We start from the raw sequence: 118,400 nt of genomic DNA on the forward strand, positions 1-118,400 counted from the left end.
GTGACTGGTGCTCAAAATGGAAGCAACCTTATTTTGAATCAAAAAGAATGTGTTAACAAAAAAAAATCAAAAAAATTAGACTCAGGCAAACGGGCTCAACCTAATAGGCTAGCTCGTTAGTCCACAATTTTTTACAATTTGGGTTGACAAAATGAGTCTATTTTAAAAAATGGGTTGTGTTGCCTGCAAATCCTTTTTTTTTTGTTGTTGAGCAATGACTAGCTCTAATTGGTAGCCTAGCACTCACGCACGCACGCACGCAGCACGCACGCACTCAGAGTTCAATCCCCAGTGCTCAAACCACGAGTCCACGAAGAAGAAAAGGCAACGCAGCAAAACACAGACTTTCATCGATCTTCAATAGACTCAGCTTATCAACCTTCGACAAACCTTCATCTTGTCAACCTTTAGCATAATTTGGTTTTGCTTAGCTAAGTTAGCTCATCGATCTATTCTGTGAGTCTCTTTTGCTCATCGCTCTTTAATCTTTTCTCTCACTCAGCTTAACTAAATCTTATTCAGCTAAGCTCGTCGTCTCTGGTTTTCACTAATATAGTGCTTGGTCTCGGCTTGGTTCTTCTCACTGTGATGTGTTCTCAGTTCTCACCCTGTGGCTTATTCTATTATCATTGTTAATATATTTTATTATTGTTAATTTGTTTAACATGCTTAATTTATAATAAATGTTGAAGATCTATATGTTTGGCAGGTGAAGCTTTTGATAAAAAAGGTGACAATGATAGTAAGGAATTAATTATATCCGATAAAGATAATTATGGACCAGAACAAGCTTTTAATGTCATCACTAATTTAACATGAGCTATTTTAATTCTAGTATTGTCTTGAGTAGATTGTTAATTTGTTATTTCATTTGAGTGGACGTTATTTAGACACAAGAAGTGTTGAATAATGATTGTTGAATAATTTAAATGAGTAAGAGTGATTGTATTTATAATTTTAGATGCTTGTTAGTTGAATTTAATATTTATACAAAAAAAAATAATTCAATGTATTTATGCAGACTAGCACGCCATAAAATGAGTTGAGTTGAGTTTTTCAGTCTGTTAGTCGGCAAAAAAAAAAAAAAATCAACCCGCATAAGCTAGCTCACAAGCTAGCTCACAATCTGTTCATCTAGTGTTAAAAAGAATGTTCCCTTCAGCATATGATGACTTATCAGTGCATTAATGCATTAATCAAACATGACAATTTAGCTCGAGTTTCACGTGTCGGGTCAAATCACCATAAGCGATGGGTTTAAGCTTAATAAAAGATAAAATATTTTCTTATAAAAAAAGATAAAAGATTTTAGTTGAGGTCATTTCACCAAATGAATTGAAATTATGAAAACAACACGTCCTAATAGCATGGCAAGTGGATTGATACACCCTTAAAGCATGGACGATCAACAAACCAAACATGGACGTGTAGATAATGAGATAAAATAAAGAGGGAATTATTTTAAGCTCCTATCTAATATAATTAATTGTTTACAGGTCTATTTGCAATTAAATTTAAAAAATAATAATATTTAAAAATAATTAATTGTATTGAGCAAGATTTATACATAGTTCTCTATGAAATAAAACTCTTGCAAGCAAGATGTAAATCTTGGACTTTCACAGGAGTGTCTAATACAAGGATTACCCATATTTTTTAGATACTAGTTTTGCTTGATTGATTATTTTCATCAAAGTAATGCTCAATAAATTTAACAAGAAAACAGTATTATTGTTTAAAATATTAGTGAATTTAACTCAACATGTTTGTATTGAAAACTTAATAAATTTGATTCCAGTCTTTTCCTCCAACAAATTTGTTTACAGTTTTTTGTTTCTAGAAAATTTTGATTGCAGTTGAATTAACACTTTTTGCATCTGAAATACGTAAGCCAGGGAATTGATTAAGGTCCCAGCCCCCAGACTCCCTGTGAAGTACTGAGCACGGAGGTTTTTCTTCTTCTTTTTCTAGTTCTCTAGTTTTTTTGGTTCACCAAGGCTAAAAGTTTGACCACGAAGGCACCTCTTCATAGTCTGTCAATGTCAAGGGTCAAGAATTAAGCAAGTATATGATTTCACTCATAGATTTTCTGCTATCTCCGTTCCCATTGAATCTTGGATCCAAATTCCAACCTCCATACCCTCTGAATCCAAACCACGATTCGTTCTCACATTTTCCTCAATCAACCATAACCCATTCAACCATTCCAGATGACCAGCGTGAAGATTCTCATTCCTTGAAAGGCCCTACTATTCCGGCTCTAAGAACCACCAACCCTCTTCACATTATCCTTGAACCCTTTCAATGGCTCACAATGCTGTCTTCTCAACTGAACCTGACCTTTATTGCCAGCGTGTTCCTCATTTACGGTCTGGGTCAGGGCTTTTTCGGATCTTTCTTCAAGGTAGTTTTGGACTATTACTGGAAGGACGTGCAGAAGGTCTAGCCCTCTGTGGTCCAGCTTTACACCAGTCTCTACTTCATTATATGGGTCATGAAACCAGTTTAGGGTATCCTTATCGATACCTTCTCGGTTTGAGGATACTGGCGCCAACCTTACTTCATGCTCGCTGGAGTTTTGGGCCTCATCTCAAGATTGACGATAGCTGTGCAAGTGAATTTGCTTATTATGGTAGCTTTGCTTTGTTTGATTGGCATGTCGGCATCGATAGCCATTATTGATGTCACCATTGACACTTATATTGCGAGGAATAGCATCAAGGTGAGGTCATTAGCCCCTGATTTGTAAAGTCTCTACAGATTTTACTCTTCTACCGGAGCTTTGATTGGGTTTCCACTAGTGGGTTTTTCGTTCATCATGTTGGTCCACAGGTTAATGCTCATTTCCCTATTAGTCATCATCACTGATCTTGTGATTGTTGTGTGACTGCATCCAGTAATTACTATTTCTGCTAGTTTTGCATAAATACACCACTGTACTTAATTTTGCCAGATTGTTACTAAACATAGCACTTAGTTTTATATTTAAATCACAATTATTTTTGTGGTATTTCCTCCTATAACCTTCGCTGTATATTTTCTTTTGTCTGACTTGTAGTTTTATGCAAGGGTTACTGGGTCTTTTGGCAATCCCATCGACTTTGCTTGTTGGGTTAGGTTTTCTGATCTATGAACATAAATTAAGACGGCCCCCATTATGGAAAGAAGAAGGTTAGCTTCTTTCTACTATAGATCCATCACTAGCAACCTGTTGTTACCTAAAAGTTTGCTATAAATTCTTTCATTCGCATTGTTGTTTGACATGAAAATGAAAGTATCTATTGCATCACTACTAAAAGAAAAAAACTCAACAGCTAGTGTTAGGAATATGCTACAGAAAAATTGTTGACGAGTAATGAAGCATGGAATATGATATTTTATAGAATTTTCTTTGGTCTGAATACAGAATAAGCAGAATCTAACATCTAGCATTAACAATTATAACTGCATGAATGTTACTATACTTTTGAGCAAGTGATGGAGAATGTAGGAACGACTATTAGGAGCATGTGCCAAACAATAATGTATCGTCAAGTGTGAAAACCTTCTCTTTACGTGTTCCTGCCTCTGGCTTTAAGCATAAGCACTCACGAAGGCTATTTCTATTGGTACACAAATCCAAAAGCTGGCCCTGCTTTCCTTCAGGTCTCTCTTCAATATCCTGCTTTTCCCATTTTGCTGACGAACAACAACATTTTTTTCCCTTTAACACCAACATTGTTTCTTACTTTTATCCCTCTATTCTATATATATGCAGGAATTTGTTGGTATGATCTACGCCATTAGTGCAGTGGGTTCGATAATTAGTGTTCTGATCTACCATAAGCCTTTGAAAGAGTTCCCATTTAGGAAACTACTATTCTATGCACAGCTCTTATATGCCATATCTGGTATGCTGGACCTCTTCTTCGTGCTTCGTTAGAATTTGATCCTAAGAATCCCTGACTACTTCTTTGTGGTCGTAAAAGAAACTATGACTCAAATTTCCAGCAAAATCATATGGATGCCCATGATTGTGTTGAGCACCCAGTTATGCCCTTTAGGCATCGAAGGCACTTTCTTTGCTCTATTAATGTGCATTGATACCATTGGTGCTCTCTTGTCCAGAACTATGGGAGGAGTAGTTCTTCATCTCTTCCACATCACTAGGTCTGACTTCACTAACCTTTGGTTAGCTATTTTTGTTAGGAATATTCTCGGATTTGCCACGCTGTCTTTGATCTTCCTTGTCCTTAAGGTTGATCACTTTGAGGGATTGCTTCCTTATGAGGTTTTGGCAAAGAAAGTGACAGAGAGTATTGATGAAGAGAGTTTAGAACTTGTCCCAACTATAATCAATGAAAAAACTATACTTTAAGACAGGCTATGTAGAGCATAACAGTATATACATTAATACAGGTTCCTTACTAATACGAATTAATGAAGCATGATTCTGCTTGAACATCCTAATATCCTGAGCAAAGATGAGGCTAGTGAATTCTCAATTTATTATTCTTTTTATATTAAGTAAAATTAAATTCATTAACGTACTGCCTTTTCTTTCGATGATATTATTAAATTGAATGGTCAAAGAAGATGTGTTTTTGTTAAGTTTTTATTCTGAATACCTCAGAGAATACTTGTACATTTTTTTAAAACTATATTTGTTTAAATATGTTTATATTCCTTTTTAATTAAATATTTATCAAATTAATAAGTAACTCGTTTTATTTTCAAGACGTAATTCACGCAATTTGGCATCTGACTAAGAAAAAAGAAGGGGAAAAAATCCACAATATTTGGCACTCAGACAATGAAAAGTTTCTTCTAAATCCTAACTCTAAATCTTCTACTCAATCAATCAAAATTCAATGACAACCTTTCATCTGTAACCATATAACCTTTGACCAGAAGACTTTTCCATTTTGGTCTAAATCATCCTTCCTATTCAATAATTTTTTTTTAATGTTAAATTTGTCAACAGTAATACTGTAACTTTACCTCCAAAAAACAATGCAAATCATAGGGGTTAAAATGCTTTCTTTTTAAAACTATTATTTCATATGTTATAATTCTATCAAAGAATTTGATATTACGAACACAAAACATAAAATCTATAGCAAAAGTAGTCATAGCTTATAAATAATGTAGTTTATTTCTTAAATCTTTTATAATACAAGACCAACCTATCAATTATACGAAAACAAGCAAATAAACAAACCAACCATGAGTCTTATCATCAAGTTGGTCTACTAAAGCATTCTAGGAAACAAAAGTGTTTGCTACTTCAAACTTTCCATCTATTTTACTTCTAAAAATGGCAATTAAAAATCCCAGCCATATCATCAAGTTCCTGTCCAGTTCAATAATATGCTTCACAGAAGTCACGGGTTAATCAGGTAATCTCTAACTTCTTTCTTGAGAACTTATCCAAAAGGTTTGCCAAAACAAATCCTACAAAGACCTGGAAGCATTCAAGCATGTAGATTGCAGAGTATTATCGGCCATGTATTGCCATGTCAGCAATCATCGCCATAACAGAGGAATTGTTAGCAACATGCCTAATGTAGCAACCAGAGGAGTCGTCCATACTATTGAAAGTGCCCTGTCACAATATTCATTAGAGTTAATTAAATCTCCAGGTATCAATCACTATTCAACTTAAGTCCTCAGAGGCTGTTTGTGTTCAACACATTAAAAGTAATCTGAAATTATGTTGGAGATAAAGCCATTTGCAATCACAATCTTCCCAGTAGACCAAGAACTCAAAAATTCAAATGGAGGCTTAATTCCCACAGCATTCATTAGCTATGCTGCATCGAAGAGTTTTAAGTCAAAAATTTTTAGTATCTAGAATAAAATTTGAATCCTCTCTTGTGACAAAAGAGAGCATTCCAGGTTTGAATTGCTAAACTGCAGAATAATTTTTCAATCGATAGTTGAGTCTAGAGCCAAATCTACTAACCTAGCCACCAAAAACCAACAAGATAGTAGAGACCAATGTAGCTGAAAAGCTTTTGCATGTCAACCTTATCTCCTTTGGATCCAGCATATTTCTTAAGAAGCACTGCAATTAGATGACTCTTAGATTTACTATAATATGCAGAGTCACGAGTCAATTTAACTTTAGAATAGACAGCTAGCTAGATAGATAGCCACACCCGTGAATAAGCCATAAAATATTGCTGAAAGCAGACCAAGAGTATCCCTAGTAATAGCGTGATTTCTAGTCCTAACCAAGAAGAGCAGGTCCCAGTTTAAGAATTTGAAAGAATAATTACAACAGCAATATAATACACAATAATAAGTACAGATAGAATCGCAAACATGGAAAGTGATCATCATGTACTCAATCTAATATTGCCAAGTCAGATGAAGCATTAAGGAAGTTTAGCAACATTAAACTTACTGCTTGTCATCTGCTACTCAAGTTTTCCCTACTATTGTCATGGCAACACCAGCCATGCTGATCAGTACAGAGATAACCTTAGTGATATTTATCGAGTCCTGATCAATAAGAACTCTAAAGAAAAGGATGAAGAGACCTGATATGGAACTCAGAATTATTGTACTCACAATACTTATATTTGCAAGTGCCAGGTTTGACATATACTACATGTCCAATCAATTGCAACACACGTGATAAGACACAGAACATGTTTAACATCTTGAGAGAGCAGGTTGTAATTCTAGTAGGCATGTCTCAATTTATACCTATTGTTTAGTGGCTCATGATTATCAACCATCTTAGTTTTTAATGATTTCTATGTGATGATAAATCAATTCTGCAATAAACAACCCGTTTAAACTTTCATCTTTGGTGGTGTTAATACGATTTAGGCTAATGTTTGATAATCTTATAATGCAAGTATTGCTATTTGTACCTGTAGCCAGAAACATTTTGAAAGGTAACAGAGACCCAAATCTCTAAATTAAAGAGTAAGAGATTGACAGTAATCTTGTACCTTTGATGCAAACTATATTTGGCAGAGATATAAGCCATACTTGGCAATTTCCCAGGAACAATATTCACAATTTTCTAGGAGCAAGCGAGGTTCATCTTTCTTGATCAAAGGCCTTTCCTCTTCTCTTTCACTAATTTCCTTGTCAACAACTAAACTATGTTTTAGATATGTTTCAGCCGTTTAGTAAGTCTCATCTATTCCAAGAGTGGCACTAAATCCAGAGGAAATAGTGACTGAAGAGTCATCCTTGTGAAGATTTCTATATGGAATTTTCAATAATTTGTAGATCTTCTCTCTGAGGACTGAAATGGGTAAATGAATCGCCATCAAAGATATCCAAATGCAACACAGTGCAAATGGCTGTTTATACTCTCTAAAAATTCTATGCAGAAATAGGGCACATCTTCAGCATAGCAATTCTTAGCATATGTAATTAATTATGAAGTAATAACAAATTATAAGGAAAACAATTAGAAACACAAACACAAGTCTGAACAGTTCCCCGTATAGCATTGAACTACCTGCCCTGCCCATATATTATTTTCTTAACTGACATCTTTGCAGTTTCATCACACCCAATTATTAAGTTCTGATCTTGTTCTCACAGAAAGTAACATATTAAAAAGAAGTTAAATTGATCTAAATATCATATGAAAAGCGTCATTAATAAGAACAAGAAGAAAATGGATAAACAAGAAATTATGAATGCCCAAACCTGAGTTATTTTTGCAAAAGCAACCTGTATTAACACAAATGCTCCGATCAACCCTAACCCGGCCAAGTACCTTAAACCCATCAGAGTAATCTATTCTCTTATGATTGGTGTGTGATTAAGCAGAAATGAGCTCTATTTTTGCTATAAAATTAGCATGATCTTTCTGTGACAAGCTATAAACTAAATGTAAGGCATACTGGGGATTTCAAACTTTTAGTTCAACTTTTCTTTTGTTGTCTGTGTCAGTTGCATGAAAGGGGCAACAATGTCTTAGCGCAAGAGGTGACGTTTGTTGTGACTCTTGTAGTTGTGTGGGGCGTTATATCGTCATTAAGTGTGGAGACCTGTGACACCTGCCCAATTAATTATAAATTGGTGTGGCAACCATCAGCCTCTTGCCTCATGGATTTCATGAATCTAGCCATGTTTATCTTAATATCACAAAAACAAAATGAAATTTTCAGGTTACACCGAATACTTTAACGAGATGCTATACTTGAGCTTTGGATATTGCTTATTCCTATCCCAAGGTTGCTTGCTTCCACTGATGTTATTCTGCTTTCCTACTTAATAATATTAAAAATGAATGATTTTAATTGATTTTAATTGATTTATTGATTAATATTTAACCAGCCATTAAAACCCCTCTTAAATTCATAAAATACTTCCTAGTATTTTGGAACGAGCACAAACACAAAAGGATAGTTCATTTTAAAAGACTAACCTATTGAGTGGGAGAGTTCTTCACATTTATAAACCCCACACCACTTGTGAGGCTTACTGATGTGAGACTCATGACAATGTTATCCCGTCGAGAGCTGACGTCCCTAGTAATTCTACTCCACGGCACTTTACTCGGCCTCCTGCCAGTCAAAACCCTCTGTGGGTAATCTTTTTCGTGATATCAACTTCTCAATAAGAGTACTAATGTAAAGAGCATGAACCTAAAAGGAGAGTTCCTTATACTTATAAACCCGATGGCTCCTGCTCCTACATTGAGAGGCTACATTGGTAGAATGTGGTTTATAATTTAATTGGGCACCTTCCCCTTACAAAGGGCTTTTTGGGGAGTGAGATTTACCTAGAGAGCTTATTATCGGATATTAGTGCTCTCATTAAGAGACACTATTCATGAAAAGGGCCTCCAACAGAGGGGTTGATTGTTCGAAGGCTAAGTGAAGTGTCATGAAGTGTGAGCTATCATGAATGCCAGTTCTTAAAGGGTGGGCTATGTCATGAGTCTCACATCGAGAGGTCATGTTATGGAGTGTGGTTTATAAGTTAGTTAGGCACCATTTCCCTATGAGAGGGCACCAATGTAACAAACACAAGTTCAAAAGAAAAGCATATGCAAAAGACTAGCCTGTTAGGTGAAAGAACCTATCGTATTTATGAACCCCACCTAATTTATGAGGCTGTTTGATGTGAAACTCATGACATATTCTTAGTCTCTTTCTCACAATAACCTAACAATTATTATAGTGGAGACCAACCAACCATTAGTAAAAAGACAGGGCTTATTATGAACTCAATCCGGGCAACCAGCTGTTAATAAGAAAACAAGGCTTACGATGAACTCAACTTGGGTTGGTCAGACAAATGAACCATTAAATTAGTCTCCTAATCAATCAGGTTAAAAGTTTTGGATGAGTAGATTACGGGTGTGTATTGCCTGACATTCAAAATATAACATCTCTCTTCAATTAATCTTCATTCAACATATAAACACCTGGTATATGTAAAAAAATAATCTTTTCATTTTATCAATTATATTTATTAACTTAGATATTTATATAAATGCATATTATGCTTATAATGAAGTATGTTGGTAACAAAAATTAGGGATAAAAGGGAAAAATAATATATATTTTTATAAAAATGAAGATTTTATTAATATATGATTTTTTAAAAAAATATTTATATTTTAAATCAAAAAATTGTTTGTATTTCTTTTATCATTGAGCCGAAAATGATATCATTTTGAGTTAAAAATAAAAGATATCAATATGTTAAATATGCACTTTAGTACTTTTATTTTGTTGGACTATATGTCATTTATACACAAATGTTTTATTTATTTATAAATTAGTACCATTTTATTTAAATATTACTCTTTTTAAAATTATATACAAATATTTTTATATGTTTTAATTAAACTATATTATTTATTTTATTTAAATTTTGAACCACTTAACTCATTCAATCACGGTTCCCTTTAATCACTCGTCCGGATTTTAATATCATGGATGACATGACTTTTTATTTTTTGGCGGTGCCGTACGCCCGCATCTGACAAAACAGTTCGTTGTTATAAAATTAAGAATGTTTTTTTTAAAAAAAAGAGCCAACATGTCTTTATACCAAAAAAAATATGACCGAAAAAAAAGCCAACATAGTTTTTTTTTTTTTTTAAAAAAAAGATACTTCTTTTCCCCACTCCGATCGTTTCGCTGTTGAGGAAAACAAGTACATTTGTGCTTGCACCAAAATATGACTCATCAACACCGCAAATACGTTGGTCAAAACACATTCAGATTGCAGAAAACAACCAGTGCTATTGCATATTTTCACTCAGAAGGCCTCGCCACCTAAATAATGAAATGGAAATGGAAATTGCTGAAGAACCTCAATCTTGAGCTGAGAGATACAAATCTACGAAAATTGCCCGACTAAATGAGCCAAGCTGGACAAAGACACTATGGTGATGTGGAATAAGTACTGGGCCTATTGGGCTTGTTTATGGATACCACTTAGGCAGTTAGGCCTCACATGGTTCGTTTACTCCATGCCTTTATCAGTATTTCGTTATCTCTGTGCCAAGATATGTGCCAAGTGGTCTAGAGCATCATGCTGTTTACACCAGGACACGGATTACACAGAGATGATGGCTGTATATTTTATTTTGCCTCTCTCTATTTCCATGGGTCTACGTAAATCCAGATCAATAATATGAATATCCTTTGTGTATTTTTTTTAACTTCTGGCCAGGAACTTCCTTGTCCAACAAACTCAAGAAGGTCGTGAACAAACTTGAATACAGCACCTGGTCATGCTAACCTCAATGCAGTTTATGACATCGCCTTTAGCTCGCCAGCTCTTAGACCAGACCACTCTGCAACAATTCTTGCCATCTCCTTGGGCGATTTAAAGAACTTCCAGCATCCATCTTGCATGAAGAGATACAGCTCCAGGAACGGAAGATATTTACGAGTTACTGCAATATTGAATGTATGAATTCTAAAGCTGCAAAGCATGCACTTGGGTCCAACTGATGTCACAACACCACCAGAGGATTTAAAAATCTGTTCACCTTATTTTCATGCTGCCCTCTGGGTATTTGGAAGAAAACATCTCATTCATTTAATCTCTTGGCTATTTTAGAGCCAATGCTAATTTCGAACTGATAGCCACAGTAAATATGGCTCAAGAGTTTATCTTCCAAAACTGCAAATGCGACCAACCTTAAGGAGCGATCTGACGTCACGAAGAGATTTTTTTTTTTTAAATAAACAGAGATTCCATTGAGATTGAATAATGAGAACTGAGAGGTTTACGTACAAACAGCTTTTGGGAAAAAATAGAAAAGCTTTCTAAATGAAGCAGAGTTCTACGAAATAACGGTGGCATCTAGAATCCTCATTAGAGCAGTTCAATTGCTTTCAACAATAGCTGAGAAGAGCAGCTTGTTGACATCTCCAGAGTCGGAATCATGTGTTTCGTCCCCTGCAACACACAGTCATGGTAATTAATCCCAGCCCAAAAAAAAGAAGGGAAAAACGGGGCCCAAGCCTGTCTTAACTTAACTTCTCTTGTTTTTTCCCCTTTGCAACATCCCATTCCTTCTAGTAGTCACTCAGACTTTGGAAGAGATGGAAACATGATGTGCCCATTTTTGAGGGGAAAGAAAAAATGACCTTTTCTAAAATGGCTAACCCGCTGATCAATCTAATTTTGATTAGTTTCACCAATTTTTAATTAGTTTTTTTAGGCGCTAATTCGCTAGTTTCTTTAGTTCAACTCGCTGATCTTGTCCAATTTTCTACACAATGCTTCTAATCATTCTTACACTCAAAAATCTATCTCCTTATGATATCAAATTTGATCCACTCAAATCTCCCAAACAACAGGTGCTTAAAGCACGAGTGAATTGGCATTTGGGGAAAAGACAACATTGAACTCTTTGAAGGTTTACATTGAAATAAAATAAACTTCTGGAACTAGAATAAAACTTGAATAAAATTTCAGGAACTAAATGTGAATGCTCGCCTCTTATTAGAAGAAATCAGAATAGATTTCATTACATCCTCATCATCCAATCGCCCTCCCCTTCTAGAGCTTTCTGCGCTTTTTTTTACCATAGAAACACTGAATCCTATAAGGCAAGGTCTAACAATTTTCACGGAGGCTCAAGAATAGCTATCTCATACAAATCTTGACCCTGAAGGCTGAAAGTCCACATGAATAGGGAAACTCAAAAATTACTTCACTGCAAGCCCACCAGCCCAACACTCCTCCCTTTCCCTCCCTCAGCGGATCCCAATCCCAACGCTCTTCCCATCTCTTTACCATCCGAAGTCCCTAGGCACTTTGGACACAAGTGTCCCTAATTAATCCATTAGTTTCAAGAGGAATACAAATAAATGAAGCAGAAAGGTAAAAAAAACAAGATAAAGGATAAACAAGTCGAGAACTATATTCATAAATAACCACCTCACTAAACATGTGAAATTTACGCAGAGCAGAATTCCTGACATCTGTATATTTGTCTTGCATAAAACTGTCATTTAATTTGAACCTTTATTCTGAAACTAGTAAATTTGCTTCCAATACTCGTGAATAATGACACCCAAATCAATATTTAATGACAATCAAATTCATTGAGTGAGAGAGAAAAATTTACCTGTTCTTGATCTTACTTGTGCTGTCCATTCTTCAATAATCTGCATGGTCAGTTAAAATTGCGGCAGCAAAAATTAGTTATCAAGGGTCGCCAAACACCCAAAAAAAAAAAAAAAATCAAAACAAAACTGTCATGCAGGCTGAGCAACTGGAAAGCCGCCCAAGGAATCTTTGCTTGGATGAATGCTAAGCAAATGCCGCATATTTTAATCTTGGTTGCTTGCTGGCAAATGGTGCAAAAAGTATGAACACCATTTGGAAAATAGGCAACCCTTTAAGATGCCAAAAGATAAACGTATAAATTATCATCACATTCATTCTCCAGTTTAGCACACTCCAAAATGGAAGATGATACATTACACTTTTATTCTCCTGTGCAAAAACGTCAGCACAAATATATGAAAGACAGTTCAATAAAGCCATTCATGAGCTATGATGCTCTCAATTTAAAGGATGTGAAATTTATTCTCCTTTGCAATCAAAAGCACGCACAAATATTTCATAGACTCCTCAATTTACACTTCACTCAGGTGAATGTCTTTCTAGCACTTCTTGCCTTAGGCATTTTACCGGTCAAACGGGTTGAGAGTGCCTTCACCTTTGACTACATTAATGGGCATTGGGAAGCATAGTGGACCTTGAAATAGTAATTGAATGAAAGAACATATCCAACTGTAGAAATTGTATAACTTCATTATCCGATGCCAATCTTGAACTTTTGAGCAACTCAACACCAAACGAATGCATGGAAAATATGAAGAGTAAAAGATATTTACAATAGGAAGGAGCTACTCTTCTTTCACTTTATTTTTAAGACAGTAACACGCAATTACCTGCTTGAAGTTAGTGAATGCGGAATCATCTTCATCAGTTAGAGAGGTACTCATGGATGCATGCATGCGCTGCACCAAATCTCTGTTCTCAACTAGAGTTCTCTGAGCCTTATCGATCAAATCCTGCATATAAGAGGCAACAGCTTCAAAATACGAGCAAGGAACCATTATGTATACATCGATTTGGGTCTGCTGATGAAATGGGAAAACATACTAGTAAGTTTGTCTAACGCGCTTCGGAAATATCTTTTCCTTGGCGCACAGTTTGAAAAGGCATAAATTGTATACCTGTTTAGCTGCCAATAGCTCGTGGCACTGCTCTTTTAAAGTTGATACATCTTCTTGTATCTTTTTGATCCTATAAACCAGCTTCATAGGGTTTGCCTGCCAGCACAGCACACCACCCAATGAAATGGGAAGTGAATCCGAACCGATTAAGCCGCAAAACCAATATACAGGCTCGAGATGCTAGACACTTACGGAATTCCGATAAATTAAATGGCGACGATTGAGGTAAAACTAAAATCCGGGAAAAGATTGAAGAGTGGAATTTCTTACGTTGTCGGGGTAAACTTGTTGAAATTCCTTCTCGAGCCTGAGATGGACAAGAGCGAGATCATGATTCGCTTTTGTGAATAAGCTCAGAAGTCCGTCGGTTGCTTGATGGCGGTGCTGGTAATTATGCCCCATTTTCTCTCCCCTCTTCCTTTCCTCTTCCAATTTTCAATGCTCCGAGACTCAAACCAAGCACCCCATGCCATGAAAAAGGAGCGAAATGCCAATTCAAAACTAAAAAATATATTTATTTATTAAAATTGTATGGACCTCCAAAATATTTGAATTTCGCTGTTTATTTATTTCGCTTTCTGTAGTAGCTTATTTTATTAAAAAAATTACTTATTTTTTAATCTACTCTATAAAATTTTATAATATCTATTTAAATTCCTTAAAAATTTATTTTAAATAGTTTTTAAAAATAATATAATGTGATAGATGAGATAAAATATTTTAAAGAGATAGCATACATAAAGATATCATAAAATTTTAAAATAATATAATAATAAATTATTTTTATGAAATGAAAATAAAAAAATATCATAAAATTTAAAAATAACTATCCAATTGTTTTTTATTATTGTAATTAAATATAAAATAATGTATGCTTTTTATAAAATATCTATAAAATTAATCTTTTTTAAAAAATCTCTAAATTATTTAAAAATCATTTATTTTTTTAATCTTGAATAAATGGGTCTTGATATCGTCAATTAATTAATAAGTTAACATTTATTTTTGTTCCTAACCTGTTAGCAGAAGAGCACATGGTGTCATAAACTCTAACTCTATTGTAATCATTTTGCTCTCGACATTAAATCCTCAAACATTGATCGATAAGCCAAGCGAGTGGGGAAGAAATCTCACCCAAAATACCAAATGCCTTGAAATGTCAACCTCAAGTTTGACCCCCGTTTGTCTTTTATTTCTTGTCCTTTTCGACAACTCTGAAGTTGAGAAGCATAGTGTTGGAACTTTCAAGCTCTCCACCAGATTCATCGATTATTATTGTATATGCAACTACCTCGGTTGGTTTAAACTCAAGCGTAGCCAAATCAAGAGATTTCTCCTTGCTCTTATTGCTTTTCAAAATGGCCAAGTAATAGAAATTAATTGATTGAATTACTTATTGAAGTTGAAGATAAAGTATCGAGTAATGATTAATAAAGCATTGAGCTTTGCCCTACTTTAATAATTCATTTTATTTAATGAAATAAATTTGGTGTTTTCATCTTGCATGACAATAATATTGGGTTCGGTCTCACATTTCTCTATTTTTGCCTCATCTTGGGACATCTTCTAATATCTTACCCGGAGAAGATGAGCACAAATAGACTGATCCCTTGCCTATTGGTGGCAATAAAGTCAAATTTACACAACCCTTGGCGAGACCTTTGTACTATTTTCATGATCAACGATGATAGCTATTATTGCGACTCCCATAGAAAGGTAAGAATAATCCTCTCCATTTCCACTCCAAGATGGCTATTATTCATCTTCTTTCAAAATATTCCTCTCAAGCCTTGTTTATCTTAGTAGTGTTTAATTTAGCTTTGACTCTTGGGTTATCTAAAGGCAAGCTTGCATGAACGCACTTTGTTTTGGGCTTCAACTATTGTAATGGAATAAAAAGCGTCGTCCACACCTTGTATGGGGGTTTTTAAGTTTGTGAATGAGTTTGTCAGTGATAGAACGAACCTCAGGGCTAGGATTTAAATTTGGGGCTGACGACGCAGCAATTGAGAGGAATAATTCCTAATCGGACAACGAAGGGGGTAAGACCCAAGGAAGACGCGGTCAGATGCCTGGCATTTTGGGTAAGTTTTCTTCCCGCCTCACCTAGCTTGATGATCGATATGACTTATCATTTTAACTAGTTTAAGAGCAAAATCGTTATGACTGAGAATTTAAAATACTAAGTGCTCATCTGTAAATAAATTGAAGATAAAATACACCTGGACTTTTAATTAAATTAATCTTTTGCTATTCTATTTTTTTCATTGATCTTCTTTTTGTTTTTGTTTTTCTCTTTTTCTGTTTTGATAATTTGTTTGCAGAACACTAATTATCAACTCCCACATAAATTCAGGATAGAAACGTTCACCAGCGTCAATCCACGATAACACTACTCTCTCCTACTCAATCGCTTCTTCCTCTGTTCTACTTTCTTCTCTTTCTCATGCACAAACATGCATAAATAATTGCCCCCCACCCTCCTTCACATTCTTGCCAGTTTCAGGATCAAAATTAACTATTGTTTTTATTTGTTTCCCAGAGAGAAGTTGTTCACTTCAAACCAACGTCTCTGATCACTAAAAAACCCGGCATCTGCTTAAACCCTAGTATTTCCCTCCAGACTCCAGAGCCTCTTCTGTCTCCGGAAGTTCGAAAGATGAAGATAGCAGTGGAGGGTTGCATGCATGGCGACCTGGACAATGTCTATAAAACCATTCAACATCTCGAAAAAATACACAACACCAAAATCGACCTCCTCATCTGCTGCGGCGATTTTCAGGTAGGCCCCCATTTCTGACCTTGAGCCATCGTTTTCACTTCCTTAATTCCATTAAGCTTCAGTTTCCTCAGCAAACATAGTTATCTCCCGGTTTCAGGCTGTCCGTAACGAAGAAGATTTGAAGAGCTTGAACGTGCCGCCGCGCTATCGCTCTATGAATTCATTCTGGAAGTACTATTCGGGGTTGGAGGTTGCCCCGTATCCGACAATATTCATTGGTGGAAACCACGAAGCATCTAATTACTTGTGGGAATTGTGAGTCGGGGTGCTTTAATCCGATATAGTATTACTGAAATGTTATTTTTGGGTTTTTTACTGAATTACCTGTTACTTGCTTTAGTACAAGTTTAAGTTTCGCGAGTACATCTGTCTCTCTTTAAAAGTTTATTGCAGCATGGCTTTGGCAGCCTAGGCCTTTGATATTTGTTGGTTATTTCTGCTAGGTATTATGGAGGATGGGCTGCGCCTAATATATATTTCTTGGGAGTTGCTGGGGTGGTCAGGTTTGGGAATATCCGAATTGGTGGAGTGTCTGGGATTTACAATGCACGTGATTATAAATTAGGTTGTTTATTTGTTTTTCATCTTTGATCATGGCATGAATCATGGGTTCATGTCGATTCTCGACTGCCTCCCGCTCGCACGTCATTTTCATTTCATTGATAATACTGAGTTATATGCAAAAGTACCATAAGCTATAGCTTTGCACGAGGCATTTGTCCTGTAAGAACAGTGACACAGGTCTTTTCTTTGAGCAGGACATTTTGAGAGGCCTCCTTATGATCAAAGTACAATCAGGTCTGTGTATCATGTTCGTGAATACGATGTTCACAAGCTCATTCAAGTTGAGGAACCATTTGATATCTTTCTCTCGCATGACTGGCCTGTGGGAATCACTGATTGTGGGGATTGGAAGGATCTCATTCAGCGCAAACATTTTTTTAAGCAGGAGGTAATTGTCTAGTTGATTGTTAAATGATGAGTTTATTTTTTTTATCTTAAGCAAACCAGGTTATTGGTTCTTGGTTTTATATTTTTTGTTAGTGCTTTGTCGAGGATACAGCAGCCTCTCAACTGACAGGGAAACAAGAATTACTGTGAACAGAATGCATATGCCATTTGGACAAGAAAATTACAAAGAACTGATATCATATGTGATTTTCTTATCCAATATAAGAAACCAACAATGCCTTCCATGTAGAGTTAAGGCATTGCACATCTATTAGGAATCCCTATTAACAAATTAAATCATGCTATGATGAATCATCAATGCTGATTTCCCCCAGGTATCAGTTTCCTGCCAGAACACCTGGAATTAAACATTCAGCATGGTAGGAAAGATGTTAGAGTAGCACCAAGGGATGTTAAAGTGTTCGTTTTTAAAATTCAGTGTGGAATCTGTCATATTGGTTTTTGGGTTTAGCTTCACGGAAACGTAAACACTAGTTGTGCTAATTTTGACACTAATGTCTAATACTCATGACAAACACTTTTGTCACTTCAACGTACCTCGGCTCTTGAGGTTACCAAGAAATGCACTGTCTTTGTCAGTATCCATGCTTCTTTTAGTCTATTTTTGGATCACTGTCAATTTATGACTCATCATGAGTATGAATATCTAGATAGTACAATATTATGATATATTCATGTTTGCCTCTGTTGTTCAGTCATCATTGCTTGGGCAGGATTTTAGCTATGATTTATATCGCTGTTTTCTGCTTGCAATGGCAAGTCAAGTCAGATTGCTGACTCATTGGCCAAAAAAAAAAAAAAACCAATAACCAATTGCATAAAGTATTTCCATCATGTGCACAAACTTGTTCTTATTTGGATTTTGTCTTTTTAGAACTGTTACACCACTATCTTTCTGGTTGTGTAATTGACATTAGCATTGATGGTATGCAATAACTGTGAAAATGTATACGAGGAATTTTTTGTTGTTTAATATTCACCATTTTTAAACTAACCACCCCTTGGTGTGTAATGTTTAATTCGACAACATTTAATGATCCTAAAAAAAATATGGTGGCCTCACTTCAGTTACCTAAAACATTTGTTAGATAGAGGAAAGAAGACTTGGGAGTAAGGCTGCAGCTCAACTCCTGGAAAAATTGAAACCACGGTATTGGTTTTCAGCTCACTTACACTGCAAGTTTGCTGCTCTTGTTCAACATGGAGATGGTGGCTCTCAGACAAAATTTCTTGCTCTAGATAAGTGCATTGCTGGTCGGGATTTCTTACAGGTATTGTATGTACATTAAATATCAATAGTGTCCAAAGTGTTTCTTGCAATTAGTGCTTGAGTTAGTGACTTAAATTTTGGCATTTTCTGTGTCATTAGATTGTGGAAATTGAATCAGAGGCAGGACCTTATGAAATTAAGTATGATGAGGAATGGTTAGCTATAACACGGCGGTTCAACCCTGTCTTCCCTTTAACTGCCAAAGCTGCAGATTTCAGGTGAGTTTGCACGTGATGTGAAAGTACCTTACTTAACATTTATATAAAATCTTTTTTGTCCTCCCTTTTCTCGCCTCACAAATAAAATGATGCTGTGCTTGCTTGCTGATAGAGGTATAGATCTTGAGATGGAGGACTGTCGTCAATGGGTTAGAAGCAGGCTGCAAGAGAGAGAGCACAAGCCTTTTGAATTTGTTAGAACTGCTCCATGTTACGATCCTTCTCAATCCAACGTCAGGGGTAGCTTTGCTGGTAATTCTTCATCTCACATCAGTAAGCTTGCATAGTGTACAACAATTTTGGTTTCTTTAAGCCTTTTTTTTTTGGTTAATGAAATTCATGTTTTTATATTCACCATCACTTACAGTATTTGGGCTAATTTGCAGCTCTCTTGGTCTCATTTGTGCGCTTCTTTCGCTAACATGCTTGCACAAGTCACATCACTTGTCTGTCTCTAATCAATTGTAGATTTGTTCATTTTGACTGTTGGACGCTCTACGGTTTGGTGGTTTAGTAAAGACATCTAGTTCAAAATACTCCTTTCATTTGAATGCATAAAGCATCTTAAATTATTTATAAATTTAGAGTTTGCGTGACGTAGGGATGTCAATTCATGAGTTTGCTTTTCTTGTCTATACCTTCTTCTGATTTGGTTGAATGTGTAGAATATAAATGCAATTTTTACAAGTATTATGCATGTATGATTCTTCAATTCCCACCCTTTTGGGTTGCAGGTAAGAATGCCGTAAATGAGCCTTTTGCAATAATAATATGATAGTTTTAGTTGCTAGCTGATATTTAGTTACTTTTTAGTCTACTGCCTTAACATTTCTTTTATAATCACAATTCACACCCCTGTTTAATGGATTTTACTAACTTGATCTGTTTTGTTGGCCAAAATCATTAAAATAAAGCTGAGCTCTCTTCTATTGGTTATTCTCATGATCTTAAAAGTTTAGATGATTTATTTCTTTTTGATCCCCCTTGATTCTTTGCAGTGAATCCTCGAAATCCACAGACAGAATCTCTTTTGCAGCTCTTAGGACTTCCGTATCTTCTTGATAGCACTCCTGAACTACAGGGCTTACCACCTTATCCTTCTCCCTCAATTCAAAGAGGTAAAGTTCAGCCTCTTTCTTTTTCCAAATTGGTTATAGATGAGAAATGAATTCTTTTTGTATGAAACACAAGATGGGGCAGAGAACTAGAGATTATTCCTATAGATTTGCTCCTGAATGACCTTTTTGTATGGGACCAACATTTCCTACACTCTCCTTCTCTTGGTTGGCTGTCTGCACTTGTAGTTTGAGGTTTGAGCTATCTATTTTTGAGTCGCTGCTTTTTATACTTTAATAATGCTGTGAGAGATCGTGGCCAAGCCTAGCAGGATTTTGTGTAGGAGCCATATATGTCCAGCTTTGAGCTGAACTGCTTGTAGTTCTGATCATTTGAGGTTCTATTATAATACTCCCTTGGTCTCAAATTATCTTCCATCTCAAATTATCGAGACAAGATTATGCATACTAATAAAATTTATGACGACATTTTATAAACTTACTTTTTCAAAGCAAAAATATAAATTTTTAAAATGCCCTTCATTTAATATAATTTTAAATCTATATACTTAATCATTACATTACAATCTCTCTCCACTTAAATGGTAATATTGTAAAAGTATTATTAATAAAACTTTATTTTTGTTAAATTGTCTTATATTTTGAGCAATGAAATACTTATAAAGTTGCCTTATAATTGGGAGTACTTCTTCTTCTTCTTTTTTCCATAAGAGGGAGTACTTCTTCAGAACTGAATAACAATCCCCGTCTTTCATAGTATTTCTACTGCTTGGGAGTGCCTTGACAGCTTTATGCAAAAGGGAAATATAGTGGCTGCTTGATTTCAAGATGGCTTCTAAGCTCAATTTTTGTGTCTGCGTCGAGCTATATAAACAATGTTAATGTTAATAAAATGAAGTTATAAAAAAAGAAGGCTTATAATAATGCATTGAGCTCGAAAAATAATGTTAATAAAAGAAAGATTCGTGCTGACTGGTCTAAACTGGACCTTTTAGAGGTTGACCAAATTCTTGACGCTGTTAGTTAGGAACTGAGAAACACGTTAATTGTACAACATGGGACCTCTTAGATGAAGTGGCATGCAGATGTGATTTTAATTTCTAAGCCAGTTGCATTAACCTTGTGTGATTTGTATATTTCCCATTTCTCAGAGTTGCTTGTATCTTGCATATATTTTCTAGGTTCCATTGGTTATGACAGCGAGGACATTCCGATTGATGATGGAGATGATGTTGGTGATGATGAATAAGTCTGAGGAGTGGATGTGGTAATTGAGAACGTGAATCTGTTAAGCTTAATTTCAAATCTGCTGAATTGCTAGTGCACAGCACCTAGCAATTTATGACAAATGAAAATCTGTGATGTGTATTTATAAAATATTCTCGATGTTCTTTCCTATTCTTCATCTTGCTTTTTTTTTTTTTTTAATTTTTGGGTAACATTGATTTCCTTCTTTTTAATATTTATTTGGGATGCAGTATATTAATTTACAACAAAATCAAAAAAGCTACAAGGCCTTTTCATTATACCGTTCCATTCCATTGTTAATTATCTGTTATAACGCCTGACACTTGGGCTGCAGTTGATTGGCTCTACTAGCAAAATGGAAAACAACCACCTATGTAGATGTTACACTGGAGCTGGTCTGTTCGCTCTGTTTTTTTCTTGGATATTTTTTATCTTGCAGGATAAAGTCACGCACATGTTGTGGAATAGTGGTGGGAATGGGGAAAACTGATTTAGATTACAAAAATGATCTTTATTTCTGTCCAAATTACCGTTTTAATTGTTTTACGCAACTAATAGTTAATAATAAATTTTAGATTAGGATTAAGAAAATCAATTTCATCCTCAGTAAAATATAAAAACAGAAGCCAGTGTGACATTAATTTCTTATTTCTTCGTTTACTGAGTTTTTGTCTTTTAACAATTGATAAAATATTTCATTATTTTAAAGATTTAAAAAATGTTATAAATCATTTAAAGTATTTCTTTTCACAGTCAAATAAAAATAAGAGATAAATATTAGTTTTTATATTTATAAGTCATTTTGTAAAATTATGAAGCAATTAGTATTTTTTAAACAATGCCTTAATTTGAATGTCATTAAATATTAAATAATTAAGGTAAAATAAGTGAAATTGAATTAGAAATTGCCTCAATATTCGTATTTTATACAATATAAAAATTCATTTATTCTTTTGGGTGTAATGAAAAGAAAGAAAATAATAATCACTGAATCCCTCAACATCCAACGGCAACAGAGGCCCCTTCAGGCAAGAGTGTTGACAAAAATAAATAGATAAATAAAAAAATAACCGTGGCAAAATCATGAGGGGGCCCAAAAAAAAAAAAAAGGAACTTAAACAAAAACCTCTCTAGAAACCCAAGGAAGCGGCACGCCTCCTGCCAGTGTGGTTCGGCTGCTTCGTTTTCTATCATAGATTTTCGCGGATGGTTCTATCTGAAGAATCTGAATCGGAAAGCCATTACAATTTTTACTGGTTGAAGTAGCAGAAATCAGCCATGGCGGATGTGGCAGTGATGACAGAGATTGAGGCGACGGCGTCCCGTCTCGGTGTCGATCTGTCCACGATCGATCTCAACTCTGTTCGCCTCCCTCCCGGCGATGACTTAGGCATAGTAAGGTAAGTCTTTCGTATGCTGATTGTTTTCAAGTAACTTGGATTAATTATGCTACCTGCGTATCGTCATCTTTTTTCTGTTGCAACTTAGAAGTAGCGTTACCCAGGAATTACTGGAGGGTAGTTTGCCATTTTTTTGATGGATTTTGACTTCCTGCTGTTCGTGCCCTTCCATGATTGGCTTGCTATGTGATAAAATATGATCTTGCTGGCCAAAACTTTTTTTTTTTCCTTTCTTCGTTAGGGTTCTTATATATTTAAATTTAAAATTGTTTAAAGGCGCGGTTAGTTTGCACTCCGTATGCCATTCAGGACCGGTTTCATTCATCATACATTATTTTTGAATGACAGTGACGATGAAGATATTTACCAAGAGGATAGTCAGGAGTTTGAAACTGGATTTGGCAACATTATAGTTGTGGACAATCTCCCCGTAGTTCCTCGGGAGAAATTTGAGAAGCTTGAAGGCGTGATAAGAAAGATCTATAGCCAGATAGGCGTGATAAAGGAAGATGGTCTGTGGATGCCTGTTGATCCAGATACGAATAAAACTTTGGGTTATTGTTTTATTGAGTATAATACGCCTCAGGTGCATCATTACCCCATCCTAACTTGCTCATGCGTATATTTTCTACCAAACTAATATTTAATTGACAAGTCTGCTAACCACACTGATTTATTTACAGCTTCTTATTTTCTTTAGATTGTCTAGTTCTATCAAAAGCATGTTGCCAAATGAAGACATAATGTTACTTCTAAAAACACTGATTGATGAGAGAAAAATTGCTTTGTCTGAATATGAAAACCTAAATACGATATTCGGCCTTCACTTTCCCTTCCCTCTTGGAGGAGCGGAAGTGTCTGAGCAATTTGCAGTGTGATGGGGGAAACGGGTGGTAGTTTTTTTGTTTTTTTCTTTTTTTTTAAATGGAAATTGTATGTTCAATCCAATCCAACTCTGAAGTAAGTTTCAGTGATCTCATCTGTGTCATGGTATTGACTTTTTTTTTTGGCCATCCATGGTATTGAATACAACAACAACAACAAGCCTTTATCCTACTATGTGGGGTCGGCTACATGGATTGCAAGACGTCATTGTGCTCTATCATTTATCAAGCTTTTAGGAATATTATTAATTAAGAGATCGCGTTCAATAACTTCTAAGAGTGTTCTCTTAGGCCTTCCTCTACCTCTTTTAATCGGACTTAAAGTTATATGTTTCACTCTTCTCACTGGTCCTTTTTGTACATGCCCAAACCATCTTAACTGATTTTCTAACATTTTTTCCTCAATAGGTGCCACCCTCACTTTTTCGCGTACGTGCTCATTTCGAATTTTATCTTTACGTGTATGTCCGCACATCCATCATAACATTCTCATTTCTGCTACTCCAACTTTATGCTCTTGCTGTCTCGTTAGAGCCCAGCATTCACTACTATATAACATTGCCGATCTGATAGCAGTGCGATAAAACTTTCCTTTAAGTTTATTAGGCATCTTACGGTTGCAAATAACTCCTTTAGCTTTTCTTCAATTAAACCACCCAGCTTGGATTTTATGTGAAATATTTCCACTGATTTCGTCATCATTTTGAATAATGGCTCCTAAATATCTAAACTTTTTCACTTGAGGTATAATTTGATCTCCCAATTTCACTTCCAAATTATTGTCGAATAGTCCTTTACCAAATTTACAATATAAATATTCCGTCTTACTTTTATTTAGAAGAAAACCTTTTGACTCTAATGTCCTCCTCCATAACTCAAGTTTGCAATTAACCTCTTCTCTTGTCTCTGCTATAAGAACTATATCATCCACGAAGAGCATACATTTCGGAATTTTTCCTTGAATATGTTCCGTCAAAACATTTAAGATCAAGTTGAACAAATAAGGACTCAGAAATGATCCCTGATGTAGTCCAATCTTTATAGGAAAATCCTTTGTTTGATCACTAGGCGTTCTTATACTAGTTTTTACCCCCTGATACATATCTTGTATGGCTGTAATATAAACAATCTGTACTCCCTTTTTTTCTAACGCTTTCCAAAGCACTTCTCTTGATATACGGTCATAAGCTTTTTCCAAATCAATAAAAACCATGTGTAGATCTTTATCTTTACAGCGATACTTTTCCATTAATCCCCTTAGTAGATAAATCGCCTTTGTAGTTGATCTACCTGGCATAAAACCAAACTGATTCTCAGAAATACTTGTCTCCAATCTCAACCTGTGCTCAATTACTTTCTCCCATAATTTCATTGTATGGCTCATGAATGTTGAGTATTATTTGTTTTGAATTTGAACATGTAGAGGTACATTTTATATTGGTGCAAGTTTTTTGTCTGTGACAGTTTCCGACTCATGCCTAAGTTTTTATGCTCTCTAAATCATGTTGTGGGAATGTTTTGTTCCATCAGCCCGTCACAAAAGCATTTTACATGATTCCATAGGGTAGCTCATTCTGTTATAAAACCTGCAAGACGAGGTGTCTTTTCATCACTCCCTATCTTTGTCTGTATGGCATTGCAGGAAGCTGAGCTTGCTAAAGAGAAGACACATGGTTACAAGTTGGACCGCTCCCATATCTTTTCTGTGAATATGTTTGATGACTTTGAGAGGTTCATGAAAGTTCCAGATGAGTGGGCTCCCCCTGAAACCAAGCCATATACCCCAGGGGTAATATGCTAAAACAGTTTTGTTCTTGTATAAGTGAGGTGCCTTTTTTGTTGTTTTAGACATACATGGTGCAATAAGATAAATTTCCGATGTTGCCAATAAATATTAATGCAAATTGTGTTTTTTACCAAAGCTGTGGTACCTATGAGGATTCCATCGCATTTTCTTTGGACTCCATCATCAAATGTAGCACAGAATGATTTAGAATTTCATGTTTTAATCAATGTCAATAAGGCATACATTAAGGCCAAATGCTAATCAATAAGTCAGGACATTCTAATTTATATTTCATTTGGTATGTTAAAGTTGACAGGAATTTTCTATATTCAACGATAAATTTATTAGTTTTCTTGTTTTCTCCTAGTCTGCCTTTTGAATTGATTTTTCCCCTCACTTCTTTATGCCATATCATTTTCTCGCCATAATTATTTGTCTATTTTGGTGGAGATCATGAGGGTTTTGCGTCATTCTCAATTTCTATTGAGTTTATAGAGACAAATAGATACAGCTACTCAGTGATCTTTACTATATTGTTTGGTCAAATACTCTTGCAGGAAAATCTTCAGCAGTGGCTGACTGATTCAAAAGCCCGTGATCAGTTTGTAATTCGTGCCGGTTCAGATACTGAGGTGTTGTGGAATGATGCAAGGCATTTGAAGCCTGATCCTGTTTATAAGCGAACTGTAAGTGAAGCCTCCCCCTCCCCAAAAAAAAAAAAAAATCTCTCAATATCAACCTAGTATTTGTGCATGATGAAGCTGAGTGTTTTTTTGGCCAATAAGATGCTGAGTGTTTAATTATGTTTACGTTGCAGTTTTGGACTGAAAGCTTTGTGCAATGGTCTCCACTTGGGACATACTTGGCAACTGTTCACAGACAGGGAGCAGCAGTTTGGGGAGGTGCAATGACATTCAACCGTCTCATGCGTTATGCTCATCCCCAGGTTAATTTTGGATTTTGTTTATGCATAATTGGGCCTGCACACTATCTTTATTACTTACTAATGAACATATATAACTGCAGGTTAAACTTATTGATTTCTCACCTGGTGAAAAGTATTTGGTAACCTATAGCAGCCATGAACCTAGCAATCCTCGAGACGCAAATGTAAGCATTTGCTATATTGAATTCTTTCTTTATTATGTTATTTGTATCTTGGTGCTATTTCTAATTAAGTTACTTTATTCAGAGGGTAGTCATAAATATATTTGATGTGAGGACTGGGAAAGTGATGAGAGATTTTAAGGGAAGTGCAGATGATTTTGCAACTGGAGGTAGTGGGGGTGTCACTGGGGTGTCATGGCCCATATTCAGGTATTTGGTTTTCTTTGGCCCAATTTTAATCATTTTTGCTTGTGACTCGTTGGCATGATGGAAGGATATTGTTTTTCTAGATGGGGAGGAGGTAAGGATGACAAGTATTTTGCAAGACTGGGAAAAAATATGATCTCTATCTATGAGACCGAGACATTTTCCCTCATTGACAAGAAGTCCTTGAAGGTTGAAAATGTAATGGATTTCAGCTGGTCGCCAACTGATCCAATCCTCGCGCTTTTTGTTCCAGAATTAGGTGGTGGGAACCAGCCTGCTAGGGTGAGTCCCTTTTTATGGTTCAAACTCTTCTTGTTCATGGACACAGGGACACAGGATTTTGCTTTGGGTATGAAAAAAAGATGATTTAAGCCCTGTGCTTGCATATTTTACAGGTGAGCTTGGTTCAAATTCCCAGCAAAGATGAACTTAGGCAGAAGAATCTTTTTAGTGTAAGCGATTGCAATATGTACTGGCAAAGCAGTGGAGACTACCTGGCTGTTAAGGTTGATCGTTATACAAAAACCAAGAAAAGTACATACACAGGCTTTGAACTCTTCCGTATTAAAGAGCGAGACATACCCATTGAAGTTTTGGAGCTTGAGAATAAAAATGACAAGATTATTGCCTTTGCCTGGGAGCCAAAAGGCCATAGGTTTGCTGTCATTCATGGTGATAATCCAAGGCCTGATATTAGTTTTTACTCTATGCGAACAGCTCAGAATACTGGCCGGGTTTCAAAGCTTGCAACTCTCAAAGGGAAGCAGGCAAATGCTCTTTTCTGGTCACCTGCTGGTCATTACATAATACTTGCAGGATTGAAGGGCTTTAATGGACAGCTTGAATTTTATAATGTGGATGAGCTTGAAACCATGGCAACAGCGGAGCATTTTATGGCTACAGATATTGAATGGGATCCTACGGGAAGGTGAATGGAGTTAAATTAGCCTGTGCATGCATTAAATAATTGTTTTGTTTGAAGTAACTAGGCTGTGCTTTTCTATTGGTGCTGATTAATTTCAATACAAATGGTCTGTGCTTTAAACTTGAAAAATACTGTTCTTATATTGTAGATACTTGCAATTTGTACAGAAAGTATGAATCATATGGCTTACTTTATGTGCTCTTAATGTTGTTTGTTTATGAAGAAGGCCTAAATTCAATTGTCTGTAAGATGAGATGTTTTTCTATTTAGGCTAATTGAATGAGGTGGCTCCGGTATCTGTATTGACCTGCTCGCATCTGTAGGTATGTTGCAACTTCGGTGACCTCCGTTCATGAAATGGAAAATGGTTTCAATATATGGTCTTTTCACGGTAAGCTCCTCTACCGGATACTAAAGGATCATTTCTTTCAGGTAATTACTTTACCAACCTTGCTTTTATCTGTCCATTCTGTTTCTGAAGAAATGTATGCCAAAAAATGGCCATTAATCACATGGTTTCTTGACTGGTAATCACAGTTCTTGTGGCGGCCAAGGCCACCCTCTTTCTTGAGTCCTGAGAAAGAGGAAGAGATTGCTAAGAACTTGAAGAAGTATAGCAAGAAGTACGAGGCAGAAGACCAAGATGTATCAATGCTGTTAAGTGAGCAGGATCGTGAGAAGAGGAGGATGTTGAAAGAAGAATGGGACAAATGGGTAAATGAATGGAAGAGACTGCATGAAGAAGAGAAGTTAGAGAGGCAGAAACTTAGGGACGGAGAAGCCAGCGATGAAGAGGAGGAGTACGAGGCCAAGGAAATTGAAATTGAAGAAGTGGTTGATGTCTCAGAGGAGGTCCTTCCATTCGACTATGGTGAAGAGTAAATGAATGTACACTAGTAATTCCCAATTCCTCAGTCTCAAAACTCGGTACTCATTTTAATTTTTTTTGAATCTCCTGCATCTCAAAAGCAGCGAGCTTTTTTGTTTTGTTGCCTTCTATTTCTCAAAATTTAAAAAGAAAGATGCTTTGTAAGTTTATAACTGCGTGGAAACTCGTACTCCAACTTTCGTTAGGGGACCTGTTGCCGACACTTAGTTCATTTATTTGGCAGGCTTGAATTTCTGGGCAATTGGTCGATGTCTATTGTCATATTGAATGGCTGACTTGACGATGAAGAGGCCATGGAAGTATGTTTGAGTTGCTTCTGCCAAAAATCAGTCAAGAAAATGAATTAATTGATCATGTGATTTACTTCTGGAATACATGAGTTTGTTGAAATTGTACTGTTGTTTTTTTTTTCTAATTGTATAATTTTTCACTAATAAATCTTTCATTAATTTTACAAAAAATGAATTTTGTTTCAAATTCACATACAAAAATATGAAATGAGTGATATTTTAGCATGAAACTAAAATTAGGCTCGAATAATTTTTTTTGCAGTGTGTGCGCGCGCGGGAGAAATGAGGGTAAAACGAGTTGATGTTTTGCCATAGATCGAAAGTGCGGGAGAAATGAGGGTAAAACGGGAAAAAAAAAAAAACAGTTTTAGGCGCCTCATAATGTGAATGTTCTTGAAGTCAACCATGATGATTATCAAAAGGGTTGACTTTTGATTCTGAAAGGCAGGCTGAGACTGGTTCAAAAGAGTGGAACGAAATATGAGGATGGCACAAAAGAATTGTAATGTGCTGATGATGGAGGAAATAGCTGGAAGAGCCTCCTCCTTGACAGCGAAATAAGTGCCTTTCCCCTCATCCCGATCATGCAAGTTTTTATGGAGAATATAGGAATATAGCACAATTTCAATCATGCATGTGCCTAAATAATTCAACAATAAGTGGTTAGCATCGTCTTGATTTCCGCCTCACCCAAAAAAAAAAAATCTCCATTTGCTACCATCATTGAAAAAAAGGGGGTGGGGGATCACAATGTCTCTATTTTGTACTCTGCGTGACCTGTGTCCCCACTAGGGACTACTTTCATTTTAACAGATAACAAATTGAATAGATCTTATGTAGATTATGTCAAGTGCGATGATATATGTAACTGCACAGAACTTTTAAGTTTAAACGTATCATTTAAGGTTTATTAAGAGTGAGATAGTTTGTACTTTTTTTTAACACAAGTGAATATTGTAGACAATAAATATTAGGCCCCACTCAGTTGTGCACAAGAGGATTTCTTGTTTGGTTCCTCAACCCCATCCAGAGACTTCGGAGCAGGTATAGCCGCATGGGAAGGAACATGAGATGAAGTGAAAACGCCGTAGAAAGAAAAACATACATGACCCCTACAATTGAAAAGCTTTAATAAACTGTTAAGATTAGACGCCGAACAAGAAAAGAGACAACAATCTTCTTAACAAAAGTAACAGCCTCCGAGCTGAGAGCCAAGTTCGTCGTTTGTTACGTGAGAAATGATACGTGAATAGGATCATGTGCTTCCTTTATTTTATTTTACACTTTTAATTAAAAGAAAAGCGCGTGGGGGTGCCCTTCCTCTTCCGTTCCGCCGGCTGCTTTGATTTTCGAATTACAATGTCCCCTACTCAAGAGGTATCCGCCACCTGTCAAGCGTCAACACAGACCAATTTCTTTGATAGAGATTGATTTGTTTTTGTTAATTTTATTTCTGGGGACGTCATTAATAACGCCCACGTCCTTAGATAAGCTTACTTTATGAAGAGTTTTTTTTTTTAATTTCTTTAATCACTCTCCACTTAATATTACGTTAGAAGGTCAATGATGATTGAGTCTACTCTCTTTGTTTTTGTTTTAGGTTCCGCGTACTGCTTTGTTTGACCATTTATTAATTTCAGATTTGATTTATAAAAAAAAATACTTCCATGGTGGCCCCGAGAGAGAGAGAGAGAGAGATTTCTTCCATTTTTTAGGGAGAAAAAAATCAAGCGCAGTAATGTAGTAACAAACTAACAAGCAACAACGTGCTCTTGGTAATCAAATAAAAGTTGAAAAAAAAAAAATAAAGCAAATGTATTACTTAAGATAAATGGATTTATGGTGTTTCTTACTTAATGGAGGTGCTAGGTATGGAGAGATCAGAGAAACTGTACAGACACGGGTCATCGTACATATATATAGGTGTCAAGTTAAAAGCGATAAGGTTCAACGTTTTTTCCCCAATATCTCAACTAGCGAGGCCATGAATCAGATCAATCAGCGTCGCTCAGCAAGGAACCGCTAGTGGAAAATCTGTTTTGTTTTTTCCCCCGCGTAATGGAACCTTTTGGTGACGCAAGGCAGTGGGTCACATAATCCTTTAAATCATCTGCTCTTTGATGCTTCGAGGCCATCGCTCATTCATCAGCGACAGTCTATATGCTGAGATATAACTGCTCTTTTACCAAACAATTCATTGCAAGAGTCAATTGGCTGCCCTGTATTTGAATCCCACTACAAAAACTCAATGCGCAATAAATGAGATGACAAAAAAGAGGCAGTAGATTACATGCATCTCTATACTTTTTTTTTCTCTCAATAAAATGTCCAAATAATCTAAAAATTATTTACTCCCTCTATTTCAAATTATAAATCATTCTTAAATAAAATTATACATACAAATAAAATTTATTAGATACACATTATATTAATCCTACCTTTTAAAATAAAAATAAAAATTTTTAAAATTATCGTCCATTTAATATTGGATACTAAAAAAGAAAATATATAAAAAATATTAAATAATATTATTAATAAAATTTTATTTTTATTAAAATATCCTATATTTTAAAATGTTAAAATTTTTAAAAAAAAATGTTAGTAATTTGGGATGGAATGTTTTTTAATCTAACAAAACCGTAAATCGCTTTCGTATAGAGTCTATAATAATTTCAGTTTGCTTCTGTACTGTCTTTTGTTTTCCCCCTGAAAGAAGGTTTCATTTCTTCCGTTCCTTACAGAAGTTCCCACTTCCCACTGGCCTGGATACCTCAACAAGCATACACAGCATCTAAGCTCACCCAAAAAGCAAAAGGATAATACGCGAATGATCAGATTCCTTTTCCCTGCCTTATTCTGTTTCCACTCTTACTTTTCTATAATTCATCGTGAACTAATTCCATTCTTAATCTTTCATGGATCACTGTATGATGCTGATTCTGTGGAATGCTATGCTTTCATATGAAGATTACCAGAAAGTGAAACAAAGTTTTATGAACACCGACATTCGGTTATTATCTGATATTCCCAAGTGACCAGCGCGGAAAGAGAGATTACAGAAACGAGAAAAATAATTAAAAGCTTCAAAGTTAAATAAATTATTTTAACCCTAACTAGGGATTTACCCCTTCCTCTTGGTCAGCTGATTTATCGTGATTCACCTTCGACAACCCTATCCCGCGCGCTAACGGCGGAGCATTATCTGTAACGACCCTCGCCGACGACAGCTCCATCTGACAAACTCTGACGGCACCTATTAATCTCTCCGGCAATTCATCCTGCGTTTGCGATTCCACCAAAAAGCCCATGTCGATAGTGACATTCGTTACATATCCCAACGCGAGATGCAAAATAGCGTTCGCAATCGCCGAGCTTCCGATATCGATATCGATTTCTAAATAATTCGGTCCTCTGTGATAATTGCATGTTAAAGCCTTCCCTAACAAGCAGGCACTATAATTTCCGACCGTCTTCTTCACAATCCACGGCCCCTTCACGATCCGGTTCACCAATTTAAACCGCTGATTTCTGAAGGCGTCATCGCCATTGATAAATCGATAAAGGAGCGAGCCGGAAGGAACTGGATCTTCCGTGGCGAAATAGAACACCGCGCTGTGAAAATCCTTACCAGGTACTTGTAGATTCACGGCAAAAATAAAGCTCTTCAACGATCTGCCTTGATCTTGGGCTTTCCGGAGTGCATGCGACACACGGTTATCGGCACGGCCGAGCACATTATCGAGCTTACTGTTAGATTGGAGCCAATCCATACCTACAGGAGAGAGCAGATAGTCTCCAGCAGGAGCCTTCTGCCGTTTTGTTAGGTAGTTTTCGGAACGGAGAAAGAAAAGATCGCCGGGCGGTGACGCCCAGCCGTTAGTTCCATGGTGCATGTCGACGCGGCGTAGGGATCCGCCAGCGATTGCCTCGGAAATCCAGTCAACCGCGGAGGCGGAATCACCGGACCCGGCGGTGATTTCAGGGGTAGAATCGGAGCCGGAGCTGCGGGAATTATTCTTCTTGGGGCACATGGATGGATACTGGATAGAGCGAGTCTTCAATCCGGGGACGAGAACGCTTGCACTGGTCTCCACTCCACGCACAACTCCCTTTCAAGATAGTAGTGCGCGCGTGGGAGAGACGTTTAATATGGAAGCAGGAAACATGAGAATAAAGGTACCCTCGTGTTTCCATGAAACTACCAAAATGCCCCTTCCGCTCTGGTACCCATCTCTCTCTCTCTCTCTCTCTCTCTCTCTCTCGTTCTTTCTTTATTATTTATTTATTTTTATTTTATTTTTGGGAAGGCCCTCTCTTATGTTTTGCCGTCTAAGCCAGCTAGCTAATTTTGTACCGCTGAAACGCGCTGGCAGGATCTTGATTATAGACTAATCATAGTTGCTTTTTGGATTAAAAATTGAGTTCATGAATTTTAACAGCTTGGAAATGTAACACGACTTGATTTTAAATATTGAATTTCTGTGGTGACAGAAAAAAAAGTACTAGATGATTATAATAATTAACTGATTCAATCGCCTCTGTATATATCGATAATTTTAGGTCTACGTGGAAATGGAAATAAATAATATGATCAAAACCTACTTTTGTGGTATAAAGAGTTGCACGTGAAATTATACTTTTAAATATTTTTAAATAATTACAGGTGGATTTTTAAATGCACTGTTTGTTTTATAAGTAAATCTTATTATTAATATTATTAATTTATTTTTACATCAAAAATTTACATGTTTAGGTTTGATGTACTTAACGTGTACGAAATATATCAAACATGAAAAGTTTTGAATGATAATCTTAAATTAAAAAGTATCATGCCATAAATAGATTTCTACGGCTCATGCGATTTACCCAGAGAATAAAGATTGGATGTGACAATGCCACACAGGATTCAACTCATATCATTGGTTTTCCCCTGTCTAGCGAAGCAAGTGGCAACGAAATCGAAATCGAATTTTATACAATGGATTGGCTAAATCATCGACTCAATTAATAGTTACTCACCAGTTATTATCAGTTTTTCAACATCGTATGATGACTTTTATTTATTTTTACCGAAGAAAGAAACACAGGGCAACATATATCTTTAGTGATATTTATACGATTTTTACACATATTTCCCTCTCTCCTTTAGTCCTTTTATCTATCAATATATTTATAATTTAAAATAAAACTTATACATTTTTCGTCTTTGAATTCTCTATGCATTTCTAATACTTGGAGCAAAAATAGTCGGTTTAAATTTAATTCATCCTTATAACTTTAATATCTTCACTTAAAAGGGAATGAAATATAAGATAAATTGCCTACTTTTGTTTATATAATCGTTGTCTTCGTTTATCACACAAAAATTTCCTAGCCAAACCAATTGTTTTTTTTTTTTCAAAATTAACTGATTTCAAAATCTTCCTTTCTCTTCACATCACTGAAACCAAAATCTTGAATTTTAATGATAAATTTGGAACACAATGGACATTGTCCCCCGGCCGCACCAAATTATAGAAAAGAAAACCTATTTCCAATCCTACAGATGAATAAGACGCACCAAATAAAGGTAAAATTTATGGCATTAACATCAAATTTTGAACAGCTAAAACCTTCGATAAAAGTTTTAGATATTACTCATGAAGAGGTATTTTTATTTTATTTAAATTTCAAGGAATACGTAGAACAAAAAAAAAATTCATGGAATGTGTGTTTGTGTGATCATAGGAAAAAGGAATATATAATCATTGTTTATAAAAGTTGTCCTCATTCATTCATTGCCGGTAAACATTATTTCTTATCCTATATAGGCCACCCTAACTAAAACATATTCATGAAAAGAATGAATTCATTTTGTTTGCATTATAATAGTTTGAGCATATAAAGTCACATACCACCACTGCACAGCGCGCGCCCTTTCTTGTTTTAAATAATAACTAGGTAGGATGTTGTTCTCTCAAGAACCATCACATTTATAGATGTCATCGTCGACAATTCCGATAGCGACGCACAAAGACAAGGGATCAAAGATATCGACAAGCGGGGACAGTAAAAATTAGAAAGTGCCTTTACGCTTTGGAAGGGCTTGATCACAAACTCCCACTCAATTCCACAATGTTGCTCCCTTCTTTTGCCTTCCTTTGTCTTCTTTTTTCCCAAACGGCTCCTAACTTAACGACTACTTCTGCATATGCTTTGTAAGTTTGGATTTGACATTTTTTAAGAAAAAGATAAGACATGGGCACGTGAATCAACACGTGAATGGAACTTGGGAGCGGAACAGCAATAGCTCACTCTGGTCTCTGGATACAGCTTCCCTCAGTAAGAAGAAAAGTGTGCAACACAGTACAATACAAGACTGCTTATTTTATAGGAGACTCAGAACGTCATACCAATTAACACGTGGTTCCTTCGTGCACGGACGCACTGTTTTAGCCTTATTTTGAGTTTCACAATCCCACGTCGTTATCTCCATTAAAAGACCACGATTGTGGGTACTTGCACAATGCGAGCAAGTCGTTATAAAAAAGTACCGCCTAGATGAAATCTTCTTTGGGATCTTTTTGTCTCGGCTATATGCCACCATTGCAATTGCCTGAAAACTGAATCTGCTGATGCAATTTCTCTTGGCCAAACGAAAGGAAACTTCACTGCCTAGACAATGTTTCAGTACATGATAGCAAACAGACACAAATAAATAGCTCAACCACATGGACCACAAAGACCAAACTCGGATCCAAACCTAAAGCCTAGATACTCCACAAAACAGTCGACCGTTTTAGCCCTACCCAACACCAGTTCCATACAGATAACATAGCAACCATATTCCAAGACCTAGGACGGGATGATCCGAATAACACTTCCAGGTCTGTTATACCGATTTCACAAAGTCTGAAGCATATTTTGCATCAAGGTAAACTTGGATCACTGCAATAATTTAGCTGCATAAAGTCCGGTCAATTTAAAAAAATTACCACAGGATTTACACATTTAAGTGTCCTTTTTTTAAAAAAAAATTTTTACATACTCTGTAGTATATACTTTCTTTGAGTATGGAACAAAATGTGTCTACTAAACTAATTACTTTTCCATGTTTATTGTCATATGCTGACAACCAAAGACAAATTCACTATCTTTTGTACAAAAATGCATGCCATGTTAATACACGCAATGCAGAGTTCAGGAAACTTCAAGAATTAATTATGATGTATGCTATGGTAGTCACTCTATGCTCTTATGTAACTGTAAATCATACAGGCAATGGTTGCTGAAAGATCCTTTCACCTTATTTTCTTAAAAAGACAACTAAAATCAAAAGGGAAACTTTTATTTCTCATAAATAATGACAACAATTTTGTTGCATGTGTCAGCAGACCATAACTTGTTCGATACTGATCATTACAAAAATGAGATGGGGAAACCCTCTTTCAAAAGCTAGCTATTGAATAGAGGAAAACAATCCACTTAAATACCATATAAAGTATCTTGTATTACTCAATATGAGATTGAGGCATGCAACACTCGGGTAAGGTGGGAAACTCTGTGCCCAACACTCAGGTAAGATGGAAAACTCCCCCCTAAAAGCCAGTTATTGAGATGAGAAAACCTCAGTTTCCATCAGATACTAGCATTATATTTTCAATATATACTTGAATTGGGTTGAAAGATCACATTAGTCACTTGTGAATATCTTACAACCTTTTGTTTTCATTTTATAATCAGTCTGCAGGAAAATATTGCAACAGCAAAGAGACGAATCTGACCTTGAACAAGCAACTTAAAAAAAAAAAAAAGACAATACCAGTGAATCTTACATATAGGGAAGCTAATTATTGTGCACTTTCTTTGGCTAGATTTACTAAGGATAGCGTAGTGAGTTTTAATAACTTTGATAAATTCCCACCTTGTTGTTGGAAGGTGGTTGATGGTGAAAGGAACATGTCAGCTGATAACTAATTTTTTTGGGTTAATTTAACGTTTACTTCATTGGGGGAAAAAAACAATACCATGCATTAACAACAATAAATCCAATTAGCATAACAATTGATATGAGGAAATAAGTGAACAATATTATAATATCACATTCCCTATCAATTATTAGCAGAAGGCAATATATAAGAGAAAATTCCATCTGCATTCAAGTTTGTGTGCGTGCGTGCGTGCGTATTGGATAGAGATTCTCTAAATTTCGTAGGAAATTTACCCAGTAAATTTTCTGAATCTTCACCGTTCATCAACAAACTTTCATCCACAGTCAATGTTATTCCACATAAGCATACAAGGTTTGACAAAAACTCGCCATTTATTCATCTTTGATTTTGTTTACCGTGTCGCTGCTATCATCAAATACCTTTTTTATATTCATGTTTATTCTTTGCTTAGCTCACATTCAACGGTTATTTGCGTGCATCCTCAAAAAGAGGATTTTGCTTCCATTGCCACCATAAAAAACAAATGACGTGGAGAGGATCTCGAAGAGCATAAAAATAAAAATCCAAAGAGAGGACTGCACAAGGAAAAAAAAACCATCAAAGCCCTGGAACTCAAAAGTTCAATTGGTTTCAATGGATCATGAAAGAAACAGAGAGTGAGGCAAAGCCTGCAGATCATGAATGATGGTAAGAGTTCAGAGTGATAAAGGAGAAGCTTTTTAAAAGCTAGCACGGAAGATAATTGGATAATAAAAATGGCAAAACTGAACAATGCGGTGGAATATATATTAACGTATACTGAGTTGGTTTCTATCTTACAACCAGTAGCTTTTCCTCACTGCCTTTGCCTGCAGAAAAAATGAGCAAGACAGTCTCAGAAGAAAAGGTCCTTTAATGGACCTTGACAAAAACAGAAAACAGGGCATTGACCAAGTTTTGAGAGAAGGAAAGAGGAGTTTGCCCATTTCTTTTTCCTTATATGTTTCATATGCAAACAGAAGTAAGAAGACCCTTTTGAATTTCTGTCATACTTTTTCACATATGAAGTACCTCTTTTCACATCCAGCTGGATTTACTGTGTTCAATATGGGGAGCTTGTAAACGAGGATATAAAGTTATAAACAAATGAACATCAAATGTGAATGAAGTGAAGACCATACATAATATTTGATAAGAGCACTCCGTCACTGCAGCAACTGTGTAAAGAAGTAAAACTGAAGATAAATAAAACTGAGACTTTGGCCAACCTGATATGAAGACACATCGCAACATTCACTCGGAAAAAAATTGTTGAATTGAAGGGTGGAGACTTATTGAACTTTACTGGGTTTCAAATGAAATTTAGAGAATTCCAGTCCACGTTAACTTATAAACACCTATATTTCGGAAGGAGGTGGCAATCTTCCCAGGTTCACAGCAAATAAAGATAAAAAGTAACATAACAGCAATGAGGCAGCACAAAAAATGAATTCAATTGCAGCTAACCTATTTTTCCAAGGAAACTGTTTCCTTTGGGCAAAATACACAACCAAGTTAAGAATTTAACTTACTGTAAAGAGTATTCAGTAATATTGAATCATATTTCAAATTTGTTTATATCTTTCACCCTACCTATTGCTTTAGGATTTCCTGTTCACTCATGCATGTTTCATATCATTTCACATGGACACATTCATCTTTATGTCTGACAGTGACAGCCCAATATAACATATATAAGAGAGAAGAGTTATGAACTTACGATCTCAATGACTTTAAAGCTGTATCATTAGATTCCAGAGAAAACTAAAACCATTAGGCACATAGGCAAAAGATGGATTCTAACGTCAGAATAATCAAATTCCAATTGGTCCAACATGACTATACAGACAACAAAAAATAATTCCAAGCAATTTCACACGACGTCCCTATGAATCAGCAATTACTGAATGGCATTAGTAAAATTATAATGACAGAGAAATAAACCTTTGCAGAGTATTATATTCGTTAAAATTTAGCAGATAACTCTAGTCATAAGCTTAAGATAACTAAGTTGAAATCAATGAACTTCTCAATTCCAATCCGCATGAACCATTAATCAAAATCCCAATGATATGAGGCGCATAATCACTTGATGAAAACAACACGTAAACTCGTCAGTATTGATTTAAAATTCAAACCAGTCCAATTCCAGCATTTCAAGTTATAAGTGCTTTGATCAATGACAACAGAATCAAGGGTAGTTTCGCTATCTATTGATAACAGTAACAACGATCATAGCTTGATAACTGATCAGGATTTCCGGCAGATCAATTATCGTTCACCAACCTTCGACAGTTCGGCTTCAATGTTCAACAGGTAAATCTGTTCCTAGTGAGCCTTTCTCCTCTGGGGTTGTCTCTCAGTTGCTAATCTGTAAATCCAGTATACCTGAAATCATGAGAGTAAATAGAAAACTTCATCAATTTCTGGCAATACAAGAAAATAAAAGAAAACACAAGAGATAGCATTAAATAACATCAAAAGAAAAGGATCCACTAGTGAAAGAGTACCAAAGCGAGGACATGAGCTGCTATTAAGACAACCACCACAAAAGGTACTTGGTCAAGGAACCAAGGTCGAAATAACTGCTGCTCGTTCGCCATTATTGAAGAAAGTTTTAGGCGTCAGAAACAGAAATAGGACGCAAGAAGAAGCTCTATCAGGGTAAAACCACGGTTTCGTATATCACTTCCAACACTGATTTCAATTTCTATTCTTCTCGGAACCACCGAACTCAAGACCCCAGGACCTCAACTTAACCCAGCCAAGTAAAAGTGCGAACATTTAGCCGAGGGTTCAGTTTTCTCTGTAAGTTACGTGTTAAATACGCAGCAAAGGATAACGTATTTTGTTGTTAGCCCAGAGAGAACATGGCACTTGCGATTGTGTCGTGTTTCTGTAATTCTGTTGATATAAAATTGCAATCTTTTATAAATGAGGATATTCCCCCAACGGCCGTAAAAAAATAGATTTTTTAAAAATTATAAATAAAATTTTAAATATTTTAAAATTTAAAATATGACACATTTATAAAATTAATTAGAGATAGTTTTTCTTTTTTACCCATAAAATAAACATAAAACATACAACAATAACGTCCGCATGAAATAAGTTAGGAATATATTTTGTATAACTAAATAATTTAACATTTAGCCAAATTGTTTAACCTTTGGCTGATTGAATTGATTGACCATCTTTTCTCTCCCCCTTTCACAATCATTTCCCTTCATTTCTTGCGCCACAAGGATCATTGTCAAATATTTATCAACATCATTATCCAATACTTGCAAGATTGATCAACATATTTTGATTTTTGGAAGTCGAACAGTAGATTGAGATTTATTATCTATCACTCACCATCTTCATATCTCTCAGTAATATCTTCATTGAATGGTTGTTCATGTGTTTATGATTTATGATTTATTATTATTGATTATGAAACTTTGTTTAAATCGTTGCTAGAAAACACGTTATATAAAATTGAAATATGATGCCTCTATTGTATGTTATAAATTATAATATATGCATATGATTCATTGAATAGTAAAATTTATATGAAAATTCTTAAAAGATAAAAAATGCCAGAAGTGTGGCCAAGGTATGTTAAATGGATTAAAATAGTCCATGTGTATATAATTAATTCAATGCATATGCATTAAAATAATATATAATTTTACATTTTACTCAACTTGTAAATTAATTATTGAATGTCTCAATGACTTCAAAATCATTATATTTTATGAAAATATTTTTATAAAATATATTGAATTTAATGGTCTATATGTACCATATATTTATTCTATGATAATATTTATATACTTTGGTAATGTTGCATTTGTTATGATCTTGGAAGCAAAATTAAGTTCTTGTGTAAAAACCAATATCAAATTGTAAGGTCTTTCTTACTAAACCACGTATAACTTTAAATCATGATAATTTAGATTTTAACCCTCAAATGACCACTAAAATGTAAAATTTCATAAAAAGAGGATTTCTCAAATTCTTTTTTGAAAAGAATCTCAATTTTAACAATTCACATCTCAAATTAGTAAGTTCATATTAGAGTTTTAAAAATAATATGAAAGTTTGAAAATCAATTGGGACTTATAACAATGAGTTTTAAAACTCAAAAACCAATTTCGTGTAGAAAATGACACGTGCGCCGCGGCTTACAGCATATACGCCGTGGCTTATCTTCTTTGTGTCATGTGCTACGACGCATTGTAAAAATTTGATAGCACAAGGAACGAACTTTCAATGCATCCCAAATCTCCGTCTGACATCTGATTGAGGTGGTTTTGGTATCTACACAAAGTTTTCTTCTAGCTCTAGTTAATGGCACTAGTTTTACACTCAAATTCATTTTTCATAAGAAGTTGAACACCAAAACTCATTTTAACAACTTTTTTATAAAATTTCACAAATTAGTGTCCCAACTCAATCATCCATGCCAATAGCTCACACCAACCATCCAACCACACTCAATGAATTCTCGCGAACCCATGCAACGCACCATACACAAGCAAAAATACTCATATCATAAAATCACCACTCAACCTCAATTTTCACAAAACATTTAGGGGGAGGGAATGTTGCACAAAATCATCAATTTCATTCTAAATGTTTCAAAATAGATATGTTTTTACTTACATAAGTATTTTGGCTCTATCAATAGGTTTACAACAAACTCACAAAATCAGTGGCTATCACATGGCTACGTCCTTCATGGATTAATCCAACCTTCCACTTGTGAGGAGCTACTGGGTTAGGGTGAACTCACTCACTTTTGTAATTTGATTTCCCCTAATACTAACAACCATGAGGTGTCGTACCCTTAATTTAGCCTCCTCATAAATCGGTAGAGATTAGTTAAATTTAAGTCCCTTGTAGAACAAGTGAGACAGTCTTGAATTAACCATGGGACAAGAGCTACCTCCTGATTCTAACAATTGGTGCCAAGGCTAGTTTCTGATTCCAATGTTCACTGCCAATACCACGTGAATTTTAACCAATTTACTCCTCTTCCTAGGCGAACTCCCGTCAATGATCATGCTATGTACATTTCTCACATAATATGCATTTTAAATAATAAATTTATGGCAAATAATCTCACATACTTATATTCAATCACTCCACACATTCAACATATCACATATCATTACTTTTGCAACAACATGCCACAAGTAAATTTATAAATCACAGGTAGGTGGCATAATGTTCCTTTCCAAAATCATTTCACAATCAAAACTCCTTGCCTATATGCATTGTTAATTTAAATCATCAAATACATTTCACAAACACAATTAATATTCAACTATAAAAGTTAAGTTTTCCTCGATTACTTCAAACTTTTGAGAGATCAAAATTTTATCCCTTACTATACCAACTTCTCAAAGCTTCAACTAGCTTGAATGGTGACAAAATGAACCACACTACAATCATACCACAAGAATATCAACATTGTCTCAATCTTAAAAATTTATCAACATATAACCCCACACACTCTATTATATCAACCCATAGTCACTATCCATTCATACCCAATTGGCTCATCAGCAGTGGTGAAGTCACATGTACTTGAAGGGGGCATATGCCCCCCTCAACTTGAAAGAAATTACAAATGAATAGTAGATATTTTACTATTTTACCTTCTCTGGCCATAAAATTTTGAACCCTTTAAAAACTAGGTCCTTTTTTAGTGAATATTTTAACTTAAGTTCAATTATAAATTCACTAAGTTCAAAACTCCAACATGATTTTTAGAAAAGAATATATTTATTTATTTAATTTTTTTTAAATCTCTGATTAATTATTACATTTTTTATATATAAATAAGATCATAAATTAGTGACTTATATGGAAGGGAATATTTTTAATAGCATTTGATAATAAGTAGGGGACAATTATAAAATATATGATTATTTTTGAAAAAATGTTAAATAATTCTTTTTGAATTATTATTTTTAAAATTAATTTGCACCCCCTGACATGGGGTCCTGGCTTCGCCACTGCTTATTAGGTTTCATTAATGTACATTATCATTAACAACACCTCAAACCATTATTAATGCACATAACCTCTCCCAACTATCATATTTATGTCAATTTTTGAATATTAAATGCTCCAATAGACCAACCACCTTCAAAATCATCAATGTGATGTTTCAATGTCTTAAACAACTCCCATTATATTCATTTTAACCAATGAAATTAGATCCATGATCCTATGAACCTAAAATCCATCTTTCAACTTAAACCCTACTATAAATCATCATAAATAAGGGAAAAAAAGAAAAAATAAGGTGTCATAAATTTACCTCGAGTGTTTAGAAGCTTTCAAAACATCAACAATGAAAGCCAATGCCATGCCCTAACAGAGCCTAAATCGAGCTCTTCATTTTCCTCTCCTCCTCTTCTTTCATTTTTTCCCATGCAGAATGTATTTGATTTATTAGATTTTTGCCCGTGTGCCACAACACATGCTGCCCTCCATCATAGTGCATGACACAGAGGAGCTCGTTGCATTCAAATTCATCTCTATACACCTCAACGGACTGACCACGTGTTGCAACATGTGGCACAAAAGATAATTCTTCACTTTTTCTTCATCTTTTCTTGCTCAGGTAGCCTGCCATCGATCCGGACTCACTTTTAAAGCTGAAATCACAACAATTATGCCAAGTTAAGCTCCTCTGGCCAGACATCTCATTAACTCACTAATCACTCTCATTAGGTTAGTAAATCAATAAAATTTTCTTGGATGTTACATCTTGCAAGTACACTACTGGATATTGTTATAAAAGTTTGGTTGGTATGATTCTATAAAGCTATTATTTGAGATCATTTTGTTCAGTAAACAAATTGAACATGTAAAAACAAGATATACTATGATGAATTTTAAAATAATTTTTCTCTTATGATCTCTACAATACATCAGATAAACAGAGTATATATTGATAATTCAACATATTTAGAAGATGTGTTAGAAGGATATGCATATGATGAAAACGCATCATGCGTAATTTGGCTAAAAAGAAGATTTGTATGGAAGAGTATTGGCAACAATCACATTTGAAAAATTAATATTCTTTATTGAGATACAATAACAAGAAATAATGTGATTATTAGGGAGGTTAAATTGATATTGCCATCAGCGGAGTAAAGTTCACACTACTTTTTTTTCTTAATTAAGGTTTTGTCCTATAAGATTTTCCTGATAAGATTTTTAATAAGACAGCTTTAATATATATTGTGCATTTTTTTTTTCCTTTGTTAGGATTTTGCCCTATTGAGTTTTTCCAAATAAAGTTTCAATTATGCACAATATTTGTTTATAAACATCTAAGAGAGAGTGTTAAAAATATTATATTGTGAGGGTGTTCATATCCCACATTTTATAACCTCTCCATTAAATGATTTTAGGAGTTTTTCTCATGTTTACCACTCACATACTTAAAAGGTTACATATTGTATATTAATGTGAATATTCAATTAATTATAACTCTTGAGTGAGGTTTGAATTTATAAATAAAAGCTATGTACTACATATTAGGGATACTTATGAAAAATAAATATTATTATTCCTTTCTTTCCTCTTAAATCTCTTATATATATGTATGTATGTATATTTTTTTTAAGTTTCAAAACAACTGGCACTATTTGACAAATCATGTGAACCAAAACCAGAGCTGAAATCACACAAGCCCCAACCATCAGTCATTCGCTTAGGGCGGTTCAGGGACGTCATCGCTGCCAAGGGCCTACTGAACACTGGACGTGTCAGTTTGATGAGCGTTCAAGTCGTAGCTTCGCAAGCATGAACCTCTCTCGCTCTCTCTTCAAGCCGCACGCACGCATATCGCTGCTTGCGCCACATCAATGTCAGACCGCCCGGGGTTCATACAAGTGCTGGCTTACTGGTTTGTGCTACGCATTGTTTCAAACAGTTCATGTTCAGATTTCTTCCACGCGTTACTCTTGCGAAATCTGCTCTAACTGAACTCCCGTCGAAGATTTTATGTCAATGAGGAATGCCTTCGCCTTTGCGACTATCTACCGTCATCGTGGCGCCTTGGTCTTTTCCAGAAGTATATACCGCTAAACGCTTGCCTCACAAAACTGTAGTTTCGTCTAATGTTCCCCGTTCCGTGCAAGTTTAGTGTAAAAGCTAATCGGCTGATCACGGTTTTAATGTTTGCCTTGCATTGTTATGTGTTAACGTGGCTGATTCTCAGGCTAGTTTGATTTGCTAACGTTGTTTATTATGTACTTTCCATTGATCACTAAATTTTACAAACTAGACTTTGCTTGGTTGATTTTTCTGCAATTGGAATGTTCTGTCGTTGCCGTTGGCTCTAGTTTATGTTAATTTTATGTTTAAGCGATTCTAAGAGGTGTTTCAATGGACATATTTATCATTGATCACTAAATTGGAATGCTTTGCCGACTGATAGGGGAAAGATGTTGCTTTGGTAGTTCGATGAATTTGCTGGAATTGGATTGTGTATAATAGCTGAGTTTTTCAGCTTCTGGAGGAATGCGTTGTTCTGACCTTGGTTAGCTGTTTTTTCTCTACCTAAACTGTTTGTTAGCCCGCTTGTCTCATTATGAGAGTACCTATCCTGCAGAGTTGCAGCATGAGAGTGCGACTGAAGTCATCTTGCGCCAATGCATGCCACTGAGATATCTGAAAGACATTGAGGTTGCCGGGAGATCAGATGTTGGCTGGTTGCCATCTTGCTTGTTGCATCAAAATTTGTGAGTGGATTGCCACCTTGTATCAGATTAGTGAAAAATTCTTTTGTCCCTCTTATGGTTTCAATTTTCTGTTTTTTAGAGTCTTCTTTCATGGTTGTTGCACCTGAGCTTGGGGATATTGGTGCAGGTATTCAACTGGCTTCACCAGTGTGCATGGCGACAAGCCATCTGCTGAGTATGCAAAGCTCAGGAGAGAATCCCTAGAAAGTGAATTTGGGCTTGCTCTTGGAACTTATGGCTCCAAAACTTTCTCCACTGTCTATCGATTTGGCCCTTTTTTGGCTTTGTACAGGGCAGCAATTATTTCATTTCATGTGTTCAGGCTGGCATTTTGGCAGCTCTTTGTTCAAGACATAGAAAAGCGTGCAATCAAGGTAATTCATTTTCTACATCAAAACTTTGCATTGCATTTGTGCATTGGCAATTTTAGAACACACGGCTTCTGAGATACAGTTCAAAAAGTAAAATCCTTCAACCTTTGAAATAACCCTCCCATGAAAACCATAAGTTTTCATCGACTCTTTTTGTTCTAGGGAGGTGTGTGTAGGTTTTGAAATTAAAGCAAGTCCAAAAATGGTTGAACAGCTCTACTCTTTTTTAATCCTAGTTATGTTTGATTAGGTTTTATGTCTTTGTTTTTAGTACATATCTTATCACATATGATTAGACAACATAAATGTAATAATATGATGGACATTTTATTTGTGTCTGTGGATTACTGAGTCTGTCTCAAAAACGAAAAATATTTTTCTATAAAATGAAGGCATTGACATTTGGTTCTGGGATAATTGGCATGCTTCTGGTGTATATAGGCTTGCACACTTGCCCTTATTTTGGGGTATGCTTTCCTATATAATCTCTTCTGTTAGACAGTTCTGTCATTTCGTATTTGAGGAATTTTTTCAAACTGGCTAACCTTTTCACTCTTTTAATACTCTTGGGATATTTTTAAGTCCAGGACTATAAATTTGATTGGTTCTGAATTGTTTTAAACACAAAAACATTACTATGTAGGAGTATTTATACAATAATCCCGTATTTTTATCGGCAATGTAAACTACTGAAAACCCTATGAGACATATGTGATATTGTGCTGTCTACTATAATTATGCATCTTAGCATCACATTCTCATGTGTTATCAAACCACTGATATATTTACTTATACTTTGGTTTTTGGGATATGGCAAAAGATCATTTCCCTTTACTTAGATTTTCAGTTGTATTTCGTCAACCTTTTTCCCCCAGCAACAGTGTGTGGACTTATTCATTTATAGCTGTTAGGGGGGAGAAGTGACTGTCTAGGATGGACAATGATTTATGTACAATTTTTTGCAGTTTCGCAAAACTCTAATACGCTTGGGTCCCTTCTACATTAAGGTAAGTTTCTTTCACATGTTATTTCCTTTTGTTGTAAACATGAGATTAATTGTAAACTTGAGTTATGGAGGAGGACATTAGAGTTGAAAGGTTTTCATCTAAGTAGGAGTAAGAGAGAATATTTATATTATAAATTTAGTAAGAAACTAGTCGACAGTAGTTTGGAGGTGAAATTGGGAGATCAAATTATACCTTAAGTGGAAACATTTAGATATTTGGGAGCGATTATTCAAAATGATGGTGAAATCAGTGGGGATATTTCACATAGGATTCAAGTTGGATGGTTTAATTGGAGAAAAGCTAAAGGAGTTATTTACGACCGTAAGGTGCCTAATAAACTTAAAGAAAAGTTTCATCATACTACTATTAGACTGGCTATGTTATATAGTAGTGAATGTTGGGCTCTAACGGGATAGCAAGAGTATAAAATTGGAGTAGCAGAGATGAGAATGTTACGATAGATGTGTGGATATGCATGTAAAGATAAAATTCGAAATAAGCATGTGCGCGAAAAAGTGAGGGTCGCACCTATTGAGGAAAAAATGATAGAAAATCATTTGAGATGGTTTAGGCATGTACAAAGAAGACCGCGGGAGGCACTAGTGAGAAGAGTGAAACATATAACTTTGAGCCCTGTTAAGAGGGGTAGAGGAGGGTCTAAGAGAACACTTTTGGAAGTTGTTGAACGTGATCTCTTAATTAATAATATTTTTAAAAACTTGTCAAATGATAGAGCACAATGGTGTCTTGCAATCCATGTAGCCGACCCCACCTAGTGGGATAAAGGCTTGTTGTTATTGTTGTTGTTATTTTCTTTCATCATACGTGTTTTCCTCCTTCATTGTATTGTTTTTCAAAAGCGGGGAAAATACTTAAATTTGCTAAGGCTACCAGTTTCTCACACATTGTGCATGCGTGAGCAGATTAATGGAGAAAATAGTAAAAGGCACTGTTAATGGACTCGATATATCTGTTGTTTGGATTCATGCTCATTTTGCAGTCTACGACCAGAAAAAAGTAATAATTGAATGAGGAAAAAAAATATTAAACAAGCAAAATTTGTATGCTCTCTTTAATAAGCATGTAATCATTCTTACTAAAACACTATTCATGCTAGGAACATGCTCAATAGGCCAGTACTGATAGGTTTGCTTCTTTGCTTCTATTTGAAACAAGTGATATGCATTTGAATCTCGTGAGGCATATAGCCGATGAAGTTGTGAAAGCATAGTTCGAAGAAGTATTGCATTTCAATTGCATTGCAATTTCTTTTCTCCAAAGTAACTATCTGTGGCAATCTTCTATCCAATTCATGGCTGCTTTCAGTCATGCCACTCACTACTTCTCTTGATCTCAACTGGATGAATATTTGTCTTCTATGATTCTCATGCTGCACAGCAGAAGGCTTAGAATTTCCTAAAAGTAAGGTTTTTCTCAGAGGGTTCAAGGATAAAATATTTGTGGAGGCCAAGGATTGAAAGGTAATTATGTATGCGAGGACAAGTTTGTTTTGCAAACAATGAGAGTCAGTAGCTTTTTGTACCATGAACAATGCTTCAAAATGCAATTCGTAGATCTAAGATTTGATGGCTTCTGGAGTTAAGGCAGGGAAAAAAAAATCAACTATAATAAGAAAATTTTCTCTCTTTTTTTTTCATCTTTTCTTCTTCATCTATTGAGACCATACTAAATGAAACCAGGGTAAACGATTCTGTTATTTGAGATTTCAGTATCCTCTAAGGACAGTCCTTTATTGTGAATCCTCTTATTATTACAGCTTGGCCAGGCTTTGAGCACTAGGCCTGACATACTACCAACTGTATACTGCCAAGAACTTGCTAAGCTTCAGGTACAAGGGCCTCTTTGTTTACACTCAAAAGAATGTAATTGATTGTTGCACATCCTTTTTTTTCATGCTACTGTATTCTGTCAACTTGTCTGGCACTGATGAAGCCTTATTAATTTTTCTTTCATGTTAGGATCAAATACCCCCATTTTCGACTAATGTTGCCATCAGATCTATCGAAACCCAGCTAGGTGCCCCTGTTTCTGAGATATTTAGTGACATTAGCCCAGAGCCTATTGCTGCAGCATCCTTAGGTCAAGTTTATAAAGGTTAGCTTTATTGTGAAATGACTTGGGATATTGTTCTGATAATATTTCCTTTGCTCAATATTATGTTTCAGAATCTAGAGAAGGATTTACATGCTTGAGGAAAATTAAGTGTTCACTGTTGTTGTTTTTAAGTGTTTCAGCTCACCTGCATTCTGGAGAGCTGGTAGCTGTAAAAGTACAGAGGCCTGGCATGTCACTTTCATTAACCCTCGATGCCTTGTTGTTCCATATGATTGGTGGCCAATTAAAGCGATTTGCCAAAGCTCGTAGAGATCTTATTGTAGCAGTGAATGAGATAGTGAGCACCTTTACTCCAGAGTGCACAGACATTTTGGTTGCTTTATGTATGACTTGTTTCCACCTATCAAAACCAACATTAAAGTTCCACTTCTAGATATAACTTATTACTTGCAACTCTTATCTAGACCCTCATTTGTTTGCTTAAATTGAATTTGTTTTATACATCAATCACTGAAAACCATTGCAACAGGTCAGGCACATGTTTGATGAAATTGATTATGTCCACGAAGGAAAAAATGCTGAGCGTTTCGCTTCTCTGTACAGCCTCCAAGCGAGTAAGTTAATACTTGGGTTCTTAAAGTGCTGATCACTACTTTCTATGATGATCACATTAGTGTTGCATTATTCAACCAGATGTTTGAGTCTAAAATTCAAATTTTACATAGTACTGAATGTTATGTGTTAGTTGTTGCTCAATTTTGGACGCCTTTTTCCCACAGAAAAGCACTTATGAGCAATATACACGTGAAGATATTTGCTTATATAGTGGGCTCATAATAATTTTGAATTTCAAGTATGTTCCTTAAATATTATAGGGCGGTCTGTGTAAATTAATCTATGAACTAAGCTTTTATTTTGGTCAAATGATTAATTATGATTAAGTTTAATGCAGGTTCTTTATGGCTTTATTTGATATTTAGCATGGGATTTAGATTGGTGATTCTTTTCAGCAGGTGGTAATGAACATGGTTACGGAGCTGGAGGAATAAATAAAAGTAGTCTCAAAGGAATGAAACGCATCAAAGTTCCAAAAATATATTGGGACTATACACGTACTACTGTGCTGACTATGGAATGGGTTGATGGAATTAAGCTTACTGATGAAACACGCCTGAAGAATGCTTCTTTGAACAAAAGAGAACTCATTGACCAGGTATAAAGGACAAAATTGATCTTGGTCACATGCTTTGTCTGTTTACATATATCTATTACATGCCGTTTCATTATGTAAACACACGTGGTGTTGAACTTGTATGCTTTCATGTGTTGAGTAAGCATCGAATGCACTATTAGTTTATTTGCTTCAACCTTCTGCATATGGTTCCTTGATAACTCAACTATAGATTGCCAATCAATATGCCTTCACGGGGTTTTGTAGGGATTATACTGCTCTTTGATGCAACTGCTTGAGGTTGGATATTTCCATGCTGATCCACATCCAGGAAACTTAGTGGCAATGGATGGTGGATCACTGGCATATTTTGACTTTGGAATGATGGGGGATATTCCTAGGCATTACCGGATTGGACTTATTCAAATGGTGAGAAGTATTTGAATAATGGTTAATTGATAGATGATATTTAATTTGTGAAGAACTTAAATTGATTGGTCCTTAATAAATTTTACTTCTTTCTTGCCAATGAATATGGTTGAAGAAGTTCAATTGCATTCATATTAGACATGTTCAATTGACACAGCTATCTATTCTCTCTCTGTGAGATGTGTTAAATTATTTTCTTCTGGAGTTTTAGCCTTTTGTTTTAACATGGATGGTGTCTGAAATTTCATCTATGTCTTGATGTATGCGATGGTGCTAAAGAAGACTCAGAAGAATGAGTTAGATGTTGACTGTTTTATGAGTTCTCATTTGTAATTGAAAAACTACTTGTGTAGCATCACTTTTTCATGGAAGATATTGGTCTCTTATTTTTGAGTCGTACTTGCTGAATTTAGCTTTTGATTCTTTATTTTACAAATTATAAGGAGTCATGTTGCGCATTTACTGGAAATTTTCTTAGTATGGTCACATAAGTTCTACTTTCTGCAATTTGATTTTTTTCTCAATAGAATTTGGGCATCTAATAAATCAGATTCTCTTGGATGGAATCTTCTGCTGTAGGCATTTTCTTCATCGTTTGTTTTTTTTTTTTCCCAATCTTTGCTTTCCCCTGTCATTTGTTCTGTATGCATTTTCTTTATCATTATTTTTTTTTTTCAGTTTCTCATCTTTATTTTTCTTTCTATTACAAGAAAAGAGAATTTTTAGGCAATTTCCTGCATTAATAAGCTTTTCTTTCTTTCAGCTTGTGCACTTTGTTAATCGTGATTCTCTGGGTTTGGCAAATGACTTTCTTTCTTTGGGATTTATTCCTGAAGGAGTTGACATATACGCAGTTTCTGATGCCTTGAAAGCATCCTTTGCTGACCAAACCAGTCAATCAAGAGATTTCCAGGTTCTTCCCTGTGCTTTTCTCCCTCCTCCTCTTTCTTCTGGGGCTTGTGTTGATTTCCTTAAAATGCAAAATTGTACTATCACGTTTGCCTTGTCGTTCCTTCTCTTTTAATCTTATTGCTTACAAGATATAATAATGTACCTATCACCAATTTGTTATTTGGCATGCAGAATTCTAACAGTGGTAAGTATCTTCAGCCTGCTGGACGCCTAGTTGTATGCTTTTGTTCTGTTTTGGTCTCCAAAGCCTCAGTTATTTCTTGAAATAAATTTTCAGATTTGTTTCTGATAATGCTTCCCCCCACACTTCTTTTTTTTTTTTTTGGTTTACTATGAAGCCCAAGTATGGGCATTGCAGAACTTGATTTCTTAATTTTCATTCTTGGATTTCAGGGAATTATGAACCAACTTTATGATGTTATGTATGAATTTAACTTCTCCCTCCCGCCAGACTATGCTCTAGTGGTAAGAGCACTGGGATCACTTGAGGGCACAGCAAAAGTTCTGGATCCTGATTTTAAAGTCATTGAGAGTGCATATCCATTTGTCATTGGGAGACTGATAGCAGACCCAAGTCCTGATATGAGAAGAATTTTGAGGCAACTTCTTATTTGTAACAATGGAGCTATTAGGTGGAATCGACTAGAGCGCTTGGTAGATCTCTCTCTCTCTCTCTCTATATATATATATATATATATCTATCTATCTATCTATCTATATATCTCTCTCTACTATGCCACCCAATGCTACTTTTGTGTGGGTGGACTGATCTATGTATATAGCCGTGTATAAATTTACAGAGCTTATGGTTGGAATATTTTTACTATGTGCTTCATCATAATTTTATCATCTCGTATTAATGACTACTCTTTTAAGTTATGCATCTGGATGAACTTTATTTTTTTCACTTTCTCTTGGAGTTAGAAGTTTGAAACCATACATGAATAGCATAACCGAATCTGTAAGGTTACTTCTGCGCTCCTCTGGTTTGCCTTGTGTATATGAATAATTGCATTTCCTAAACTGCATGGCCTAATCAGCTATCATTTAAAATTTGCTTTTCTGCAACCATTTCTCACTTACCATTCTTCCCTGCCTTACCCTATGTGAAGGAGTTTGTGGTTGAGATGTTGCATGGGTACTGGTCTGGTAGTCTATTGAGAGCTACCACAATGAGCTTGATGTTTCATTTGTTACATGCTGCCTAGTGAAAATCAAATTATAAATTTGCAAATGGATTATGTCATGCTCCCTCAAGAATGTGTAGACATGATTTATGGATGTTGAAACCACAGGCCCATGCTAGTAATGTTTTTGCTGGATTGCAAATATTGCACCCGTGTATTACTCCACTCAAGTTTAAATACTCGGATAAAATATGAGATAGTTTTCTGTGGTGTATATGTATATAATTTTATTCTTAATTTTGTATGGATTCAAATTTCAGATAGCTGCAATATCTGAGCAGGCTTCTGAGTCAACTGAAGACCCTGGTTCTGAGAAGTCTTCAAGTCCTTTGGGTTGGAAGTACTTTGACATGCATTCTGTTGTTGATGCCACTGAAGATCTTTTATTGTTCCTTCTATCAGACAAGGGTCTGAGAGTGCGTCTTTTCCTTCTTCGAGATATAATAGAAGCAGCTGATATATTCCTGCAAGATGAAGTCATCGATCACTTGTTAAAGGAGAAACCTCTGGGCCAAAGCAGATTGCTATTTGAGGTAATGTTGAAGTTATTCTCGTGGAACACATAAATGAATGCCGGTTTTTTTTATAACTAAAATGGATTTTTTATAGCTAAAATATTGCCTGATGCCCTTCTTAAATTGACGTTTATAGTGGAATTCAATATATGAAGTCTTCTGGCATAAGCTTTAAAGGTTGAGCTGTGACTCTTCTAGTTATGAAGCACATGTTAATCTATGGATATGTTAAACAATATCTTATAGAGGGGGAAAGGATGTTACAGTAGAGAAAATCTTGAAAGATGGAAGAATGTGACCATGATTGCCCTTATATTTATCTGCCTTTGTGCCTCCTCCAACTTGATCCTACACTTTCTGTCAGATCTTGTAAGTGGAGGTGCCAATATATTGAAATTTAATATTCTTGTGCACCGCAGGAGCGTGTTGTTCTCAATAGGATTGGAAAAGGCTTTCAGTACTTTAATGATGTGATTAGGTTGGCGCCAGATGAGTGGACAGCTATGCTTCTGCGGATGGCAGTGAAACCTGATGTCCACAAATTTACTATAGACATTATTTCAGCTCTAGCTTATCATTTTAACCAGAGACTGCGAGAAGCGTCTTGGCTTTATTTATCAAAACTTCTCCACAAATTGAAGTAGAGGTACATCTGTTAGCCTGTAGGAATTAAAAGTGAGCAGATGTCCTCACAGGTCTTGGTCTCAATTTTTTTCTTGTAGCTGGTTTAAAAGCTTATGAAGAAAATAAAATTTCTAGAACAATCTAAATATAGATTAATATCGATAAACAGGTCAAAAGTCGTCTTTCTTGAAAAATGTAAGAAAAAGACCTTTCGTTAGAAGTTCGAAAAAGTCTGCCACCCAGAAAAAGGAAATCAAGTGATTTCTTCTTTGTTTTCCTTTCATTTATAGATTAGTCTTGCCAATTGAGCAAAATGGATGGTGAAAGGGGTTCATTCTTTTCTGGCTATTGGATTCTTTTTCGAACATAATTTTTTCAGCAATATTTTTTTAATATTTTGATGTGTGGTTGTGTTAACATGTATTGATAGTTTATTCGGGAAAAGATGGGTTGATAGAGATGTTAAGTTAATTATTATCTAGGAATGAAAGGAATGCATATGTGGTGCCGAGTAACATTTTTTTGTTGATGAATATTTCATTAAATAACTTGAACGGGATGTTTTCCTGGAAGAGTTCTGGTTGGTGTATTTCGTGTACATTTTTATATACCTCTCATTGCTTGCCACTTGGCTGCCACTGCATTTGTTTCCGTCTTGGAAGGGCGTTAAACGCCTACCAGGGAAATTCAAGAATTTGCAAGAAGCCAATTACATATTTCTTCATTAAATTTTTTGGTAGAATATTTCTTTATTAATTTAGGTGGCAAACTGTGATATTTTGGGCCAAATTTATTCCATGGGCTTGATGCTATGGGAATTTCTTCCCCCGGCTGCCCTTGAAAGCGGCATTTTTACTTTGGGTCATGTTTGGTATGATGGAAGAGTTTTTAATAGAATCGGAATTGGAATTGGAATAGAATTAGATTTAAAAGTGTGTTTGGAATGATGATGAAATCCTGATATAATTTTAATAAAATATAAGTACTTAAAATAAGAAAAGATTAAAGTTTTCTTTTTAAAATTAAAAAAAATTATATTGGAGGAGGGAGAAGGGGTAAATTGGAGAAAGGGAATCATAGAATCGAATTTTATGATGCATGTGATGGAATTCGATTCTGTCAAATTTTCTTGAATTTAAATTTTAAAGAATCATAATTATTGCATATCAAAAATACATGTTAATAAATTTCATGTTCAATTTCACCTTTTTCTTCATAATTTTAATCTACCAAATAGGGTCATGGTTTCGTTGAGATTTGATTTATTCAGCGATAGAGGAAAGAATTTAAAGTTGTCATGCGTTGTAGCTAGTTACAATTTCGCAAACAACTCGGGTTTGGTTTGCTGAAAATATTTTAACAAAAATGAAACTAGAAAATGAATTGGAATTAAAATTGAAAAGAGATTAAAAATAAATTTTAAAAAGATGTTTGGTATGAGAGAGAAAATGAATGGAATCTTGGTGTGATTTTTGTTTGGTTCAGATGAAATTGAGCATGGAAAAGGAAGCCAAAAAAATGAAAAGACAATAATATCCTTGCCTTCATCTTCATCCCGTGGTTCTTTTCTAGTTCTCATCGACCATTTTTTTTCTTCCTCTCTGTCAACGGCCTACTTCCACAACTCTCACCTTCAACCCCCCCCCCACTCTCTTCTCCTTCCTCAAAACAAAAATGAAACCATAGCCTTATTTTAGTCGAGCAACGACACCATCAATTGATAGGGAGAACAGTGGCCGTCGTCATCCATGTTGGTGACAGGCTTCGATCCAGTGGTGGGGTTTGCTATGGAAATGGAGTTGTGCACTGCCCTTTCAAGGAACTTTGCTGGAGATGGAGTCGTGCAAAATCAAGCTCTTTTCTTTCACTGCTGAAGATGGATGGCAGAGGGTGACTTATTGGTGAAAGACAGTGGGAAGTGAATGGTCGAACATGGGGTTATGGGGCAAGGGGTAGAGGGCAGAGTGGGGATTAAAATTATTTTTTTGTGAAAATAAAATTTTCCTTTGGGTTAGTTCAAGAATTGATTTTTCAGGCAGTGTTTACAAATTCGTTTCTCAAGAATAAAAAATCATGCCAACCAAGCACGGGATTATGCATTTTTCCTTTCCTTTTCTGTTTCCTAGTGCCCGATTCTCATGATCCAAAATGAGCCCTAATCAGGGAAAACAGGAAAAAAAATGTTACAATATTAATATAATATACTGGTCATCAATAATATTGCGTTGTCGCGCGCAAGGACAGTCATGCGTTTTTTTGGCCAGGCAAGGACGGTCATGTATACTTCAAGTATGAAAGATAATTTCGTTGAGTTTAGGCAATCCACAAGCCCCACAATTTTCTGTGAGGAATATAGAAACAAGGTTGACGCTCTCCACAATTAAAAGAATTTTTCTCAACTGAAAATTTCCCATAAAAGCCAAGTGAACAGGTCAGAATTGATGCTTTCGCGTGATCTAATTTGTTCTCGCTTTTGCAAGCCCCAACATCCAACTGCGAGTTAGAGGTGGTATTATAAGTAGGTTTTTTTTTTTTTAATAATGGTATTCCTCCCTCTCAAATAATAGAGTACTTTTAGAAAAAAATTTGGCATATCAAAATATAAAATATCAATAAAAATAAAATTTTATTAATGATACTTTTTTAATATTATTCTTTTCATATATTCTCTCTCTTTAATGTTCCTTCATCAATGAAGTATTAAATAAATGACATTTTTAAAGTTTATATTTTTGTTTTAAAAAATTAAGATTATAAAGTATATTTAATAAATTTTATTGATATGTAAAATTTTATCTAAAAATATTTTATAATTTATGATGAATAAAGTATTAATTGAAGTTGGCAGCAAGCAACAGGTTACCATGTAATGAAAAACACAAGTTTCATTGGAGAGTGAATAATAATATAAATATAATAATATAATAATTAACCAAGTTCTCTGAAAATGCTATTTAGCTGTTGGGCAAATCACAAATGCATTCAAGTATGAACTGAGAATGTTATGATAAATCATTGTCGAAGACTTGCTCCGCATGCTAACACATGTTGAACATTCTAGCTGGAATTCCAAATTGAATTGCGGGGGTCTCCTGTTTCCGTAGCATTATGGATAGCCAAGAAACGGATATTTGTTCCCAGACAATTACTTCATTAACGAGGCTACTTAATTCTTAACACTTTATATGCCGGATGTATTTTTGCTTAGCTGGACTCGTAGATTCCTCTAGCGTTGGTCGGCGGATTGTTTCTTGTAACCGCAGGGCCAAAATTCGTCGTTGAAGCTTTTAGCAGTAGAAGATGTGAATCACTTGCCGAACACTATAAATCGTTTACGAACACAGGGCCACGGCGTAGATAGAGTCCAACCAACGATGACTTGTCAACCTTGAGTGATGTAAAATCCAGGGGATGTTAGTCAACATATGTCACTGTTGTTCGTCTGTTTTTTGTTTTCTTGAGAAAGGAAGAGAAAATTTCAATAACTGCTGAAGGGGCAGTTAAAATGTGAATCAATCACCAGCAGGAAAGAGGCCGGTGTCTCCTTCTGCATGTAAACGACAAGTGTCTGGACCACCGAATTAGATGATTTTTTTTAATGGTTGACACTGTTACTATTTTCGCCTTGACTCGATCCCCTCCTTAAGCCACCGTATTCTTCGGCGACGCGTATTCGAGGCACCGCTCTATTTTAAGCATATGAAGAAACGGCCGTTGAACTCAACTAAAAGAACATTGATCAATAAAGAATACGGCAAAATTAATAAGATAATAATAATCATCATCATCATCAAAGTCTTTTTTTTCTCCTTATTTTCGGATGATGCTACTGTTTATTTTTTCTAAAAAAAGATTGCATTTGTTATGTCCTAATTTCTCAACTCTATTGTTGAACAAACAATAAGCTAATTTGAACCCGATCAAAACATAACAATACTTCTGGTTTTCTTCCCCTTTCGTCTTTTTATCCTCTGTCGTCTTAAACTTTCTGGCTCTCCTTGTCATGGCATTTCGTCTCCATTTGTTTTCGTCAGGTACCTTCTGAGCCTTATAATGATTACCCTCTTTCCTTGTACAATAACTCCTTCAAATTAACGATCTTCCTATTTTAGATTTAGCATCTTTTGCTTGGTAGCTGTAATTACAAGATCAGTGCATAAACTTTGCATCGTTGTGCAATTTATCGCGTCTTGTGAAATTATTTACAATTTCTTGCTTGTGGGTTTTCTGTGAAGGTTAAACTTGACAGCTATTAATTTCTGAGTGACCCCACTCATGTCATGATAACTTGGAATCATTGGCACGCAAGAATCAGCTATACATACGCAATACAGCTTTTGTTTCTTCACTTTCTCATATTGGTCGAGGAAAGAGTATCCGGGAACCCAGAATATTCAAGCTATAATATGGGTTATCTCAATTCAGTTTTGTCCTCTTCAAGCCAGGTTCATGCTGCTGAAGATGCCCCTGTGAGCGGCGGAGGCCTCAGGTTAACTTCTTTTAGCACATCGATCCTTTTTTAGATCTAGAATACGATAAAATGGTAGCTTCATCCTTGCGTTTAATAGTCAATGTTGCAGATTGATTTCATCCACGGCTGATAGTTGTATTAAATCTTTGTCATTTTATCCGCGGCGTTATATTATTTTTATTGCGTTAATTTGCGCATTCATTACTTTATTCTGTGCGATTCATGAACGATTTTGAAAATCATGGAGCGGATATTTTGGAATCACAGTGTGTTTATCATTAATGAAATTTCTGACTAGTCCTCTATAGATCCTTTTCAACCTTTGAAGTGTTAAATACTAAGTAATAGTTCTGGATTTTTGCTTGTTCTTTTGGTATGTCTCTACCATGACTCCTTGATGATTCGTGGAGAAAAGTTGGACAAATTGCTGATACTGCTGTAAGGATTCCTCTTTGTATAATTATAGTTACTAGAACTTGTATTCCTGTTCAGTTGGGTTGGTATTTCCTTCTATTGTTCATGTACCATTTTGGGTTCATCCTTGGAATGGAATGAACGGAGAAAATACAAGTTCCATTCCTATGACAATAAGGGAACTTCTCAAGTGATTCATTTGTTCTCCTTAAGCTTCCTTGTCTGTTAGATCAATCCAGTTAGTTAATGAACCTAGAGTCACCAAACCAACAGTTGAAGGAAAAAAGTAGAGCAGAAAATGGCAGAATTAAACCTCTCCCTTGCCTCTCCCTTTTCCTGTGAGATTTTGTTGATTTATTTGCATATTTCTAAGCTAGAAGGCTTTAACACGTGTTCCTCTTGGATTTTCTGTCCTTTTGTCCGTTTCAGTTGAGCTATCATAGAAAGCAGCTAATGTCTTTTGTCCATGAAAAGCATGTGTAGGCAAGTGTTGATAAATAATGTCACCTAAGGGGGCCAAAGTGCCTCTCTCATTTATCATGACTGCTTTTTGATTGCATTCATCATGTTTTTAACTCAATATTTCTTGTATCTGGTTGATTTCCATGCATTTCTTGCTTGTTTCCTGGACATTGTTCTCCCCATCCGTGCCAAGAGCTTGAGCAAGAAAAAGGCAGCCAAACTAGAATATTGAACCATACACGATTTCAAGTGGAGTATATTATGATGAAATACTATATAAGATAATTTTTCTGGTAATTATTGTAGCTTATGATTGTTATGTATATTATGCTGATATACAGGTCATTTAAAGCTTACATTCCCTCACGTTTTTATGAAATTATAAGTTGAACCTAACACATGACACTATAGTAGACATTTTTCCTTCTCTTGCAGCAGGGTATCTCTAGAAAAGGTTTAATTAAGATTTATGGTGAAAACTTTATTAGATAACCTATATTTTGACTTATGAGGTTGTGGAAAATTAGTGTTAGGATTACAGTGCTTTGATGCAGCAGTGACATAGGATATAACTGTTAAAAAGACACCTTGTCACCCTCATGTTCTATACAAACTTCAACTTGTCCACTCCAGCATGCATCCTCTGTATGATACCTTAAAGAAGTGGAAACTTATGTCGGTGATTTGCATGTAATTAATTTGCAACTTATAGTTTTTGCACACCCCCTGCCTGATAAGCCTCCAATGGAGTCATTAATCAATTTCTGAGAGATTTTACTGGATGACATTGGATCTGCTTTAAGAATATCTAAAGTGATTATGCTGCCAATATAGCAAGTTCCCCGTGAGATACAAATTCAACCAGTCTATATTTTTTGTTTTTCTTGACTATATCCTCTGTGTGACTGTGTTATTTGCCCCTACTATTAGACTGGTATTGTTCTTGGTTGTCGTAATATCCAATCAATTGTGTCAAATCTGTGCAAGTTGGGTCTTAGTTTTTATGCGTCTCCATGCTCAATGCTCTGATGAGAGTTTATTCTGCATTTTTGGATTTTATGCATGACTTCTATGATTCCCTTATTGACTAGAACAAATAATCATGCATATTTTATACTGCTTTAAAATTGGATGGCATGGTAAAATTAAAATTCTCTGGAATTCCTTGTATTGCAACGCTTAAGGATGAGACTTTATTAGATAATTTTGACACTTTTTTCTTCCATTTTGTGTCAACAGCCAGAATGGTAAGTTCAGTTATGGATACGCTAGTTCTCCTGGCAAGAGATCTTCAATGGAAGATTTTTATGAAACAAGAATAGACGGTGTTGATGGAGAAATTGTTGGCCTTTTTGGAGTTTTTGATGGTATATTTACAACTTTCTTTCCTCTTCCCCTCCTTGTACATTTGTTGAGAAGAATATGTGAACAGGTTGCTTACATTACAGAATAACAAAACTTGATATTTTCTGTCACAAAAATAATGCCATGTGAAAATGATAGAATAATTCTTCCATGTAATTGATAATGCCATATGCGAATGGTTTTGTACTTATTTTCTCGTACACAAAACAATCTCACATATCGTGGTCCCCCATTATCAGGCTAAAATCACTAATACGTAAATTATTCTGTGTGGCTATAGTATTGTTTTCTGCATAGCAGAATGAAAATGCGACGTCATCAAAATGTCTCTGGAATTTGGCCATGTTTTCTTTAAAAAAAGGAAGGAAGGAAGGAAGGAAAATTGTATGGGAACAATTTCCAGATGCTACAACGTTTTCTTAAACTCAATTTTTTTTTCCGCTGATAAGGATTACAGGTTATTTTCTATTGTTTCTTGAGTACTTTACAACATTCATTCAGGTGTTTAGTGTTTCTTGCTTGGTGTGAGAAATTATATGTTGTTTTCTTTCTTGTTTGACATGACAACGTACTGTTCTCTTTATCTAGCCATGTTGGAATGATTCTTTATCGGCCAGAACCAATTTTTCATTTATTTAGCATATGCTTGATGTTTCTTTCCCCCCTTGGAAATGTATTATGTAGCTGTAAGTACATTGGTCATGAGATTATAACTCTTTCAGGTCACGGTGGTGCAAGGGCTGCCGAGTATGTCAAGCAAAACCTCTTCAGTAATTTGATCAGACATCCAAAGTTTATTTCTGACACCAAATCAGCTATTGGTTTGTCACATCCTGCCTTTCTTTATGATTCTCTCTCTCTCTCTCTCTCTCTCTTTTGGGGTTTAATGTTCTCTGATATGTGAAGTCCAGAAAATAACATTGTTTTACCTGGCAAACTTTTCGTGTCTACAGCTGATGCATATAGCCATACCGATTCTGAATTTCTCAAATCAGAAAACGCTCAAAACAGAGATGCTGGATCAACTGCTTCCACTGCCATCCTGGTTGGCGACCGTTTGCTTGTTGCAAATGTCGGGGACTCCAGAGCTGTTATATGCAGGGGTGGTAATGGTAAGTCTAGTAACTTCATCTGCCGTTATGTACATTCTTAGAAATATCAAATATGCATATGATCGCTAAGTTTTCACATGAATTTTAGTTTTGTAAAGTTCCTTTTCTGTATGGTTCCTATTATAGTTGCCTCTGCTTGTTAAGTTATAGACTCTAGTAGTCTGTTTTGAGGCATGAATAGAATGCATTTAATAATTGTCCCAGGAGAGCAATATTTACTGTCATTTTTCGTCTTTTTTTACACATGTCATAATTTCTTCACTTGTTTGCCTATTCCTTTCATTTCTGATTTACAAGCACGTGAAGATTCAGACATGCTAGTATGAGGGAAACATTAAATTTGTGAGAAAACCAAACATGAAATAGTCTACTGGCCATTTCATTTGTGTTTATCTGCCGATAGTGTCACATTTTCAAATTCTAGGTGATTCTTTCATAGTTTTTATAGCAGCCTGTGCTCTTATCATGCATCACTTTTGAGAAATTTGTCCTACGACCTAGTGTGTGATGGAAGTCATTTATGTGGGTTTAATATTGTATTATTAGTTCATGAGAGTGTGAGTCTTCATGTATTTATGATTGTTTCTTGTGCTTTCATGTAAAGATAATTGGTTTAACCTTACCCAATTAAACAAATAATATAAATACTTCCTTTTGTGATTTCCTCTAGCCATTGCTGTATCTCGAGATCATAAGCCAGACCAAACTGATGAGAGGCAAAGGATTGAAAATGCTGGGGGCTTTGTCATGTGGGCTGGTTAGTTCATATCCTAGTTATCTTTCTTGGTTTAATCTTGTTATTTATCTGGCTTATGGCCATTCAAAAACTTAAAATTATATTCACAGGAACTTGGAGAGTTGGTGGTGTTCTTGCTGTTTCCCGTGCATTTGGTGATAGACTCCTGAAGCAGTATGTTGTTGCTGATCCAGAAATCCAGGTGTGTTTCGATAATGGTGACATCCATTTTTCTGACTTATTGATGGATTTATCACATGCAGTGGATAGTATGAAGTCTACATTGAAAATCATTCCATTAGTGGGTCGAGGATTGAATCTTGTGTACGAAAAGGACAAGTTTATACACTGCCTAACTTTGTTGTGTGCGCGTGTCTTTTTCTCCTTTGCTCCCCTCTGTATTTTATTTAGAAGAATCCATTTGGTCTTGCAGGAAGAAAAAGTTGACAGCTCTCTTGAGTTTCTCATACTGGCCAGCGATGGGCTATGGGATGTTGTCACTAATGAGGTCTGCAATATTTTTCATTTCTTCCCCTTTCTTTTCTCTGGTAACTATTCTGTTTCTCCGTCATTAAAATATAAGCACGTTGAGATGATTCAGGCTCTACTGAAAATGAGTGAAATGCTAGTATTTTTTTTACCTATATTTGCTTTCGTTAGGTAAAGCCTGATAAGTGATAACTTGGTTTCTAGAAAGTATGAGTCAAATATTGCCTGAAGGCCTTGCACTAACATATTGAGAGAGGGGAGTTTTATCCCTGTTCGAAACAAGCCAAGGGCTGAAATACATAATGTCGGCTTCAAAAATCACATATATTATGTTTGGTAGAGAACTCATTTCTGTAAAATAATCGCTAGCTAAACAAGAAAACTCTTGTCCTCAGGAAGCTGTTGCTATGATAAAACCAATTGCGGATGCAGAGGAAGCTGCAAAGAGGCTGATGAATGAAGCATATCAAAGAGGCAGTTCTGACAACATCACTTGTGTTGTTGTCCGTTTCTTGACGAACCAGACGAACCAAAGCAGCAGCGCTTCTCGAAGTAGCTCACGTCCTTCGGTAGAAGGATAGAAGGGCAAAAACCCTGCTTTGTTGTGGTTTCTGGCAGATTAAAAGATGGGATGTCTCAAATTATGTCTAATATAGTTCATGATAGGCATTCCATGTAGCCTGTATTATGTTGCAAGAATAGAAGAACCAATAATCAAACTCATAATGATCATCTAGATAGAGCCATGCGTGTGTAGGGAGGGGGAATATGTGTAAAGAGTCTGCGGCCCAAGTTTCCCCACAAAAAGGAGTCGCCATGTGCTGCGTTGTTGTTGAAGTTCTCTTTTAACTTGTCTTGTACTGTGTAACATTCTTGTTTTATATGATTCATCGTTTGTATCAAGTGTAGTATTGTAATCTTATGAAAAACGTGTGTGATGGTTGCTATGTTGAAAGGATTTAACCGGATACAAAATAGAACCTTGCCTGTTTGTGTGAATTTTCCTTTTCCTAGTTAAACTTTATGTACTTGTTTGTAATTCCAACAAAAAACAAAAAAACAAAACAAAACAAGAAGAAGAAGAAGAAAGGATTTGACTATTCATCCAATGAACTAATGCATCTGGATGTTGAAGTTGTGAGGTTAAACAATTAGGCCTTGGTATACAGGCCTTTATTTAAAAGAATTGGGATTGAAAGTGCAAATGAGACTTTAAAATTATGTTTGGTATGGATTAATATTTGCAGGAAATATTTTTCTTTATTTTATTTTACAATTAAAGATAAATTATAAGAAGATTATAATGATCAAGAAAAAAACTATTACCCAGCTCATATAATGCAATCATCTTCCTTCTCCCCAAAGAGCAAAGCAACGCAAAAGGCCACTCCTTCCACCCTAGCGTCTTAGATCTTCGAGAAAGGAACACAAGGAATCACCCTCCCTCTTCTCAAATTTAGCAATGAAAGCGGTGGAAGTGAAGAAAGACAAAGAGGAGACTTGGACTTGAGGAGAAGAAAGAGACCCAACCATCTTCAAAGCAAATTGAGCCGCACTCACTCCCTTGAATTTTTTCAGTCTTCCATTGATCTAAATGAAATTGCTCCGACCCAAAACGTGAAAGTAAAGACCTGGACAATTATTATTCCTACAAACTAAAAAAGTGGGTGTCATTCTAGAAATGCCAACCAATCCTGAGCTTTGAGATTTGAGGCACAACGGTTTTTGATAGAGGATTTGAGATGCGACGATGGTTGCCATGGGTGAAAGATAGTGTTGCCAGCACAACATCACCGGCAAGGGTGGAGGATGGCGTTGATGGTAGAGTTGGAGATGAGTCTGACAAGGGAGGGGATCCAGTAAGGAGTAATTTGGTTTAGAATTTTCATTCTTGAAATTGATTTTTCAATATCAGGTGATACAGGGTAATCCCATTTCATTCCCACCTATCTAACACAAAAACTTGGCATAATTCAATATCAGTCCCACTCACACTCTCTCATTCCTTCATAGTTCACACCAATTAAGCCCTTAGGATCTGGATTGGACAAGGAATTGAAGGGTCCAAATCGATTCGAGCAAGATGACAGGTGAGGTAGGAATTCAAAAGGTGACGCAGTGTGGAAAATGTGCATCAACTTCCATGCACGACGATGATGGCCAATAAAATGACTTGAAGTGGGTGTTCTCGAAGAATCTATATTTCATGTTTATGTGTACTATTAGGAATCATTGACGTTTGACAAATGGAATATATAAAAAGTTTCATAGGAACATCGTGGATTCTTAGACTACATATATATTTGATGTTTCAAATGCTTTATTTATTTCTCGCCAACCGGGAACTGGCTCTTGCTAGCCACAGTTAAATCGGGCAATTCCCTGCTCTATTCTTTACGAGAAACTCTGATTTTTTCCCCCTTTTTCCAGCATGACTGAGTTGAACTGTTGAAACAAGCTGCAAGTGGATGTGGTTATTTTTGTCAATTAATTGAATAAATTACATTAAATTACTCCTGGCAATAGCTTTCAAATCATATTTTATATATATATATATATATATATTGTTTCACTTTTTGGGTCAAACAATAACTTTCTGTAAACATGAATGCATGACCTTATTCACATTCATAATTAACGGTTAATGGTGAAAATAGTTAGTCAAATATGAATATAAAACACAACTCCTATGGATAAGAACGTGCCAACTAAAAAATCGACTTTGTCAAATGTAATAATTTAAAATTGACTCCACATCGTGAATAATTTAATGGCATACTAGACCCTAACTACAAAATGGTGACTAAAAAAAGATTGTACTTTTGAGCTGCGCAGTTCGAGAAAAGAAGACCTTGACGCGAATACGGAGCTTGAATTATTATTTATAATAATTTCCTTTCACAGACAAAGCAAAACTCCAGGATTGAATCAAAAAAAAAAAAAAAAAACCGAAATCTCCAGGAAGGAGTGCTCGCAGCCTCGAACCATCCCTTCGTCCATACTGTTCAGTTACGCATTTAAAATTACTATTTCAGTTGAAATTAATAATTAAATCGCCACAAGCCAATTGGATTCCAGATTTTGATTCCCTTGCGGCCATCATCGCGTTTCCCTTTTCAATTTTATTATAATATTTCATCCCATGCTTCCTCAAATCAAAAGCCAAAAAAGCTATTGATGATTTGGTGATCCCAATATACTATATTATCAACCACCAAAATGCATAGCTACACATATATCACACTCGCAAGCAAGTTCAGATTCAAGAACAAGGAAAACAACCACAACAACAAAAATATATGTACACGGTTAACCGGAATCTACTTGATATGCAACCACCAGAGCGCTCAACAGCTTGGTACGACGCCGTATCCTCCGAAGCGGTCCGCCTCCGATCGCTTGGCGAATCTGCCTTTGATCCTGGGTCTCGTTTCCGCATACGCTTTTCTGGAAGCGTATCGAATAGTCTTCTCGAACTTGCGGTTCTTCCTCTTCTCTCTGTACCTCAATACCCTCGCTTCCCTGTCAGCGGCTGATATCTGCACCGTCTGATTCTCGCTCCCCATCATCGTCTTGCTGTAGCCGTTCGATATCGCATTCCCATCTGGAACCACCCCGACTTCCATGGAAGAAGACGATACCTGAAGTCGTTCACGTTAGCTAAATTCAAGGCTACAATGTAATGAATTGTAAAATTCCAGAAACGAGGTCTTACACTCTGGCTCAGACACTGGCTGCCGTTGTAACCGTAGGCGAAATTCTTGGACCCAGTCAATTCCATGTCGTAGTAGTGGTCGTTGAGGGATGGAATCTGTGCGCTCTTGCTCTGTACCGGCACAACACCATCAGTGCCGGAACTGTTCTGCTCCTGAGCCTCCTCCTTCGGATCCTCCGGCCCGAAATCCAGATCCAGGCAGGGCTCCATTTCGGGAAACACGTACTCACCGGAGTTCAGATCTGGGCTCTCTACGGCCTTCGGATTGGAAGGGTTTGGCAGCAACCAGGAAGCCGCTTCCGCCTCTTCCCTGCTGACATCAGCATCTGCATCGGCATCGGAGAAGTAACGGTCGTTGAGGAAGTTGATGGCAGCGCCCGACGGGACACCGACTGAGTGGACGGGATCATAGAAGGGAGTGACGGGGGCACGCTCGTGACGGCGAGCGAGTGGATTGGCAGAGTGGATATCCCGGTCACAGGTGATGCAGAGAGCAGCAGCGTCGGCCTTGCAGGTGACGTGAGCAGGAGCCTGCTCGCAGACCTCGCAAACCCAGACGCGCGCGTGGCGGGAAGCAAGCTTGTTGGCGGCATGGACCTTGGAGTCACAGCCGAGGCAGAGGAAGGCGGAGTCGGCGCGGCAGAAGAGGGTGGCGGTGGCGGACTTGCAGGAGTCACAGAGCTTGGAAGCCATGGGAGGGTATGAAGTTGCAGTGAATGTAGGGTCCGAGCCCCTCTCCGAGCGCAATGTATGAGCTCAACGAGGAAATGTTGAGCACGGGTGGTTGAGGAGGAAGCGTGATTATTCGAAACAAGTATGTCTATCTATCTAGTGGGACCAGAGAGATCTGGGTAATCCCCAATTGGGGGGCGACACGTGGGCGAGGCTTAGCCAAATAAACTTCGGAGCAAAACATGGGGGTGGGGATGAACCACAAGAAAATTGTCGTCGTTGTGGAAAGTCGAACCCAACTAGCTTCGCTGGATGTGAGGTGGGGTGTTACGGTGCGGCCCGCTGGGCTTTTGGCATCTTACGTCCCTTCGTCACTTTCATTTTCACCTTATTGTACGGTGCAGTCAGTTTGTCAGGGCAGAAGTTGTTTTTTTCTTTTTTTCACTCATTTGTTGTTGTTTTTATCTCTCTAGCATGAGAGTTTATCTCTAATTGCCTAATTTTGCTCTTTACAAATTACTTTCACCAACCCAGTTAATATTAATGTAAAAAAAAACAATAATAAAATTTTTTTAAAATATTAAATTGACCTTTTAAAATAATATAATATTAATAAAATCTTTAAAGATTCTTGTTTGAGAGGAAATATTATTTTATCTTTATTAATAAATTGTAATTTTTGGCTTGTAATTTTTTTAAAAAAGTTATGATTTTTAAATAGAGGTTGTGAATGGAGTTTATTATTTTAAAATTTTATTTTTTAATAATAAAAATTACACTTAATAAATTATTTTTTTTGTTTAATTTTTATAATTCACAGAACAAAAGTTATTATTTCTTAAATAAAAGTTATGATTGAGACTTTTTTCAATAACAAAAATTACATTTGATAAGTTGTGATTTATTGTCTAACTCTTGTGATTTATAGAAAAAAATTGTGATTCTTTAAATAAAAGTTATAATTGAGTTGTATTATTTTCAATAAAGGTAAATGATATTTTTTCTAAAAAAATTATTAATAAAGAGGTCTCAAAAACTTCATTAGTATTATAACATTTGAGAGATTAAATTATAATTTAAATAATCTAAAGAGATTTTATTCTTATTTTCTCAAAAATAAAAGTGTATAAAATTTTAAATATAACTTTATATAATAAATTTTAAAAGTGATGTCATGTTATTTTTTTCTCTCATGCAAAAATAATTTTAAAAATATTTTTTAAATGAAAAAATTATATTATAATTTAAAAATGAGATTAAATAAATTTTTTAGAACATATTTTATAAATGGGAGTAAAATTTATGGAGCCATGGTTTCTCTGAGATACACTTTTGTAATTATTCACTTCACTTTTTATTGACCGAGTAATTCCCGGATTTTTGGTTCCAAGTCAAGCAGACATTTATGATTGATATACCAATTGATATACCACTTTAAGGAGATTAAATCACAGTCCATAAACCAAAATGATGGACAGGGAACTGTTTGTTTCGTCCATTCAGGTGAAATATGATAGGGGTGGAATCTAGAACTTCAATTTCAGACGAAGAACCCGCAAATAGTCCAGAGAGTCATTTTTTTTGGACAGCGAATAATGTCAAGCAAGGAAAATAATCCATGACTTGATGAGGAGGTTTGGGCTTCAGATATATGGCTTTTCCTATGTAATGCAGGTCCAAATTATAACGTGGTCAACTAAACAGCCAAATCATTCAACGGCCCTGCTTCCACTTTTCCTCTCAACACTTCTCCTTGCCCGTTGGGACTAGAAAAGTAAAGATGAATGCTAAAAAAATAGATTGTTTGATACACCAGATCTTACTTCTTCCCAACAACAACAACAAAAAAAAAAATCCAAGTTCATTGAAACTGATGAAATTTACTTTCACTTTTATACCCACAGGACTAGCTTCCTCCATCACCTCCTTTGTAAAAAATGATCTACTTTCATGTGCATGCCACGCATTTTTATAAACATATGTTTCATCCCACCTATCAATACGACAGTAACTCTTCCATGCTACCAAAGGAAGTATGCTTATGTGGTTTCTATAAACTAAGAGATTGAACTAACCAACCCTAACTTGATGTGCGAGATGTGGTAACTGGCAAGTGTTAATTCTTGTTTCTTGTATGCTAGTGCTAGAAATTTGATTCTTCACATTTTCCATATGAAGGAGGATTGTTTGTGATGTGTCTACAGCCTACTCTTCATCCGCCGTGCTTCACAGGACATTCATTTTTGCTAACCACCGATAACTCACCGGACACTGCTTTTATTTTGTTCAGACTGAAGGCGGAAGGAGGCTTAGCTTTCAAGAATTAGCATGACGATGCAAAGAGATGGTTTTTCATTTTTTATTTTTTTTCCGGTGATGGATTGCTTTTACGATAATTAATTATAAATTAAGAATTTGAAATTATAAGTACATGGAGGTGATTTATTGTCCCGATGTGGGAGGCGATATGGACGAGGCTTGAGCCCCACGAAGCCGCCGGTGGCCAGTTTCTTAAATTCTTGTGATTTCTGCTCATTGCATGCTCATCAAAGGGAACCAATGAATGCTGTTAATGCCCTCTGTCACATCTAACATCTGCGCGTTAAATGATTGAGATCATTTGCTTTTCCCTCACGCGCAGACATCAATTTCTTAGCTTTTGGTAAAATCCTTATGGGCTTTTTTACCCATATGCTGCAGACAGTTAAAAGAAAAATCATCAAAATAGCTTATCATAAAAAATATTTATTTAAATGTTACATTAAAAATTATTCATACAGAATGAGTTTGTTGTTATGAAAAAATCATTCAAGTCAAAAATAATTTTATAATTAAAAATTATTTTTTTACTTAATAAAAAGTGAAATTATTTATTAGGTGAATGGTTTTGACTTTTTTTTATTAATGTGACATTTTATTTACTGTTAGTGTGAGAATCTTTACTTTCTATTCTTGTTTTATTTTTCTTGCGTGATTCATTTAAACATGAGATAGATAATCACTTACTATTGTTAATACTTCTTCGACACTCGAAGAATTTGATAGAACATTTAAATATATGTAATGGTATTAAAAATATACCCAACAATGAATTTAACATATTAGTAATAATATTGTGGTAAGTTTTTTACTTTCTTCCACTAATACCATCTTTTTCTTTAAAAAAAAATATTATAATGTAATAATATTTTATTGTTTATTTTAGGCTGACATAACAGAGGAATTATATGGACTGATGATTAATTCTCATTCAAAATGTTTTTATTACATTGATTATCGAGATAGGATTACTCACAACCTATGCAACATCTTACTTGTAACGAGAGAACAATAATTTAATAGGAATCCTCAGCATGCTTTACTTATAATTGAGTTGCCTCATCTATAAATTTTTCAAAATAGACTAAGCAAGTGATGTGGTAGCTATTTATCTACCCAACTACCAATTAAAAATGAAAATTTAGATAAACAAGAGCCTCAAAATTTTAGTCAATTTTATTACATGCTAGCCTATCATTATCATCACCCCCTTCCACCTCTCTAAATCCTATTCAATTTGATCATCATTACGTACCACCCTCAACATCATCACTTTTTAACTCACCTATTCATACTCAATGATATTAGTGGAAGAAGGTGAAAAACTTATGGCGTACCCAATATCACTGCTGATATGTTGGATCAATTGTTAAATATGTCTTCAATATCATTACAAATACTCAGATGTTTTATCAAACTCTTCAAATGTTGGAGGAGTATTAACAATAGTAATTGGCCATTTATCCTATATTTAAATGAATCATGCCATAACAACAAAGCAAGAAGAGAAAGTAGACATTCTCACAATTAACAGTAAATAAAATATCACATCAGTAAAAAAAATTAAAATCATTCACCCAGTGAATGATTTTCACTTTTTATTGATTAAAAAAATAATTTTTAATTATAAATTATTCTTGACTTAAACGATTTATTTATACCCACAAACTCTTTCTCGATATGCATAATTTTTAGTGTGGCATTTGGGTAAATATTTTTTACGGTACAGCATTTTGATAATTTTTTTTACTGTTTGCAGTATATTGATAGGAAAAAAAAAACAATCCTTATCTATATTCCACTCGGGCAATTGATATATTATTCTCATGAGACTATAACAGAGGAAGTTATTAGTAATTATTCCATATTTCTAAAAAAATATTAAGTACAATTTTATTATGTAAAATTTTTTACAGGTTTTAGATTACACTCTCATACAAAATTCTACGTATTAGCGTATTAATAATAAAAATTAAAATTTTAATATGTCATTTTTTAAATAATAAGCAAAATAGAAACGTAATTAGAAAAACGGTTATGGGAATTATTCAATAGTTTGTATGTTGAACTAAATAAAAGTGTGGCAAAATGTCTATATTATACTTCCTTCGTTCTAAATTATAAGACACTTTTAAATAAAATCTCACATACCAATGAACGTCATTAAATACACTTAACAACTTTATCTTTCAAAAATAAAAATATAAACTTTTTAAAATATTCATAATTTAATACTTCATCTTTCCTAAATTATAGAGCATTTTTTAAGGAGTTTTTTCATCCCAAAATATAAGATACTTTAAGTAGATTAAGGTTTCATTAAATGCACCAATTTTGATATTATCCTTCTCTCTCTATGATTAATTTTCATCACTTTTTTTTTCAATGCATTAAATGATGAGTATTTTAAAAAGTTTATAATTTTATTTTGAAAAGATAAAGTTATTAAGTGTATTTAATGAGATTTATTAGTATGTGACACTTGTTTAAAAATGTTTTATAATTTAGGACGGATGGAATATATTTAAAAAAGATGATAAAAATTAATTACAAAGAGATAAAGGGTAATATTAAAATTATTGTATTTAATAAAACTTTAATCTATTTAAAATATTTTATATTTTAAGATAAATTTTTTTAAAAAAACACCTATAATTTAGGAAGGAAGAAGTACTAGCTTAAAGGGAGTCAGTAACACAGTACGAATATAAAATGAAGCAATACAATTGACCAATAAAAAAAGTCAACGCCAAGCCGGAATGATAAACTTCCTTCAAAGTTCTATCAATTTTAGGATTCGGCAGAATCCTGATAATTCGTGTATGGGTGCCACACGAGTGTTGTAGTGTAGGAATAATGAATGAAGGGAATATGACATTAACAACTACTCGTACCAAAGAAGAAGGTAAATGGACAATAAAACCCCTTATAAATGATAATATGGTCATTCATATTATTATAATTTCATTAAAATTTATTAAAATTTTTATGTCAATGAATTTTAAAATAAAAAGACTACTTCATTTTTATTGAAAATAATAAGCTTCAATCATAATTTTTATTTAAAAAATAATAATAATTTATATTTTATGAATTATAAAAATTGAATAAAAAATCATAACTTGTTAAGTATAATTTTTATTATTAAAAAATAAACCCTGATAATAATTTTTACTTAAAAATAATAATTTTTATTTATAAATTATAAGAGTTGGATAAAAAATTATAACTTGTCAAATATAATTTTTGTTATTGAAAAATAAATTCATAATTTTTATTTAAAAAATAATAAATTTTATTTTAAGAATTATAAAAATTAAATAATAAATTATAACTTATTTATAAAGGTAAAAGGACTTTTTAATTTTAAATTTATTGATACAGAAATATTTAGAGGGTTAAGTGATATTATAACATTTTAATAGATTTAAATTGTTATTTATATAATTTGGGAGATTTTTTCTGTAATTTAATCAAATTGGAAAGCGCTGGCATTCAACTGCAATAAGGTTCACAGTTTGGTCTTTTGGATGACCTCAGATTTGACAGAACTAGTACGCAGTATCGCCTTTTGTTTATTACTGTGAAGAAAAAAATTAAGAAATCATAACAGCTCATTTGCATGTGGCATTCCTCCTGGGTCTGACGTCAAGAAAGCGCTACTTATAGAAAGCCTGTACCTGGGTTTGTTGATTCCCAAAGTCTACTTACAGTCTTACACTAATGTTTTTAAAACTAAGCGGAACGGCAAACCAAAAAAATTAGCAAGTTATATTTATGATTTAATTGTTTATGACACAATAGTTAAAAAAATAATGTTTAAATGAAAAATGATATTAAAACAATTTAACTGTTTTAAATCTTGAGTTTTTCTTCAAAGCTTCAAGAATCATCCGAGTCAAAGTGAATCAATCGGGATCAATTATCATAGCAGATTAAATGGTTAAATCAGATCGCTTTTTCCAATGGGCCATAGTCCAATTAATCTAATATATAGATCTGGAAATGTCGCCTAACATGTAAACCCTGCGTTTATTCATGTTTATATATCCTCTTTCAGTTAAAAGTACAAAATATTTTTTCAAGAATCAATGAAGCTTTTCAAAAGTACTCTCAATTAAAGATGTAATTAAAATTTTAAATTGAGACGTTATATTAAATAAATATAAATATAAAATATATATAATTTTAAAAATAATTTTTTTATTTATGAGTATGCATAATTGGATTAAAAATGGTTTATAAATTAATAGAGAGAGTAATATAAAAAATGTTAATTAATAAATTATATTATTTTAACACGAAAAACGGACCTACTCATGTCTTTTCACACCGGAACGGCGTAAATGAGGGAGGGGATGCGGCCTTGAGGAGCCGCGTAACGTAGCGCGGAGGTGTTCAGCGTGAAAGCGGTGAAGGAAAGGATGACACGTGTCACCAATATCGCGCCACGTCATCTCTCGGCCCATAATCTTTTTGTCGTGCCCTAAACGCCACGCCTCCGCCGCTTCCCACTCCCCTTGTCCTTTCTCGGCAAATCAATCGGTGTTCCCGCCATTTTCCTAGTCTTCTATTCCTAACGACGCCACCACACACACACCAGATGCCAATATCTATTTCAGGTTTTCAACACCTTGCGCCAGTGACCATTCAAATATCTCTCTTTCAATCATTCATCAAGTCTTAGTTTTAGTTGAACGCACGCATTTTCCCACTCTTTTAATTTTACCGTTCCAGGTTCTTGTATTTGTATATATCACACGAAATCATCAGTCTACCTACCTAAGATAAGACCAACACTGTGAATGGCGTTACGTTACTCAGTAATAATGCATATATCACTGTATCTAGCTGCAGTTTGATGGAATATAAAGTATAAACTTTCTCGAATTCTAATTAATATCGATCGGCTTGAGCTTACACTTCTCGAATCAACATAGGACGCCATGAATATGATCCAGAAAACCCGGATAACAGGGCGATCGAGTAGTAATAAGCTAAAAGGAAAGTAAAGAATATCCAGCCAGCTTTCTCACAGGTTGCTGCTTTGACGGCTTTCGAGCGCGCCTTCATTCTCCAATGGAGTTGTAGTCGAAGTTGCAACAAGATCACACACCTGCTCGTCAATTTTCTGGGAATTTTCGCGATTGTCGTCTCCTTTCCCAAAAACCTCCTCAAATCCTTCTCCAAGAGACGAGACAGGAGTGGCCAAATATGTGGGGTGCTCATCGCCGGCCATGATGACCAGGATCTTTTGTTCGAAAACATGAACCGACTCTGCCATACCAGACTCACCTTGTTTCTGAGCTGCACCGCCGAGTTGGGTACGTGCGGGCCCATTTCGTCGGGCCGATTGCCTCCTGTAAGAAAAGGCTAGCATGAGAAGCGAAAACAGGATGATGCAGAGGACAGCGGCCAGTCCTCCGAATAAATAAGGAACCGGAGATTGCCAAGGAGATGGATGAGGCTGGGCAGGTGGGGCTGATACCGCTGATGAACTAGCGATGTCTTTCTCTGAGGCGGAGACGCTTCCCATATTGCTTTCTGCACAGGCAGGTAGAGACGGTGAAATAAAGCCGCCAACAACGTGAACCTGCAAAACTGTGGAGCCTGGGAGAATCGCTTTTTATAGCGTAGACCACGGCAAACGTGTTTCCGTTTATCATTTAAAGGCGATCTTTTATTGCTTTTTATTTTTGGCTAGGCAAGTTTTAGTGTTCTACTAGAAAGATATTATTAACAGTAAGGGTAGTAGGGTATAATGGGATATAGGTCTCTATTATACTGAAGCCTTTTGGAAGTTGATCACGGGCTTGGCACTGTTTTGTTGTCTGTAGGCGTAGCGAAACTGGTGCCCACGTACCCTTGAAGCCTGGATCATCCTTATGGTCATCGAGTTCTTTTAGACACGACTCAGAGGCATTGTGGGTGGGGCCTCGTGTTTCAAAGACCGTTCCTTTCTGACTTTCTCTCACCTTTAGATCCATTAAACGTTGGTTTAAAAGGATTGTCTGAGGAAAAAGAGGTGTGGTTTCTATTATATGTAAATTATACGGGAAGCAAGGGTGTGGGTGAGGATTATTCTGGAATCCCTATCTGAGACCACTGCAAAAGCGAAGAGTGCTGGGGGATCAGATTTTTTTTTAATAAAGGAAAATAAACTGCATCGTAGTAAGAGTATATGTCTTGCTGCATTGTAAGAATTAACTCATAAAAAAAAAAATTCAAATGATAAAACCCAATTATGCAGGACAGGGCCTTCTTCACAATGAGCCAAGGACATCCATTGCTTCATTAGTATCTTCAAAGATCCTTTAAACATATATTTTTCAAACATGATTAATAGGGTTTGTATTTCAGAGACAACATCATAATTCAATTGAGTGAGAGAGATTGTTTCATTTATTGCCTCAATATCTTTTAGGGAATCCGATTAAAGAATAATAAGATATTTATTTGTATAGTGGGAGAAGCCACAATCATCAACACAAGTGTAATAAGAGAAAATAACAAACGTGACCAAGGTGGAAAAAACAGCTACAGCTTTCCCCTTTGTTTCATAGTTTTGATTATTCCTATTTTATATCATGAAAGAATTGGATTAGTTAAATTTTATGATGGGCGTGTTTGGATTCCCATTTAGAATTGTTGGATCAAAATCATAATTTTGTAAAAGTTTATCCAAATTAACATTCTCAAATTTGCAAAATTTCATTTCACTCGTGAAAGTCTATTTTGGAAAAGTTATTTTTCCTCCATTTGAGAATCAATTATTAACATTTGAACATTTTTAATCTTTTCCCATCTTCATAATTGATTTTGAAAAATTATCAAAATATTTTTAATTATTAAAATCAATTTTAAAAAATATTATCCAAACATCATCATGTTTCGCTAGTCATCTTTTTTATAATCAACTTTTGCCAATTGAAATCTAAATACAACCCACTTCTCATATTATTCACATATCACTCACCCCCATTATTCACATGCATTATTACTTGGATTTATATTTCTTCTGCTTCTGTGTCTACATAGTTGCATGCTATAGATTCTCTCCCCTCTCGCGCCTTTTCTCCGAGTAGTAAAGTTGCAACTGGTAGCAGATGTTTTGGCCGGAATGCTTGATTCTCTGTTTAATAAAAAATTAATAAATATGCATCATTATATTGTATATTCAAAGACTGAAAAGATAAAAATGATTATACAAATGCGCGTTTCCCTTATCAATGTATTGGGGGATATCACTACAAAAAGAATCGCAGCCCATGAAATGATGAAATCTAGAATAACCGGCCATGTCACGAGAGATTTGAATTTGAGAAATATGGGAAGCACCAAAAAAGTCAGCTGCGTAAACTGGGAAGGAAATAATACAAGAAACTAGAAAGTTAATAAAATTCAAAGCAGTGTGATTTGATGGGGTGGTAGCTGACAACTTTTATTTGGAGGTAAAAGGGGTGAGACAGAAGCAACAGCGGTTCTCACTCGGAACTCGTGAAATTCGGTTGTCGCTCAGTTATTGAGGAGGCGACCTTTTTCCCACTCCACGTCCGCACATCCCTCCACTTCTATTTATTATGCTCCTAGCAATCGTTTCAAACTTCGTAGGTGTCAAAAGATATTATTGATCTGTCCTGCTCCAAACTTATTTTGGATTAAACATGGCTTATGCAGATTGCAGATGAATTAGAGTTTTTATATTAGATATGGATTGGTATGTTTTTTCACACCATTTAAATTTTGAAAGTAATATTCACCACCTAAATATACCTCTTTCGCTTTTAAGTGACGTCCTAGGTGACCAATATCACTGGTCCATTGCTTGGGCGAGTCAGTCCCTGAATCGATGGCTTTCTATGTTCATCCCTTTTTGAACATACCATTTTCATGAAATACATTGTTATGGTCATATTCGCTGATTAAAAGCTTTCAACTTTTTGAAGTCCCCTGATGATATTCTTGGTTGTTGATCTTGAAAATAACTTCTCTATTTCCCCCCTCCTTATCATCAAAGGACAAAAGCGATTCTTCAGCTCGACTGGAGCTATCCTTTTAGCATATATATACGTATTGGCACCTGATTGTCTCTCTTGAATGGCAGAATGAGGCCTCTTTTTAATTTTTTGGCCTGGTGTAGGATGGTCCTTTATCTGCTTGTGGCGCATGTGATTCCAAAACTATAATAAATATTTTGGGATCAAAGTACTGTCCATTTTCGCTCTCAATCTGCATCAAGTACGTAAAACTAACATGCATATCCAACTTGTTGCTGTATACTATGTTAACATCAATATATTCGCTGCCCATTCCATAAAATAAAATCAACCTGGCTCTCTCCTATTAGTTGAAATGCTTGTAACTTTTGATTCTTCAAATTTTTAAGGGTCGCTTCTCTTTCCATATATAAACCATTGTACTAGATTCTAACTTCAATTCCAACTATTCTCATCAATCGTGTATATATAGGGATCGCTAACCCTGAGTTAATGTATAAAAAGGTGGATTCGCTATAATAATTAGGATTAGCTAAAAGGAAGAACACATGCACCCCCAACATACATGCGGGCGTGCACAGCTGCATCTTCAAGCGCTTTCAATTATTATCAACGGATCAATATATATATTTAGAGAGAGAGAGGGGCGAAGACAATATAAGAATCCATTTCACATTCGTAATACAGTAATACTCAATGTCTAGCATACGCAGTTGATGTATGCACGAGATCTGTTACAGAAAACGTAACAGCTGAAAGCGAAAGATGTGTGCTAATTAACAGTAACTTTCAGAAACAGTTATCTACTTTCATTAGTGAATCGTGATGGTTTATAATACTTTGTGGTTTGAGCATCAACGATGGTCTTGAGACAGCTAATATTTTCACGTTATCATAACGAGGTTTTGGATATTTGATATACAGCCACAAGCTGAGCCATGAAGACAAGCACCCAAATCAAATAAGCGGACGGAGAAGTTGTGTTGGTCCGTAGAAATCTAATATTTTATTATAGGTAAGAGGTTTCTCTTTCTCTCTGGTCTCCCCTAATAAAAATCAGTCAATTCACATTAATCATTACAGAGCATGATATCTGCTATAAAATATATGCATGATGGAACGTGGCCAAACAATAGGCACACCTGAAGGATATTGCGTGTGTGTTTCACCCTTCGACTAACTTGAACAGTCGCTATCAGAGCAACAGCACGTGCTAGCTGTTTCAGAATTCGCTAAAGTCACCGTGTCTAATTAGAACCTTAGCTTCCCTCCTCCTTTTCAATTTCATAACATGGCATAGGAATCTCCCTCGTCATGGAAATTAAAGCACATGCTCAACCCAACTTGCGTAGGCCCATTCTCTTTATGCATCGCGGATTCCCCTTTTAAGTGCCCGGCCATTGGCCACTCACGTATACTTGTAGATGCAACTATGTGCCCACTCGAGGTCTCAGAAATAGAGACGTGATCAACTTCCTTTCCCCATTAACATGGTTTTGGCTGGTGTTATATGTATGGAACTCTTCTCTTCCAGTTTGAAAATTTTCAAGTTTTCATTTTGAACATCAAAATATGTTCATAACGGTCCATCGTCATCTTCGAGAACATAGCACATGCTTTTAACAATCTTCTTCCCTACCAAAAAGCTTCCTCAATATTCTTTTTCTTTTTTAATTCCTTAGATACGGAGCAAAGGAACGGAGTTAGGCAGACAGAATGTTCTGTGAAAGAAAGGGCTCCTACGGCAAAACTGGTAATTTGTTAAGTGGGCTCTTACGACCCAAAGTCGTCAAAGTCGTGATGGCTTTTAGATAATTGATTATGGACATCTCAAAATTCATTCATTAGCGTACAATTTTGGGTTTTGGGCTGGAAACGTGAAACTAGGCCCATTTAAAAGGGATACCTTTTTACGTTGCGTCAGCAGAGCTGCGTAGAAGTTCCTGGACAGGACTCAGCAGTCCTCTCTAGGCCCCAAATGAGCCACATATGCTAGCAAAGGTGTCATCAGGTTTGGGCGCCATGTGTTCACTCTTCGTCTCGCTGCCTGCCTCCGCAATACACGAGCACAACCGACCCAATTCTTCGTCCCCGCTGAGATACGTCCCCAGTAATCGTGTCGGTGCTCATTCGTTGAAAATCCAGTGATCGTCGTGCCTGGCCACAGCGGAAGAGGCTTCGAAGGAAGGGAACTATCAAATGAGGACAGTCGTCTCGCGATTGGTCCGTTCCAGAGCTTCCATCTCCAAACTCAAGTAAGTATTTTCCCTCCCTGTGCTCTGCCGAAATTTCGAGCATCTGGTTGTACAATTTTCCTCGCATTCTATTTTCGGCTTACTTTGGTGGCTCAATACTATTTCTCAACGCCGTTCAATTCGATTTCTGCTTGATGGGTTCAGGGAAAGAATGGATATACCAACGTAATTTGATGATTTGCGCACTGTGCTATTGTTCGACCTTGTATGTGAAACTGAAGCTATGATCGCATCTCGGTTTATTTCTTATAGGATCACGATTTTTGGGGGTGGGGAGGGGAGGGGTTTGAAATTGTTTGTGCAATTTACGAATATATGTTGAGAGTATAGAGGATTTTTTGCGCAAATTAAGTGCACTCTGAAGTTGTTATGCTCTATTGGGGTATTGGGTCGCTGCTTTCGTGATTTGTATTAGGACTACACTTACATTTCTTTATACCTTTGCAATCAAGTTCTTCATCAAAAGATCCAGTCATATATTTATCATATTGTTATCGAAGAATCTTTTGGGCAAGATATAAGAACTATACACAACTTTTTAACAAGCCATTAAATTGTGTTTACCTGGAATTATGATGAAGTGCAATTACTATAGCCAAGAATGGGAGATATCTCTGCACAGACTCTAATAAGGTTGACGAGCCCTTCAAAGTCGAGGAAGCTGAGACCTTAAATACTCCTCCACCTCCGACAGAAAAGGTGTGCTACAATGATAATGATATCTAAATATTAGCTTTGTACTCATTCTGTATACACGATTTATTAACATTACAATTCAACCTCTATGCATGTTCTAGTTGCTTGTGTTGGGTGGCAATGGATTTGTCGGTTCGCACATTTGCAGGGAAGCCCTAGATCGTGGTTTGTCTGTTGCTAGTCTGAGCAGGTTTGACACTTCTTTATTTTATATTTTTTATGACTTTCAGTCTAAGTATTGGCATTTGGTACTTGGTAGCTTTTAATTGCTGCGCTATGGATATCTAATAATGAGCGGATATTGGTGCGAAGCTGTAGATGAAGCTGTAGTTTGTTGTAAGCTTTGAGGACTCTAGGTGTATCTTACTAGTGGGAGTTTTGAGTAGTATGCAGGAGAATGTATGCTCGAACTTATTGTTATTGTACCTTAGAAATAAATTAAAAAAAAATCATTTACGTGTGTACCTGATGCTTCCTTCTGTCTATTATTCCAGGTCTGGTAGGTCATCTCTGCATGATTCCTGGGCTAACAGTGTCACTTGGTATCAAGGTCTGTTTTGTTGTTTGACAATTTTCCTCGAAGACAACATTGATGTGAGATTCTGTGATGTCTCTAAATAAACCTGTCGTACTGTAACCAGGCAACCTTCTTTCAACTGATTCTTGGAAGGAAGCTCTAAACGGGGTCACTGCTGTTGTAAGTTACATTTTCTTCAACCAATGTTTGACATGTATTTGGACGGAGGATAAAAAGAAAGATCCATGCTAGTCTATTATCATATTAAAATTCATTATTCATTCATTTTCTTTTAATTATTTAAACTCTCACCATCACCCTTTCCCTGAGGTTCTGCATGGTGTATGTTTAATTACTCTGTTTTCTTTTATTATTGTGTGTTTTTGCCTTTGCTTTTTTACCCAATTGGTTTGGTAAGAATCCCCATTAATGCATTCATCCAAATTGTGTTTATTTTCTAAGATTTCCTGTGTCGGTGGCTTTGGTTCCAACTCATACATGTACAAGATTAACGGGACTGCTAATATCAACGCAGTTAGAGCAGCCTCAGAACAAGGTAATTAATTTTAGAGGACTATTTTGCCCCCTTAGGTTTTCTCAGATGGGTCTCAGTTAAGCTTTTGCTTTTCAACTTCAATAAAGTGAAAGATGAGCTGGTGTCTTCTATTAAACTTATTGGACGATGTTGAACTTTGCTTGGATTGTCTATTGTCATAGTAGATTTGATAATGTCTGTAGACTACTTGTGGAAATTCCCCCCTTTCTTTCAATTAGAAATGCATGCTTGTTATGCGTTGTTGGGAGAACATTGGTTTCTTTTCACAGTTAGTATGTAGGTGGTCCTTTCTAACCAAGCTTTTCCTACACCGTCCTAGACTTCTTGTAATCTGGTCATGCTTTCTAGTGTTATTCTGTTTTGCTTCTTGTTTTCGTTGATTCAGGTAGGACATTGAGCTTGATTTATACATACTTAATTTCCTGTGATGGACATTCTTGCTCCTGTAATTCTATATATGGATATGATGAATTAACTGCAAAACCTCTTCGGAGGTACTATTTCACGTGCTGTTGTCTCATGCAGGTGTCAAAAGATTTGTCTATATCTCTGCTGCGGACTTTGGTGTAGTAAATTTCTTGCTGCGGGGTTATTATGAAGGAAAGGTAATTTTTCTAATTTGTAAATATTGAGAATATCTTGAGAGGAATGATCCCTATTGCAAAGTACTGAGAGTTCCTGTTAGGTTCCTTGTGCATGCAATAGGGAAGTATTAATTTTTCTTTCTTTCTTTCGTTATTTTTTTGTGGTTTTGATCGGAAATCTATTAGATTTTACGGTTTAGAATATGCAAATATCAGGGATTGGCCTTTTTTCTGCATTGATGCTTATAATTATGGTTGACTTTTCAATTATAATGTTTCAAGTGCTCTTTCTTTAAATGGGCTCTACCACATGCGCACGTGATGCTGAACCTTTTTAATATATTTTATTGTGTCTTATGTTGATGTAGAGAGCTGCAGAAACAGAGGTTCTGACTAGATTCCCTTATGGAGGTTAGTGTTCTGTCTGTTAAAATTAATTTTGGGATGTTTTGTACTATTAATTATCAATGCAGTGGGCATGCCACATGTAGACCTAAAAACCTTGTTCTACCTAAATCGTCCATCTAGTAACTTGATAATAGCGGCACTTCAATTCTAACCCCATCTTTTTATCTTTTTTTTTTTTTTGAACTTTTTCTTTTTCAGTTTGACATTAACAAAGATGTTTGCCTAGAACATGAAAGTTAAATGTTCATATAACTGAGAACTGTAGGGCAAAACTGCTGGTGGTTCCTAGTGTGGCTCCGTGTTCATGTGTGATGGGACTTTCTTTTTTTATTTCTTTTTGTTAACCTTTTTTGCAGGGGTCATTCTGAGACCGGGATTCATTTATGGTACCCGAAGTGTTGGGAGGATGATGATACCCTTGGGTGCAATTGGTTCGCCAATGGAGATGGTAATTTCATGTTCTTCTCTAAGTCAGCATAGTACACCCAAATCTTTTTCTGCCCGTCGCTGTTCAATTCTATGTAGCTACTTACTTTTATTCTTTGTTTGCTGTCTTCCCCTTTCTCTTCTTATTTATTATTTGTTTATAAATGGTTTCGGTGGCTTACCGCATAACTGAAATTACTGTAGATTCTGCAACATGCGGGACCGTTGAACCGGATCCCACTTGTGGGGCCTCTGTTCACTCCTCCAGTCAACGTTACTGCAGTGGCGAGTGTTGCTGTAAGAGCTGCTACTGATCCTGTTTTCCCCCCGGGGGTCCTAGACGTTCATGGAATCCAACGCTACAGTCAACATAAATCTAAGTAAATATGCCTTGTTTTCTACCTACTTTCTTGGTGAGTATAATACAGGGAAATTTCCCTCCGAGTTGTTGACTCATTATTTGAACCGAGGAATATCAGTCCACTTCCTGTCACTGAATAAGATTACGTGTAACAATTGTTTTATCTTTCAAGGTTTTTCATTTCTTTGTCAAAACGTAGCGGTAGAAGTTTTCTTTCTTTTTTGGACCAGGTCATGGAAGAATATTTGGACAAACGCTTTTATTTAGTGATTCTTTTTTTCGGTTTAATCACATGATTAATTCTTTTCCGTGATGAAATGATTTTTATATGGAATGAAATCACTTCGCTCCCCATATTAGTTCGGTCTGAGTCTGAAAGACCAAGAACAATGGGCTGAGATTTGACCCGCTAAATATGAGTTTCAATTGTGGCAGTCATAAAATCGTTACTCGTTAGATCATTATGGTGAACTGCCCGTACTTACGATTTGGTACATTATACCCAAAAAAAAAAAAACTGGTGGATATGCAGCCGAACACATCATAAAAATAACCATTGGCTTCTCTTCTTATTGAACATGCGCAATATTTCAGTACTTTCCTCGACTAATGGGGCAGGTAATGAGTTATAATGCCACATAAGATCAGTCCAGCTTGTCGTACAGAACTCAGACACTAAATCAAACTTGTAGATACTGATTTCGTCTTTTAGTCTTTATAGTAAGACCCTTTTTCATAGCCTTTCATATTAAGTTCCTCGTTTATAACATGTACTTCTTTTCCCTAAATATCCTTTTCTTTGACCTGATTCTTTTCAATCACCTTGAAGGCACAAGGGAAATTACGATGGAAATCTTTCTGTGGTCCATGATTTCAAAGTAATTGCTTCAATAACTTTACACTCCCGTTCCATTTGCTCCTTCTATTCCTAGCTATGTTCTGCCATCAGCCATTTAGACTATGAAATAATAAAAGAAACTATTGCACCTCTATACACTTTTCTGTAGACACTCATGACACAGAAGAGCGTGATGTATTCGTTACAAAACTTTCCTAGGCTCTTATTATTTTATACACATGCAGAAATTTACAGCGATGTCACTTTAAGTACTGTTCAAGACACTCTTTCAATTTTTGGAAAGTCACAGGTTTTGATACAAATGAGTCCATACCATTTGCAAAACACTCGTCAGCACTCTCGGACAAAGCATTTGCTGTCATCTGCATTAGCATGCCAAAATGAAGTCAATGGCCATTTACTATTTCAAAGATTCCGGTTATGCAAGAGTCAAATCCTTCCAATAATAGAAATCACTTTCTGCAAATAACTGCTCACCGCAATAATAGGGATGTGGTTTGACTTGGTGGGAGGTAGAGAGAATTCATTCTCATGCAAATGTGAAGCCGGTAGATTTAGTTCAATTCCAGCTTCTATTGCAGCATCCCAGCTACCCGTTTCTTCAAAAGAACGAATCAGTTTTGTTGCTTGCAGACCATTCATAACTGGCATGCACACATCCTGAAAAGTGCAAGCAAGTGAGCACTATTGACAAAAAGTTACAAAATTATGCAGAACTTCACCCATAAGATTATGAACATTAAAATCAACATCGCTTGCGCTTGTTAGCTCTCTCGTTAATATATTATATACAATCTAGAAAAGAAACAACTGGAATCAATTGTTTGCATGTCCACAAATTACATACTGGGATAGACAATTGAGTAATGGACATGTCTGTGTTACTTGTTCGCAATGCAAGCAATGAAAATGCGAAGAAAGTGAAATAGAAGAAATTTAGGACTAAGCACGCAATGACTCAAAAAAGTTAGGGCTAATGCACCATTGCATCATAGCCTGAAATGAGCGAGCGACTTTCTTAACAGTAAAAGCATTGAATCAAAATTGTGAAAATGCACAAGAAGGGAGAGTGAGATTGCACCATAAGAATTAGGTCATAGCTCTGGCGCTGAACAGCACGCACAGCTTCCACTCCATTATTCACAACATCTATGCTATGACCTAATTGCTTCATCATTGACTGTGTCACCATGACATTGATCTTGTTATCCTCAACGAGAAGGATATTAGGCTTTAAATTTGGTTTAGCTACTTCTGAAGTACTGCTGCTAGAGACACATTGCGAGGCAATCCCTGTTCTTTCTTGACTCGAACTTGCTTCTTGTTCCCTCAACATTGTTGTTGTGGCTATCCGATCTTGATCTACCTCTGCATGATATGGAGAATCTCCACGGCCATTTTGCGATTCGTTTCTTGTATCTGCATTTTTGTTCTCTATCTCTGGGCTGTGACTCGATGAACATGCACATTCGGATATCGCCAGGTCATCAGCTACTGAGGATGCATCCTCAACTGAATTTGCTCCTTCCAATTGGATATTATTAGAGGGAATTGAATAGGAAATCTCGGGAAACCCATTGAGTTTACGCGAGGTTACACACCCAATTTTTTGAGGTAATAACTTTTGGGTCCTGCTAGATCCATAGGAGGAGAACAGGGAGCCCAAAGTGGGTGGTTGAAATTGGAAGAAGCTCTCTGTGGTATCATCAGATGCATCATCATCATCCTCTGCATCTGAGGGCTCATCAGAATGATCACAAATAGCTGAAACCTTGTATGGCAATATGAAGGTAAATGTAGAGCCACAGTGTTCTTTGCTAGTCACAGTAAGACGTCCACCCATTAACTCAACCTATTATGGCAAGTGCAATGAAAAGAACACTCTGAAGATCGAATCAAACGTAACTTCCATGGATAGAATCATAGAAAGAGAAACACAAAGCTTACCAGTTGTTTGCATATTGCTAGTCCCAAACCTGTCCCACCATACTTTCTGGCATGGTCTGCACTGACTTGCATGTACCTTTTAAATAAAGTAGGTATAGCCTTCTCTGTCACGTTATAAATTGAAGAAAAAGGTTAGACTTATACATGTCTCATGGTAACTGTTCTGTATCATGCTTAAGTAGACACGATCCCAAAGATACCTGGTATTCCAATTCCTGTGTCATAGACATCACAACGCATCCACACTGCTGTTTCAGTTGAGTGAGGTTGCTCCCCAGTACCTCCATTCATTAAGCACTCGCTTTTAACCAGAGGGCTATCTTCATCACTCAATGCATGATTTTGGCTACTGCTATTTTGAGATGCTGAGAGATATTCCTCTTCGACTCCATTCCCTGAAATACTAGACTGGTCTGCACTAGTCTTCTTGAGGCTTGCTTCTGCTTTTGCAAAAGACGGATCTGGCACAAGGTAAAGATTGATACCAACTTTGCCTTCATGAGTAAACTTGATTGCATTGCTGCAAGGAATAAAAATTATGAATGCAAAGCAGCAGTTGAGTAAATTTACGGTCGCCCCTGGCAAAATATGAGACTGAAAACCTCACAAAGCTTAGTACCTGACTAAATTTGTGAGGATTTGCCGAATCCTTAAAACATCTCCGATGACCTGCAGTAACCAATAGTTCAGCACCAACGTTAGAAGGAAATATTTGACAGAAAAGCAAGGAGGCTATAAATATCTTCTCACCTCGGTGGGTACATCATCTGCTACATGTCCTTCCAAGGTTAATATTTTCTGAAGTGAAGCTGCAGCAGTCTGGAGTACATGCTTTACTACCTCTCTTGGCCGGAACTTGGTAGCCTCCAACTTCATAACTCCTGCATAGAGGAGATTAAATGATCAGTACCTAACTTCCAAGTTTATCTCTGATTAAAAATGTACTTCATTTTACGGTTCAGACATCAGATATGAATTATAAGCCATGGATAGAGGATAGTGTTCAAACCTGACTCAACCTTGGAAAGATCAAGTATGTCATTTATAAGTTGAAGAACCAAATCTCCTGAAGATAGCATGACATCCAAGAGTTGTCTTTGCTCACGATCAAGCTTTGTCCTTGAAAGAATTTCAGCCATGCTAACAACCCCAGACAATGGGGATCTGATCTCATGAGACATGGTTGCCAACATTTGTTTTGCTCTCATAGTCTCCTCTATTAGAAAGTTTTTTTAAAAAAAGAAAGGAAGAAAATGGGATAAGATTTCTTTCTGCCGTAGCAGAAAGGAATAAATTCACAACTAATGCTTGACTGAGTGGTCAAACCTGTAATGTGGATAGTTTTATTCAGTTCTGTTTCCTTGGCTTTCTGAACCGCAATTTCTTCCCGGATCTTCATCATCCTCTCTCTTTTTCTCACCTGTAGATTGCCAGTAAAATTAATTTCCTCTTTACATCCAAAAGGATGAAAGTGAGACTAAAAGCAAGATTCATTTACCTGATCTGTGACATCCATTCCCATATAGTTTATTCCTAGCGTCTCCCCCGTCTTGCTGAAGACAGGTTCTACATAAATCAAGAATGTCTTTGACCCAAATAATTCTGTCTCAAAAGTGATTTCCCTTTTCGCAGGCAAGCCTTTTTCTAGAACTTCTCTCTTAAAATCTTGAGATTCTTTAACACCAGATCCTGTGAAAATTTCAACATCTGTTTTTCCAATGATGTCCTGAAAATGAATAAATTAAAAGTTCAGATATTTAAGCTGACTTGTTGCAAAAATTCCTCATGGAAAGAAGGAAAAGGCATATTAAAAAGAGAAAACGAAGTTTCATTTTGAAGAACTGGTCAACATTTTGAAAGAAAACAAATACAATGCAATAGCTAAAAACTTTCTCATATAACCTTGAAATAAGATCTTCAACAGCAATTCATTACCTCCTCGTGCAAACTTGGAAAATGATTATAGATAAATCGATATCGCAACTCTTTGTCCTGGAAAAACTCACAAAAAAAACAACATCCTCGTGAATTTCGACGTCAAATGCTAAGGATGATTCTATAAGTTGTTTAATATACTCCTGCCAGCTTAGCACTAACTGTAATTTACCTGGTGACCAATAACCACAGGTGCATTCTGTAGTACAAAATGTAAGAAATTATCTGCCCTTTTCAGAATCTGGGACAGTTCTTCTACGGGTAAGGACTGCTTTTCAAGATTCTTTATACTTTCTTGTAACTTTTCTGCAAGTATCTGCTCTCTTTGAACACTCGCCTCCAACATTTTTTCCAAATGCAGCGCTCGCTGTTTCCAATATACGGTTGTATCATACTCAGCATCTATTTCAATTCTGTTGTTTTGAACAACGACATCGCATTTCCTGCGTGGTACATCTTGCCATATATCATATATTTCATCCAAAATAGAAACTGGGCGTTTGTCCCCATATGCTTCTTCCTCAAATCGATGCTCCTCCAATATCTCCAACTTCCTTAGCTCAACCTCCCGCCTCTGTTTGCTTAGGTTGTCAAATTCTTCTCTAAGAAGACGCACAGCATTGGCCTGCTTATACTCCAAATGTTTCATGAGGTAGGAAAGTTGAGAAGACCCCTTGTCTGTATAATTTGTGAGCTCCATGAGACGCTTGAAATCAACTATAGTTGACTCCTCCATCATTATAATCTCTTCCAACATATCTTGGTCCTTTCCAGGCTTTTCTATGTTAAATTTTTTTCCAACATCAGTTCCAATATCTTCAGGCCACATTGAATGGAGGAGTTCAATGTCCATGTCCTCGATATAGTCATTCTCCATCTCACAAACCATGGTAGCCCACTGTTTACTTTATACCCAATTCCAAAGCCAATCTATTCTTTTTTTTTTTTTTCTTTTTTTCTTTTTTTTAATACAAGACAAGCCAATCTATTCTTATAATATGCAACTTGAAATTTCAATTAATTCATCCCTCTTTGCCATCACAACTGAATTTCTAGATCTTTGGCTTAGTTCAAAGCTCTTTGTATCCACACAATGGCTCTGACTGAACACTAGGAGAGAAGTCAAAGCATTACTGCCCGTTGCAATCTGTTTGGCCATGATTAGTCAAGTTAAGCGCTGCATCAAAAAATAATTTCATAGAGATTTTATTTTGTAATTAGCGTAACAAATATATAAACAAATATGTAAGAGACAATAGTAAGCAAGAATAAGAAACTGAAATAGAAGTAAATACATAATCTGGAGAACACGGAGAGCAAAAAACAGGAGCTTAACGATTACGAGCTCTAAGAGGATGACAATAGTTGCAAGCTCAATGATCAATTGCATCCCATATCAGCAACTGGATGTGAAATAATAAGAGAGGAATTTGACTACTTTTCCTTTCAGTGAAAAGCAAAAAAGATAAATGCAGGAGACAAATGATAAAAAAGCTCAGGAATCGGTAAATTATTGCCCTTTACATGACGTTGCTCCAAAATTTCAGGATCCTTATTAGATGACCAATTTTCAGGAAAAAGCATGGTGAAACTGAACAGGACATTAAAAGTAGCCAAGGCAAGGTATTAACACTTTAACAGGAGTCCCTTAACCAAAAAGATAGGCGATAAAAGATAGCACGAAGCGGTATCGAAGTAGACATTGAATGTGCACGAGTGAAGAACAGCAGTTGAAAAAATTATCATCCAATATCAGGAGTGGAAGAACTTATGAATTAAATAAATAACTGAACCATTTTCCGGAATTGTTGAGCTTTTCAGCAGAAATTGAACATCAGTGTCGGTTAACTTGGGGACTTCCAAAGCTGATAGAAACACAAATTGGATACTTGAACAAACACTTGCAAAGTGGAAGACGAAGTTGGAAGACGTTTTCATGAGAACCAGGATAGCTAGAGCGAATAAGAGAATCCCAATTGCCAAAAGCTATAACAAGGAAATGAAGAGCTCAAAAGTAAGCTAACCTTTATGGAATCAATGAAAGCCAGAGACCATGGAAGACCCAGAAAGAAGAAGAATTGAGGTTGACAATGTCCAAAAAGATTTTCTCGCAGATCTGAGGAATCTCTCCAAGTGTCAAAACTCAAAAGCCTTTAATGGTACATCACAGAACGCAGCTAGAGAGAGAAAGAGGGTCCGCTCAAGGAGAGGATAGCATGTGCCAGGGAAGGAAAAGGAAAGACAATAATAAAAATGAAGAAAGAAGACACCCAAGAAGGCAGAAGACATGTGCATCAGGAGGTCAAAAACCATAGAAAATTAATCTGGGCCATTTTGTTTTGGCTTTCTTAAGTTGAGTCATCTTTCTTGGTTGTGAGGGTTTGTATTTTAGGAGACATCAACATTTACCAAGAGCTCGCTTCCTCCCCTGCGAGGCCATGGATTTGGATCAAGCTATCATCTTATATTGTTTCCTTGCAGCACTGTTGCTCTCTATCTCTCTTTCTCTCTCACTCCTCGGAAACAGATTCATACAAATTGTAGAAAGAGAAAATTGGACTTTTGTGGGGAAATTGAGTTTTTAAATCCGAAGGAAGGTCTTGGTGTTCCCCGCCCTTGTACAGGCTGACGTGGGGATGAGGTGCGTTCAAAGACGCGCTGCATGAGCGAGAGTCTGCGTCTTAACCAACCAACCCACATGGCAGATCTCTGCCTGAGGCATGTCTATTTTTGGGTTGGAAATAAGTATTGGCTCCCGCAATCTATACCGTTTTTAAGAAATTTTGTTTCCTACTAAATTATAAGACATTAAATAGATATTGTATATTTTTAATTACACTTTTATTTTATTAAATACATAATAAAAATATTTATTATTTTAAATATATTAAATATTATATTTAATATATTCAAGAACATGATTAATTGGATATAAAATTTTTACAAAATTAATATTTTAACTAATTTTTAAAAATATATAAAATAATTAATAATGTCTTATATTATAAATTCGAAATAAGTATTTTTGCAATATAAGTAATCACGTTCAATATATAATCAAAGTAGAGTATAATTGAATGTTAGTAGATATTAAAATTTTTTAACAGAAATTAGAAATCGGAGCATTAATTCATTAATTATGTTGTGAGTGATCAGTGTTCGTTTCTGTTAGTTAGTTGAAGTGTGCGTTTTAAGTTTAACCACATTGTACTTGGTATTGCAGGTGTTATGAGCTTGATTACTATACTGTGGATCTATGATCTTCAAACTAAGAGAATGATATATTGGTTTCAATCGAATCAAAACATTCAACTTAGATTTTAAAAACCTAACTTTAAAAATTTATAAGTGCGGTTCTCAAATTTTTAACTTAATTATAATAAATTTATAATTTATAATTTATATTTTAAATTTAAACAGAAAAAATAAATTTATTTATTTTTCAATCATGTTAAAATTTAAAAAATAAGTTATAAATTTATTAAAAAAATTTACAAAATTGAGAATCAAATTTATAAATTTTTAAAATTTAATATCAAAAATTTAAATTAAATTAATTGATTCTCTTAAGATTTCTCTATCATTCTCCCCTAAATTAAGTATTTACTATTTTTTAAGAAAACGCCAAGTGAGCTGTGATTAGGGCGGTTGCCCTATTCTTAGATAGTTTTAAATCTTGGCATTAAAACAGTACTAAAGGGGGGAAAAAACCCTCCTAGTATATAACATCTTTTGTCTCTCTGTCACTGTAAAATAAAGACACGTTTTCGAGATACGTTTTTTTTGCCCCTTTGACCAGCAGCGAAAAACTGATATGATGATATCATTAATCACTAGAAAACAGAGTCTAACAGCAAATAAAAGTCATAAGCCCAGAGGCAAAGACCCTAACTACAAAACAGAAAAACATACACTTTCGCGATACGTTCGATTAGATAGTTGACGAGGTTTAAGGTTTTTTTTTTTTTTACAACGGATAATTTGCGTAGTTAAGTCTTACAAATAATAAAAATCGAAATAAATTTTATTTTTATATTGGTTTATAAAAACTAAGTGTACACAAATTATACACACTTTCATTCATTGTATTGTTTTTGTTTTTGGAAGTGTTATAATAAATCTTAACAAATCCAGCTAATACAGGCAATTTTATATTTTTCATTTAAATCGTATATTTACCATATCATTGATTAAAAAATTATGATTTTTTCATATTCTTCAATTAATCCTCCGCGTTATCACTAAGAACATGAAAAATTAGGCTTGCACCTAATGGCTTAGGACCAAGAAAAAATAGGGAACGTGATAATTGGGAACGGCAATTATAAATTCTGAATTATTAGAATCCTGACAACAAATTATAGTATTTACTTGCAAATTGCAATTCAAAAAGTGAATAGATAATTGAAAAATTAATAAAATACACTTAAAATTATGTGTAATAATTATTAAAAATTTATGAAAGTCAGTTGAAGATTACAAACCAATCATTTATTTATTTATTTTTGCTATTAATATGTAGATAAGACTAAGTCATTTGAAAAATTTACAAAATACATCTAAAATTATTTGTAATATTAATTGAAAATTTTTTAGAATTGGTTATGAATTACAAACTAATCATTTATAATTTTTTATTATCACTTGAAAAATTAATAGAAGATACTTAAAAAATTTTGTAATATTAGTTGAGAATTTATAAAAATCAATTGTAAATCTCAAATCAATCAACAAAAAATAATTTAGTGCAAGTAAATGGCATGGTATATTATTAAAATTTCAATAATTTAAAATATATAATTGTGATTAATGTGTCCTAGTTGTCATTTTTGGAAAAAAAAAAATAGCTAACGTATCTTAGTACGGATGGATTCTAATAAGTAGTTTTTAAACATGTGTTTATCAATAAGTTTACCCGTTTCAGTTTCCACGTGAAGCAACGTCACGTATACACTGTTCTTCGCAAGTCAATTCTGTTGACGGTAATGAGAAGAAACTTGAAGAAGATAATGAAATATAAAATTGTATGGGCGAATTTCTTAACTCTGTCATGCTTTGACCTTCAGCTGCATACTTTTTCTGAAAGAAAAAAATTTTAAATTTTATTTATAAATTATGTTATTAAATTTTTATTATAAATTTATTTATTTTTTATTTAATATTAAAAAAATTATATTATTAAAATGTATAAATTTAATAAAAATAAAATTAAAAATTTAATAAATTTTAAGATAGAGTTAATTAATTTTAAATTTTTTTAATATTAATAAAATATATTAAAAATAATTTATAAATAAAATTATAAGAGTATTTGGTAATTTGGTATACTAACAACTCATGGACATAGGGACGGGCTGGCGAAAACAACCTAAGCGCAACGAACCCCAATATATATATATATATATATATATATAAGCACGTCGTCATTCACCTATGTAGTTTTATCTTTTTTATATAAAATATTTTTTCGATACTTTTTACTTGAAGATTTCAACGCATGTTCCTGAAAAGTGAAAACATCACTTTTGAAATTCACTTTTTTATTAGGTAAATATTATGGAAAATTTGAGTGCTTTTTTTTTTCCCCAAAGCTTTTTAAACTACTCAAACCACGTTATTTACAAACTTATCTTGTCACGTGAAACATTTATTTGAATAAATAAGTCTGCGTCATTCACTAGATTTGAATCTCAAAAATGCCTAATTTAACACTTTCCCATCTTATTTGTAAAGTAGAGAGGGAGAGAAAAATTTTATTCTATTTATAAAAATTACGTAATTAAATTTTTATTATAATTTTTTTATTTTACCCTTCATTAAATGTTAGAAAGAAAAAATATATTATTAAAATATATTTATTTAATATAGATAAAGTTAAAAACTTATTAAATTTTAAAACAGAGTTAATGAGTTTTAAAATTTTTCTATACTAATAAAATATATTTAAAATAATTTATAAATATTGTTAGAGGAGCATGGTGGAGGGAGCAATATTTAGCTAGCGGTGTGTTGTCACGCTGCAACTTTTGCTTCCGCCAATACGAAACAATCCGAGGTGACACTAATGCTCCGATCGCTTTTTGGCATGCGTTCCATGTCATTTGATCATTTTGTTTTGAATAAAGCTTTTATAGCTTCTTAATTATGTTAGCAGTTTTCCACGCAAGCCAGGAAAGAGCACTGAGTATCGACGACTAATCCCACACTCCCTCCGATTACTGTTATAGAATGCTTTTTGCAGAGATTTTCTGACGTTTAATCCTTTTTTTTTGTCTTATTTATAGCATAGAAAAAAAAATTTTTTACCTTATTTATAAATTACATTACTAAATTTTCATCACAAATTTTTTCTTTCACTCCTTATTAAATATTACAGAGAAAAAATATATTATTAAAATATATATATTTAACAGAGATAAAGTTGCTAATTTATCACATTTTTGAATAGAATTAATCAGTTTTAAATTTTTTTATTTTGATAAAATATATTAGAAGTGACTTATAAATAATATAAGATGAGTATAAAATACTTGATGAGGTATCAATTATATTTTTCTAATATTATCTAGTATCCCTATTTAAATTTATTAACTGCAAGAGAAAATGTAATGTCAATTTTAAAACTTAATGGGATAAAATTAAAAGTTTATTATATTTTTATATAAAATTAATAATTCATCCACCTCCCTTTAATACGATGAATTGGTTAAATATGCTGTATAGTAGGGACTGAGGGGGGTAATATTCCTTTACCATTTGAATTCATGCAAGATAGAAGAATTGTTTGGTTTTGTTCTTTTTTTCCTAAAAAAACCATTATTCAAAGTAAATTTTAAAATTATTTTCAAAACAGAAGAAATTAAAATAAAAATTTATTTAGTTATGTTAATTTAAAAACATTTTTAGATTCAAAAACGCTAACAATAGTGGTCAATGGCAGTTAATGATAATAACTTATGATAATGATTGTCATAGCTAAAGGTGCTGTGATTCACAAAATAATAATCAAATATAATGTACTTTAACAAAAAAAAGGAAACAAAAACATTTCTAACATATTTTTATTTTTTTGTGCTTGAGAATAAAAAATAAGAGTAGTTTTGAAAATATTTATATGCAAAATAATTTTAAAAAACGGAAAACAATTTTTAAAATTAAAGCCAAAGAAGTTCTAACAGATTAAGGATGCGATTGGTTATTATTATTATTTTTTGTTTTAAAAAAATGTTTTGCAACATAATATTTAAATTTTTTTTAAAATAAAACAAAAAAATATTTGATTTTCTTAATTTAAAAATAAGTTTAGAATTAAAAAATGGGTCAATAGCATTGATGGTCACTAGCAATTAACGGCGGTGACTTATGATTATTAGTTTGAAATAAATAATAGTTTTAAAAATAATTAAGTTCAAAATGCTGATTCAAACACAGTTTTTGATCTTTTTGTTTTTAAAAACAAAAACCCAACATGCCCTAAAATATCAATAATGAGTAGTATTTCAGTTCGTACAAGGGGCTGCTGGTTTTCGCGAGGCACGAGTGACATTATTAAAAATTTAAAATACGCCTCGCCTGATTGCTTTATCATTGAAACGCCAGCTATATAAATATATGTCATGAATACCGCAAGCCGGCCCAGCCATTCGGGTTAGGGGTTGCAGATCTGGATCCTTACAAACTTCACTTGAATTTTCATCAAGTTCCACAATAAAGGATACGTATTTTGTACGTGTTATAGATGCATGTATATAGAGGTATTAATTAAAATCGGCCGTTTAAAGGTTAGAGCTCAAATAAGCTAATCTTTTTAAATTTGATTATTTTTCACGGCTCTATTTTTAACAGCCTGACCTTTAGAGCCTCAGCCCTATTTATTTTATAAAATTTTAATTTAAAAAATATAATTAAAATTCTAACAAAATTATTACATATCACATTAAGTTTAGAAAAATAAAATAAAATCAATTCACACAATAAAAGTTTTAAGTCTGATAGAAAAATAGCATCTCAAAATTAACTCCGACATCAATTACACGCTGGTAGCATCACCAACTAAATTTTGATAATTTTCATTATCATTAATATTAATATAATTTGATCATTCTTTTTGTGGATCCTCATCAATGTCAAATATGTTAAACTTTTCATATCTTCTTTTTTCATCCTCATTATTTGCAATAAATAATAAACTAAAATTGTAATTTCGAGTTATTTAAAGAATGCAAAAATATTCAAAGTAAACAAATAATAATGTGCATGTCTACCATCTGAACTAGAGAGTGAATGCTAAGCTTGAATGATGTGGTGTCTTCTTTTATATATATATATATATATATATTATGTTGTTGTTTTTTTAAATGTATTAGGGCTTAAAAGAGCTGGCTTTAGCTTTAAAGTGCCGGCTTACCTTTTTAAATACTGAAGTAATAGCTCGATCCTTAATTTTTCTGGACTTACAAGCTGGCCCTAATTAACGGTTCTACTTATATATATATATATATATAATTTAATCAAAGATAAGAATATTGTACATGCCATACTATACAAAATGCCGTGCACATAATAACAGCTGATGATTTTCCCATTTCATGCATGCATATTATTGTTTTATACCAAACTGATTAGCTATGCAATGGTAAATTAAATCAGGGAGCACGTGCCACTTCAAGGCGTACCTTATGATATCCATGCAACTATACTGTTAGTTATGCCGTGATTGAGGAATGGATTTTAAATGCACATCCACGTCGGGGGCTCAGATAGTCACGGTGCGTTTGGTAGCAAAGTGGAAGAATTGTTTAAGACGAAAATGGACAATAGAGGACTGCCAGCAATAATAACACTAATAATAACAATAATAAAATAGCTAGACTCAGTCCTATATACTATAATTTAAGGTTAGATTAGGCGTAACGTAACACACAGAAGGAATCCCCAGGTTCAGTATTAGAACTTTATGAAGACACCTTTTAAAGTTCATGCCACAATGCGTGCATGGGCGCGTGATTTACATGCGACGAGGAGGTTAAGAACATGTTTAATATTCCACCATCCGTGGACGCAAAAGACAAAACTGCCCCGCCAATTCCAAAGCCCAAAAGGAAATGAAGAGACAGGTAAATACAAAAAATCGACCAGCGGAGTGGACAGTGGGGAAGGGCTGTGAGGGAAACGAAAAGCAGAAGAGCGGAAGGGAAACAGAATCCGTGAACCCCGCCATCAACTTGTTCCTCCTCCAACTTGTTCCTCCTCCCCATCCGTCACCCACCCTGCTCATCCTAGATTTGTGATTTGTAAAAATATCTTCCAAGGACCGGCCAGTGGCCAGGCTATTTAATATCAAACGAGGATCTCAAAATTTTGAAATATTAGTTACTGCAAGATTAAGGAATTGTTTTGAAAATAATTTTAAATGAAAAAATTACTATAATACCTTTTTTTTCTTTTTATGAATTTGTTAATATAAATAGTTTATTGGTAAATGCAAATAAATATTTATTAATTAATAAATAATTATTTGCTAAACATGATCTACATTTGTCTTTTTTAACAATCAAGCTCTTTTATATCCTTAAACTTATCAATTAACAAATAATTTTTTAATAAATGTGAATGAATACTTGTTAATTAATATATGACTATTTATTAAAACATGATTTAACATTTGTCCTTTCTCACAACTAAATTTTTAAATTTCTTAAATTTATCAATTAACAAATGGCTTTTTATTAAATGTAAATAAATATATGCTAACTAACAAATGATCACTTGTTAAAATATGATCTATATCTATTCTTTTTCACAACTTAACTCTTTTAAACTTTTAAACTTATTAATTAGTGAATGACTTATTGTTAAATATGAATAAATACTTGTCCAAATAAATAAGAAAAGTATAAATATTATAGTTTTTTCTCATCTAAAATTATTTTTCATTTAATCCCCAAGTCTTGCAATAATATTTTAAACATTTTAATCCTTGTTTGATGAATGATATATTATATGTGATTTGTTTTGAGTTAAGATGAGGCATACAATTTTAAAACTTAAAACTGGGAAGATAAAATATTAAAACTTAAAAGCGTATGGTTTAAACTTAATTTTAAGGATACAGCTGGGAATTTTTTTTTGTTAGGATAGACATGTAAATAATTTTTTTTTTTTTCGAGGGGCCAACAATGTGTGGCTCTGCCATCATATTCCTTCCATTTCCACGCAAGCCCTCTATCGATCCTGCTGGGGTGTTGAAGTTACGAAAATATCCTTGGGAGATTCCTGCCCCAGAATATCCATTCCATCCCAAGATTGCTAGCCCCCTATGAAAGGACGTATCAGTGGACAACACCATTCCGGGTTTTCTTCCTAATTTGCGTCCCCTTCTCCCCCTTTAAATTTGCTAACCTCGCACCATCCAGATTGACCTTCAATTATATTTTAAGCTGCCAGCTCAAACATCCACACCCTCATTCAGCTGAGTGCTTCTTATGTGGGCTCCGTTGCTTTTTTTTTTTTTTAATTTTACTAAACGACAAACTCAAATTGATGGGCTTCCTCCACATCTAATTGCCCTGCTTCCTCCTCCACTATCTCTCCTGTCATTTGTTTAAGTTCTCTTTCTTGTTTCCTTCCTTTCCCTCTCCTCCTCCTTTACGAAACAACGACAGCGTCCACATATTGGGCCAAGCGTAAGCCCACCATTCCTGTTAGTGGAATCGCAGCCCAGAAGCCCAGTAAGAGAATCTCTCATGGCCTGCCTTCCAATTATTGAGCGGGATTGACAATAACGCTTCGCTCGGTCTGGTGATCACGTGAGCTATGACTCTGTTACAAGAGAAATGAAACGAGAAAAGAAGAGGCATGGATGCATCATTCGTAAAGAATATTCTCTCCGAAAAGAGGATAACTTCACTGCTGATGCTGATGCTGATGCACAGCCACATTTCGTCGGCGTCATTATGACACTCATGTAGAGTCTATTTATCAAAATCAACCCGCTTACGTGGATAACTTCACAGCTGTTGCTGAGGCACAGCCACCTTTTCGGTTTGTCGCTTCCTGGACTCTGCACAGTGACTTTGAACGGTTTATGAGGGAAACTTGGATAGGAACAGATGACTGGAACGAGAATGTTATGCACTTCAATACTGAAGAAGTCAATATCAATAATTGGAAGGATGGAGTGTTGGGGCATTTGGGAAAAAAGACAAGACACTTGTTGAATAGACTTGAGGGTCTCTCAAAGGTTTCACGTGATTGTTGGTTGCAACGATAAATCCATTGATGACCTACAGGCTAAACTATGGACTGAATTGGAAGATGTCTTGAACCAAGAAAGTTTACTATGGACTCAAAAAGCAAAATGTGTGTGGTACTTGCTTGGAGACCACAATTCTAATTACTTCCATCCACGAGCTAATTCTAGAAGGAAAAGGAACAAAATTATCTCATTACAAGATGATGATGAAAATTGGCTGTGTGAACTAGAAGACATTCAAAGAAATGCTTTGTCTGGTTTTTTTTTTTTATGGGGCTCTTTTGAAAAGATAGCACCAACAGCTCTGATCTTATTACCTAGTTCGCCTACCCAGCTATGAATAGTTCTATCTTGGCCTCTCTCGAGAGCATCTTTCATGATGAAGAAGTTAGAAGGGTGATTTTTTATATGGGAGCTCTCAAGTCCCCCAGTCCGGATGGGCTTAATGCCTTTTCTTTCAAAGTCAATGGAAGTTCGTTGGGGATTCTGGAATGAAGATTGTCAAACAAGCTTTCATAGATCCCTATACTATTCAAGAGAAAAATGGAACCTTTTTGGATTTAATTTCTAACAAGGACTGTTTGAGACTTTCCGTCAATTAGTCTTTATACTGTGATTTATAAGACTCTTACGATGATTATTGCAAATCCAGTTAGAAGAATTTTACCTGATATTATTTCTCCGAGCTAGAGCAGCTTTGTCCCAAGTAGACTTTGTTATGATAATATGAGAAATATGAAAGGGAAAAAGGGTTCATAGCCATCAAAATTGATCTAAAAAAGACTTATGATTGCCTAAGATGGGATTTTGTGCTATCGTGTCTTAGAGAAATTCATATGCCTAATGAGCTGATTGATGTTATTCGGGTTTGTCTTACCTCAACAAAAATGCACATCCTATAGGAAGGCAGTAAAACAGAAAAGTTTCCCCTAACTCGTGGGCTTTGCCAAGGGGACCCTACATCTCTATTTTTTTGCATTTTGCATTGAGAAGCTTACTCACTTAATTCGGGATGAAATCAAGAAGAGCGACTGGAGACTGATTAGACTCAATAAGGATGGACCTTTGTTGGCCCATCCTTTTTTTTTTTTTTTGGTGCAGATGATCTGGCCATTTTTTCTGAAGCGGCAGTTGATCAGGTGGAGATTATTAATCGCTGTCTTGAAAAATTCTACTCGGTGTCTGGTCATAAGGCTAGGAAGGAGAAAACAAGAGTGGTCTAGGGGTCAATAAAAATTCAGCAGTGGGCTCCTGGGTTTCTCTTTGATCTCTTTCGCATCAAGAGAGGGTTAACAAAGGTACTTGTAAGCATGTGGTGGATAGAATGAAGAATTGCTTGAGCAATTGCAAGTCAGGAAATATTTCTCTTGCAGGGAGGACCACCCTGGTCTCCTCGGTTTTGTCTGCCATCCTCACGTATCTCATGCAGACTGCTATGCTTCCTACGTCTACTGTTGAAGAGTTAGAAAAACCTTCTCGGACTTTCTTGTGGGGCTCGACAGATGAGAAGCAGAGGGTCCATTCTGTTTCCCGGGAGAATGTTTGCAGGGACTAGAAGAGAGGGGGTTTAGGCATTCGGAACCTTCAGGCGCAAAACCAAGCGTTCATGATGAAAGCTGGGTGGGGGCTTATTCAAAATAAAGAGGCTCTCTGGACGAAAGTAGCGGGAAGCAAGTATAAATGCGGTTCGGATTTAATTCCTAATATTAATCGTTCTCGACCTAGGTCTCAGTTATGGAATGGAATAAAGCAAAATTGGGATCTACTCATGTCAGGCCTACAATGATTCACTAACCATGATGGACGTGAGGTGGTGAGATGGAAATATGAGAAGCACGGTAATTTCTCTTTTAATTCGTTCTGCTGACTCCATGCTGCGTGAGGACAAGTCCCCTGAGTCCATGCTGTGGTCGAAAGTCTGAAGCTTCATATACCACAACGGTGTTAATGGATAACGTTGCATGGCCTTCTTATGACTAACCAGATGCGTGTTAAACGTAACTCGTGCAATAATGCGGCGTGTAATGGTGCAACTTGGAGGAAGAATCCTTGGTGATCATGCGGGGGTCCGGGAAAATTGGCTGATGTATATATGTCCATCCTGACCATTTGGACAGTTTCTTTTATCTTCCTCTTTGGGAACGGTGCAGACTTAGATGTTGGAGTTGGCGAAGAAGGAATGAGCGCATATTTCAGAATAGGGTCGCATCCAACGCTGCCATTAGTGCTCAAGCTTCTGCTATTCTGCGATGTATGAAGAAGATGCAAGATGATTTGAGCTGTGTCAATAATTAATGGTCGTAAGGATTTTATTGACCCCTATGATACACCGGGCAGCGAGGATGAGATTATGCTTTTTGTTGAAGAGGCGTTCTCGGCCCAAACTCAAGCGACTAGTTGTGGAGGCATTTAAGATTATAATGGGAAGAGGTTAGGTGCCTTTGTTTATGTTGAGACTGCAGGATGGGGATGCACTGAAAGGGGACCTATGGGCGTGCTTAATGGGTTAATGGGTTTGAAGAATGGTTGGGACTGGGGTTTTAGAATGATATGTCTTTGGAAGTTATCCAGCTGATTGAGCTGATGTGGATATTCATATCTACTGCAGAGAAATTCTGGAAGTTCGACAACTCGTTCAACGGAACTGGAAGATGTGACTGAAACATATCCCAGGCGATGCTCATGCACCTGGCCTCTGTGCTTTGGAGTCGGATGTCCTGTCTCAGTTTGATTGGCCGAGACCTTCCTAGGGCTATTTTTTGATGTTCTGTTTTGTTGCTTCTTAGTCTTTGCACTTAAATGCCTCCGAGCAATTTGTAAGGATTCCAGGAACTGTGAACTTCATGAATCTAAGTTTATCAAATCATATCAAAATCAAAATATTATTTGCAAGTCACCATCGTTCTACATTCTACATGATTATAATCAAGGCTAATATGTACTCTTCATCGTTTAAATTTACATAAAATTTTAATTTGATTCTTTAATTTTATAAAATATTTTTTTAATTCTTTAATTTTAATATTATTAGTTTCGAGTTATTATTATTATTTTATTAATCATTATTATTTTAAAAAATTAAATATAATATGTCAATATTTAATAATGTCCTATCAATATCTTAAAGTCTGACCTATGAAATTTTTGTTGGAGAAGAATTGAAAACACACTTTATAAAATTAAGAGATTGAAATAAAATTTTGTATAAAATTAAATGGGTACAGGTATAGTTTAATCTAGCAATAAACATACATATGAATGTAGATTAACGAATTTCTTTGCACTTAGACTTTTTTTTGGTATAAAATTAACTCAAATATAAAGGAAAGGCAAAATGTCGATGAATATTAAGAGTAGACTTTTTACAATATACTAATGATAAAAAAGCCTTCCCTCTGTACTCTCTTCATCCTAATTTATGAAGCATTATTGGGTAATATATGATATTAGCATTTCAAAAGATGAGATATTTTTTTATATAAATGAGGTTTTATTGATAATATTTTTTAATACTAACCTTCTTATTATATTCTCATTCTTTCATATTATTCCTTCACAAGTGAAGTATTGGTTGAATGGTATTTTTAGTTGTTTATATTTTTATCAAGAAAAATAATATTTTAAAATATATTTAATAAATTTTATCAATATGCACTATATTATTTAAAAATATTTTATAAATTAAGGATGAGAGGGAGAAAAAGTCCTTCTCTGCCTGTCCTCAAAATCATAAAAGAAAGAAAGAAAAAAAGGGGGGTCCACTTTGAGTTTCCCATGGAACTGAGATGTTTTTATTATTAAAAAAAAAATCGACACTGAGCTCCCATTTCCCTCAACCTTTTCCCCCCTCCCTGGAGCATAGGTAAAAGTTTCGTAGATTGCTCGATGGAGGTTTGGTATTCGTGTTGTTTGTCGCAGTATCAACTTTACAGGTGTAAAATTCCACCTCACCGTACGTCGAGTAAAAAATATCAACGTAAAAAGAATAAATTTGTGCGACCTTATTTATGTTTTGCTTTGATGACTGAAGCTAGAAAATTTCCCGTTCAGGATAAATCGATTTGTTTCTTTTATCCTTTCTAGATTAACAATTTAATACTTTATAATGAAATTATCCATTTTTACTGGGACAATAATACATTCTAATTATTTTTTTTCTTTAGCAAGCTTGGCAAGTCTTTTGTGTGTGTGTGTGTTTTGATTTTAAAAATTTTAGATCGCATAAAATATTATTTCAATAAAAAAAAACCAATGGAATTTATCTTTTTATTTGTTGCTTGCAAGATTTTTTCTATAGCAAAAGTTCATAGCGTATGTGTTAAAACATAAAATTTATATACCTTAAATACTCTCTTAGTTTTTATTATAGGGCATCTTCTATAAAGATTATTTGGTCCTAGAATTTACTTAGATCAAATTCAAGTACTCCAATGTTACATAAGTGATGAAGGTAATGAAGATGAGATTTATATGAAAAGGGACCAGTTATTTGGCGCACAACTAGTAATTGCATGAAAGTATATATATAGTGATTTATATCGAAACTGATTTAAAATAAATTTGTGAAGCTCGTGAAATATAAAGTTGGAAGAAAGATCAAACATTGATGGAATGTATTTGCATATTTTTATACAGCATAGGCTTGAGACAGATGAAATATAAATTTAGATTGTACGAAGAGTCTGTAACATGTTAAAATTTACTAGAACACTACAATACATTGCTTCTCCCGTGCAATGCTTCGTGGATGATAAAGCCATAACATGGGCATTCTCTTAGTTTCACAAAATTATGAAATTCCACCTTCATTGCCTATAAATGTTTAAGCCAAATACTCCTGTCACATAGCCCGGCAAGCATTTATGTGAATTTTGGTGTTCCCAAGTCATTAGAAAATGTATTTTATTTTAAAAAATGTTGTATTTTCTTTAAAAAAACACTAGTAGGATTTAATATCCATGTGAAAATGTATGATAGATTAGTTTTAACAATAATTTTTTATTTTTATACATATTAAAATTATAAACATTTCATTTTAGTGACAAAAATTAATTATTTGGTTCCTATGTTTTTGGCTAGGTTGATAAACTCAATCTCTAAATTTTAAATTGATACAACTCAACCTTACAGTTTTGGCCAACAAATAAATTTATTCTATTTTATTTATAAAATTACTACCCATAAAATTAAAATTTTATAAAAAAACTAATCCCTTTGTTTAAATATATAGGTTATTCTTAACTAAATCTTACCTTTCAATAAAATAGTTATTCATTTTTAAACCAATATTATCTTTTATATTTAATTCTATTTAATTGAGTGCTTTACTCTAAAATAAATATAAAATAATTTATTCATTAGAATTATTTTTTTAAAAAAATGTAATTATTATACCTTAAAATAATCAAAATATTTTATATTTTTTAATATCTAATCTCTAAAAAGATACCTTATATTTTCTAATAAAGAGATCATATAAATAAACAATTATTTCAATATGATGTTATAAAAATTTAATGTCAATAGTCACCGGCATGCTTTGCTTTTTTAAACTCAAAATGAAAAAAAATAAAAGGTAATTTAAAAATTACATAAATAAAAAAATTTAACATAATATTATAAAAATAATATGAAGCTTTAATTTATTATGTATTAAAAAATAATCAATAAAAATATTGATAAATTTTCACTGTTAAAACAAAATTATTGTTCAGCCCCACAACATGAAAAATTGTAATATAAAATATGTTGTAATTTATGATAAGAAATAAAATATTAGAATTAAAAAATGTGAAGAACAAATAATTAAATTTAAAATAACATTAAAAGCCGGGCCATTCGGCAAAAATAGAAATAAAAACAGGAACCACAGCAGTATTCATCTCGCTGCTCTGTGGATAGTGAAACATTTTATACTATTTTACTATATATAAAATAAAATAAGATAAGATACTTCCTCCATTTTTACAGATGTAAACACATATTTCTTAAAAATAAAAAGTTACATTTAATGTTTTACCAAATGATAAAGTCACGTTGCATTACTATTATTTTTTTTTTAAGATTTTCACAAATTCATTCTCGTTTAGTTAGCGCTTGGTGAATAGTGAATTGACAGTTCACTGATTTTTTTTTTCTTTTTTTACGTCTAAGTATCTTTATTCAAATGAATAAGCATTGGCAATATCCTCAACATATTTTATGAAGTTTTTTGACTTTCAATTGTACATAATCTCATAATCTCAAATTATAAAATACATTTAAATAAAATTTTATATTTAATAAATTTAATTAACAATCTTATTTTTTGAAAACATAAATACAAATTACTTAAAATATTCTTTATTAAATTATTAAATATATTAAAAATAGAAAGGGACGGAAAATAGATAGAGAAAAAAAGACTAATAATAAAGTAAACTTATTTAATAATAACTTAATATTTTTAAAGTATTTTATATTTTGAGATGTTGAATTTTTTGTAGAAGTATTTTATAATTTTGAATGGAGGAAATATTTTTTTACATTGTTATAGGTCCATTGATTATTGTTTAATATTTTTAAAATCACTTCGTTTAATTAGAACCAAGGAACCAACAAAACTGAGGAAACAAGTGCATCAGTGTTTTTTTACTGCTGCATAAAATAGCATTCCTGCACTGCAAAGAAAAAAAAAACAGAAAAAAAGAGCTCCTTTGAAATTCATGGTGAAATTCTATGGAGAGGAGTTACAACATGGTTGATAAAAAGGAGTGGATAAAGGACATGTTTTTTTTTTGGGCCAGCAAGGCCATGCTTATGTTTAATGATCGCAGGAAGAATGTAGATTAATTACCTTGTTCCTGGCTGGTAGGAATATTGAACAATGATTCTCAAATGACAGATCCTCATTGATTTATCGTCATTTTTTCTTTTCTTCACTCTCGGCTAATCACACCGACCAATTAAAATTAAAATGTGTTATATATTATCCAAGAATTAAATTGAAATGCAAGCCCGCACATACATGCATGTTCCTTAAAAACATGAATATCAATTTTTTTAATTTCACAAATCTATCCTCCATTATAAATAGCGTCGGACTGCAGTAACCATCCAACCTTTTTAAATTTTTTTATAGTATTTTTAATTATTAGTTAGTAAATAAAAAATATTATAAAGATTTTACAATAAAAAAAAGGCTGGTTGGGACTCATTGGAAAAATGAGTGGTACATATTGAACCAATATTAAAAAAATACTTCTTCCAGATTATTATTCCCTCATTAAAAATATAAAATATTTTTAATCTTTTAAAGTATAATAATTATTATTTTTTCAAAAATGTCTTATTGATAATAACTTTGTATTTATTATAAGGTATTTACTAGGGATAAATATAAAAAGATAGGATTAATTTAAAAGTAAATAACTATTTTATTGGAAGGTGACATTTAATTAAAAATGTTTTATATTTTTTAATCGATAGAGTATATATGATATTTTCTTAAAGTCTTGCTTAATTTAAAATATAGGGACTGATAATTTTTATAATTATATCCCTACTTTATTTATTATATTTTTAAAAATGATTATTAAAATTTCAATTGTTATTATCAAAATATTCATATAAAATATTTAATAAAAAATATAATTGAAAAGATGTAATTTTTTTTAAAGATTAAAGTCCCATCTAACTTTTTTGAGAACCAAAATATGTAAATTCTAATTTTAATGTTATTTGAGTCTCGAGTCCAAGCTTATTTTTTTATTATCATTGAAAGCTAATGTTTCGTGCATTAGGTATAAAAATTTAGTTAATTAAAAATATAACAAGGCTATGAAATATAAGGCAGAATCTTATTCATTTGATTAACTCTAAATATTTAATATATTATTTTATGAGTAGAAAAGGCCTACTTTAAACCAATAGTAGATTCACTCGAGTAAATTTGGCACGTGATTGATTATGATTAATTTATGCTTTTTAATTAATTATAATTACAATTTTCTATTATATTTAGATTGATTGATTATGTTTATTATAATTACTGCAGAACAATCATATACGTAATTATTAGGATAATTATTCCCCCAATCAAACTGTAGCAGGACCCAAAGGAGGAAGCAAAGGACGAGGAATGCAGCAAATCGTGCCATATTTATTTATTTATCGTACAACATAAAAATTTATATAAAATAAAATGATCCTTATAAATATCAAATTAATCTATATCTATAGTAATTAGAATTACAATAAACATGATTGATTATAATAAAATTAAAAATTATAATAATAGTTTAAGCTAAAAGTTAACAAAAGATATTATAACATACTTTTAACTTTGTCAAGGTTGGAATCAGCTGCTCAAGATAATTGGAGCAATCTGCACGTTCTTCTCTCTGATGGTTCGGCCCTTGGATAGATTCACGTGTTAGTTTTGCACACGCGAGGGAAGACTCCAGAGTGCTGGATCACTGAACAGTACACACGACGAAGAACAATCCCTCCGCAGGAAAACAACCTTTTTTTTTTTTAAATATATATATATATATATATATATATAAAGAGAACCACTTTTTGGTTTTACTCTTTAATTAAAATCACACCTCTTCTGCTTGGTATTTTGATTTGGAAAGGAAAAGGAAACCAAGAAGCCGCGAGGAAGTCGGAGATTATTTATTCCCTTTATATAGGCGAACTTGCGAAGTCACGAAAGAACGGAGAACTCGAGATAGTGGCAGTTCGGTGTGTGAAAGCTGATCACAAGACAAGGGATAAAAAAACAAAAACCCTAATTTTTGTTGTGAGAAGCTCGTGTTGTTGTGCATGTAATTTAATCGATGAACATCCGTAGAATCGAAGGAATATCATCGATCATCAAGGCGGGGGTGGCGTAGATGCTTGTCTCCGGAGTATCGTGGGATCTGAATTGGTTCCTGCAATTAATATTCTCGGCTTTCGTTGTAGCTGTTGGATTGCATACATTGGTCAAGAAGACGGCCTCGAAGTACTTTGAGGTCGACGCCAATTTCGAGGGAGAACGACCCGCTGATCGAATTCCAATGCCGAGCACTCTCAAGGACGATCCAGTTTGTGTTGTCTGCGGCAACTTTGGCACGAAAAAGTGCTCGCGCTGTAAGGCCGTAAGATACTGGTACGTCAAACAAATAGTTGTTTTGAATTATTGGTTTCTTGTTATTATCTTCTCCGATGTGATCGTGGGGTTTTTATTTCTAGGGTCTTAGCAATTCAGAGGGTTTTCCTTGTTATTGATTTCTGTTAATTTGATGCCGCAACTTCAACGTTGACCCGTGAAGTTGGCGCGTTATGTTGGTTTTTAATCTGACCAGTTGATTTTTGCACGTGTTTATCAGCTCACAGACATGCCAACAGTCACACTGGAAATCTGGGCATAAGTCAAAATGCAAGGATGTTCATTTATCTAGTGGAAAACATTCGACTCAAACTGGTGCAACTAATCGTGGGCCTAAAGCGTCTTTAGCCGGGGGTAAACATTTATCTTCAATAGCACTGGTACCTGCTTGCGGCACTTCCAGTTCCAGGCCTATCAAGCATCCCAAAAGTGTAATTTTCTTTATACACCTTGATAAAAAGACATTGCACTTTGCTTGCCTGGTTGAATCATGTGCATTTTCTGGCATAGTGAAATTTGGGCGTTTGACCCTTTTCCCCTTTTCAGGTTCTTTTTCCGTATGACGAATTTGTTAAATTTTTTAATTGGGACAAACCGGGATTTCCTCCTTGCGGACTCTTGAATTGTGGAAATAGGTTCTTTTCCGTTATAACCAAGCTTTACTATATACGATAATTTGATCGCCATAAGAACATTCAGTGAAAATAATTATATTGTTGCAAATCTGTGCAGCTGCTTTGCTAACGTGGTTCTCCAATGTCTCTCATTCACAAAGCCACTTGTTGCCTACTTGTTGGAAAAAGGCCACCGCCAAGAATGTAATGTCATAAACAAGACTTCCTACTTCTTGCTGGTTCTGTGACTTTTCCTCATACTCATTTTTGTTACTACTTTTTCAGGCAGTTTTAATGATTGGTGCTTTCTATGTGAGTTTCAAGCCCACCTTGAACGAGTAAGGCAAAGTTCACAGGCCTTTTCTCCTATGCATATTCTTTCTGGCTTGCATAATATCGGTGGTGATCTCAGTTATGGAAGACAAGAGGATGCTCATGAGTTCATGAGGTTTATTTGCTACTGCAGCTATCTTTTGACCTTCTGTGGTTAACTGCGTATTGACTGTGTTTAGAAGGACTATATATAGTTAACGATTTATGGCACTAAAGGTTTTTAATATTCTTGTAGGCTTGCCATTGATACAATGCAATCTGTCTGCCTTGATGAATTTGGTGGAGAAAGAGCTGTCCCTTCTAACTTTAAAGAGACGACCCTGATTCAACACATTTTTGGCGGTCACCTCCAATCTCAGGTTATACTTCTGACCAGTAAGAAAATCAGCATTATTATGTTCAGTGAATACCTTGTTACCGCCTTTTATGTGATCAATGAGAATTGGAGACTAAATGATCACTTTGAAAGATAATTGATTAAATAGAAGATTCTCTGTTCCTCTCTGAACTCTCTCTTGCACGTGGTGGAGTTCAGAAGAGAATCAGAGACTCAATATTCCTGTAGAATTCTCTCTAGCCTAGCTTGAGGTTGACATGTACGTAATATCTTGTTCCTCTTCAGATGAGAACAAATGTTGTTTTTGTTTAAATGGTCCTTGGTGAGAGAAATTGGCTCAGAGTCTGAATATAGCACTGTTAGCATGGTGGTTAAGTTGTGGGCTTATAGCATTCTTCCATGAGTTAAAAACTTAATTGAGCTTAATGTTCTTGTGCAATTGTTGTTTCGTAAGTATATCAACATAGTTGTTTCTGCTCTTTCCAATCCTTTTTATTCTGCATTCTCTTTATTTTTTTCCAAATGCAACCGACAGATCATCCCTAAGATCTTGAAAGATAGTTTAAGGTATTCAGTTTCACTTTTTAATGGAATAGGATAGTATTATCTTCTACTTAGTCAGGAATAAATTCTATGACAAACTAAATAAAGGAGTTAGAAGGCACTCTACTTAACTTTGAAGTTAACACTGGTCTGGAGAAAATTGCACTGATATTGTGAAAGATAATGTTTTCCTGCATTCTGGCTGGGTTGTCATTTGGGTATAATAAAGCTGTCACAGAATCTGCCTTTGTGAGATTTTCGAGTTATGGTTTTCTCATAGATCCATGATTTTGCCTTTTGAACTGCATAAATCTTTAATTCCCTTTTCTTTGTTGTCAAATTCATTTCTGTTATTTTGCTTCTGACATGGTGTGTATTCAACTTTTTTTTAATAGGTCACTTGCACGAAATGTGACAAGGTTTCAAATCAATATGAAAATATGATGGACTTAACAGTTGAAATTCACGGTGATGCTGCCTCCCTGGAGGAATGTTTAGACCAGTTTACTGCCAAGGAGTGCCTTCAAGGGGAAAATATGTATAAATGTGATGGGTAAGGTTGCCTTCCTATTGAGGAGATATTGATGCCTTAGAATGGTTGGCTATCTTGTCATAAAATGTTTACTTTGTTTCAACTGTTGTTGATGACATCAGCAACATAGAAACCGTTTTCTCTCTTTGCTTTAAATTGATATATGGTTAGATGTTACTGGGGTTATATGTTGAGTGTAAGAACCACATGAGGATTTCATATGATGGCCGTTACATTGGACATTTAATCTTTCTGGAGTTTCCTGTGGGAAGGCTAGCCACTCTCTTTGTTAACTTGAAAAGGGAGTTTCTTTGAGGGGGAAAAGAGTTGCAGTGAACTGTGAACCATTAATAATTTCAGCTCGCTGAGATGACTCAGTAGTTGTGGGAGGTCTCTAAGAAGAATAACAGTAACATTGTTTATTTGAAACTTGTCTTGCATCTAAAAACACTACATTCCATTTTCAAATCTCAAAAATGGTTTTTTGGGTAAAAAAGAAATATTTTCAGAGGGAGGAAATTCAAATTACTGAGAAATTGAGGATATTTTCATAAGCAAAGATGCAAAGAAAATAACATAACAAAAGCAGACAACGTCAAAATATTATTCTCATTAATTCCTTTCTATATCTATTGGGAGGCTGCTTTAAAAGTGTCCATGGACTGAACACCAAAATAAACAGAGGCAGTGGCAAAGATAGCGTAGTTCATTTATCAAATAACTGAGACTGGAACTTAGCATGATCCTGTCGCTTACAAGTCTTGCTGCTCTTTGTAGGTGTAATGACTATGTTAAGGCATGGAAATGTCTTACAGTGAAAAGCACTCCAAATATTCTCACAATTGCCTTGAAAAGATTTCAGGTTTGACCAATTTGATCTGGATGTCTTAGAAGGTTGTTATTAGGTGCTCTAAATTAGTTGGAGACTGCTTATTGAGACTTGTGGTACTTTTGTCCCCTGCCAAAACATTGCTTTGCAATGTGTGGATGTATGGGGGCTAGTCTTGTGATAATCTTAATATTATGCAAAGAGCCAAATATATTATTCTTTTTCTAGAGAAATAAGAGAGTTTGATTATATTTTGAACTTTGTCTTGTACTTTTTCCCAATCATTGATATTTCCCCAAATGAGGTTATTATTTATTGTTGTCCATGTGCAGAGTGGGAGATTTGGAAAAATCAACAAGAGAATAACCTTCCCTGAGACTTTAAACCTTAGTCCTTACATGAGTGAAGCTGGAGACGGATCTGATGTCTATAAGCTATATGCTGTTGTCGTCCATCTTGATACGCTGAATGCCTCCTTTTTTGGTCATTATATCTGCTACATCAAGGATTTTCGTGGAAATTGGTACAAGATTGATGATTGCAAAGTAAGATTTCTCTGGCTTCCCATGCAATTTCACATTATTCATTTTTAATCACCAAATATAATTCATAACTTTTAAGCTTCAGCATCCTCATTTAGTTTGCCATTTTCTCAGGTTGTGAGAGTAGAACTGGATGAGGTACTTTCTCAGGGAGCATACATGCTGTTATATAGCAGGTAATCAATTGATCATGCATAGGTTAATGGCCTGTTTGGTTTTTGTTTTCATTTATTGTTTTTAAAAACTGTTTCACAATGTAGTTTTAAAACTGTTTTTCAAAACAAAATAAAAAAATCTGTTTGGTTTTATTAATTCAAAAATTAGTTTTATAATTAAAAATCGGTCAAATGATTGGTGGTGGTTAATGATAGTAATTGGTCAAAGTGATTGTAGTTTTGAATAACTTAAATGTAATGTATTTTGAAAACAAGAAAAATAAAATTAAAACATCTTTAAGATGTTTCAATTTTTTACTTTTAAAAACAAAAAATGAGAACAGTTTTAAAAGAAGTTAAATTCAAAACATTTATCCAAATGATTTTTTTAACATTTTTTGTTTTTAAAAACAAGTAACTGTCTTTAAAAACATAAACCAAACAGGCCCTAAGGCTCTCTCTATGTCTAATCCTGACTGATACTGGCTCACTTATATTGTGACTGCCTGGTAATTAAAATCCCCTTTGAACTTTAGCTAGGTTTTCTTGTGAATGAAAGCTTAGCCCTTGTCTTAAAGGTTTGAGTTTAGTTATTTTGAGCCAAATAGTAGTTTGTGCTCACTTTATGATCTAGTTGGTGCAGATTTGAATGCCTTGCCTCATTAAGGTAGTATTTATACCTGTTTGGTACACTTAATGGAAAGAAATAGTATGAAAAATAGGATGAAGATAGTATTTTTGAAGATGATTAAGGGCCATTCTGTTTTTTTTTTTTTTTTAAGAATTGAATAGAATATTGTACTGTAAGGACTTCAAGGACACAATAAACATGGTACAATCGAAACCAAATGAGGTCTAAAATGGCCAGGATCGGTTTAGGCGTCTGATATTTCAAAATGCCCAAGCCAGGCCCCTTCTTAGAATGCTGACCTTTCAGATGTACCTTGAGAATATCAAGTTCTGGTCCTGTTTGGGTGTAAGGCTTTATTTCTTCTAATTCACTGTCCTAGTTGTAACTTGGCCACATATTCAATAATTTGCATGGATTGCTTGCGATAGCATGTCTACATTCATGTGCTAGCCATGCATGGAGAACATAGGGGCAGAGGCATGTAGTTTCTTGGGGGGTAAAAAAAGAATCTGATTGAAGCTACAAGTATTGTTTAATTTGTTTTTGGACAGGATCAGTGCCCGGCCTTGTGGCCTCCAAACTACTGAATCTTCACGGATGCCTGAAGAGCAAGGAGACAAAGTGAAAGTGCAAGTGAAGCTTGGCTCAACTGAGCAACCAGAACACGTCTCAAGTATGGACACAATGACTTGCAGTGGCAGTTTGAAGGTTTTGCCTTCAGATATTAGTCCAGATTTGAAGGCTTCTGGTTCTGATAATGAGTCCTTGACTGGAAAGAATTCTATGGATATGGATACAATCGATGTTGAGGCAACTTCTGATTTTGTTAGTGATGCATCTGGAAGTTGTGTTGAATCACCGCGTGTGCTTGCTTCTCAAGCTGTCAAAGATTTGGAGAATGTAGATGTGGTCCTATCAAATTCATGTTCAGCTGTCTTAAAAGAGACTTCAGGCTGCATGGAAGAGCAAGGTGATATTCATTCAGGCAATTATGATTCTTCTCCAGGTTTGCCAAATGGCTTTCCTTGCTTGGATAAGACTTCTCACGTTTTAATGGATCATCGAAACGGGGTAGGCTCGGGACGGTTGGAGGATGTTAGATTGAAGTCAAATTATGGGAATGGATATTCCAGTGCAAGCGGGAACGGGATCCCAGTTGAGGAGGCTCGAATGAATTTTTCTGGCATCAGTTCATTGCCCACTGAAACATCCTCGGCTAAGATGCATCAGTTGAAGCGAGGATCGCCACTGTGCAGTTCTTAAACTGCAAATATCAGGAGAGAACAAGTTGACAATAACGTAGGTATAGTTAAAATTTGTTATTTGTTAATATCATTTGATTATCCCATCATCTGAAACAGGTGATGGGTTGGGAAAATATTTTTATCTGGGGTTTCACTATTTGCATGAACCTTGGGTCCTATTGCGACATGTTTAGATTGGACTCTCTAATTTGATTATAGTGACAGAATAGAACTCCTTTATGATATCCTTAACGCGCTGCTTGCTTTAATTTCATAATAAAGCCTCCTTTCGTTTTTTTCACTGTTTTTGTTACGCAACATGAACATGGTAATCTTGCACTCGCGCGTTCCCCTCTCGCACACGTCTCTTGTGATTTGCTTCTGTCCGTTCCATGGAAGGCGGACTAGCAAAGACTCTTCCTCCTCCTTTATCTTATTTTATATTAAATTATACATCTTTTTAGCTATGCACAGGATAAATAAAAAGTTACTGTTTTCCGAACATTTAAACCCCGTTGAGACATGTAAAAAGTATGAAGAATAAGCAAAAGTAGTGGCATGAAGTCTTACAAAGTGTATGAAAAAAAAATTAAAATAACTAAACAAGTACACAGAAATTGAGAGTTGTCCTAATAAATTTTATATTTTATGTTGGTAAACTGATATTTGTTTTATGAAATTACACTTCTATCAACAGAATTTACTGGGAAACGTCCAATTCATAAAACTATGAATACTAAGATTTAGTACATTTCGTGCTAACTGTTGAAACTGGAGTTCCTAATTTAATAGTTACATCAACAAACAATTTTTATTTTACGCAGTAGATTTTATGGATGGAGTTTGTGGAAACTGTCTCCGAGGAATTCATGAATTCATGTCAGGATAAAACAAAGAATGCTGCCGATTATCTAGCGATTGTGACATCAACTCTGGGAATCTGTTATGTTAGGTATGTTCTGTTTCGTGTTTCTTTATTAGGCATGGTTTGGTTGCGCAGTTCATATAGTGTTGTTACTTTATTACCTCGCGGGGTATTTTCTTCATTAAGGCAATATTCACTTTGAAGGCTAGACATTATAAATGTTGGTACATATTGATTATTCTTGCGTGCGACGTATATTTTACAATTTGTAGTTTTACAATCTTAAAAAAATATTTAGCAGTTTCGATTAAAATATTATAAACATAATAATTTTTTATTATTCTTATAACAAATATTGATTTTCATTTATTGCTAATATTTAATACAATCATAAAAATATTTGGAAAGTCCGCGCATTGCCAGGGGATTTTTTTTTTTAAAGAAAAACGTGAACTGAATAATGGTGGAAGGTCAAAATAATGGTGGATACCTGCCCTTGCTAAGTTTGTATGAGGTGGAATATTATTTGTGCAAAATGTAAATGACCAAAGGCGTCATCTTCCACGTGTTATATTGTCAAAAGAAGCTCGAGAGTTATATTGATTTTACTGCATTGGTTTTTTTTTTAAAAAAAAAAATTTAGCCATGGAACCACCTCATTCGTTAATCTTATGCGATGAAAAATAGTCTCGTATTATATGCTCATTTTGCAGCGATGTTTATTTTCAAATACAAAACAATGCGCGTGCGCATATATAGGTTTAACTGTGGAGTCAAACGACAAACTCATCCAGGCTAAAAAAAAAAAAAATTAGCAAGAAGTGATTTCAATTTAATTAGAGATCTCAAACTAAAGTCTTTAAAAATAGGAAGAATTATATACAAATTCATACAAAAAAAAATTATTTACCACTCCTTTTGTTTAAAAATGTCAGATATTTTTTAAGAGTTGAATATTTAAAAATATAAAATATTTTTATTATTTTAAAGTGTAATCATTATCTTGTTTTAAAAATTATCTCTATTGATAATAACTCTATATTTATTATAAAATGTTTAATAGAAGTAAATATGAAAAAATAAAATTAATTTGAAAGTAGATAACTACTTTATTAAAGGGTGAGATTTAATTAAAAATATTTTATATTTTTAAATGGAGAGAGTATAAAATTTATTAATAATTAAAATAAAATCATTAATATATTGTCACTAATTTTAATTTAATTATTAATAAATTTTATAATAATTAATTTCTTTACCTAGGAGTATTAAAATTACGAGGAAAGAGCCTATTGTTTGAAAAGGTACATTAATGCTCTATTAATTAATATAGTCCTTGTTAAATTCCCGCAAAGCTAAGTCGGACAAAGGAGTACACGCATTAAAATAATTAAATTGTTAAAAACACGGGGGCATGACGTAAGCATTCAAACGCATTTTTTTTTTAAAGAAAGTTTAAGCAACTGACACGAGACCTGTCTGACATGACACCACAAAATGCGAGCTTGAACGGTTGTGTGCACAGTATTATTGCTATTCACAAAAGTGAATTTTCGGTGGGTATTAATAAATTATATAATTAATTAATTATAATTAATTATAATTATAATTGATTATGTTATAAAATAATCTATTTAAATAATATTTTTAAAATTAATTTTAACAAAATTAAGAATATTTAAATAATTTAATCAAAATTAATTTTAATTATATAAATTACTATAAGAAATATTATTTTTTAAAATTAAATTATTGATAAAATTATATCTAATATATTAAATTTATTAAAATTTATTTAAAAAGTAAAATATATTATTTAACTTATATATTTAATTAATTATAAAAATTTAAATTATATTAATATTAACATTTTACCTATATAATTGATTATTTAATTCTGAAAGCTCTGCAAGGTAACTTATTACAAGATATTATTCTATCTATATAATCAATTATTTAATTAATTATGCTGTTTGGGTTTTTTTTTTTCCAAGTCATGATTTGCTCCCAAATGATCAATTATTTGGATAAACCAAAGAGGCAATCCAATTCCATAAAATTTAAAAGGCATGGTGTAACTGTTTATTGGTAGAAGAGTTTAAAATAAATTTACAATCATAAATAATATAATTTTTTATAATTCTCTTGATAATATATTGATACTGTTTTGTAAAATCTATTCAAGGTTAAACTGTACTTTTCTTGTTTTAATTTATAAGATATTTTTTAAAAAAATTTAACATTTTAAAATAAAACATATTTTAATAAAAAAATTTGGAAAAATTAATCTTTTAGTCCTCCAACTTTTAAGTCACTTGTAACTCAGTCCCTCAACTATAACTCGCCCATGACTCAGTCTCTCAATTTTTGAATCACTTACAAATTAGTCCCTTAACCTTTGTTAATTTTTTTTTCATGTTAGCTTATATCTCACATTAATGAATAAGAAGAGGGTATTTTAAAATAATATATGAGCATTTTTTTATCCTTCTTATTTGATAAAAAATTTTTAAAAAAATTAAAAAAATAAGGATCGAGTTATAGGTAAATCAAAAGTTGAGGGATTGAGTTGCAGCGAGTTATAGTTGAGGGACTGAGTCGCAGCGAGTCATAGTTGAGGGACTGAGTTACAAGTGAGTTAAAAGTTGAAGGACTAAAAGATTAATTTTTCCTTTTTTTATTAACTTTGTCTTTAAATTTATTTTAGGAAAAATTAATCTTTTAGTCCTTCAACTTTTAACTCACTTGTAACTCAGTCCCTCAACTATGACTCGCTGCGACTCAGTCCCTCAACTATAACTCGCTACAACTCAGTCCCTCAACTTTTGATTTACCTATAACTCGGTCCTTATTTTTTTAATTTTTTTAAAAAAATTTTATCAAATAAGAGGGATAAAAAAATGCTCATATATTATTTTAAAATACCCTCTTCTTATTCATTAATGTGAGATATAAGCTAACATGAAAAAAAAATTAACAAAGGTTAAAGGACTAATTTGTAAGTGATTCAAAAGTTGAGGGACTGAGTCACAGCGAGTCATAGTTGAGGGACTGAGTTACAAATGACTTAAAAGTTGGAGGACTAAAAGATTAATTTTTCCAAAAAATTTAATAAAATTTTTTAGTATTACCGTCTTTAATCTATTCGTTATTTTTAATATTCTTTTATGAATAAAGTATTAAATTAAAAATATTTTTTAAAATATATATTGTTATTTTTAAAAACAATAAAATGTATTTAATCAATTTAATTGATATGCATAATTTTATTTAAAAAAATTATAAATTGACGAAAAAGAATTATTATGTGTATGTGGGTCTGTCTGAAATCTCTAGGCTAATGAATTGGCACATATCAA

At 34.6% G+C, this 118,400-nt stretch overlaps 12 protein-coding genes and 2 pseudogenes across 20 annotated transcripts; 7 read left to right on the plus strand and 7 right to left on the minus strand.

Annotated features, from left to right (window-relative positions):
- The first annotated feature begins 2,068 nt into the window (after positions 1–2,068).
- LOC129318289 (probable folate-biopterin transporter 6) lies at positions 2,069–4,357 on the plus strand (annotated as a pseudogene).
- A 1,017-nt stretch (positions 4,358–5,374) lies between these two features.
- On the minus strand, positions 5,375–6,982 carry LOC129318290 (thiamine-repressible mitochondrial transport protein THI74-like; annotated as a pseudogene).
- A 3,318-nt stretch (positions 6,983–10,300) lies between these two features.
- On the minus strand, positions 10,301–14,143 carry LOC129317841 (uncharacterized). The gene is made up of 5 exons (XM_054962241.1): positions 13,950–14,143; positions 13,680–13,775; positions 13,392–13,514; positions 12,560–12,599; positions 10,301–11,382 (listed from the first exon to the last, which is right to left on the minus strand). Exons 1-5 carry the CDS (start codon positions 14,079–14,081, stop codon positions 11,309–11,311), a joined length of 465 nt encoding a protein of 154 aa, XP_054818216.1. The 5' UTR covers positions 14,082–14,143; the 3' UTR covers positions 10,301–11,308.
- Positions 14,144–15,614: 1,471 nt separating this feature from the next.
- Positions 15,615–21,398, plus strand: LOC129317833 (lariat debranching enzyme). Of its 2 annotated transcripts, XM_054962231.1 has the most exons (10): positions 15,615–15,763; positions 16,222–16,461; positions 16,559–16,716; positions 16,905–17,026; positions 17,220–17,413; positions 18,522–18,704; positions 18,803–18,921; positions 19,034–19,173; positions 19,920–20,039; positions 21,179–21,398. In XM_054962231.1, the coding sequence occupies exons 2-10, from the start codon at positions 16,339–16,341 to the stop codon at positions 21,244–21,246; spliced, it is 1,227 nt and encodes a 408-aa protein (XP_054818206.1). In that variant the 5' UTR covers positions 15,615–15,763; positions 16,222–16,338; the 3' UTR covers positions 21,247–21,398. The 2 variants fall into 2 exon arrangements, with proteins under 2 accessions (XP_054818206.1, XP_054818205.1); XM_054962230.1 differs by lacking the exon at positions 15,615–15,763 and having other exon boundaries at positions 16,004–16,461.
- A 954-nt stretch (positions 21,399–22,352) lies between these two features.
- LOC129317832 (eukaryotic translation initiation factor 3 subunit B-like) lies at positions 22,353–29,568 on the plus strand. Of its 3 annotated transcripts, none has more exons than XM_054962229.1 (12): positions 22,353–22,645; positions 22,994–23,231; positions 25,172–25,318; positions 25,873–26,001; positions 26,133–26,261; positions 26,342–26,425; positions 26,508–26,632; positions 26,713–26,911; positions 27,025–27,557; positions 27,878–27,986; positions 28,092–28,450; positions 28,996–29,568. In XM_054962229.1, exons 1-11 carry the CDS (start codon positions 22,524–22,526, stop codon positions 28,434–28,436), a joined length of 2,160 nt encoding a protein of 719 aa, XP_054818204.1. In that variant the 5' UTR covers positions 22,353–22,523; the 3' UTR covers positions 28,437–28,450; positions 28,996–29,568. The 3 variants fall into 3 exon arrangements, with proteins under 3 accessions (XP_054818204.1, XP_054818203.1, XP_054818202.1); XM_054962228.1 differs by lacking the exon at positions 28,996–29,568 and adding an exon at positions 28,667–28,817; XM_054962227.1 differs by lacking the exon at positions 28,996–29,568 and having other exon boundaries at positions 22,354–22,645; positions 28,092–28,817.
- A 1,011-nt stretch (positions 29,569–30,579) lies between these two features.
- Positions 30,580–32,853, minus strand: LOC129317837 (protein ENHANCED DISEASE RESISTANCE 2-like). Of its 2 annotated transcripts, none has more exons than XM_054962237.1 (2): positions 31,859–32,853; positions 30,580–30,952 (listed from the first exon to the last, which is right to left on the minus strand). In XM_054962237.1, the coding sequence occupies exons 1-2, from the start codon at positions 32,762–32,764 to the stop codon at positions 30,890–30,892; spliced, it is 969 nt and encodes a 322-aa protein (XP_054818212.1). In that variant the 5' UTR covers positions 32,765–32,853; the 3' UTR covers positions 30,580–30,889. The 2 variants fall into 2 exon arrangements, with proteins under 2 accessions (XP_054818212.1, XP_054818211.1); XM_054962236.1 differs by having other exon boundaries at positions 30,580–30,968.
- Positions 32,854–34,635: 1,782 nt separating this feature from the next.
- On the minus strand, positions 34,636–39,567 carry LOC129317842 (uncharacterized). Of its 2 annotated transcripts, XR_008595063.1 has the most exons (3): positions 39,193–39,567; positions 37,825–39,070; positions 34,636–37,512 (listed from the first exon to the last, which is right to left on the minus strand). XR_008595063.1 is itself a non-coding variant. In XM_054962242.1 (2 exons), exons 1-2 carry the CDS (start codon positions 39,283–39,285, stop codon positions 39,011–39,013), a joined length of 153 nt encoding a protein of 50 aa, XP_054818217.1. In that variant the 5' UTR covers positions 39,286–39,565; the 3' UTR covers positions 38,704–39,010. The 2 variants fall into 2 exon arrangements, 1 of the variants encoding a protein (XP_054818217.1); XM_054962242.1 differs by lacking the exon at positions 34,636–37,512 and having other exon boundaries at positions 38,704–39,070; positions 39,193–39,565.
- Positions 39,568–44,359: 4,792 nt separating this feature from the next.
- Positions 44,360–54,317, plus strand: LOC129317831 (uncharacterized). Of its 4 annotated transcripts, XM_054962225.1 has the most exons (15): positions 44,433–44,768; positions 45,135–45,236; positions 45,309–45,438; positions 45,566–45,812; positions 46,775–46,816; positions 48,594–48,665; positions 48,796–48,931; positions 49,072–49,229; positions 49,422–49,506; positions 49,903–50,105; positions 50,331–50,492; positions 51,256–51,405; positions 51,798–52,058; positions 52,852–53,124; positions 53,526–54,317. In XM_054962225.1, the coding sequence occupies exons 2-15, from the start codon at positions 45,218–45,220 to the stop codon at positions 53,748–53,750; spliced, it is 2,163 nt and encodes a 720-aa protein (XP_054818200.1). In that variant the 5' UTR covers positions 44,433–44,768; positions 45,135–45,217; the 3' UTR covers positions 53,751–54,317. The 4 variants fall into 4 exon arrangements, with proteins under 4 accessions (XP_054818197.1, XP_054818198.1, XP_054818200.1 ...); XM_054962222.1 differs by lacking the exon at positions 45,135–45,236 and having other exon boundaries at positions 44,360–44,600; XM_054962223.1 differs by lacking the exon at positions 45,135–45,236 and having other exon boundaries at positions 44,360–44,600; positions 49,906–50,105.
- Positions 54,318–57,464: 3,147 nt separating this feature from the next.
- On the plus strand, positions 57,465–63,778 carry LOC129317835 (probable protein phosphatase 2C 59). The gene is made up of 9 exons (XM_054962235.1): positions 57,465–57,764; positions 57,966–58,219; positions 60,317–60,444; positions 61,165–61,263; positions 61,396–61,554; positions 62,225–62,311; positions 62,401–62,492; positions 62,724–62,798; positions 63,175–63,778. Exons 2-9 carry the CDS (start codon positions 58,011–58,013, stop codon positions 63,358–63,360), a joined length of 1,035 nt encoding a protein of 344 aa, XP_054818210.1. The 5' UTR covers positions 57,465–57,764; positions 57,966–58,010; the 3' UTR covers positions 63,361–63,778.
- Positions 63,779–65,951: 2,173 nt separating this feature from the next.
- Positions 65,952–67,293, minus strand: LOC129317838 (zinc finger protein CONSTANS-LIKE 4). Its single transcript, XM_054962238.1, has 2 exons — positions 66,495–67,293; positions 65,952–66,420 (listed from the first exon to the last, which is right to left on the minus strand). Exons 1-2 carry the CDS (start codon positions 67,185–67,187, stop codon positions 66,127–66,129), a joined length of 987 nt encoding a protein of 328 aa, XP_054818213.1. The 5' UTR covers positions 67,188–67,293; the 3' UTR covers positions 65,952–66,126.
- Positions 67,294–74,354: 7,061 nt separating this feature from the next.
- Positions 74,355–75,472, minus strand: LOC129318291 (uncharacterized). The gene is made up of 3 exons (XM_054963022.1): positions 75,227–75,472; positions 74,974–75,185; positions 74,355–74,845 (listed from the first exon to the last, which is right to left on the minus strand). Exons 1-3 carry the CDS (start codon positions 75,470–75,472, stop codon positions 74,518–74,520), a joined length of 786 nt encoding a protein of 261 aa, XP_054818997.1. The 3' UTR covers positions 74,355–74,517.
- A 4,010-nt stretch (positions 75,473–79,482) lies between these two features.
- On the plus strand, positions 79,483–83,573 carry LOC129317839 (uncharacterized protein At1g32220, chloroplastic). The gene is made up of 10 exons (XM_054962239.1): positions 79,483–79,737; positions 80,319–80,436; positions 80,535–80,623; positions 80,928–80,983; positions 81,075–81,130; positions 81,413–81,506; positions 82,032–82,111; positions 82,459–82,501; positions 82,855–82,946; positions 83,129–83,573. The coding sequence occupies exons 1-10, from the start codon at positions 79,682–79,684 to the stop codon at positions 83,306–83,308; spliced, it is 864 nt and encodes a 287-aa protein (XP_054818214.1). The 5' UTR covers positions 79,483–79,681; the 3' UTR covers positions 83,309–83,573.
- Positions 83,574–84,251: 678 nt separating this feature from the next.
- Positions 84,252–90,542, minus strand: LOC129317830 (histidine kinase 5-like). Its single transcript, XM_054962220.1, has 13 exons — positions 90,051–90,542; positions 88,199–89,203; positions 88,027–88,083; positions 87,590–87,817; positions 87,418–87,511; positions 87,101–87,307; positions 86,842–86,972; positions 86,711–86,760; positions 86,292–86,611; positions 86,092–86,195; positions 85,226–85,996; positions 84,622–84,804; positions 84,252–84,506 (listed from the first exon to the last, which is right to left on the minus strand). Exons 2-13 carry the CDS (start codon positions 88,913–88,915, stop codon positions 84,384–84,386), a joined length of 2,985 nt encoding a protein of 994 aa, XP_054818195.1. The 5' UTR covers positions 88,916–89,203; positions 90,051–90,542; the 3' UTR covers positions 84,252–84,383.
- A 17,200-nt stretch (positions 90,543–107,742) lies between these two features.
- Positions 107,743–114,477, plus strand: LOC129318491 (ubiquitin carboxyl-terminal hydrolase 18-like). The gene is made up of 11 exons (XM_054963294.1): positions 107,743–108,416; positions 108,637–108,847; positions 108,963–109,051; positions 109,149–109,234; positions 109,316–109,478; positions 109,599–109,722; positions 110,639–110,796; positions 111,553–111,637; positions 111,937–112,149; positions 112,261–112,322; positions 113,484–114,477. The coding sequence occupies exons 1-11, from the start codon at positions 108,160–108,162 to the stop codon at positions 114,193–114,195; spliced, it is 2,160 nt and encodes a 719-aa protein (XP_054819269.1). The 5' UTR covers positions 107,743–108,159; the 3' UTR covers positions 114,196–114,477.
- The last annotated feature ends 3,923 nt before the right edge of the window (positions 114,478–118,400 follow it).

Source organism: Prosopis cineraria, unplaced genomic scaffold (genome assembly GCF_029017545.1).
Source record: "Prosopis cineraria cultivar Desert tree isolate PC_DT_omini unplaced genomic scaffold, ASM2901754v1 PC8, whole genome shotgun sequence".
Classification (NCBI taxonomy): domain Eukaryota; kingdom Viridiplantae; phylum Streptophyta; class Magnoliopsida; order Fabales; family Fabaceae; genus Prosopis; species Prosopis cineraria.

Bases quoted from the DNA above. Each gene is read 5' to 3' on its own strand.
- LOC129317835 (XM_054962235.1), top strand. From the start codon at position 58,011: ATGATAACTTGGAATCATTGGCACGCAAGAATCAGCTATACATACGCA. The intron at 61,555-62,224 runs GTAAGTCTAGTA...GATTTCCTCTAG, and splicing joins TATATGCAGGGGTGGTAATG to CCATTGCTGTATCTCGAGAT. The intron at 62,493-62,723 runs GTGTGTTTCGAT...TTGGTCTTGCAG, and splicing joins TTGCTGATCCAGAAATCCAG to GAAGAAAAAGTTGACAGCTC.
- LOC129317831 (XM_054962222.1), top strand. From the start codon at position 44,498: ATGAACCTCTCTCGCTCTCTCTTCAAGCCGCACGCACGCATATCGCTG. The intron at 48,932-49,071 runs GTTAGCTTTATT...TAAGTGTTTCAG, and splicing joins CTTAGGTCAAGTTTATAAAG to CTCACCTGCATTCTGGAGAG. The intron at 52,059-52,851 runs GTAGATCTCTCT...TTCAAATTTCAG, and splicing joins GGAATCGACTAGAGCGCTTG to ATAGCTGCAATATCTGAGCA.
- LOC129317842 (XM_054962242.1), bottom strand. From the start codon at position 39,285: ATGGCGAACGAGCAGCAGTTATTTCGACCTTGGTTCCTTGACCAAGTA. The intron at 39,071-39,192 runs GTACTCTTTCAC...TCATGATTTCAG, and splicing joins CAGCTCATGTCCTCGCTTTG to GTATACTGGATTTACAGATT.
- LOC129317833 (XM_054962231.1), top strand. From the start codon at position 16,339: ATGAAGATAGCAGTGGAGGGTTGCATGCATGGCGACCTGGACAATGTC. The intron at 18,705-18,802 runs GTATTGTATGTA...CTGTGTCATTAG, and splicing joins CTGGTCGGGATTTCTTACAG to ATTGTGGAAATTGAATCAGA. The intron at 20,040-21,178 runs GTAAAGTTCAGC...TATATTTTCTAG, and splicing joins TTCTCCCTCAATTCAAAGAG to GTTCCATTGGTTATGACAGC.
- LOC129317838 (XM_054962238.1), bottom strand. From the start codon at position 67,187: ATGGCTTCCAAGCTCTGTGACTCCTGCAAGTCCGCCACCGCCACCCTC. The intron at 66,421-66,494 runs GTAAGACCTCGT...GAACGACTTCAG, and splicing joins GCCAGTGTCTGAGCCAGAGT to GTATCGTCTTCTTCCATGGA.
- LOC129317830 (XM_054962220.1), bottom strand. From the start codon at position 88,915: ATGGTTTGTGAGATGGAGAATGACTATATCGAGGACATGGACATTGAA. The intron at 86,761-86,841 runs GTGAGAAGATAT...TGGTTACTGCAG, and splicing joins CAGATGATGTACCCACCGAG to GTCATCGGAGATGTTTTAAG. The intron at 84,507-84,621 runs GTGAGCAGTTAT...ATGCTAATGCAG, and splicing joins ACCACATCCCTATTATTGCG to ATGACAGCAAATGCTTTGTC.
- LOC129317837 (XM_054962236.1), bottom strand. From the start codon at position 32,764: ATGTGCCCCAAGAAGAATAATTCCCGCAGCTCCGGCTCCGATTCTACC. The intron at 30,969-31,858 runs GTAAATCCCTAG...GAGTTTTTGTAG, and splicing joins CAGCTGACCAAGAGGAAGGG to TGGGATTCAAATACAGGGCA.
- LOC129318491 (XM_054963294.1), top strand. From the start codon at position 108,160: ATGCTTGTCTCCGGAGTATCGTGGGATCTGAATTGGTTCCTGCAATTA. The intron at 109,723-110,638 runs GTTATACTTCTG...TTTTTTTAATAG, and splicing joins GCGGTCACCTCCAATCTCAG to GTCACTTGCACGAAATGTGA. The intron at 112,150-112,260 runs GTAAGATTTCTC...CCATTTTCTCAG, and splicing joins ACAAGATTGATGATTGCAAA to GTTGTGAGAGTAGAACTGGA.
- LOC129318291 (XM_054963022.1), bottom strand. From the start codon at position 75,472: ATGGATCTAAAGGTGAGAGAAAGTCAGAAAGGAACGGTCTTTGAAACA. The intron at 75,186-75,226 runs GTTAATAATATC...AAACTTGCCTAG, and splicing joins TATACCCTACTACCCTTACT to CCAAAAATAAAAAGCAATAA. The intron at 74,846-74,973 runs GTATCAGCCCCA...CTTTTCTTACAG, and splicing joins ACATCGCTAGTTCATCAGCG to GAGGCAATCGGCCCGACGAA.
- LOC129317839 (XM_054962239.1), top strand. From the start codon at position 79,682: ATGAGGACAGTCGTCTCGCGATTGGTCCGTTCCAGAGCTTCCATCTCC. The intron at 80,437-80,534 runs GTGTGCTACAAT...TGCATGTTCTAG, and splicing joins CTCCACCTCCGACAGAAAAG to TTGCTTGTGTTGGGTGGCAA. The intron at 80,984-81,074 runs GTCTGTTTTGTT...TACTGTAACCAG, and splicing joins CAGTGTCACTTGGTATCAAG to GCAACCTTCTTTCAACTGAT.
- LOC129317832 (XM_054962229.1), top strand. From the start codon at position 22,524: ATGGCGGATGTGGCAGTGATGACAGAGATTGAGGCGACGGCGTCCCGT. The intron at 22,646-22,993 runs GTAAGTCTTTCG...TTTGAATGACAG, and splicing joins GATGACTTAGGCATAGTAAG to TGACGATGAAGATATTTACC. The intron at 27,987-28,091 runs GTAATTACTTTA...TGGTAATCACAG, and splicing joins TAAAGGATCATTTCTTTCAG to TTCTTGTGGCGGCCAAGGCC.
- LOC129317841 (XM_054962241.1), bottom strand. From the start codon at position 14,081: ATGGGGCATAATTACCAGCACCGCCATCAAGCAACCGACGGACTTCTG. The intron at 13,776-13,949 runs GTAAGAAATTCC...CTGTGCTGGCAG, and splicing joins AACAAGTTTACCCCGACAAC to GCAAACCCTATGAAGCTGGT. The intron at 12,600-13,391 runs GTAATTGCGTGT...CTGACCATGCAG, and splicing joins CATTCACTAACTTCAAGCAG to ATTATTGAAGAATGGACAGC.